The sequence below is a fragment of the Pelmatolapia mariae genome, linkage group LG7 (assembly GCF_036321145.2).
Source record: "Pelmatolapia mariae isolate MD_Pm_ZW linkage group LG7, Pm_UMD_F_2, whole genome shotgun sequence".
Classification (NCBI taxonomy): domain Eukaryota; kingdom Metazoa; phylum Chordata; class Actinopteri; order Cichliformes; family Cichlidae; genus Pelmatolapia; species Pelmatolapia mariae.
In genome coordinates this window covers 40,129,982-40,264,037 of record NC_086233.1, presented here as the reverse complement: position 1 = coordinate 40,264,037, position 134,056 = coordinate 40,129,982, and the positions used below count along the sequence as shown (strand labels likewise).

The 134,056-nt window shown below is 38.6% G+C and overlaps 6 protein-coding genes across 7 annotated transcripts in view; 2 read left to right on the top strand and 4 right to left on the bottom strand.

Annotated features, from left to right (window-relative positions):
* The first annotated feature begins 7,312 nt into the window (after window positions 1-7,312).
* drd4a (dopamine receptor D4a) lies at window positions 7,313-20,053 on the top strand. Its single transcript, XM_063479092.1, has 5 exons — window positions 7,313-7,427; window positions 7,773-8,202; window positions 9,617-9,729; window positions 13,066-13,655; window positions 17,709-20,053. The coding sequence occupies exons 2-5, from the start codon at window positions 7,903-7,905 to the stop codon at window positions 17,912-17,914; spliced, it is 1,209 nt and encodes a 402-aa protein (XP_063335162.1). The 5' UTR covers window positions 7,313-7,427; window positions 7,773-7,902; the 3' UTR covers window positions 17,915-20,053.
* Window positions 20,054-21,242: 1,189 nt separating this feature from the next.
* Window positions 21,243-47,601, bottom strand: deaf1 (DEAF1 transcription factor). 2 transcript variants are annotated; one of them, XM_063479088.1, is made up of 13 exons: window positions 46,995-47,601; window positions 43,626-43,723; window positions 43,167-43,293; window positions 42,931-43,080; window positions 29,598-29,737; window positions 29,005-29,070; window positions 28,820-28,864; window positions 27,389-27,512; window positions 27,007-27,138; window positions 24,755-25,047; window positions 24,489-24,587; window positions 23,601-23,690; window positions 21,243-22,500 (listed from the first exon to the last, which is right to left on the bottom strand). In XM_063479088.1, exons 1-13 carry the CDS (start codon window positions 47,410-47,412, stop codon window positions 22,399-22,401), a joined length of 1,884 nt encoding a protein of 627 aa, XP_063335158.1. In that variant the 5' UTR covers window positions 47,413-47,601; the 3' UTR covers window positions 21,243-22,398. The 2 variants fall into 2 exon arrangements, with proteins under 2 accessions (XP_063335158.1, XP_063335160.1); XM_063479090.1 differs by having other exon boundaries at window positions 23,601-23,687.
* A 107-nt stretch (window positions 47,602-47,708) lies between these two features.
* bet1l (Bet1 golgi vesicular membrane trafficking protein-like) lies at window positions 47,709-52,217 on the bottom strand. The gene is made up of 4 exons (XM_063479091.1): window positions 52,135-52,217; window positions 51,383-51,468; window positions 49,740-49,796; window positions 47,709-49,349 (listed from the first exon to the last, which is right to left on the bottom strand). Exons 1-4 carry the CDS (start codon window positions 52,151-52,153, stop codon window positions 49,182-49,184), a joined length of 330 nt encoding a protein of 109 aa, XP_063335161.1. The 5' UTR covers window positions 52,154-52,217; the 3' UTR covers window positions 47,709-49,181.
* A 3,979-nt stretch (window positions 52,218-56,196) lies between these two features.
* On the top strand, window positions 56,197-86,070 carry LOC134631102 (plasma membrane calcium-transporting ATPase 1-like). The gene is made up of 21 exons (XM_063479087.2): window positions 56,197-56,559; window positions 58,924-59,210; window positions 61,664-61,861; window positions 63,064-63,321; window positions 63,637-63,762; window positions 64,333-64,503; window positions 65,480-65,506; window positions 67,521-67,667; window positions 68,850-69,064; window positions 69,365-69,607; window positions 71,128-71,369; window positions 71,444-71,681; window positions 72,582-72,761; window positions 74,121-74,208; window positions 74,760-74,866; window positions 75,033-75,224; window positions 78,022-78,235; window positions 79,737-79,948; window positions 80,040-80,147; window positions 84,235-84,414; window positions 84,727-86,070. Exons 2-21 carry the CDS (start codon window positions 59,015-59,017, stop codon window positions 85,108-85,110), a joined length of 3,726 nt encoding a protein of 1,241 aa, XP_063335157.1. The 5' UTR covers window positions 56,197-56,559; window positions 58,924-59,014; the 3' UTR covers window positions 85,111-86,070.
* A 6,551-nt stretch (window positions 86,071-92,621) lies between these two features.
* cdhr5b (cadherin-related family member 5b) lies at window positions 92,622-103,606 on the bottom strand. The gene is made up of 15 exons (XM_063480327.1): window positions 103,522-103,606; window positions 101,910-102,085; window positions 101,755-101,808; window positions 101,554-101,643; window positions 101,318-101,407; window positions 101,094-101,195; window positions 100,810-100,980; window positions 100,545-100,635; window positions 100,363-100,460; window positions 99,433-99,636; window positions 98,679-98,789; window positions 98,523-98,589; window positions 96,774-96,956; window positions 95,115-95,284; window positions 92,622-93,164 (listed from the first exon to the last, which is right to left on the bottom strand). Exons 1-15 carry the CDS (start codon window positions 103,604-103,606, stop codon window positions 92,622-92,624), a joined length of 2,235 nt encoding a protein of 744 aa, XP_063336397.1.
* A 7,357-nt stretch (window positions 103,607-110,963) lies between these two features.
* LOC134631101 (ceramide kinase-like) overlaps window positions 110,964-134,056 on the bottom strand; it is a 23,426-nt gene continuing 333 nt past the window's right edge. Inside the window, exons 1-14 of the mRNA XM_063479086.1 lie at window positions 134,031-134,056; window positions 128,748-128,786; window positions 122,148-122,288; window positions 121,928-122,050; window positions 121,702-121,827; window positions 121,543-121,609; window positions 120,667-120,812; window positions 119,535-119,609; window positions 118,951-119,103; window positions 118,609-118,714; window positions 118,199-118,278; window positions 115,853-116,058; window positions 115,525-115,745; window positions 110,964-115,434 (exon numbers count right to left, since the gene is read on the bottom strand). The exon at window positions 134,031-134,056 is cut by the window's right edge and continues 333 nt beyond it. Coding sequence (XP_063335156.1) covers window positions 115,347-115,434; window positions 115,525-115,745; window positions 115,853-116,058; window positions 118,199-118,278; window positions 118,609-118,714; window positions 118,951-119,103; window positions 119,535-119,609; window positions 120,667-120,812; window positions 121,543-121,609; window positions 121,702-121,827; window positions 121,928-122,050; window positions 122,148-122,288; window positions 128,748-128,786; window positions 134,031-134,056 — 1,597 coding nt within the window. The 3' untranslated portion in view covers window positions 110,964-115,346. The remainder of the gene's footprint in view (window positions 115,435-115,524; window positions 115,746-115,852; window positions 116,059-118,198; window positions 118,279-118,608; window positions 118,715-118,950; window positions 119,104-119,534; window positions 119,610-120,666; window positions 120,813-121,542; window positions 121,610-121,701; window positions 121,828-121,927; window positions 122,051-122,147; window positions 122,289-128,747; window positions 128,787-134,030) is intronic.

Sequence of the window (134,056 nt, the reverse complement as noted above, 5' to 3'; positions counted from 1 at the left end):
AAACATTAAAGAGTCTGTTGTAAAGGTTGTTATTTGTCACACCCTTGAAAGTATTAGTCAACACTAATAAGTATATTCATACAATTAAAATAATTAAAGTTGGACTTTAACTGGAAAATACAACTTAAGCAAAGTGGATTATTCTTCAACCTGTCAACTCAATACAGGAAGTCATGTTAAATAAAGCTCAGATAATGTTATCCAGCTTTTCTTAGCTACTAATAAATCATCACTTCCACCAGTCGTGTTTCTAAAAATCATAAAAATTGAACAAGACCCTGAAGACAACTGAATTATTATTATTATTTTAATTGTTTATTGTATAATTTCCTCCTGTGGGTGGAAGATGATGCTATAATACAATTGCTAAATAGTGGAGGAAGATGTCTTTGTGTGTATGTGTATGTGGCTTTCTGTAAAAGTTGCCACACACCACTGGCTTATAGTGAGGCTGAAGACTAAGGAAGGACCAAAGGGCTTGTACCTATTGGCTAGGCAGAGAGATCAAGCTGGAGTGCAGCAGGTTATTCTGATTAAGGTGGATGGTGATGGACAGGCCGACAGATGAGGTCAGGCAGGAGTCTCCATGGAGTATGATGTTTGCAGATGGCATTGTGATCTGTACTCGGAGTAGGGAGCAGGTGGAAGTGAGCCTGGAGACAAGAAGAATGAAAGTCAGTAGAAGCAAGACAGAATACATGTGTGTGTGAATGAGAGGAAGACAGGTGTAACAGTGAAGCTGTTAAATTGAAGGTCAATGAGTTTAAATATCTGGAATTACCACTCAAAGCAACACAAGAACATTTTCTGTCCGAGTGTCAGAGGTGATTTATGAGACAAGGATAGCAGCAAGACTGAAAGAGAAGATTTACAAGCTGTTAATGAGACCTGTTATAATATATGGGTTGGAGACTGGCACAGACAAAAAGAACGCTCAGCAGAAGAAATGAAGATTTTGATTAGATGTAACCAGGATGGACAAGATTAGAAATAAAAGCTCAGGTTTAGAGATAAAGTTAGTTGTGATAAGGTTAAATTGGACAAAAGATTTTGAACACGGAACTGCCAGACAGGAGGAAACAAGGTGTAGGAGAGTCATGACTGTAATGCAGGAAGACAGAGGGTTGTGTGACAGAGGAGAATGCTAGGGATAGGGTGAGATGGTTTCACCTTTGCAACCCCTAAAGCAGGCGTGTCCGACTCCAGGCCTCGAGGGCCGGTGTCCTGCAGGCTTTAGATGTGTCCTTGAGTCAACACAGCTGATTTAAATGGCTAAATTACCTCCTCAACATGTCTTGAAGTTCTTCAGAGGCCTGGTAACAAACTCATCATTTGATTCAGGTGTGTTGGTCTATGACCTGCTGGACACCGGCCCTCAAGGCCTGGAGTTGCCCACCCCTGCCCCAAAGGGAGAAGCTGAAAGAAGAGGAACCTGTAATGTTTAATTTTGATCAACAGGTGGCAGCAGACAGATTAAGAAGAGCTGATGTTGAGGCTGATTGCAGGGAAAGAAACTGACATGATACCCACATTCAGGGAAGCACCAGGAAGGTGGTCTTTGAATTGAGGAATCAGCTTATTTACAACAAACAAAAAAAAAATGTTCTTGGAAACTTAATAGCACTATATCTTTTTTGAATGTCTCTATACCAAAATAAAAGTGTAATTTAAGTGTGTGGTCAAGCAGACTTATTATGAGCCTGTTGTTAGCTGACTTTCTCCTTCCAGGTGTAGTTCTGGTCACTGGGCGTTGCTGCAGTCTGACTCTCAAAGCGGAGCCAATGAGAACCCAAATGAGAATCGATAACATATCCTGATCATGGAATTGGAAACCTTAAATTCTTAAGATTCTTATCAATCTCCACCTGTGCTCATATGTGCCCTTTTCCATGATGGTAATGGAACAAGTGATAAAAGTAAGGTGCTTAGTGATTTCCTCTTTCACTGGTTTTGAAGCTCCTAATTTTGATTTTTGCTCTTATTTTTGCTCTTTTTTTAGACTTAGTATTTGAACACAACATATGTAGATAAGTGAATGGAGCCGATCAGCAATTGGTAAGGCTAGCTAGTAATAATAATTATGATGCCAGTTTAGATGAACGAATAGGGTTAAGGCAAGACATATTAAACAGCTGACTCCCTAAAGTGTCTTTAAGTACAATTGAACACTAGTCAATTAAGAGATGGATCCGACTGAGAAAGCACATTTACTGAATGTATCGATTGAGAATTAAAACCAGTAATTTAGACCATTTACGCACCAGGAAAGTGTTTACTGAGGTCACAAATGAAGTGATAAGTGTTTCAGTGTGCTTCAATAAAAGCAGATGTGTTTTTGAACCAGCAGATTTCCCCTCTGATGGCCATTAGAGAGAATGCAGTTTATTGAACTTCCATGTTGGCTTCCTTTTCAGATTTGGACACGTCACCCATCTTTTATGTACAATTCATTTTCCTGGTCATGTCGCCTCTGTTGCTTGTCTGGAAAGTGGAAAAATGTCATTCGGTTTTTACCAATTACATGTAACAATAACTGCTTTTTTGTCTATTATAAATGCTGATTGGGGAAAAATCACTCACAAATTTTGAATATAATTGTAAGAATTATATGATTTTCTTCTAAAATAGCCCAAATATATTTTTGGCACGTCACCTAGAAATAATTTTTTTCTTGTATTTTGTATGATTTTACATGTGGTTTGAAAGTTGCATTGTCTTACTCCATTTCTGCTTGTTGTAACAGGAAGCAGAGGGAGTCCTGGTGGTCTCAGCCTTACCAGCCACAACTCTGCATACAGACCTGTGAGCGTGCTCAGGTCTTCTGGCAATGATTAAAAGAAAAGATTAATAACTAAAGACACTGCTGTGTAGCTTTACAGATGAGTTTTTCTTTGTGGTCTGCCCCACGATGATTGAAGTGAGCACTGTAGAGTAAGATAAGAAGAGACAACATTAAGCAGCGGTTTATAGCAGATCTGGCTTTAATAAACTGTTTTTCACCCACAGAGGAAGACTTGGTAGCTATTGATGACAAATGTGTGGAAGCAGATTAGCCTGTAGTTCCATTTATTTTAATTCATCTTTTACATGCATCTTTCCTTGTGTCTCTTTGTAGTTCCTGCTTCCTATTTTATCCGAGTCCTTCAGGTTTTCCTTCACAGCGATTGATTCTTAATATAGCGCTTTTCTACTCTAACTGAGCACTTGAAGCATTTTACACAATTTGCACGCAAGTGCTTTCTATCACACACATACACATTCAGTGGATGCAGTGGTGGTTGGTATCTTGCCCAAGGATATGTGGCACATAGGCTTGAGCAGACAGGGATCGAACCACCAACCTTCCGATTAGTAGGTGCCCTGCTCCTGAGCCACAGCCACTCACTGGTCCATTATCCTGGCTAGGGTCTACCAGGGGCAAATTGCCCTGGACAACATAGCTCCTGGAATGCAGGAACCTCTCCACTGTGATAATGTGGGGATTCACAGAGGGGTAAAGAAACCTAAGTGCAGTTTTAGTCAAAAGACTGGTGGTTTTATGTTGTGTTATTTTTTATCTGACCTTTGTTCATTTGTGTGTGCACTGGGCGTGTGCTTGCTTGATTATGAATGTTTGATTTTCTCAGGTCTCTGGAGAAGGGACATGAGTAAGACTAGCTGAATAAATAATTAGGTGGTCCCAATGAGACTCAGTAATAATGAGTTCCACACCCTCATGTGATTGCCTTAAGTGATTAGAGGCCGAAAAACAAATGGTGGATGGACTGATCATCTGTGCTGCATATTAAAACATATTCAGAGAAATAAAGCTGCTTCGTACTTTCCTGGATGATTAAGAACAGAAAACATTTTGTCTTCATTATTCTGAGGACGGCTTCTGATGAGCACTGATTTCATCATCTCCACCTCCTGAACACAAACACATCTTTAATTAAAAAACAACAACAACAACAACAAAAAATGCTGAATGTTCAGGAACCTGGTTTTATGTTCTTAATAGAGCTTTCCATCTAATGAACACTCATCAAATCAAAGTCTTGATATTCTATTTAAAAGACAAAAACAAGGAGAGCTGGATACATTTTGTGACAAGTTTTAATTCTTCCTTGCACTTGAGTATATTCAAGTTTTCTACTCTACAAACCTCATTGGTTCTCGAGCAGGTCCCAGAAGTCCTGGATGTTCTGCCTTATATAATATGGTTCTCATTATCCTTGAATGACTTACAGCAACTCTTGAAGTTTTAAAGTCCCTTGAGTGAATATAAAGGGTCACCTGGGTTGGTCCACTGGCCTGTACTGACTGTTACCTACCGATAAGTGAGGAGGTTCCTTTAAAGAACTCTGTCCTCAAAAAGGTTTTAGTTAGGCACCAGAGGCAATTCCCAGTATCCACTGTTTTGGGGTTTCTGGCAGCTTTTGCAATCAGAATTATGATCTTAATGCATTGTGGAGTGTGACTGTACAAACTGTACAGGATGAGTATTACTATATGAAAACTAAGGTGCTGTTAAAACCCAGTGACAGTTGCTCCCTCACCTGGACACCCCACCCTACCCAATGGGCAAGCGGGCAGCCACGCGCAAACAAGGTGCAAACCAGACATCCCAGCATTGGGCAACCCACCCGACACAGCGAGGCAGCCAAAGGGACTTTTCGAGAGGAAAAAACAGAAAAACAAAACAAAGCGTTTTAGGTCATCTCCCATTAAGATCAGCCTTCCTTTGAGTCAGCATTTTGGATTGCCAGTCCCTGTCAATCAGAAAATTTGAAACAGCAGGTGGGTGGTGCTTCTTTATTCTTAGCCAGACCTTTGTGCCTAAGATCACTATATTAAGAATATCTATTTTTACTGACATCACACCCCCAAGGATTAACTCTACAGACACCGACTTCATTATTTGAAACCTGAAATTCATATTTAATGTGAGCATCAGTCAGTGGTGCATACACTCCCCAGCCATGTCACTGGGCACAACTTTGTGTGGCTGTGTATGTGTCTGTGCCATAATCCTATTCTTGTGTTTCAGGGCCAGAGTCTGTTACTGGGCTCCCATCCTCTGTTTCCGTGCATCTGGAAGTAATGATTGCTCTTATTCATATCGCTTGTCATCTGCTGCCTGATTGTTGAACTGATACGTTAGTGAAAGTCTGCCTCCAAATGCACTGCATTTTACCTCTTCTGTTTGCTCTTTGTCTTTTGTACTTATGCATCTCTCTTCTGTGCAGAAACTCTGGTGAGAAGGTTGGAGAGAATGTTTGAGAGAGTGAAAATGTGAATCTGCCTGATTGCCTGGGTTTGGTCCTCACTGCATGAAAACCTTCAGCCTTGATTCCTTGGATTCATTTATTGTAAATAGACCTGTGAACTTTGATCTCAGAATCCTGCATTTAAGTCTATCCAAGTCCACTGGTTTTGACAGATTCAGCTAAAGAAATGGGGAAAAAATGTGTTTTTGTGACAGGCTACCAACAACAAAGTGTCTAAAGGTACAATTTAAAATTGGTTCTTTGCTGAGATGTCTTTTATGTGTAGACACAAAACTTGTATATCCATTGAGTTAATTGCCCTTTTTATACTAGAATGATTTATAGGTCAGTGTTACGTAGCTTACCAAGGAAGACATTGCTCAGAAAATGGTCAGGTACAAGGACTGGTCTGAAAAAGAGAGAAGAAAATATTTGAAGGTTATTGCTCAAGACCTCAAGAAATTGCAAGAAACTGAAGTTCCTTGTATGCAAAATAAAAAGAAATGATGGGTGGGTCAAGACTTTTGCATGGTACTGTATGGGAAAGATGCCTTTTTGCAAGCTGGAGTTAAAAATCAGCAACAAACTGGGTCACAGCTGCTGGTCAGCTAATCTAAACTACATTAAAAATTGACATTTCTGAAGTCTTTCCAGAGACAGACAGGAGGTGTGTTCACTACTGCCCCATCATCTTCCCCCGAGTGTTGGATGGCGTCAGTGCTCAGCTGATCCATCATCACTGTAGACAGCAAGACCTCTAATTAAAATTCACCTTATCACCTCCAGACCCAAGTGACATGAGAAGAGATTCTAGGCAGTCATTAGTGTTCGTAGAGAACAAAACGGTTCTCAGAAAAGCAACACAGACTATAAACAGTGCAGGAAAAACAGAGCAAATTAAATTACAGAAAAATAATAGATTACAACGCTGTAATGGTGCAAATCGAAAACCATGAAGCTTTCTTAACCATTTACCTGCATTAGGACATCTGTTTTTCAGTACTAATTTTTTGTCAAATTGCACAAAGGAACTTTTGAACCACTGGTGATAACTCTGTCATCTGTTCTTGTGCCTGTTCCAGGCACAGTGACACAGTGACAACTTTTAAAATGCATGGTTGCAGGTGATCAACTTCAGCTATTGTGAAGCATTCCCACTTTTTAATGTTTAATGCCAACGCACTAATACATCAGTGATCACATAGTAACACCTCAGCAGTCTGTTAGCAAAAACAAGCAAGCCACAGCAGTGCCTGAGTGTTTGTGGTGGTTTCATATCTCCACTAAATGAAAGCTGCAACCAACCCATAAATGTATGGGGGCCTTGTACCCACAACACAATACCGAGCGTGTATCAGCGCCATTTTACTCAATATGAACCCCCTGTGTATCAACACCAAAAAAGTAAAGTTTAAGTACTGAATTGAACCTGAATAAAATTGTTAATAATAAAATGCCTTCACTGATCAATTATTTTGATTGAACTGAATCCAGATGCTGAACAGCAGCAGAGGATTCCTGTAGTTTTTTGTCATCCTCTGGGCCCCTGCTGCACAGCTGAACATTGTTCATTCACTTAACACTGCAAGAAATGTTCCCCCAACGTCCAAAACACTTCAAGGCTTTAATGTGAACGTGGCCTCTTGTGGTATAAAACTGCAAACTGAATATAAAAAGATGGAGGAGAGGTGACTCTTACCCTAAGCATTATCACTGTAGTTGTCCCAATGTGATTCTCTCTCTCTCTCTCTCTCTCTCTCTCTCTCTCTCTCTCTCTCTCTCTCTCTCTGTCTTTTAGATACAGACGTGATCAGATTAGTTATCAGATAAGGCCAGCAATCCTAAATACCAAGGAGTATCCAAAAGGTGTATGAGCTAATTAATGCTGAGTGATAAACTAAATCTACAACTGTACTGATCAGAAACAAAAGAATATATTTTTTTCACTTAATTTCATCAAAACTTGCTCCAGAATGCACCAACAGCACAAATACGGTAGAGAGGTCAAATTCAGTGGATATTTTTATTTAATTAATTAATTAATTTTTTTTTTTTTTTGCTTTTGCAGTGGCCACTCCTGTCTACCCCCGTCTCCGTGATACGCATGCACGCAGATGAACAGACAGATGGACAAACTTCTGCTGGAGCTCAAGGGCTGAAGGACACCGTAAAGCGCAGGTGATAAGCGGCTTTAATCGGTTAATTTGGCCTCGGTGGCCTTTGTGCTAGCGGGCTGCAGGCAAACACTCCGGAGCTGGAAACATCCACGGCACGACACTTTCTCTGCTGTCTGACCCCAGAGTCCTTCGGCTATCGTCCCAGCATTAAAGAAAGAAGCAGTTTTCTATTGATATGAAGATTTTAATGCGCCAAGAACTGCATCTGTTTTTTTTCTGGATTTTTTTCATCACTAAATATTCTTTGTGACAAAAATCTGACTTCATCACCATATTTTTAATATTTAAATAAAAGTTTAACTTTGTAAATACCAACTTGTGTTTTTGTCCATCTGCTTTTACACAGAGGATTTTTGCGTAAAAGGCGCAACGGTGCGCACTGGAGCTTGTCACTACAGTCTGCTACAGTCTAAGCGGAGTCTGTGTGACAGCATGATAAGGCTACAGTGTGGCAGTCGGACTCCGACCCGGCCTTCATGAGCCCGTTGGCCGCGCTGCTGTGGCTCGGACGGGATCAGACCGACGCGGCGCAGATGGTGGCAAACCTGAGCGCAGCGCAGGAGGCGGGGACGGCGACCGCGGCACGGCACAACCTGCCGGCCCTGGTTTTCGGGGTGCTGCTGATCGTTGTCATCATCTGCGGCAACTTGATGGTGTGTCTGAGTGTGTTCGTCGAAAAGGCACTGAAGACCACCACCAACTACTTCATCGTGAGTCTGGCAGTGGCGGATCTGATGTTGGCGGTGCTCGTGCTGCCGCTCTTCGTCTATTCGGAGGTGAGATGCGACGGAACATACCGTCTTTGGAGATGTTAATTAACTGAGAAGATCCCATAAATGAGAGACACAGCTTCCAGTTATGTCTTAGGCTGCTAATCTCACAGGAGTATTTAGATTCAGGGACCCTAAAAACTGTTGGATCTCTTTCTGAGTCTTTGGGCACCAGATGGCAGGTCATTGCAGTAGCAGTTCTGGATGGCGTTCAACCAACAAATTATTTGAAAAGGCATTAAAAATGTCATCAAATGTGCAGAATAAACCCTAATAATAGCAGAATCCATTACCTCTTCAAAATCCATGTGAAACATAAATTCACAGGAGCTGGTTGACTTGAGATATTTAATTCCAAAGTAAACCAAAAACATTTAGCTGCTACATAAAAGGTCAATTTTCACAATAGAAATTCCGTGCTTACATTTTCTGATCTTTGAGTTTTATTTCTGTAAAAGATTATATAGATTTTGCATAAAATATTAAACAGCAACAAACCAAAAAACAAACAAACTAGGCAGTCGATGTTATTAAAATTGGTGAAAAACAGTAAGACCCATGCAGAAACCAGGAGACAGTTTGTGTAATACACAAATTGATCTTCAGCTATGAAAATCACAATCACCCCAAATCTGCTTTTGTCAGCAAAGATATTCTCTAATGACTCCATATCACCACCTTTCATTGTTCCTTATTGATCTTCAGAGTTCAGAGTGATGTTTTTATGCAATGCTCTGCAGTATTGAAGCAAAGGTCAGTGGTTTGACAGGGTCATGATCTGGTAAAGAAGCTGGACAGGACAGTTCAGTCTAGGTCAAACTTCCTGTTTACTCAGTGGCACGTTACTCTGCACGAACATACAGTGACTTGAAGGTAATAAAGCAAAATAAAGTAAAAAGCATTTTTTTTTAAATATCAAAGGCTGCCAGCAACCTTTAGCTGGTGGAGTGCAGTTCCTTTTTTAAAAAATCTTAAATCACCAAAGTTTCAGACCTTTTTATGCTCAACCATCTCTGATTTGCATACAAATTTTATGGTCCAAAGTTTGGACAGGTAGAATAATTGCTGTGAAATTTTAGCTTCATATGTCAAATACTTATTACAGAAAAATTACAGCTCCTGATTCATTTTTATGATAAGAAGGGGAAGTGAAATGTTCAGGTTTTTATCTTTAATAGTTTTCAACTTCCTGTTCAACAATTGACTCCGATTTCAATGTGTGGAAAAAATGGTCTGAAAATACAGCCTGAAAAGTATTTGATATATGAAGCTAAAATATCATAGGAATCATTGCATACGTTCAAACTTTGTATCATAAAGAAACTGTAGAGTAGAAGGCCCGTTTTGATTTCAGATTGTGTGTCAAGGTAATTTTTGGTATGAGTAAACATTAAACAACAAGCATTTGTCTGCCTCTCAGTTCCAGGATGGTGTATGGACCCTCAACACTACCATCTGTGATGGTCTCATGACGATGGATGTTATGTTGTGTACTGCCTCCATCTTCAATCTCTGCGCTATCAGCATTGACAGGTCAGTACTCACCTGTACAGGTACACACAGCAGGACCTTGTGTTGTTCCCTTACAGTGAAGCCGCACTGCAAGAGAACAGCAGACAATCAGCAGTTCGTTTGATGGACGGTATTTAACAAAAATCTCATCCTGGTGGTGATGATACAGGAAGTGCCAGTAGGTCAGTGATCTTGACAATAGGAATATTAGCTGAATTTCTTGGAACAAAATTTTAAGAATAATTACAAATTGTTCTTGAACAGCTGGGTCTCATTGAAAGTTATATTGCTTTCAAGAAGACCATACATCTGCAGCCTCTTCTCTTGAAGTTCACATATTGCTGTTTTGAAGAGCAGTTAACACCAGCCTGTTTAAATGCTCTGGACCAGTAACTGTGTAAAAAATTTTGTTTTTCTATGTTTATGGCTTACAGCATATACTGAACATAAAGAGGTGTGACTTCAATCATTGGTTAGCACGGGAATTTGAAACCTGCCACAGCTTTCCACTTGGAGTCAGGTCCTTCCAAAAGAGGAAGGTTAGGCTTTTTACGCTCTAAAAACTCTTCACTCTTGTTACACTCCCATGACAACACAAAAAAGAATTCAGAAACCACAGGGGTCCTAAAGCCTTTTAAAGTATTAATCACTGATGTCAAAATAATGCAAAAAGTACCTAAGAATACCTGCAGCATTTACTATAATGTAGTAATGTATATTTTTTAATGGAGCGAATACTGTAATATGTTTTACAGCAGTAGGTTCTGTGAAAGATGCAAGAATGCCGCTCAGATTAGGATTGAACTTTCCACAGAGGACTGTGGCTGTTCCGTGTCTGTTGTTCTATTACAGCTGATGTTCCATACCTTACAAACCATAGACGTCTGACACTTTAAACCCTTTGTATTTCTTTCATTTAGTAACAGTATGGATCTGAATTATTCCCCCGCTTAAGCTGTTAAAATGCCTAACAGCATCCAGTCAGGGTATTTTTTTCTTCAACACTCTAACTAAAAAGTAGACCTGTGCTTAGAATAAATGGAGACAGCAGGAACCAGAGATGTTTTTAGTCTGATCTGCATGATTGAACTTTAAGATTGGTTTCAGGTAGCTGCCATGTTGCTTATAATGATAGTGCTGTCAGGCTATTAGAAGATGCTCTCCATGTTAGCTTGCAGACATTTCGTCTGTTAATGAACTGCTAAGTTCAGTTCATTAACTTCGCAGTTATTCAGTTATTAAACATGGTATTAGAAAGTGTACAAACCACAAAGGTAAGTGGAAGGTGGAATTCTCACTTAATGTCATCCTGTGGGAAACAAGATGTTAGTTTTCGTAAAGCTTTTAATTTAAATCGGAACTCAGGAATGTATCTATACAAACATACATCTTGAGATACATCACAGGAAACACTTTGAAATGCTACTGGCCAGTTTAAATGACTTTCAGGTCAAGCTGATCCATTCTCTGTTCAAAAAAATAAAAAGATCATGACTGAAAATAAGAGAACTGAGAAAATGAGTGAGTATGACGCATCATCTGGGTGTTATGAATGTCCCGACTAGATTTTGTGCAAAACTATAAAGTAGATGTTGAGATAAATATCAAGAAAACTACTAGAAAATTCAAACAGACGTCACAAGACTCCGTATCCCATCAAAATATTTTTGTGTAGATAGTACATCGATAGATACTAATGAATGATACATGATCTTATATTTATCTTATATATTCTACTCTACTGAAGGACTCAAAGCATTTTATACAACATTCCTCATTCACACAAACACTATTCTATGTTTAAGTGCTTAAGCGTTAACTGAGAGTCACACACATTCATATACGGTAATGAACACATCAGAGACCAACTTGGGGTTCAGTATCTTGCTCAAGTATGCTTTGGCATGAAGACTGGAATAGCCATCAAACCACCAACCTTCCAATTAGTAGATGATCTGCTTTATCTCCTGAACTACAGCCACTCCATTGTAGCTTGGACCACAATACTGGAAAAACAGATACAGGTTTAAAGTCCATGTGTTCATTCCCGGAGTGGACTCCTAAAGAAAATATGTGAGGAAAAACTGTACAGTTGATGAAAAGAATGAGGTAAAGATTCACAACTAATGTAGAGACTCAAGAGTTTTAACTGGCCTCTTGTGATTCAGGAACATTCAGGAACACCATCAGATCCAAAGCTTGTCAGGGTTCGATGGTTCTGATATGTCGGCGACCTTTTGTCTGACTCCTGTAAAAGCGCCAAAAGGAAAACCCCCAGAAAAGACAAAATAATTTAAATCCCCAAATGAGGGATGTGTCCACTGCTGATGAACTGCCAGGTTTGCTCTGCGCTTGTTAGTATGTCTCAATGAGATTATCTGAACTCTCAGCCGATGTTGAGGGATGACAAAAATCCAGGCTGCTCTTCAAATCTGATGTCCTGACTCCAGAAAATATGATTACATCAAAGACTGATGGGGAGCAGTGAAGTTAACGTGGACTGATGATGATGATCTGAAGCTTTTTGAAGTAGCCAGCAGCGTTTAGAGGTTTAACTGGATGACAGTCTGAATAATTCAAGAGGCTGGTCAGGAGGCAGAATCTGAAGATCTGCACAGAGTCCACCTGCTGTTAATGTTCAGATCTGAAGAAGGAACTCTTCTAGTTTTTAAAAAGCTGCCTGATAAGCTGTCGGTTTGACAGAGTCACTTTAGAGGGCTAGGGACTTCTTTCAGAGTTTTATTTATTTACACAGTAAAAACAAAACAGAAAAAAAAAGATTAAGATGAAACAGGAAACATCCTACAGCTACAGCATCTTTCAGTCCCAACTGTAACTAATCACATAGTTACTGGCTGCAGTGTTTGAAGAGTACTTACATTCTGCACTAGTGTGAAGATTCAGGTTAGTTTGATTTTATTTCCACAAAAAGATAAAATTGCCTTCAGTCTTAAAGAATTGTTAAGATGGCAGTGGAATTGGTGCATGCCCATTTTAGGTGTTCTCAGCAGCAGACAGCCTTCCTGTGGTGTGCACTCTGAGTGTGGAAAACTACAATGTACAGTGCATTCTGATACCAGAGGATAAATCCTTCAAGCCCACCTTGAGACATTTTAAAAATAGTTTTAGTTCTTCTGCTAGTAGGGTTAGCAAAACAAATAAATCATCTGGATGGGTTTTGTTCTTTTGTGGCTGTAAGACCACTGAATGCTTTTGGGCATACTGGGACAAGAAATAAGGATAATAACACAAAACACCATCAGTACCAAATTAGAACCATATATCATAAACAAAACCTAAACCTAGTGTAGCAGCTCTAGGCTGGCTGTGATGCCATGTTTCTGGCACCTCTTGCAGGTTCATCGCTGTGTCAATCCCGCTCAACTACAACAGGAAGCATGTGGACCTGCGGCAAGTTGTTTTGCTGTCAGCCACCTGGATCCTGGCCTTGGCTGTAGCCTCGCCAATCATCTTTGGCATCAACAATGTCCCAGGCCGCGATCCCAGCGAATGTAAACTAGAGAACGATGACTATGTTCTGTATTCTTCCGTCTGCTCCTTCTTCATCCCCTGCCCTATCATGCTGCTGCTGTACTGTGGCATGTTCCGCGGCCTGCGACGATGGGAGGAGGCACGTAAAGCCAAGCTGAAGGACAGCATCCAGGCATGCCGCAAGCTGCAGGAGGCCACAGCCACGTTGCCTCCTCTGGCTTCGCTGCCACCTCTGCTGCCTCCCATTATAGAGCGAGACCCAGCAGATACTCTTGATGAAGCATCCACCCTGCAGTCCCCAGACCTGCCCCCGACCTCAACAGAGAACAAAGACGGCCCTGTGCCAGCGGTCAGTTTTGCAGAGATTAAGTTCAACCACGACCCGCGCAGAAGAAAAAGGGCCAAGATCAACAGCCGCGAGAGGAAGGCTATGAAGGTGCTTCCTGTCGTTGTGGGTGAGTTCACTTCCTTCAGCAGCATTGAGGAGACATTTTAACTGAAAACGTTATAATCTAAAACCAAGCTGCCTTTGTAGTGGAAATTGGTTCGCTGTTGTTATTGGCCCTGTGGCTGCTGTGGCATTGGTTGGACTCTGAATGCTGAGGAGGCAGGCCAACGGAAAACAAGGAATTGAACACTTTAACTTTTCCTTGATGTTCTGCAGAAGGAAATATATATTTTTAGGGCTATATTTGATAGAAGTCCTGTTATAGAAATCAACATCATTGGGCTTGTTTTCAGTAACATCCTAACCACATAAGGCTGAATTAGGAACTTGCCCTGGGCTTACAAAAGCCCAAAGTGCAGCAAATCTTGTTGTACTAAGAACAACACTGATGTAACACAAACAAATGGCACAATTTAAGGTGTCACACAATAAAGGTGGGCCCTGCGGCTGGTGTAGAGTCTGGATTTCAGGGATAATTTTACCCACTTTAAAGATATAAATGGTGTTGAAAGGTCAAAACACCAAAACATAATGGATATATATATATATTTTGATTGGTTAACAAACACTTAAAATCATTTAAGTCTGGTGAGCAGTTGAGGAAGAAATACATTTTTGTTTCAGCGCAGTAGTTAAGCAATACATGTGATGGCTATTATCAATGTTCAGCCTCAGCTCTAATTCTAGCTCATTTTTATTTGAATGTCAGTCGAAGCTTAATATCAAATTATGGTGTCTGAGGTGGATGTTCTTCCCAACTCCAAAAAACATCAGACTCACCTCTTCAGAGTTAAAATCAATTACACTGTCAATTTGATTTCTGATGTTGATTAATGGTTGATTCAAAATGAATTCAAATCAACGAAGATAAAACGCTAGAATAATAAAATAAATACAATAAAGAAAACATGAAATCAAACAAATACAATATGATGTGACAAAAACAAACTAAAACAAAGACACCACAACATAAAAACACGATGGGACTCAAACTGAGCTTGAATTAACAGAAATGGTATAAAAGTGAATTTTAAGACGGGATGTAAAAGACTGGAGGGACCCTGCAGTATGAATATCAAGTGGCAGGACATTCCAGAGTCTAGGGGCCTGATCCTGACATGAAAGCCTGATCCCCTCTAAATCAGGTCATTGAAGAAGCTATGCATACTTACTGATATTCAAAATATATATTGTCATTTGAAAAATAATCCACCATCATTATTTTTCTTCATGTCCTTCTTGCTAAAACTGTTGCTGGAGATTTGATTGTCGGTGAACCTTTAAAGTGGATGTCGTTATGTCAGACATCTCTGCTCTGCGGCTACCTGAACTCTTCACCGCCACCTCTGATGCCTATCTCGAGGCACTAACAGATCAATTAGAAAGGGGTCAGTCTATTAATAGCAGCCAGCTTTGCTCCCTAATGCGAACAAGTGCTTTCCTTTAGCACACAGCAGCCAATCCTTACAGCTCCTTAATCTCAAATCCAATTATTGGTTAAGGCCATGTCAGGTGCATGTTTAAGTGTGCAGGTAAGGCTCATGTTAAAGTGACAGTCTGAGCAATATTATCCAAATATATTAGGTGGTTTATACAGTACTAGTCAAGGAAAAAATATTTTTAGAAAGTTCGTTGCGAGCACTGTTTTATCAATAGGTATAAATTGTGTTTGGGTCAGGTGCTCTCCGTTATCAATGGGATCAATGAGAGAAAATATGAGAGAAAGAAACTCTAAGTTACAATGTCCTAAGTGGACTTTTACCAAATTAAAAAATGAATTTTTGGTACAAGTAGCCTGAGAAAGATGTATATATACTGAGTTAGTTAATCAGAGAGGCTCGGTGGACAAAAGCGAGTGTTGTGACCAGAGGTTATAGTGATGCACAGTAATTTTTTTTCTACTTTGATGCAATGACTCCATGATGTAGTGGTTTAAACATTTATTTACAAAGACAAAGATCCAAAACATGCAGAACAACACAAATACTGGGAATAAATCCAAAAATCATAACATGAGAGTTAGTGTTCAATCCCAGTTGGTAGATAGATATGAAGGGCACTTAGTGGGTTAAAGTAACCAGGTGTCCCACTTTAAACCAGACTGTACAGCACTTTCAATCTTCATTATCTCCATCTTCATCTGCTGCTGTGGTGACTCATCATCAACATTTAGATTCCAGGAGATTCTGTCCTAAATCCTGACACGACTGAGATCTGTTCTGCTTGGATGGTTAATTGCCATATAGCGGGGTAGATACTCCTCTACTTGAACAAGCTTGATTATCTACATTTTTGTTCAGAACTTGACATACAGACATCATGGGCATGCATGCCATGGTCATTTTGGTCCATCATTTGAGCTATTCTTTTTCCAAGGTGGAATGATTGTACAGCATATATCTTTCATGACTTAAAAACAGACTTGGGTGCACAAATTTGAATTTATTCAGGATTTTCTTTAATTCACACATGGTCAAAATAATATATACAGGTTCAAATATATACACAGATTCTCCTAAATATAATATAAGTGGTGCTGAAGGTTCTATAATTTGCTAACTTGACAAAACCATGGCCTAATTTCTTGTTAGTGATCGTGGTTGAATTAAACTAGTAGTTTCTCTTTGCCAGCATAAAAAGGATTTGTTTGAAAGCACTCATTGGACTAACTAATACTCAGAACAGTGGGAAAGTCCATAAAACAGTGTAGACAAACAAGGAGAACTGTAGATTTACATAATTTGGGAAGGTCTCTTGAATGAATCAATTTCTAAACAACTCCAATTTCAAAATCATCAGTTTAAAGAATTGTATGCAAGTACAAATTATTCAGATGTGTCACCACTTTGCCAAAGTCTTGAAGGAGACCCAATCTTTCACCCTCAAAAGATAGGAAAAGGATGTTCAGGAACAATCCAGGAATCACCAAGACCCAATCCTGCCATGATTTGGAAACTACTGGAACACTAGCATCAGCGTCCACAAGCAAGTGAGTTTTACATTGCGATTAATTGAGACCTTGCTTACCAAGAAAGAAGCTGTGCTCCAAAATTGGGACTTTCAAGCTTGACTGAAATTTGCAACTGCCCACATAGACAAGCCAAATGCCTCCTGGAGAAATGTTTTATGATTAGACAAGACAAATATTGAGCTATTAGCCAGTGACAAGAGGGAGTAATGGTGAGACTTTAAAACCTAAGAACACTATAACGATTGTCAAGAGTGGTAGTGGTAACATCATGCCCCAAGGTTGTGTTGCTGCTAGTGGCACTGGTACATACACAAAGTGGATAGAGTAATGAAGAAGAACTACCTCCAAATTCTTCAACTTCACCTCAAGTTGAAAACTTGTAGATGGTTAAAACTTGGACACAACTGAGTATTCCAACAGGACAGTGATCCACATTAAGTCCAAACATTACGTTTCACTCATCTGCTTGCTTTCTTGAGTGTGCAAAGAATCTATCCTTTGCATTACTTCAACTTTCCCATACCACCAAACTCAATGCTGACACCATTGCTGTAATCCAGTCGTCGCCTTTGAATCCTATCACCACTGAGATCTGTTCTGCTATCATGAGTCAGTGTGGTCAAATAGCTTAAGTGAATTCTGTATCTCAATAAATCCTGTTTAATTCTTCCAAACAATCTCTCCTTATTGAAATATCAGTGGGGACGAATGCATATATTTTTAGCCCTGGATGTATACTTTTGACTCTGTGTGGATTAGAAAAAATGCAAAATAAATTCAAATTTCTGGACCCTGAATTCTTGTTTTTTAGTCATTCCACCCTGGAAAAAGACCAGTCCAATCAAATCACTAGAAGTCCAATTTTACCATGACATTCATGTGCATAATAAATGTATGTAAACCTCTGTCCACAACTAAATATATTAATACTATGTTAATATGCATAATATGTGAATAATATCTGTTTTGCTTAACTTTAAAATGAAATGTATTTTCTCTGTAAAACTGACTTTTTGCTCTTTAGGATCAGAAGTATTGATTTCACAGAGACTAAGCGTTCATCTCCTGGTTCCTGTTTCTCTCCCAAAGGTGCCTTCCTATTCTGCTGGACTCCTTTCTTTGTCCTCCACACAATGCGAGCACGCTGTCAAGAGTGCCACATCCCGCCAGCCCTAATGAGCGTGGTGACGTGGCTGGGCTATGTCAACAGTGCCCTGAACCCCATCATATACACTGTCTTCAACACTGAGTTCAGGAACTTCTTCAAAAAAGTCCTCCAGCGCTGTTGCTCATAGAACTACTGGAGTGGACGCTGCTCCGTGGACCATTCTTAAACGCACAACAGCTGCAAGAGATGCTGCTGACTGTTGATATACTGTCTTTTTATGTTGCCATGGTTTCCTTCCTCTGTGAGGTTTTTATTTTTCTACATTTGATGACAGCAAAGTGTGTTTGAGCTTCATGTTTCATGTGAAGAAGCTATTCTCTTAGTCTATAAGGTGGATCAATAGCATTTTTGCCATACACAACTTATTTTATATGTTGAAATTCATCTTTTCAGAATAAATGTTTTTGCTGAAAATACACATTAATAAGAACAGTCTCTTTCAGAGTTTGAGGCCCGCTTGAGAAAATGTTGACGAGTGCACAGATGAATCCAAGATGTAGGTGGAAGCAGACGGGCCACCATTACACCGTCATAAAATCATTTGTAAGCCCTTTTGCCAGGAAAGTAGTTGAAAATGTAGTCATCAAATGCCACTGAAAGGTTTTAATCTGCCATGGTGGAGTGTGATGTAGTGAGGACCCAAATGCAGGTAGAGTGAGCTGGAGTATGAACAAAAAGCCAGCTGTTTATTTAGGCTGGTAACCCAATAGCAAAACCAAACGGAAATCATGATCAAAACTGGAGCACTAGGGATTCTAGGGAATACATGGGATTTAGGAATTTTTATACACAAAAATAATCTCATTAATAACTCAAAACACCATAAATACAAGAATCTAAAAATAAATCCAACACTTGAGCAGAAACCCAGGGTCCATGGCAATAATCCTCTTAACCTCCCAAAGCTAAGTTGTTTTTGTTTTTGTGTTGTTCTTTAGTGTTAAACTGTTCACACCGCACATTACACATCTATTCCATTAAAGTCATAACAACAGACTTTATGATTCAAGTCATCAGGTAGCAGGTAATTCCCACTAGGCTGAATGAGCTAATCCAGTCAATGCCTTCAGACTGAGGTCAAATGAGTTCCCTCTGCCCAAGACTTGTTCTATTACTGACTAACGTTTTTAAGACTGAAAGCTGGGGGCGTGGCCACTTGATCAATATGTGGACACTGTGTGTTGCAGTTCACTTCTTGTTGGATTCACTTAATTGGATTTCTGCTGTGTTTGTGTTGCTGATGCCTTTTGGATTTTTTTGTTTGTTTCTTTGTTTTTTTATGGAATTATCTGATATATAACATGGTGATATATAACATTATTCTTCAGATTTTAAGAATGAAATTCATGTTGCAAACATATGTGGTGTTTGTAGATGAAGATCAGATCCCCAGCAGCTAGAACACTAATCCCGCGGCTTTAAAATGAGTGCACAATCCAAATGGTGACGCCAAGGTGGCTATGTCCATCTCATATATACAGTCTATGGTTATTTTGAGTGGAAATGGTCACATGTAGGTTAATATTGCTGTCATGACCCAAGAAAACAATTCCTAAGCAACCATATTCAGACATGGTAAAAAGTACACAAGTACGCTTTCAATTCTTAAGTTTTACATAGTAGGACATGAGCCCCCCCCCCCCCAAACTAAAACCAATCATAACCCGAACATCACATGACATATTACTCCACAATGTCATTATGTATTTAAGAATTCATTGAGGTTTGTGGTTTTATGTACATCTCTCACTTTGGGCCAAGCTTTCGCTGTCAGAGAGATGGTCACACATTTGACTCTGTAATACTTTAGGAGTTTATGACTGAGTCAAATCATTGCCCTTCCACAACCCTGCTTGACAGTTGGTGTGAGGTGTATGCGGTACTGGGCATTATGAGAAAAAATCATTACTTTTGGTCTCATCGCCCGAAAGGACGTTGTTCCAGAAGTCTTGCAGTCTGTTTAGATGCAGCTTTGCAAAAATAAACTGTGCTGCCATGTTCTTCTTCTTCTTTTTTCTTTTTTTTCCTGGCAACACTTCCAAACAAGCCATACTTGTTCAGTCTTTTTCAAACTGTACTGCCATGAACTTGCAAAATGTCTGCTTTTATAGAGGTGGACACACGTGTTGGTGATTCGTTAGTCAAGTGCATTTGATTAGCAGCACCTGGCTGCTATATAACCTCTTAATTCCTATGGAAGCAGTAAGGCTGTACTTAGGTTTTCACATTGTTTTTGCATTTTTCTTAAATAAATAATGATACTGAGTGTTTCTTTTTCAGCCACCTTTTTCACTCACTATGTGTTTATACACCAAACTGCATTTAATTATTAGTTATTATTAACCTCTGACTCTCTTTCACAGCCCGTCTTTGTCCTGTCTTCCCCCCCTGCCCCCAACCGGTTGCAGCAGATGGGCGCCCTTCCCGAGCATGGTTTTGCTTGAGGTTTCTTCCTGTTAAGTGCTTGCTCATAGAGTGTCATATGATTGTCGGGATTTTCTCTGTTTTCTCTGAATTATTGTAGGGTCTTTACCTTACAATATAAAGTGCCTTGAGGCAACTGTTGTTGTGATTTGGCGCTATATAAATTAAACTGAATTGATATGAAATACAGTCTCATGTGTTGTTCATCTGAGATTGCATTTCCTAATGTTAATATCTGATAAGGACCAGATTATCTTTATTATGTCTTATACACTCCTTAGGGTTGAAATAGGGCATTCTTCTTTTTTACTATCGCTCTATCTTGATTTCACAATTTAGGTGTTTTCAAATCATAGTTTTCATTATGGATAATTAGATTATCCATAATGATTACCGAAAAGAATTTCACTGCGGCACCACCATGTAATTTATAACACTGCTACATCACTGCAGCAAAGGGAGATTGTAAGCCATTACATGTCAGCAGAAGTAAGCTTTATAACTAGTGTTTAAGTTGCTCCTAACATCAGTCCTGACTGAGTGGGGTCCCTACAGAACCTTGAACACACAAAAGAACATTATCATTATTTGATAATGAAAAGTCAAGAAGGCCAACAGATTACATCAATCAAAACAGGCCAGGCCAACAGGGAAGGAGATTTTTAAAACCCCTCAACTCTACATTTACAGATGTGAATTTTGGCATTAAGTCAATAAAATCACCTCACTGTGGTTAGGCTAAGCAGTAAGTGCCAGAAATGGCTCCTTCCTTTACTATCAGTGATCAGCAGCAGACACCTGAGTGCTGCTGGGCCTGAGACCCAGCAGAATCAAATGTCATGTCCAAAATGATTAATCAGGAGTCACTCTAACATAGCAGGTAGGCTACCAACATGTTATTAAAAAGCAACACTCTATTTAGCTGCACATCAGGGAAAATAAAAAAGCTAAATGTGCAAAAAGAAGAGAAATGGCCTTAATGTATGAAATAACAACCAAAAAAAAAAAAAAAACACTAGTAGTTTGCTGAACTATTTTTTTTATTAATCAGTGAAACACAAAGAAAAAAGATCTTTACCTTTATATTTACAATTGCTTATAATACCTGTACATTCTTTCTGGACTTCAAGGGCTCTATAGCAACAGAATAACACACATATACAAATGTAAGAAAATAATAATTTACATACATAGTTTTTGCCAGAAAAAATTAAAACATTCAGGAAAGCAGTTTTGTTTGTTTCATGTTCAAGTCACTTCATCATCCTGAATTAAAGATAGCTCCTCAACTTTAAATTCTCTAAATCCTCATCAGTGATAACCAACCCCGATTCTTCAATATCAAAATATGTCATTTCTGTCTGCTGAAAAATGTTCTGCAAAGTTTTTGCATGAGGAGACAAAAAAGTTCAATTTGAAAAATATAAAAAAAAACAAACAAAAAACAACTGAAAAATTTCCCCCAAAACACATTGTTATTTAACTCTAAAAATAATTGGCTTGCTTTTCATCATCAAAATATAGACGTCAAAAGATTGACCAACTTTCTTCTAATTGGCTCTCCCTTTCAAACAGAAGGATTCAATAGCAGGTTGCAGCCAAAGCTGATTTCCTGAGATGACCATATTAGCACTTTGAAGTCTGAACTTTTGGCTCACTTGTACATACACTGAACCCAAAATGTGGCCACTGTGCTCATGCATAAATAACAAAAAAGAAGATGTCCTCTTTAATCAGGACTGTTTTTAGAAAATAATGAGGTAAACGAGGTAAAATGGCAACAGCGGAGAGGTAACAGTGGCTGACGGAAGATATAGACCATATGACAACTGATGACACAATGTAATAAAGTCGCTAAAATATGATAGAATTAGGGACAAGATAAATTTATGATGAAAATATTAGTTAGAACCACCACTTCATTGGATACTGCTGAAATAACACTCCTTAATACTTTTCATAAATGCTAAGTCAGTCTAGTCTAACTTCAGCTCTCACTCCATCAGTGACCTTTTTTTTACATGTCAGCCTGAGAAAAAACCTTCACACTAAAGTCTCTAAATACTGCTATTTTCAAGCAGGTGTGTTTAAAATCCCTCCTCTTCTCCCAGTTTAGGTCATTCAGTCTGCAGCAGCTGTTAACCTCACTGAAACAATGCACACGCTTTTTCCTAAACTGCTACACCTTCACTTCACTTTGTCCATGTCAATGGCTGTGATCGGCTCTTCCTGCTGGACAGCCATGCCCCCTGCTGACTGAGAGCAGGTGTGTTGATGGTCCTTCCAGTCCTGTGGACAAAAGAGACGGACGTGTGAAGCGACTGATTTTGAAAATCAAGTAGCAACCTTTTGGCATGAAAAATGAAAAGAAAAATGTCAAAAACTGCCTGCAAGGCCTCACGCATGTTTTTACATTGTTAGTGCCTTTACGAGCATTTTAACTGAATGATCTGACAAATAGTATGGCTTCCTGTGTGGCACAGATCATCTAGAAGTCTGTGCTTCAGTTTTAGTGTTAAGTTCTAGTATTTCAGTATAGTCTGACTCCATCCAATCATTTAAATCACGATTAAAAACTCACTTATTTAATCATTCTTTCCCGGTTAGTTAACGCCTGTATTTTATACTTAATTCCAATTTTATCTTTCTTTATATCTTTTTCTACTTAAAACCTGTGTGTTTTTAGCAAGTTTGATTTGATATTCATTTTTATTCTTGTGTAATTAGTGCCATTGACCTGTTAGGATATTCAGTACTTTGTTAATGGTCTTATATTATTCATGTTTTAACCTGCTCTTTTATTGTGAAGCACTTTGGTATACCGTTGGTTTTTAAATGTGCTATATAAATAAAGTTGTATTGTATTGTATTGTATTGTATTGTAGTCTATAGTCTGTTACTTTGTAAAAAATTATAGTGTACCTATGAGGGGATTAGTTTATGAATGCAGCTTGCTGACAATATTTGTTAACTTTAGCTGATAACTTAGGATTACCTCCAAATATGGTCACCTCTGAAAAAAAAAAACATGGCTGCAGCAAAAACACTTATATTAAGGCTTTAAAAACCAAACCAGTAAGTTATAATATTAGCTATTTGCAAATATATCAGTAAGAAGAAACAGCAGAAACACTTCACAGGCCTGTTATGAGTTTGATTTTGCACAGTTTGAAACTCTTCAACACCCCTGTTGGAAACACGTTTGAAACCCAACAAATCCAACTACCAGCTGATTTGAATGTAACCAAGTAATCAACGACTGCTGTAACAATAAATTATTTTTTAAACTGCATTGTCATGAAAAAACATTAGTAAAGACTCATAACAAATGTCAGGGAAATCTGTCTATTTTTTGTGTCTCTGACAGAAAAAAGACAGTTGAGTCTTACCTTCCTCTGGCAAAATGTGGAGCAGTAGTTGACTTTGTGACAGCCCGTGCACTCACTCATCGCCACCCGGCCACAGTTCACGCACATCTGCTGCAGAAACAAAGCAGGAGCCTGTGAACATGATAGCTACAGCATTCAGCTCTGCAGATGATTCATCAAGAACTTTGTCACTGAGAACTCTTGTCTTGATAACTCGTTATATCTATATGCTTCTTTACAGTATATGGTATAATCCAAAAGCTTGATTAAAAAAACAAAAGAAAAGACTAAAATTCTCTGCTTCCACGTGTTTTTTTTCCTATTTACACTGGAGTTTTAGATACATGAGGTGTTCAATGCAGTATTTGAGAGCCTCAAATTTTTGGGGTAATTTGCAAATCAGAATTTTTTAACAATAAGATGTAAATAATCTTAAAAAATGTATTCATTCCATGACCCAGGAGCCAGTTGCTATAATCACTACATTGCACCTGACCCTTTTGGCACCTCCTGCAGATGATGGGCCTACAGAATGGCTGGGCCATGTGACTCATTCGGGCTCAGCCCCATGGGTTAAAGACTTTGATTACTAGGACCCTCAAAACCCTCCAACATGACAAGGTGGCAGCTGCAGGCATGAGGAGTCCATTCCATGTCAGAATAGAAGCAACAAATTTAAGTATCTCAGGGTCTTATTCATGAATGAGGGGAAAGTCGCGTGGGAGACTATTAAAAAAAACAAACAAACACCTAATTGCTTTTTGTGAAATGTAGGATCAAGTGTGCTTGGAACTAAAAGTGTGGATGTCTCAGGTCACAATACTTCTTTAAGACTTGTGCTAAATAAGAAATGTAAGGAATTTCAATAATATTTTGGAGCAAGTGAGTGTGTGTGTAAGCATGTCATACATTGATGATGATCTCAGTGATTTCAGTGCCCCTCTTAGCTTCAGAGTCATCTGGCTGCTGAAATGAGATCTGGTTCTGAAACGGCTGGGTAAGACCACACTAAACACACACACACACACACACACACACACACACACACACACACACACACACACACACACACACACACACACACACACACACAACAAAGATTAAAGTCAAATCCATTTGTTGTTACTGCTGATCTAAATCTCACACCTTTTGTGTATGTGTGTGTGTGTGCTCACCTCCTTCCTGCCGCCATTACTTTTGACCCCTACAGGGTCCCCTGCAGAGTTTTTGGCCTGTTCGATCAGAGCCTTGAGCTGCTGGACATTGTTCAGCAGTGTGTTGGCCATCTCCTCCAGGTATATCCAAGTGTTCTTCTGCCCCTCGCTCACTATTGGCTCTGCTCCCCCAATAGGCCCCACATCAAGCCCAGCCACAAGCCCTGCCGATGGAGACGCCGCTGCAGTTGCCACTGCGACTTTGGCCTGAACTGGCTGATGAGCAACAGCTAACGCTGGCAATGCCGTTAGCACTGAGAGAGAGAAGAAAAGACAGCTGTTGATCTTTTTCTGCTACATTGTCTGAAATTTGCTGTTACAGTTTCATGAAAATCTGGTGTATCCTATTATTAGAATATTTCCTAAGATCAACTAAAAAATGGATTTACAATAAAGAAATGTCCAACGTCTGAAAAGTATCTTTATGTACAAACTCAGTATTTGGCTGAATCTCTTTGTCACTAACTGCTGATTCAGCATGGTGTGGCATTGAGGTGATCAGCTTTTGGGCCTGCTGAAGTGTTTTTGAAGCCTAGGTTGCTTTGGTATCTCTCATTTGCATTTCTGGGTTGGCTGTTTCTCATCTTCCTCTTGACAATACCCAACAGATTCTCTACAAGGTTCAGGTGAGGGGAATTGGCTGGCCAATCAAGCACGGCAATAAAATGATCAGAAACCAATTTGATAGCAGTTTCAAAATAAATGCGCTTTGAAATCATTTATCTAAGGTGTTTTTTATGTCTCACTTTGTGAATGTAAAAACCCAACAAGGTACATGAGTTGGAATTTACCCGTAGCAATAAATGTGCTAAAGCAGGCAAGACTCCAGCACCTTGAACTGCAGTTTACAACAGTAGTCTTCTGCTCTGCAGCCTCAGAGAGCTCAGCTTAGGTTGAACCAGCTCTCAAACAGGTTCTGGTTAGTGATTGACCAGCTCGCAGACAATAATCAGAGCAGAAAAAGGACCATTGTCACCAGCTGTAGTCCCAGACAATGGATTATGGATTGTCTACAGAACTGGGCGATGAGTCTCCACAGGTAGTCACACATGTGAGCTGTCTGAACTGCCTCTGTGTCCTTCACCACAAGGTTAACGAAGCAACCCAGGCCTCAGTGCTTCTGCTTGTAAGCTTTGTCATCATTTTAAGTCCACAGAATCAAATTTAATTAGATTTTTGGTACCTTTTTCTGTCAGGGTATTAAGAAAGCAAGAGTCTACTAAAGTGTTATAGTGTAAAACACACCACCATTTACCTGTGAGAGCACTCACACACCTTTTTTGTTTCTCAAGGATGTGTTAAAACACAGTGTGTGATAGATGTCTGGTTATTTTTAGACTTGGACCTGTCTGTATCTCAGCTGGTGATGGTTTAAAACGGCCAGGAGTTCACACATCGGAAGTGTTCGAGTGATTCACTGTACTTCCTTTATTAAATATCCTTGCTTTAAGTGCAAACAGACCAAATTGTATTTTGGATGTTGATTAAAATAACTACATTCTTCTTTAATAACAGCTTTGCACACTTCATAGGCCTGACACCTGGAGGTTTTTCATTAGTCTTGAGGTTCCCACATATTCTGAGCATGTTTTGGCTGCTTTTCCTACATTTTGCAGTCAGACTCCTCCCACAGTATCTGAGCTTTTTTTTTGGTTATAAGCTTTTAAAATGTCAATGTTTTCGAGTTTTGCTGAGGTCCTTTTTTTATTAAGTTAACACACAGACTACTTCAGTAAAAGAGCCACAACTGTGACATTTACTGCCATCAAGCCAGTCTCCAGAAAAACAGTCAAAGCAGGCTGAATTCTGAATGCTATCAAAAGGTAACTTCTTGTTTTTTGGGGGTTTTTGAAATCCAAAATCAGACTGACTTGATATTGAATAAGTAACACTGTGAAGGTGTATATTGTTGATCTAGAGTGAAATGACTTTCCATATAATAGGGTTCAAACACAAACACAAAAATATATACATATCCTGCATGGATGTTGATTAAAATAACTACATTCAAAACCAAACCCAGCTCTGATACAGAGCTGGGTTTGGTTTTCCATGCAGGATATGTATATATTTTTGTGTTTGTGGAAGTGAATAATTTCAAGGAGCAATGGGCTGATTCCCACACTGATAATTGTGATTGTTTAAGTGCCTACTCAAACAAATGCACTACAATGTACGACTGAATTAATTCTCAGTCACTCAGGGGATGCTACCTGCAGTGCTGGCAAACACCTCGCTCTGTGCCGAGCCCTCTGAGATGATGGCAGCAGCAGCGTCACCTGTTGGCGTGCGGTCAAAGGTCAAGGTCCCAGAAGTAGTGAACTGCCCAGATGGGGACACTGTGACTGTAAGAAAGAAACAGAAGTGTGATTCATGTTTGGACAACAAGGAGTTTAAAGGTTGGGCTTACATGTTTTACTTTACAGATCTGATTTTGAGAACTTGAGAATAAACTTTTAATTAATTAAATTTTTCAGGAACACAAATGATTTGAAATGATTTGAGAAGGAAGATGAATTCTAGATCAAAACAACTATCCCTGGCTGTAAGTGCACAAAGTTACAAAATCATGAGCTGTGAGCACATGTGACCTACATGTGGTTCCTGGAGTCAATGTAATGTTCTTCGTAGCAGGAAGTTCCTTCTTGGCAGGAATGATCACAGGCTCAGTGTCCTTCTTTCGTCTCTTGTACGGGACAAAGAGGCGTACGGGGCCGGTCTGAGTCAAGCAGAAAGAGAACAGAGATAAAATCAATGCAACATCTAAGAAATCAAATGAAAGCAGAGACAACAAAATGACTGCTGATACCGATAAACCATTACTGTTTTAAAGTCATGTCTGTTTTAAGATAGTCATCACTAAGTACTTACAGTTATATTTAATTATATTTCTATTAATTTAAGTAACAATGTAAAAAAACAAATAAATATATATATATATATTGTACAGTAACTAAAATTATTAACTAAAAATGTACAGAAAATGTCTTTGGCAGCAAAATCTGCATAAGAAGGCTTTGGTGCAAATGTTGTTGTTACTGGGATGTCTAGTGAAACTAAACTGAACAGAAAACAAAAATTCAAAATGAAGTTATTATTATTATTATTATACATTACTGTAAAGGGCTAAATGTCAGCGCTCTAATGTGCAGGTGTCATTTCATAAGTAACAGCAGCACAGAGAGTGTACTTGTGCTCCTGCGATGACCAAATCACCAGATTAATCATTTTCTGGTGCAGCCTTATTTGCAGTCATAGAGCTGTATCAGCTGTTCCTTTGAGTAGCTGGTGCTCAACTGATCCATTTGATTTTGCGGTACAAGATTAGAGCAATGTGTCACATGCTGCCATCTATGTGAGCATGGAGGGAACCCGAGTTAACAAAGAAAACCAATAACCATCGCACGACACATGTTATATATGTTTAGGTTTTGAGTTTTGTCGAGCCAGTAAGGAAAGCCCAGACTGCTTTAATTTGCTTTGTTGTATATTTTTGATTCGTAGAGACTTAATCAAGAAGCCTCAAAGCATAAATGATGCCAAATGGGGTGCTACTAAGCAACAAATCAAGGGTATATTTTTATCTTTAAATCTTCTTTTTAATGAATTAGAATTTACATTTTTGTGTGTAAGTTTCTGAATTTATATTGAGGGAAAAATGCTAATTTGACCAATTTAAAATGATTATGAAGCATTTAAATTAGTACTATAAAGAACCCTATATATCTGACCCTCTCAAGAAAAATTACATGCGAAGCCCTTGTGTTGCAGAAGAAGGCGCTCCCTTCTGTGTTTAAACTGGGGACTAGAAGAAGGCATAAAAAAGAAACCATCTTGTTTATTAATAGGCACACTGCTCTAATATTCACCCTGAGATGCGATCACAGCACAGACTGAGAGAATCATTATTATTTTGTTTAATGATAATGTATCTCCATATAGATCGCAAGATAAAGCATCTGGAAATGAAGTTATAGGGATGGACATTTACAAAAAACACTAAAACAAAAAGAAAAAATTATTTACCATGCTGATATTTTCTTCTCCCAGAGAGTCTCCCTCCTTCGGACACTAATGATGCAAAAAATAAGACGAACACAAACAGATATTATTCAGATATTATGTGCAACATCTCAGATTATGATAATTTAAATAATTTCTAATTAACGGACTGATTTAAAAGCTCATCAGGACTTGTCCACTTCACTCACCGCTATCAGGTCATCACAGCAGGCTGCACAGGTACAGGAGGCAGCATGGGGGTTCAAGATACGCTCCTGCAAACACAGGTTTACTGCATGAGGTTTTGCATGGACTTGGCCCACCTCCTTTTATAAACAAAGGACTAACTAGAAAAAAAAGTTTTAGAAAAGTAATTGTTTTCTGTGTGACTTTATCAGTCTCTTACATTGTTGTGGAGAAATTCTGGCTCAGACTTCTTTACAACGTTGCTTCAGTTCATTGAGGTTTACAGGGGTTCATTTATGCACATCTCTCTTAATGTCAAAGGCCATTGCAACATCTTGATACTTTTCTTTTTCAGCTATTCTGTTTCATATTTGTTGGTGTTCTTAGCATCATTGTCCAGCTGCATGAGCCAATCAGTCGATTTTTAGCTATAAGACAGATGGTCTCACATTTGACTCTAGAATACTTTGCTAGTTTTGTGGCTCAAGATTAGCTTTGGAGAATGATGCATCCAAATTCATAAATTGGAAATGCAAATTTCTTTGCATCACACAATACAGTGCAGCACTGCAGTAGTACGATAGTGAGATAGTAGTGAAGCAGTATATTTAATTACCTGTATGAGGCAGAGCAGAGGTCTGCCAGCATATCTGATGCTCCTCTTCCAGTCTTTGCTGCTTGCTCGCCCTGCGAGACCTTCAAACTCAGTGGGAGTGTACCACTGCTGGTTGTGTTTGATGCAGCGACCTTTGCCCCCTGACAAAACACAACACTGTAAGTGTGGGCAGCAATAAAACAAGTAACTCAAAATATACACAGTATAAAAGAGTCTTGGCTATAATATTTCACTCTGGATAGAAGTACCTTTGATTTTATCCCAACTACTTCTCAACACATTTTAGTGTTGGGGGCTACACCCTCTTATGGGCACAAAAACTAATTGCTCGTCCCCTGTAGCTCAACTTCATGTTCCAAGCTACCATCAAAACTCTAGCATAAAATAAAAAATTGTTCTGCACCAGAACTTTAACCCGTCTTGCTACTATAACAACAATATGGTAATAAAGTCAAGCTTCTACATCATTATGTGTGCCTATGCCAAGAGGCACACATATTACTATTGCTCGGATTTATTATTATTATGTGTGCCTATGCCAAGAGGCACACATATTACTATTCGTCGGATTTATTATTGTGTGGATGCCCTAAAAGGGCTTCCACACTATTGAGTTCCTGTTTCTCTTTATTCTTTATACTTTATTCTTCAAGTTGCTCCGTTCTTCGCCGCTTAACTACTTCCGCAGTTTTTGTGCTATTTTCTCAGTTCAAATTTCACAATATTCAGCTATTTGTGCTCATTTGTGCTATATCTTTTTGTACTTTTAACTATTATACTTTTTAAAATATTAAGCTTTTTATGCAATTTTTTGTCCCATTGGAATGAATGGGAAAGTTCTAAAATTCTTCAGAAATTCTGCTAAAACTTGCTTGTTTTTGAAACTTAACTACTTCCTCATACTTTCACCTAGAAACTCCATTCAAACTTTAAAATGTTCTCAGATTATTGGGCTATTCCTGTATGATTCAGCTTTTTCAGATATTCTACCGTTTTAATTTTATACCTCTTTAAGTTTTTAGTTGCAAAATTGTGATTTTTCAGAAAATACATGCGTTGTTATGGTTGCTATGCAATTAACTCAGAGTGTGCACTTGTCCTTTCTGAATTTTCTCTTCTTGTCTGAACAACTTCTTGCTACTCGCTCAATTTCCACTCAACCCCCACAAATTATACATCAAAACGTAGGTATTTTTGCTGGCTTTCAGAAATTGTCACTGTTATTGTTGTGGGTGTTACAGAATTTTGGCAAATCTCCTCAGAGCAACACAAAGTCTGTAAAGTCTCCTTAGAGAGTCAATGGAGAGTTTGTTCAAAATCAGCGCTGGATTTCTGTAATGAGAGGCATTTTCAAATCGTCATATCTCCTTAACGAAACAAAGTTGAGACATGAGGCTTGTGCAAATATATCTTCAGACACTCCTGATGCTCACAATTCAAGAAGTTATTTCTCACCTATTACCGTTCTGAGATGAGTTACACTTGTTTGAGGGTAGGAAATTCATCATTCGCTCAGATCTGTTCAGATTTCAAACTCTGGAAATGCGGCACTTTTTTCTCTCGTCAAATCTTTTTGATGGATTTCCACAGAGACCTGAAAATTTCCATGACTGTTCACCAAAGCCTGCTGTTTCGTACGGTGAAAGAATGATTTTGATGCTCCATAGAGATTTAGAGTTAGAAAGCGTTGTTTGAGGGCAAGTCAAGGCAGTTTTGCTTTGTCTCTACTTAGTTACAGTGTATTACAAGTCATATATCTTCAATACTTTATATTTTATCTCTGAATTATGAAGACCTGCAGATTCCCCCATCTCTTCTGAACAAAACAGTGTCAGAATGAGCGTTCTAGCCCCTACGGTTAGGAAATTATGGCCATTTGTTCGAGGGGAGTCCTGAATGTGAGAAATACACTGAAGAAGACTCATACTTCTCTCTGTCTGTGTGTGTAAGTGCTGATTACAGCAGGTGCAGCCAATTTAGCTGACCTAGATATACCAAGTCCAGACTCTTAACAGCCACTGCTCAGGCTCTGTGTATGTGTGTGTGTGTATCAATATTTCTCCCATGTTAAAGTATTACTCCTCCATAATAGTATTTGTGCTAAATCAAAGTACTTCTACTACATCTTAGTACTTCTGCTCAATCATAGTAATTCTGGGTAATCATAGCATTTTTGCCAAATCATGGTTTTTGTGCCAAATCATGTTTTTGTGTCAAATCATGACAATTCTGATATGTTATAGTATTACTAGTAGGTGGAGGTATTTCTGTTATGTTATAGTATATGTGCTGAATATAGTATATCTGCCAAATCATAGTATTTATCCCAAATCATAGTATTTATGCAAAATTGCAGTATTTCTGCTAAAAAGCAGAAATAGTACCTTTTAGCAGAAATTTCTGTCAAAAGATATTATTTATGTTAAAACATAGTATTTCTGCTAAATCATAGTATTTCTGCCAAATCATAGTATTTGTACTAAGTCATACTACTTGTGCCAAATCATAGTATTTGTACCCAATCATAGTATTTCTGCCATATCATTGTATTTGTGCCAAATCATGGTATTTTTTTGCCAAATCATGGTATTTGTGCCAGATCATGTTATTTGTGCCCAATTAAAATTTCTGTTATGTTATAGTATTACTACTAAGTCGTAGAATTTCTGTTATGTTATAGTATATCTGCTGATTATAGTATATGTGCCAAATCATAGTATTTATAGCAAATCATAGTATTTGTGCCCAAACATAGTATTTCTTGACAAATTGTAGTATTTGTGCAAAAACATACTATGTCTGCTAAATCACAGTATATCTGTTATGTTAAAGTATTACAAGTAAGTCACAGTATTTCTGCCAATTCGTAGTATTTGTACTAAATCATGGTACTTGTGCCAGATCATAGTATTTTTTGCAAATCATAGTATTCGAACCAAAACATAGTAGTATTTGTACGAAGTCATAGTATTTCTTCTAAATCATAGTATTTCAATCAAATCTCAGTAGTTGTGCTGAAACGCAGTATTATTGCCAAATCATAGTATTTGTACTGAAACATAGTATTTGTGCCAATAAGAGTATTTCTACTAAATCATAGTACTTGTGCCAAATCATAGTATTTCTGCCACATTGTGCTAGTTGTGCAAAAACATAGACTGTCTGCAAAATCATAGTATATCTGTTATGTTATAGTATTACTACTAAGGCATAGTATTTCTACCAAATCATAGTATTCCTTCAAAATCATAGTATTACTGCAATTTCACAGTATTTGAGTGAAATCGTAGTATTTGTGCAAAAACATACTTTGTCTGCTAAATCACAGTATATCTGTTATGTTATAGTATTACTACTAAGTCACAGTATTTCTGCCAATTCATAGTATTTGTACTAAATCATACTAATCGTGCCAAATCATAGTATTCAAATCAAAATATACTATTTGTACCAAAGCATTGTATTTGTACAAAGTACAGTATTTCTGCCAAATCATAGAATTACTGCAATTTCATAGTATTTTGAGGAATCCCTTTTGTTATAGTATTACTTCTAAGTCATAGTATTTCTGCTTTGTCATAGTATTTGTACTGAAACATAGTATTTCTGCCAAATCATAGTATTACTGCTATTTCATAGTATTTGAGTGAAATTACAGTGTTTCTGCAAAAACATTGTATTTCTGCTAAATCATAGTATTTCTCTCATCTTAAAGTACTCAATTATAGTATTTGTGCCAAAGTTTAGTATTTTTCTGCCAAATCATATTATCTCTGCTAAATCATAGTGTCTGCCAAATCATAGTATTTGTGCCAAATTATGGGATTTTGTCAAAACATGGTACTTGTGCCAAATTATAGTATTTGTGCCCAATGAATATTTCTGTTATGTTATAGTATTACTACTAAGTCGTAGAATTTCTGTTATGTTCTGCCAAATCATAGTATTACGGCTATTTCAAAGTATTTGAGTGAAATTAGTGTTTCTGCAAAAACATTGTATTTCTGCTAAATCGTAGTATTTCTGTTATCTTAAATTACTTGCACTCAATTATAGTATTTGTGCCAAAACATAGTATTGCTGCTATATCATAGTATTTGAGCCAAATCATAGTATATGTCCTAAAACATAGTATTTCTGCCAAATCATAGTATTTGTCCTAAAGCATAGTATTTCAACAAAATCACAGTACTTCTGCTATGTTATAGTATTTGTGCTTGTAGAAAAACCTGTGTTATTGTGAGCTACATTACCCAGCAGCCTCTGAGCAGTGAGGGAATTCATGGGACTTTTGATCTAGATGGTCTTCCTTCGTTCCTGGGCTAACGATTGAGGAGAGAGCTACTGGGAAGGGGAGCAAATAGCCCATCCTGTATTTGTTGGGGATGGTGTGTCACATAAACGTGAGTTAATGTTTCATGCTTAAGATGTTTACCCTGCTACTTGTGTGTATTGGTTTTAGTTACCTTTAGCGTATGTGCTAGTTAGCGATAGCTATGGCAGCCCAGTTATTTTATTGTTTTGGGCTTGTTCCTGCTTTGTTTGTTCCCCCTACAAATTTATGTGAATTTGTACACTGTAATATCGCTGTATTATGTAGTGGCTAAGTAGGAGGCTGACTGTTACTAAGTGCATCAGTGTACATAGGTCATCTCTTGTGTTGGAGTGCCCTCTTGTGGCGCCTTTTGGGTAGTGCCTTAGTAAACGTGAACACTGCAAAGAAGTGGTATCAGACTGGTTTGTAGTGGAGGAATTTGTTGCCAGTTTCTTTCACCTTTAATCCGTATTCATGTTGTAATGTGGTAACTTTTGTGGCACAAATACCACAATATGGCAGAAATACTATGGTTTGGAACAAATACTTTGATTTGGTATACTTTAGCTTCTTCACTCCTTTTCAGCAAAATTTTCATTTTTTTCACCCCTTTTCAGCACAAATTCCAGCTTTTTTGGGCTGTTTTCAGAAAAAAAAACTCTTTTCAGCAGAAACTCTGCTGATTCACCTCTTTTCAGCGCAACGTTCTGCTTCTTTGCCTCTTTTCTGCAGAAATTCTGCTGATTCACCTCTTTTCTGCAAAATTTTCATCCTTTTCGCCTCTTATCAGCACAATTCTCAGCAGCTTCTGCTCATTTGAGCAGAATTGTCAGTCTATCCACCTCTTCCTTGAGAGAATGAGTTTGGGTCAGTGAGATGAGTAGCTACCTTGAGACCAGGAAGGCCAGGTTCGAGTCCTGCTCATGGTAAAATTTCTTTTTACCACTTTTCAGCAAAAATTTCTCCGTCTTTACCCCTTTTCAGTAGAACATTTGGCTTTTCACCACTTTTCAGCAAAAAATTTGTGCTTCTTCACCTGTTTTCAGCAGAATTTTCAGTTCTTCACCACCATACAATTTTTTTTTCTTTTTTGCAACTTTTCATCTTTTTCAGCTATTTTCAGCAGACAGCTTCGGCGTTAAGGCATCCACACAGCATTTTCGCAGGAAATGCAATTTTTTCTAGTTATTATTATTATTCTTCAGTTTCCGCCTGAAATTTTGCAGCGAATCTCGCCTCGCAGTTTTGAGACAAGATTCATATATGTTACCTCATTTTGTGCGGCTGGATCAGGAATGGTGTGCTATGACTTTTGGTGTTTATGACTATTATAGTTTTTTAAATATTAATATTTTAGTGAAAATTTTCCCGCGCTTCTCTGCCAAACAGTTTTGACAATAGGGTTACATATGTTAGATCATTTTGTGCGGCTGGAGCTGGACTAGTATGGTATACACTTTTGGTGTTTATGACTTTTATAGTTTTTTAAATATTAATATTTTAGTGCAAATTTAGAAAGATTCTTCTTTTGGCGCCATAGAAACAGACTTCATTTGTGGTGTGTTGGCTCCATCTTTTGGTCCCACTGATACAAATTTCAAACTTCATTTGTGGTGTGTTGGCTCTCTCTAGTGGTATGCCGGGAGTAGTACGGCCTGTCTACCCTTATTTGGATTACCGTAATGATGACAATATCAACGGTGCGCACAGCGTCGCTGCTTTCAGGAGCCATTGGAATTTTTAAGGTTGCGCAAATTATTCAAAAGTTACGGTAATGCTTGGTGGAAAACTCAATATCCCACAATTCATAGCACGCCTCTGCCGAGTCAAACAATGGCGGCCATCACTTAGTTTTTATTTTCCTCTTAATACTGTTTCTAGGTCACAAAATAAACTTTTAAGATATTTTCAGGCGAGAATATAGGTGTGTAAACTTCAAATATCTGCTCATTTTGTCAAAACATCCCATATTAGCGACAATGTTCTGACGATGTCGTTTCTGCTTGAGGCTAGCTGGCTAGTGTGGCTAGCGCGGCTTTGCTAACAAGCTACACCCGGCCTGGATGACAGTGAGAGCGGCTTACTCTGGTTTCACACCCGGTCCTTCGTAAAGTCTCGTGGTCACAGCTGGACTTATTTTAAATAAATAAATGATTTATTTATTTATTCATTTTAGTAACGGTATAAACAGTGAAAGGTGGTGGATTGGCCAGATGTAAACTTCAAATATGTGCTCGTGTTACCAAGACATCCCATATTAGCTCTGATGGTTTCGGTGCCTGCAAAGAGCTAGACAGCTAGCTAGCTAACTGGCTGTCTTTTTGACTCAGGGTCATCGCTGGACTTATTTTTCGTTTTTATGAGCCGATGAGGGTTTTTTTTAGTAACGGTACAAACAGTGAAAGGCGGTGGATTGTCCAGATGCTGGTCGATGTGGAAAAAATAACTGAGTTGTTTGGTGGTCGCTGACACGGAGCTACAACCGAGGGCAGCTATCCACCGGTGTGTGTCAGACAGAGCATGCAGGGAACGAGGCGGCGAGGCGACCGCCGATCAACCGGTGGTAGATCGTGGATCAGGGAAACCGAAGGCAGGAGAAGCAGGCGGCTGCCGGTCAGAGCGTGAGGTGAACTGAATTTCAGGTAAGAAGTTATGAACTGCACTCTATTTGGGTCAGATATAAACCGAGTTTAGGTGTAGTTTATTTCCGTTGTGCTGACTTTTTACAATCAGTTATAATAACTCGTACTGCGTGCTAGCTAGCACGACGGAGTTTCTATACAGCTGTGTGCGCGCTAAGTTACTGATGTTGAACTTTATGACAGCCTCCCCTGTCATTCTCTCGCCTGTTCAAACTTCAGTCATGAAACTGATCAATGATCGGCTTTTCTCTCTTGTTTGTTTATCGCGCTAAACAACAGCAGCACGTTTAAGCTTGATCAGCTGTTGTTAGAATTCATTTGATTTTAATTTCTAGTATCAGCTGATGTTTGCTGGAGCCACAGCTGTAGAAGCGGCTGGTGGAAACCAGGAGATGACCTTACCGAATCATCAGAGCTGAACTGGTGATGGAGAAACAGGTTTACCTTTTTTTTTTAGGTGACATGAATGAGTTGAAGGGAAGTTATGAACTGTTTCTGAGAGAAATAAACACCAAGCTCCTTTTTTATTTAGCTGACAGCTGGTAACTGTGCAGGGGCGGATCTAGCAAAGCTTTTGCCAGGGGGCCAGGTAGGGCATCTTACAACCAAAGTTTGTATAATAATACACAAGATTGTCTGTAGACCATTGTTAATCATTCAGAACACTGTGTAAAAATAACAAAAAACAAAAAGTGAATGCAAAAGTGCATAAATATTTATTTTACGTGATTGATGTGTGTGGCGGGGCGTGGTCTGCAGTGCCGCTGCAGGGGAGGTGGACCCACCTGAGCGGCATCTGCAATCACGCCTCTCTGGCGTAGTCTGTGCTCTCTCGGCTGTTTTTTGGGTGTGTGTCAGGCTGTGAGTTGAAAAGCTACAGCCGGCTGTGTGGGTACACCAACTATGTGTGAAAAGTGGTCCATAACGTAATGCTTCAAAGCGTGTTCATGCAAACATTGTCGGGTCTGCCGTGGTACAATGGGACTTCTGCTCATGAAACTATGTGCACAGCGTCTGCAAATCGGGGCTGTACAAAGTCACTTCATCTTTACCCAAAATTGTAAGCTGTCATCTGTGAGGTGCGAGCGGTGTTTGTTTTTACCATAGTTCATGGTGGAGAATGGCTGCTCTGCTGAGTTTTGCTCTCTGTAGCTGTATGAATGGCAAACTACACTGTTTACCAGCGGCATAGGCACACTTAAAATTTCTTCTGAAATTTTCGCTTTCTAGTTATTATTATTATTATTATTATTATTATTCTTCAGTTTCCGCCTGAAATTTTGCAGCGAATCTCGCCCCGCAGTTTTGAGACAAGCTTCATATATGTTACCTCATTTTGTGCGGCTGGATCAGGAATGGTGTGCTATGACTTTTGGTGTTTATGACTATTATAGTTTTTTAAATATTAATATTTTAGTGAAAATTTTCCCGTGCCTCTCTGCCGAACAGTTTTGACAATACGGTTACATATGTTAGATCATTTTGTGCGGCTGGAGCTGGACTAGTATGGTATACACTTTTGGTGTTCATGACTTTTATACTTTTTGAAATATTTTGATTTTAGTGCAAATTTAGGCCAATTTCCATAGAAACAGACTTTATTTGTGGTGGGTTGGCTCTCTCTAGTGGTATACCGGAGTAGTACAGCCGAAAATCTGTATGCTTGTTTTTAAACTCAATATCCCATAATCCATAGCGCGCCTCTGCCGAGTTAAACAATGGCGGACACCTCTTCGTCTTAAATGTCTTTTATTCGTGTTTCTAGGTCACAAAATAAACTTTTAAGATATTTTCAGGCGAGAATGTAGGTGTGTAAACTTCAAATATCTGCTCGTTTTGTCAAAACATCCCATATTATATCTGACGATGTTGCCGGCTAACTAGCTAGCGTGGCTAGCGCCGCTAGCTAGCGCCGCTAGCGACCCTTCGAGCACCCGGGCTTGCCTTTAGTGAGGCTGCTGACCATCACCTGATCGCTCGCCAACAGACTTTGTCTTAGGTGGATTTATTTTTTGTTTATATGGGCCGATGATGCTGGTCGATGTGGAAAAAATAACTGAGTTGTTTGGTCTTGGCTAACGCGGAGCTACAACCGGAGCCAAAGGCAGGAGCGTGAGGTGAACTGAATTTCAGGTAAGAAGTTATGAATTGCACAGGAGTTTCTATAGAGCTGTGTGCGCGCTAAGTTACTGACGTTGAACTTTATTTTATTCATAAGAGTTAGTCCGTAGAGTTGTCGTACAAACGGAATCGTCCCACATTCAGAGAAAATATTACGATTTATTCTGTCGTTATGAAGCCTCCCCTGTCATTCTCTGGCCTGTTGCAACTTCAATCGTGAAACTGATCAACGATTGGCTTTTCGCTCTTGTTTATCGCGCTAAACACAGCAGCACGTTTAAGCTTGATCAGCTGTTGTTACAATTCATTTGATTTTAATTTCGCAGCTGGTCCAAACCAGGAGATGTCCTTACTGAATCATCAGAGCTGAACTGGTGATGGAGAAACAGGTTTACCCTTTAGGTGACATGAATGAGTTGAAGGGAAGTTATGAACTGTTTCTGAGAGACTCCTGATTTTGTGTAGCTGACAGCTGGTAACTGTGCAGGGGCTGATCTAGCAAAGCTTTTGCCAGGGGGCCAGGTAGGGCATTAACGGGGAAAGGGGGACACAAAGATATACTTTTCTTTCTTACTCTCATATAAAATATTTAGCTTTTTATTAAATACTTATCTGCATCTTACAACCAAAGTTTGTATAATAATATACAAGATTGGCTGTAGACCATGGTTAATCATTCAGAACACTGTGTAAAAATAACAAAAAGCAAAAAGTGAATGCAAAAGTGCATAAATATTTATTTTACGTGTTTGATGTGAGCTGAACTGGTGATGGAGAAACAGGTTTGCCCTTTAGGTGACATGAATGAGTTGAAGGGAAGTTATGAACTGTTTCTGAGAGACAAATAAACACCCAGCTCCTGTTTTTGTGTAGCTGACAGCTGGTAACTGTGCAGGGGCGGATCTAGCAAAGCTTTTGCCAGGGGGCCAGGTAGGGCATTAACAGGGAAAGGGGGACACAAAGATATACTTTTCTTTCTTACTCTCATATAAAATATTTAGCTTTTTATTAAATACTTATCTGCATCTTACAACCAAAGTTTGTATAATAATACACAAGATTGGCTGTAGACCATTGTTAATCATTCAGAACACTGTGTAAAAATAACAAAAAGCAAAAAGTGAATGCAAAAGTGCATAAATATTTATTTTACGTGTTTGATGTGTGTGGCGGGGCGTGGTCTGCAGTGCCGCTGCAGGGGAGGTGGACCCACCTGAGCGGCACCTGCAATCACGCCTCTCGGGTGTAGTCTGTGCTCTCTCGGCTTTTATTTTGGGTGTGTATCGGGCTGTGAGTTGAAAAGCTACAGCCGGCTGTGTGGGTACACCAACCATGTGTGAAAAGTGGTCCATAACGTAATGCTTCAAAGCGTGTTCAGGCAAACATTGTCGGGTCTGCCGTGGTACAATGGCACTTCTGCTCATGAACCTGTGTGCACAGCATCTACAAATCGGGGCTGTACAAAGTCACTTCATCTTTACCCAAAACTGTAAACTGTCATCTGTGAGGCTCGAGCAGTGTTTGTTTTTACCATAGTTCATGGTGGAGAATGGCTGCTCTTCTGACTTTTGCTCTCTGTAGCTGTATGAATGGCAAACTACACTGATTCGCAGCGGCATAGGCACACTTAAAATTTCTTCTGAAATTTTCGCTTTCTAGTTTTGTCTATTGTGCCTGTGCTCCTCTGTATTAGCAGTGAGACAACAGTGCCATCATGAGGTCAAACAGGCAAAAGGAACACTGTCACTTATATATAGCAAATTATAAAAAGCAAATATAGCTGAAGGAATATAGAGTGCTGTAAAAATTATAAGTAATTTCTTATTTTTCTTATTTTTAATAACATGTGTCACACATGTTTCAGATCATCTAAACTAATTTTAATATTACACAAAGATAAAAACAGTAAATACTGTAAATACAAAATGCTGTTTGCAATAATGATCTAATTTATTAAGGGGAAGATATCCAAACCAACCAACATGGCCCTATGTGGAAAAAGTAATTGCGCTTTCTTGTTAAATAATGAATTAACTTTGGTTAACCACATTTTTGGAGAGCTGAGTAAACTTTCACCAGTCACACCCAAGTATTACCAGGCCAATTGAATTAAAAAAAAGTCACTTAAATATTACCTGTCTGACAAAAATAGGCTACAAGAAAGAAGAAGTGAGAACATTTATGAATTGCCTCACATGTCTCAATTAGTGCTGGGCGATATGGAAAAAATATTTATCACGATATGAATTATTTTATATCACGATAACGATATATATCACGATATACGACCTGACCTGTGGTCATCTAGAAAGTACGCAGTCTGTAAACAGCGAGTGCCGAGGGTGCAGTCTTTGTTTTGAGTTACCGTAAAGTATGTCGCAAATCCGGGTGCACGTACAGCAGCACCAGCTCGCAAACCACGAGACGGAGTTTCTTTGCGAAAAATATCTTTTTTTTTTATACTTTATTTTTTCTTGCATAAAGTTAAGAGCATGTATAGTGAGAAGACAACACTAATATATTTGCCACAGGCTATTTAACCCTTTAAGACCTACCATAGAACCAAGTCCGCCAGAGCTTATCTTTATGTTTTTACATGCTGTAGTGCCACTTGTGGGAGTATTTCAAGTTTTCATATATCAATACAACCGTTATAGCCCAAATTTTAATAATATGTATGCATTAAGTCCATAGTAACTACATAAATTGCAAAAACGTGTAGTGCAATAAACTACAAAAAAATTGAAAATCGTTTTTGTTTTGTTTTTTACATATATTTCTAGTTAAAAAATTTTTTAAGAGGTGTATCCCTCAAAACTGTAAATACAAAAGTTTCCAACCACGAGAAATTTATTTTGAGTGTCTTCATAGTTTTATTTTTGAGATACACTAATTTTTATATACTACAGGAAAAATGAAAATAAATATTATAATGCATCAAAATAAACTATTTCCAACAGTGTAATTTGAGTTCTAAGCATCCCAGAAACGATACAGAAATGCATAAAGTCAAACATGTCTTTTAAAAACACCAACATAGCCTTTCGCGAAAATGACGTCACTTCCGGTTTCGGGCAGGTAATGGCGGACATGCGATAGTTCGCGCTGACGTATATGCCAACGTAGGAAGTCTTATGAACGTCGGCAAAGCGTGTTTCTGGAATATTATCTTTTTGTTGCTGCAAGTTTGGAATATTATGTTTTTGTTGCTGCAAGTGCTTCTTATGCAATTTTTGCAAAGCTATATGTGGAAGGAAACCGTGACCTTGGACAAGCTAATGGCATTAGATGTAAGTACACCCTCCTCCGGTTTCACGTGCAAAAAAAAAAAATTGCACTACCTTACGTGGTTCCAGTTCTACAGGGATTTAAAAATAGTTAGGTAAAACGGAGTGTGCCTTCTCCGACTGGTTGTAAAGGGTTAATTATATATTTTATGTGATAATTTATAAAATTTGGGTTAGTACGATATAAACGATAGAAGACAAATGGCACGATAGACACTTTTCTATCGTCCACACGATATATATCGTCATATCGCCCAGCACTAGTCTCAATTATGGTCAGTGATGATAATTCAAGAAAAAGAAAGAAACTGGAAAACAATGGTGGGAGAATATTCTGTGAACTGACCTTTAAAAATCTGATTTTTTTTTAAATTTCTTTTGGTTTGTGTTCTGCTGTAAAACTAACACAGCATTTCATAAAAATACGTCATAGCAACAGTCAAACAACGTGGTGGTAGTGTGATCATAGGTTTGCTGCTTAAGGATGGGAACAATTTGGCATAAGTGATGGAATCATGAATTCTCCTCTCTACTTGAAAATCCTGAAGAAGAATGTCCAGCCATTAGCTTATACCCTGAAGCTCAAGTGCACTTGGGTTATGCAGTAGGATAATGATCTGAAACACACCAGCAGTAAGTCCACCTCTGAACTGCTCATGAGACAAAAGTAGAGTGGCCTACTCAAAGTCTGGTCTTAAATTTGACTGAGATTGTTTGGCATGTCCTTAAATTGGCCCTTCACACTCAACAACGCTATAATGTGGCTGAATTAAAATATTTATACTAAAATAAGATGGGTAAAATTTCACCACAGGGATGTGAAAGACTCGTTGCCAGTTTTTGCAAATGTTTGATCACAGTTCTAACCTACTACAACCAGTTAATCTGGAGTTTTACATCTCCACAGTAACCTGAATAACAAGATCAGCTTGACCATGTGATATAGCATGCATAGGTGTGATAATCACCTGATCCCAGTCTGTTTTTGTACAGAAGTCCGCTGGTATTCCTGCAGCGTACAGGCAGTTCATTGTTGTAAACTGAGGGATCCCAGTTGTACTTGGAGCAGGAGTCTTTGTCCTGGGGTGGAGTCAGAGGAGTGGGTGGAGTCTGTGGACCTGGGAGAAGCACAGGAGAACATAAAAAAAATGCACAGATCAGACACCTGTAGACACAACACACACACACACACACAGGGGTGTACCTGATGTGATGGTGGCAGTGGACTTGAGGCCAGCTGCTTCCACGATGCTGCCGTCAGTGTGAACCACAATCAGAGTAGCCTTCTGGGTACTGAGACCTTCACCCAGCTGGAGAGTGGTCCTACCGCTCTGTGACAGATGTGGACGGAGTACATACACTCATAATCATGGAGCAGCATAAGAGGTATGAGAATATGTTGATGTTTTAAAAAACTACTCGAGTAGTCAGCAGGTAAGCCCATGTGATTTTGTGAATCAGGTTCTAATAATTAACGCTACAGTGCTAACGTGCACAAATGAATCAGTTCTGTGCTGAGGACATTTAACATTAATTGGTTTTTATTCAACGTCACGTCAATTTCCTGTAAATAATGTCATAAGATGCTGTTTATCATCATCAAAATGTAATAAATGGCAACAATAGAAGGGGAATGGATCTAGTCGAGTGTGTGTTAATCTACCAGCACGTGTTCAGGGAGACTCCCAGATGTGGCGACTGTTGTGGTGAAAACATTGTCCTCTGTCGCATGAACGCCTCCCACTGTAACTGCCGTCACATCTGATCAACAACAAGAAATTTCATCGACACATAAACCTCCAGATTAGCAGGAATACAGTATGAATAAAAATATAACTACAAAGGAGGATTACAATAATAATGACCTAAAGCAGGTAACATAGAAAATAATAAACACTGGTGCTACCAGAATCAGAAGACTCTTCTATTATGTGCTTATGAGAATGAATGATTTTCATCTGTATCAGTCATGGTACTGGATCTCTTGTAGGGCTGCCACAAACGATTATTTTGATAGTCGACTAGTCACCGATTATTTTTGCGATTAGTCAACTAATCAGGTCATACATCCATTGAACGTAAAACGTACAGCTTATTGCACTAGCATGCATCTGCTCTTATATAACTATCATTAGCTTACAACTTTAAGTGTTTAAGGTATGTGCTAACTAAAAGTAAAGACAAGATGATAGTTTATTAAATTTAAATGAAATTTGCAGATTGTTTCGGTGGAGTTTAATAAACGCAGCCGTCTGCTCCTTGCTATCTAAAATATAACAGGACACCGGAGTATATTCTCGAGCATCTCACACTTTTGATAATCAGTTGTCTGCTTGACATTTATTCAGCTGTGTAAAAACTATAACTTTAATCTCAGCCAAACCGATTTACTCATGAACAAATAAAATACTGAAACAAAGCCAAACAATAACATTTTTAAGTTATCCAAGTGACTTATATATCATGTTTAACCTGAGTAGCGAAAGATTTGCCGGGAGTCCGGTGTTCTCACCGGCTCTAGTGAGCCTTGCCCCCGGCTAGCTATCGAGCTGGTGGGTAACAGACGTCTCCGAAAACGTCGGAGCGCTTTTGAAAATATGTGGTGTCTTGATAAACTGAGCAGATATTTGAAGTTTACACAGCTAAATTCTCGCCTGAAAATATGTTAAACGTTTATTTTGTGACCCAGAAAGAATAATAAAAGTAACATTAAAACTAAGTAGCTGCCGCCATTGTTGGAAACTGAGCTGGGCTGCGCTATGAATTCTGGGACACAGTTTCTTCTTCTTCGGGGTTTAACAGCAGCTGGCATCCTTGTACATGCAGTGCTGCCATCTTCTGTTTCAGTCCGTTATTACACTCTTAAATCCTACTACTTATTCCTGCGTCTTTTGGGATCTTACAAAGCTTCAAACGACGCGTCGACTATTAAATTAGTCGTCGACGATTTTGATAGTCGATGTAATCGTGACTAGTCGACTAATCGTGGCAGCCCTAATCTCTTGTTTTGTTTTTTAGTCTTTGTTGCTCCGTTTGCTTCTTGTTTTTCTTTTGCTGCTTGAACTTTCTCTTCACAGTAATTCTGCATTTTGTTGTGTTAGTTTTGCTATCTAGTTTCTGTTCATTACTACAGTTTGCTAGTAGTGTATTTCTCTTTTTTCATTCACCCCCCTCCCCATGTTCCCTGTGGTCTGGTTTAGCTTCTGTCTCTGTGCCCAGTGTTCCCATGTTCAACTTTTTCTGTTTTATTTTGATAGTCTCTTGCGCATTGTGTTCGGTTCTACTTCCTCCTCTGCCTCATTGTGTGATTGTCTACACCTGTGTTAGTTTAGCTGCCTCTAATCCCCCCCATTACCTTGTGTATATACATAGTTTTAGTCTGACTGTATTCACTTGTCACGTTGTACTGTTTTCCTGCCTGCCTCAATCCCTATATTGTCTTGCCATTTGGATTCCATTCTGTGAACTCTGTTTTGATTTACTCATTCTAGCACAGTAAATAGCTTGTTTTGTTTTTGAATCCTGCCTCCAGGTCCTCACTTTTCACACTCCACACCATAACATTACTCTCAGGCTTTAAATAATAAAGTTTAAGCAGAAGGAAATGAACGGATGGATGAGGGGAAATATTATACTTGGGACAAATACATGATGAGTCATGTCTGTGGTATATGTTACTGATGTGTTACAATTTTCGGATGGAATTTGGCATCGTACACAACGGTGTGTCCGTAGGAGGGACATAATGAGCTGCCTGACCGATACACCCTCACCAGTTCCGCTGGACTAGAGTACTGTTAATCTCCCAAATCTCTCATCATGACAGGGAACAAAAGACTGCATCTAAAGAAGAGATTTTGAGTGTCCTTGAATAACTATTCCTGAAGACTACTTAAAGAAGTTAAAAGAAAGCTTCCTTAAAGATATTCATACCAAATATTGACTTTCAAAATCATCAGGATTATAAAGACTTTAGTTTTGCCTTATGTACACAGTATTTCCATTTTTGTTTGCATATGTTTCAATAAACTACTGCACCCATTTTCCAAACAAAATATAAAGAAGGGTTGGCTCAAGATGTTACACAATCCTGTAGCTAACTGGAACTATTAAAGAAGTAGAAGGTAGAAGGACAACTCTTTACTTTTAATCACTGATAACATGGTGAAAAGATCAAGCATGGGGAGGTGCTCATGTTCACTTGGCTGAAAATCAAGTATTTTATTGTAGTATCCATCTGAAGCTTTCGCATTTTTACTTTTTAACGTGCCATGGGTTTCACCAGATCAGGGTAACACAGTATTTTCATACTAAACACTAAATATGCTTTTACAGTATCTACTGCTGAATTTAAATGGAATTTAAAATGTGAAATGTGATTGAGAGATACTACGTTTTATTTGTTTGTTTTTTGTCTTTAGCATTTGTATAAATATATGTGTATACATTTTGTATTTTGAGTTTGCATTGCTGCTACATTGGCTGAGTCTCCCTTGTGCAGACTCAGTATATAATGCATATAATTCTAAATAAAGAAACTTTATTAGATGAAGTATGTTTTGATGCTACCACTTAGTTTAGCACTTTGCAATGCAATCTTTCCATTACACAAAGACGTTTAATCTCATTAGCAGGGTTAATTTCAACAATAACAACATTTGTATGAGGGCAAAAGGATGTACGTGAGATTGAAAATCAGTATTTTCTATACCTGTCTTCCCCACTGCATTTATTATTGCTTTTGTGTTGGCCCCTATCCCATGTTTGTGGTTCCCTCGGTGTTTGCCACCTGGGCCACCCGAGTTTTTTTTTTTTTAAACACATCTTCAAGCGTCCCTCTTATGAATCATTAACTTTTCTGAATAATAAATAATGTATTCCGCAGATAACAATGTTCTCCCCGTTTAAAGCAGTGCCCGTACATAAACAGTGTTTGGTTTAGAGGCAGCTGGTGCTAACGTTATTATCTCAGTTTGTGTTTTAGCGCCACCCCGCACAGCAGCGGCCTGCTGCTAACTGTAGCCCGTGTTACCTGCAAAAGCAGCCTCGGCCTCGTCTGGGTTCGGTAGGGACTCGGCTCCTAAGCCGATGTTTCCCGGTTCCGCCATCACAGCCATCGTGGTAACTTCGGCCTCCGACTCGGTATCCGAGCCCACTCCCTCCACCGGCGGCTCGCCGATGGGCGGTTCATCCAGCCCGAGCGCTTTCGTGGCCGAGTCCGCTTCGTCCATTCCTACCTCGAACGACAAGAGCCGAAAGTCACCGAGAAAGGACGTCGGGCAGAGTGGGTCCGACCTCACCCGAGCCCTGTACGGAGCAGACAGAAATCTCCGCAAACGGAACTTTTTACAGGTAATCTTTAAAATGTTCTCAAAAAATTCAGGTAACCACAAAGGACTCGACTCAGTTAATACGGAGAGAGGAGGGCTTCCCGTTCTTTGTATTTTCATCAAGTCTGAAGGAGATAACACCGGAAATTGCCGAAAGAACACGAACCAACCCGAAAGGACACAGCAACACAGCCTTACAGGCACACCATACAAATGTTTATATTAGATGTGTGTTAATGTTCTTGTTTTGCACAGAAATTCTTTTAAAAATGTACATTTTTTGTTTTTGATGTTATTGCATTTGGTGTACTGTTGTTCGTAGTGTTTACCAGCTGTGTTTGTGTGCTGCTGACTATTTTATGGCAACAAAAAAACTACTTAAAATATTGTGAAGTTGTCTAATGAATGTTTTATTTATTTTCATTTGATCATCAATTTTTTACACACTATGATTCTGAAAATATGCATATTTAATTAAAATAGTATTATTAATCTGTAGCAGTGCCCATAACTACTAAATAAATGAACATTTTCTACAATTTAAATCATTTATTAGATCTGTATTAATGATTTCTTTCACCCATGCTCAACTATAAGAAAATAATATAACTTTTGTAACTCTTCAAGAATTACAAATATCTGTTTCAGTGACTGAAAGTGGAATAAAAAAGAAACAAAGAAAATGATATGAATATTCTTGTAAACCATCAACAGGATAGGATAGGTCCCAACATTTCTTATAATTATAAACAAGTCTGGAGTGCAAACATACTGAAAGGATGGCTAATAACATATGAACATGTCAAAAGTCTTAAGAGCTATCTTTCAAAATGCAGTGACAAGACCAAGACCAGCCAAAAGGAGATGGTACCACTTTTTGTACTAGTGGGGTGGACTGATTAGTTTTATTGCCCCAAAATAATGAATATGTGCGTGTTTGAGCTTCATATGTTTGCCCCAGCAGTAACAAACACAATTAATTAAAAATTTCTATATTTTCCACATATAAAACTTTTTGACCTCTGCCTCGTCAGTCATTTCCTTCCTTGCACTTCATTGTGAGACAGTAGGAAACACCAAACATAGATAGAGAGAAATATCAGCATTGCAGATCAAATACACTGACTAAAATCTCAGATTATTTCCCAGCTGTTGACTTTAGTACAGTCAGACTCTTGATTCAGTTTCCCTCTTGTTGTGACTCATTTATGCAGGTGAATGTGGTAATATAGCATAAATATAGACCACAAATCACAGGACACTGAACACAAGTCTTATGTTAATGTATTATGCATGTAATTTTAATGTGGTGGGTTACTGGTGTTTGGACTAAACACAGCACCACCATTTCTATATTTTCTGTATTTTCTCCCTCCTGCATGACAAATATGCGCCTAATACTTGCAGTGTTGTATGTTTGTGATGCATTTTGGCTGTTAGATGTTTTTGTATGTGACAAGAACTGAAACAAGATGGAAAAAGCTCTAAACTCTCACTGACAGACTCGGGAGAAGATAAACAAGCTCTAGGTGTGAAAACTGATTTTTTGGAAATTTTCTCCTGATTGACAGGTTCATCAATCAATTAGACTTGGATATGGTGAATGACATTCCCACCTCCCGAGTGTCCGGCCTCTGTTGTCTTCCAACCAAATCAGGACTTGCTGCTGCAGGATGGGACGTACTCATAGCCAACTCAAAGATCCCAAAGTCCACTACAGTTTCCTCCGGTGGGCTGACTGACACCTCCAACTGGTCAAACCAATTTTGCCTACGTCGTGCTTTCTTTCTTTGGTGCACAATAAAAAAAGTCTTTATTTAAATCAGTTTTGACATTACAGTCTAAAGTCTCAGCTCCATATCAGAGCCTGGCTGATCTTGTTTTCCCAGTCATTGGTGGATCCTGGACACCAGGTAGTAAAGAACAAAGAAGACCAGGACCATCCCCATGGAGACGTAACACAGGATACGGCGGTTGTCTCGTCCTGATCGGACCATGGTGGAGAAACGTTTCACGCTGCCAGTGAGCAGGCCTGTCGCACTCATGAAGTTTGAGTCCTAAAAGAAAGAGGAGACAATTCTTTAATAATTCACAATAAATTAACCTAAGAGAAAAAATAAAACAGCCTATATTTAAGATAGTATTGATTTGTACTTATATAATGTGCACTCTGTTTACCAAATGTATCAATCCACACAGATTCTGACAATCAACACAGTGCTCATTTTTTATACTGGGACTTTATAAAAATTTTCCTGAATGTTAGGTCCCAGTGAAACCTGTAGATCGAACACTTCACTAAACAGTTCAGAGGAGCCATCGTGAAAATAGAACAGGGTGAAACTTAAAACAATATTCTGATTATAGACAAATGGGAGAAATTAAAATGTCAGTTCTTTTTTACTAAAAGCTTAACTATATTTGTGTTTAAGGCAGGAAATGCTCACCATGCCATCCAGGTACTCATTCTGATCGTCCACTTCTCTGTCGATGTCGTAAGCCAACTGGGAGATACAGAGACAAGAAGATGTTAGTTGTAGAAGTCTGACTGTGGCAGACCAGCAAACTGTCAAAACGTTTGCTTTTATGGAGGCCACTTTCACCCGGGTGCTACTTACTCTCTTAATTCCTATGACATATGTTCTTGCTCACCTGAGGTTGAATTTAAACCATTTTGAAACCTGTAAGGAATATTATTTTCTATTTTAGATTATTTTTATCATGTCCTAAAATGTGAAATCTCGTGCAAAAATGTACTAATAAGCAATCACTTGTAACAAGTGAAGTTTTACATCATCTCAGGGTTAGACTACAGGCAGAAGAAAGAACATGAGAGCAGATTCTGAAAAGCGAATGGCACAGCAGAGGAAAATGTAGAACAGGAAAGCAAACATCTTCTTGGTTACCCTTTATCCTTTTAGGCTGTTGCTCTGTCACTTAGTACCTAACCAGCTTAAGCGCAGATTGGAAGATGTCCAACTAAACAGGACGTTGTAGGGATTTAAAACACAACTCTTAGCTAAAAACAGACACGACTCATTTGTCAAAGTCTGTGAACATGCATAAAATATTTTCTGGATCCCCAAAGAAGTTTTAATCAGGGACAATTTCTACAAGATTTAAACCAATTATGAGTCATTTATTTAAGCATAATATAAATTTTGAATCAGTCTAAAAAATAACAGTAATCTTTATAGATGTCTTTTCAGTATAGTAGACAGACTAATTGTCTTGACTCTATGTAAACAAGTTTTTTTCATTAGTGTACAGTGAATGCCCAGAGGATTGTTCTGAACCAGGAAGAGCCTGTAGCTTGGTGTAAGAAAATCTTAATATCATGTAACTATGTAGAAGTGCCTGATGGTGTCCCATCTTACACTGGAGGCACTGGTTGTACAATTTTCAAATTTTCACAATACTGTACATTTATTAATAAAAGACAACTATTACACCAGTGATGCATTTGGTTACACATTTGCTGTGTAATTTATTTGCTGCAACAACTTCTACTGTTATAATGGCACATCACTTTTTCTCAGCTTATATATACACTAACTTACTGTAAGTTACATGTCTACTTTTTAATGCACAGGTACAATACACAATCTGCACTTTTCTAATTATTCTAAATATTCTTAACTATTTAAACATCTTTCAGTATCCTGCTCTGTTTGCACACTATCTGTATGCTAATTTTAACAACTGTACTGTACTCTGCTCTGGTAACTATTGTCCATGATGTAAATATGTAAAAATTGTGTTTTCTGTTCTGTGTCCTGTTCTTTTTGTATATGTGTGTGTTTTTTTGCTGCTGATAGAACCAAATTTCCCCTTGTGGGACAATTAAAGGATTATTCTATTCTATTATATTCTACACCTAAAATTCTTACAAGCAATAAGCCATGTATCAGTACATTAAGTAACAAAACTGGTTGTGTTTGGCATAATTAATAATTCTGATTTTGGGAACTGACAGCTTTACTTATAATTAAAACTAAGTACATTTGACAGCAGTAACCTAGTAACTACAGACCAGCTGATTTATTAATCAGACTGGTCACTGAGGGGACGGTTGTTGGTTGTTACGCACAGATTTCAGTCTGGACACTTTGTTGGCCAGGTTCTCTGCCAGCCGTTTGTTTTCAGCATCGAGCACATCATCCACAGAGCCATGGCCTAGACAAGCACAAACACCGTGGATTAGATATGACACACAAGATCTGAATGTTCCTTGAATTGTTATGTTTCTGTTGAAAATCGCAGATAGACCTCATAAGATACAGTTTTTGCCAAGCACATAGTTCTGAACACATAACTTGTTAAAGAATAGGTAATGTTTCTAATTTTCGGTTTAAATCAACAGGAAGCAACACGTTTTCATCAATGATTTTGATATCAGCATGATCTGAGTGTGGTGCAGAGTCTCTGCTGAAGGGATGTTCTTTATAAATCCAACCCTTTAAGCTAAGCACGGAATAACAACGTGAAGTAAACTTACAACACTGCCAAGGAGTATTACATATCCCATATTTGGGAAACTAATAAGATACTACTACTACTACTAATAATAATATCACTTTTTATCACCCTTCAGAGAGGCAGATGCTTCTTTAGAGGGCGATAGCAATTGATATGAAACTTACAAGGTAGCCTTGCTTTTTGCTAATATTTAAGTATGTCAGAGCTAGTTAGCTTAGCTCTTGAGATTTGGGTGTTATACGAGCAAACGATACTTAAAAATAACATTTTAAAATCTACCACCCAGCTGTAACATCATCTCCAAGCTGACACAAATAACACACAACTGAATATTTGGAAGTGAATACGTGTCAAAACATTTACCTCTGTTCCACTCCGCCATGTTGCTTGCTAGTGAATGACGTCACGATCAGCTGTTCACGTGGCAGACACGTGATCGCCTTTCTTCTTCGTCGACAACGTTAAGGCGTCATTAGTATTACCGCTTCAATGACGACAGAAGACTCCAAAATAGTTCTCGCCTTCTTTGTGTTAATGCATTACACTAGCTGAGTACTGATGCCTTAACAAAGACTTTAAGCATATACCACACACAAAGGGGAATAAATGAAGAGTGGAAGAACAAACAACAACAACGCCGACGACAACAATAACATCAACAATAATAACTTTATTTGTGTATCACTTTTTAAAGAATAGAGTTCTTAGACACCACACATATATGTCCTATCATACAGACTCATTATTAGCCATCCGGTCAGACGTCCATTCTAACATACATACTTAACTTACACACAAATAGATGCAAACTAAGGTCCGAATAATGGGGATGGTAAATGGTAAATGGCCTGTATTTGTATAGCGCTTTACTTAGTCCCTAAGGACCCCAAAGCGCTTTACACTACATTCAGTCATCCACCCATTCACACACATTCACACACTGGTGATGGCAAGCTACATTGTAGCCACAGCTGTCCTGGGGCGCACTGACAGAGGCGAGGCTGCCGGACACTGGCGCCACCGGGCCCTCTGACCACCACCAGTAGGCAAAGGGTGAAGTGTCTTGCCCAAGGACACAACGACCGAGACTGTCGGATGGGGAAATCATTAAGAGAACACTAATATATATATATATATATATATATATATATATATATATATATATATATATATATGTATAACACTAAAATGTTTTCGGCAGTTGTTTAAAACAAATTACGGATTCAGCTGATCAGGTAAAATGTGACCATTATGCTGAAGGTTATTACAAAGTTTGGGCACTATTACCTCAAAAACGTGATCGTCTCTGATTCTGATTTTAAAGTAAAAGCGGGTGACATTTAGCAGACTTTGATCAGGTGATCTGCAACGATAGGGTCTCAGTAGTTCCGATACTATAAGCAGGGCCCTCCTCATGTGGATGTTTAAGTGTTACAATTATCAAGTGAAATCTGCAGAAGTGCCTGTTTCATCCACAAGAGGTCGCTCTTTCTGTCCTGCTCAGGGTAGTTACTTTACTACTTGTGTCTCACAGTACCTGTGTTCAATTTACAAAACGTAGATGTTTGTAATATAAACATGATAAAAACTACATCCAAACAAAGAAAAATATTAATGTATTTTAACAGTTTTATGGTGCAATGCATGCAAAATACTCCAAATTACGTGATTGTAGTTTATCTAAATGTGAAAATTTATAAATATTTAATTTATTGTTCACCATTATGAGCTGTATACTGTCAGTTTAACAAAATAAAAGCACTGATGGTGTCACTTTGGGAAACTGTAGAGATAGCCATTCTTCAACACAGCCACTCTCTTAGGCAAGCTTTCTTGTAATTTCTTTAAGTAGTCTTCAGGAATAGCTCTCCAGTTTGCTTGAAGGACAGGCAAAGCTTTAAAAATTGTATTGAAGTGTTAAATAGCTGTCAAGTCTTTACTGTACGGCCTGTACGCCCCGTTTCTGTTCAAACATGAATGCACACCAGTGCACAAAGCAAGGTCCACAAAGGCATGGATGACAGAATCTGATTTGGGAGCACTTGATTGGCCTGAACAGAGTCCTGACCTCAAAGATAGAACATCTTTGGGATGTTGCTTCCAGGTCAATTGTGGGCCATCATGCTAAGCTCACCAATTGTTTAGGGCAAGGTTTCCTCTTTCAGTAGCCTCTTATGACTCATGTTAAGACTACTGGATGCACTGTCATATTTATTTTCAGTAATCAATTTTGATAAGAATAGGAAAAATGTGACCCTGCCCCAAGTAAGGTTTTAAAAGGCTTTTCCCACTCGAAGTTATTGCTCTGATTCCACAGTGCCCCCTCTCCCCCTCCCTTTTTCCTACTGGTGAGTGTTTCAAGTCACCTTCCTGGTTGGAGGGGCTGTGGGAATTTCTGAAATGTTATTTTTAGGGCTGCTATAATGAAATATAGGCGTTCTTGAACGCCACCCAAAAAGCTCTAAACCACCCAGTGGTCTACATAAATCTTAGTTATAATTGTTTTAGCAATAGGCATGACTAGCATAACTTTGAAAATATTATTAAAGGAGGTTTAATTAAAAAAAGAAAAGAAAAATTATGTATTCAAATGACATTTTGCTTTATGTTTGTAGCAACAAAAACACGAGTGACAAAACAATATTTACAGTATTTGGGCTTTATCTAAATTAACTTTAATTTCAACAGTCACCAGGGCATAAAAACTTTGTGCTTAGAATTTCAGTCAAATTTTATTAAACAGTGCCCCCAAATTGTCATGTTTATTGTTACAATGATTTTTGCTTCTGGTTTTGATTTTTAGTGTTGTTTTAGTACCTTTAACTTTTTGTGGTATCATTTCATTTTTGTTTTTCACTTTATTGTTCCAGTCTTTTTAGGGTTTCTACTGTCTCTGTATCATGTAGGATTCTTCTTGTCTCAGTGTTTTGTTCCTGTCTTAAAACAGTTGGTTTTTTGGTGTTTATTCTCTGGGTTTTGCCTTCTTTCTGTCTGATTGTTGTTTATTTCAGATCTTTTAGATGTTTACATACCTCATCATGGGCATTAGAGTCACAGGCCTTTGTGATTTCTCTGACTGCCTCTTTTTCCAGGATGGAATGATTGTACAGCATACATCTTTAATGACATAGCATACATCACACATCAAAAATTGACGGTACAATTTTACATTTATTTGGGATTTTCTATAGTCCACACAGGGTATACATACAGGCTCAAATATATAAATATACTCAAATATTTCAAAAGACGGAGTTCTGGAGAATAGTTTTATGGTCAGGCAAGACAATGTTGAGCTATCTGACTAAGGTACAAGAGGTCAGAGGAGTAAAGGAGTAAATTATGCTCTGACTTTTTTTTCCAAGCTGCCTGTGGTAGTGGTACATTTCACAGTGGATGAAATAATGAAGTGGGAAGACTACCTCCAAATTCTTTAGCTTCACCTCACACTTGTACATCCAGTTCTTATTTTTTAAAGCCCTCAAAGATATATGCTTCTTTCCCCCCAAAAAAACTTAAAAAAAGAAAAAAAAAACAAGTTCAAAGAAATAATTAAACCCCCCAAATTACCAAAATACCCATGCTCTTCATGCTCATGATGGGTAAACTTCTGGCCTGTATCTTCTGCATAGCCCTGTTTTTGCCTTTGTCAAAGTAGTCTTTGATTTCTTTTCTGTGTGTTGTGTTCTGTTTTTTCTTTTCTTTCGTGGCTCGTCATGGTTGTATGCAGAGAATATAGAAACATTTTGATCAACCGTGGTTTTTGTTAAGCAGTGAATCCAGAGCTTTGGTCTTAGTAGTCCATCACTGATCTGTCGAACCAATCCTTAAACTACTGCTGTGTAGACCTCTTTAGAGTGTGGGGTCAAAGATCATGTTAGATCAAAACAAAAATACTAGAACGTAAATACGAAAGAGTGATATTATCCTGTGTGTGTGTGTGTATGTGTGTGTGCACACTCAGTTAATCCTTCTATGTCATTGTGTACTGTAATCCGTGTGTGTGTGCGTGTGTCACATGACGTCATCATGCATCATTGCTGCTCAGGGTGATGAAGTGTGTGTAACAAAGTGAAAAGACCACAGTAGAGCAAACAGTTGGACTGTTTCATGGAATTCTCCATTAGAAGTCATGTTGATGGTTAGTTATGTACTGAACTAGTTTCCTTTGGGGCTGCAGTTGGTCGTCCGGCTGTAACGTCCGACCACTTGCATTCACCTTCACAGTTTGGTCTGTTTAGATCTAATTGGTTCATCTCAGCAGGAGGAGTCTCAGTACTATATGTGGACCCAATGTGCACCCTTTCTGGAGTATGAAGCACAGCAGCAGCAGGTTTAGATGGGGTGTGTGTTGACCTGGTGAGTGTACGCCTGGTGTGTGCCTTTCAGTCAGAGGATGCAGCAGGTGTAGACGTAGTTCGTGTGTGGACTTGGCATGTCGCTCTCAGCAGGAGGAGCTGCAGCAGCGGTCTCTCTGGCACTCAGTGAAGCCACAGATTGTCTAATTAGATTAAGCGAGGCTTTCCTCAGATAATCATTCAGCCAGCTCCTGTTTTTTCCTCTGATAAAGAGAGCTGTTTGAAACTGCGAGCTTGCTGAAGGTCACACTGAAAAGGGACCAGTTTGGGTAGTAAACTGGGGTCTTGGTGCTGTTCTGCAGACTGCCCGCTGAGGAGCTGTCTCCGGGTTATGGGCTGTTTCTGGAGCTGTGAGTGTGTCGCTGCTCACAGTAATCGGACCACCACTAATACCTGCTGCTGCTAACAGGAGGTGATGGGGGAAGTTTCTGTAAGTAAAGCTTTTCTTCTTCTCAGTGCTACAGTAATGGATTGTTGTTGTTTTTTTATTATTAGAAATGGCTTCAAGTTGTGTTTTGTCATAAAACCTGGATGTGTTTCTGTTTCTTTGTATTTGTGTGGATGACTTCCCGTGGAATTTATTAATTACTTATGCAGTTTTACTTTGTTTTGCTTACGGAGCTGTTCTGATGGTTAATTAATTAATAATAGATAATTTGAGATTTCCTCCAATATCCAATTCTAGATCATCTTTTTCAGCTTCTAATGTGAACATTTACAGCTGCACTTAGGTTTATATTTTACAGCATGAAACCATTTGTGGTTCTTAATTGTTGGTTAGAATTAGTAGTAAAGCCATACTAAGGTACAGTGAGCAGCAAAACTTCAATGACTATTTTGACTTCTGTCCATCCTGCTCTTCTTTTCTTCCTCTGCCTCAGCCTTAAACAGATAGGCTGTTTCTCTCTCTCTCAGATTAAGCCCAGGCTGACTGATTGACACAGATTACAGCTAAAGGCACAGAGGTCACAACCTGTGAGGCACAAATATAAAGGCTTTCAGTTCACATAGGAGCAGGGGCAAATCTCTACTCCACACACTGTTACATATTCAGTCTGAATGTGGTCAAAGTAACCCAAGAGTTCCTGTCAACCATTGAGGGGAGAACATTGTGCTTGATGGAAATAAAATTAGCTCTACTGGGTCCTGCTTGGCTGATTGGGGTCTCATGGAGCTGGTTTCTAATGTAAAGGACTTAAGACAATCTCGTAAGCATGTGGTTGAGTAAATACTGGATTGTAATGAGATTTTAATTGTGAAGAAGCTTAAAATACTGTTTTCATACTATTGTCCATCGTGTTGTTGCCCACTAGTTTTCATATCCTTGCCTTTTTCTTTATAAATTACAAAACATTAGGAAGAGCCTTTCCATGAATGGCTGATCAGGTACAGCAGCTTTAGTGGCTGCAGATATTTATGTAAATTGCTTCTATACTATTCATCTCACTGAACTAACCTCAGTAATCACTTTATCTCAGACAGTTCAACAAAGCCTTAGCATTAATTTATGCTTTGATAATAAATGTGATTGCTGGTAATGAACTCATCTTTTAACAGGCTAAAGACCACATGCTTTTATGGTACTGTAGTTAAACCTCCCTTTAAAAGCCCTTATTTGATCCAACTGGGTTACTTCATTATAGAGTGATTAAAAAAATGACGTTTATTAAAAAAAAATTATCTAAGGGGTTGTCGTAAAACAGCAACTGATTAAATACAGAGTAATTATTTATTTAAAAACGTTCAGTCAGGATTTAGAGTTCAGTATAGCAGAGAAACAGCTCAAATTAGCACCATCCTGTCTGAAAGTGGCGCTAAAAAACTGGTTCATCTATTTGTTAATTTAAGGACTTTTGTAGCTCTTTATTTTCATTGTGGTGAACCTACCTGAAATTCTTTCAGGTAATCCAAAAAGTTTCAGTGAGAACACTAACAGGGACTACAAACACAGACTATATTGCTATATTGTCTCTTTCACAGCCCCCTAATAAATCCAGGGCTGAATTTAAATCAATTTCAACTGTCATTATATCTTAAAGACCTTTTGGTATCATAGTATACCAACAGAACACTTTGCTTTCAGACTGCAGGCTGGCTTGTGGTTCTAAGAATATCTAAAAGTAGCATAGAGAGAGTTTTCAGCTACCAGGACCCTCAGTTATGCTGTTGTAGGCTGCTGGAGGACTTCCCATTGTGCACTGAGCATTCCTTATGTATTTGCATGCCACTACTAGATGCCATTAACTTTTCTGCTCTTCTGTGTTTTGTATGTGTTTTTTCTCATAGTTTGTCTATGCCCTCCTTTCCCCTCACACAAATCAGTCATGATAAATGGCTTCCCCTCCTTGAGCCTTATCCACTGGAGGCTGCTCATCTGATTGTTGGAAGTTCCACCCTGATTTTGTAGAGTTTCTATCTTTTAAAATACCTTGAGGTGGCTTCTTTTGTGAATTGGCACAATACAAACAAAACTGAAATGAAGTGAAGTAAAACTTGTATTGCATGATGACAGTGATGATATTTTGAAATGAACTGCTTGGGATTGCAAAAAGTACTTTTTTGACATTATTTATTTATAAAAAACCAAATCTGAAGATGTAGAATCATAAGAAGTATACGAATTAAAATTCATCATGCAATGTGTAGAATGTGCAAACCTTTACTTTCCAAGAAATCATACCAGAGATGTCACCCTCCTGTCCAATCCCATCTTTTTTGTGGTAATAGGTGTATTGTTCTTTCTGCAGTACAGCGTATATCCTGATGTTATCAGGACTTATCTTTCTCTCAACAGTCACAGAGTCCCTGTCAGGCTACATCGGTACCTCAGGCCTACCACTGAGTCTGTTTGAGAAGGCCTCTGCTGAGTCCCCAAGAAAGGAAAAATGACCAACAACTCTTTTAGTGGGTCCAAATATGTCCGACGTGGCGAGGCCAACCACGATGCAGAGTTTAGCTGCTCAGTCCAGGAGCTGCGCTCCCTCATGGAACTTAGAGGAGAGGAGGCAGTTGCTAGAATCCAGGAATCTTATAGTGAAGTTAATGGACTGTGTGCCCGGCTGAGGACGTCACCTGTCGATGGTAAATATGTTCAGAAATTGTATTTCCTTTGTGTCCTCACAAAACTGACTCCTAGTTGCAGCGTCACAGTATCACAGAATCTAAGATGAATCTAAGATTAAACTTCAGATTAAAATAAGAGCTCAAACATTTGCACAGGCTACTCAGTTTGCTTCATTTTTAAAAAATCATTTAAGGAAAGTAACAGTGCATTAAATGTGAAGCAAGCACAGGGTGTGCAAACTTCTGCATACAGCTCAAAGTTATGATTTTGAATAAATTTAGAACTCTTCACTACTGACTCACTGACCTCCCCTCCCGGCGTGGGCATCATTAAAACAGCAGAGGACATACTAGGTTCATTAGTCTTCAGGGACTGTTGACTGTGTGATGGTCAAAGTCATCTGTGACCTGCAGCTCCTGTTGCTCTGCTCTCTGTCAGTTTCTGGGCAATGTGAGAAAAGCACATTGTGTTCAAAAATATTCAAGTAGAGGATTCGTTGCAGTGGGGATAAAAGCGTTTTTTTCTTCTATTTTTTCTGTACCTGTAAAGATCAGAATCAGAATCAGAATCGCGTTTATTGGCCATGTATATGCACAGACACATACAAGGAATTTGGTTACGGTAGATGGTGACTCTCAAGCACAGCAATGTATATCTCAACAATGTAAGCAACACAATACACACACACACACACACACACACACACACACACACACACACACACACACACACACACACACACACACACACACACACACACACACGTGTGGATATTTACAGCTACACATGCATACACAAACATACACAAACATACACAAGCTGTGTAAACCAACCATAAATGTATGTTGTTGGAGGTGAGGGCAACTCCAGTGTAGCTCGGACAAATGGGGAGAAATGTCTCTGGAAGGGCATCTGGCAATAAATCTCTGCCAAATCAAACATGTGGCTCATCAAGAAGAAGCAGAGGAAATAACAGTGTGTCTTAAACAGGGATTGGTTTACTTGCTCACAGTGAGGGTAGCTCAAATTATTTATTTGTGGATCGGATGTCAACAATCCATTTTACATGTGTGTTTTTTCTTCTTAATGTAATTGTGAAATTTCTTTCTTCTGTGAACAAGTATATTAGACTGTTCACTGGAAAATCACACTCCTTTCCAGTCCACTTTTACCAGTTAGTTAGTGTTCAGGTGTGTTTAGTAGTTTTATCTTTCACTTTTATTTTCCTTTTCTTAAAGCACCCACAAGTCAAATCTGCTCATTTACTCAAAATATTTGCTGACTTTGTTCTGAAATGAGAAGCTTGTCTCCTGTGGAGCTTTCTCTCAAGTCAGTGTTTCTTGTTTATAATGCCTCTGCTTCTTTTGCTTTTTCGTGCCTAAGTTGGACTTTAACTTAAGGTTTCCTATTAAACTTTATCTGAATACTGACCCATACAGGGTGTCTCATAGTGACCTACAGACACCGCATTAGGTTTGTCTTTGCTGAGCGTGTCTCATACGTCTGCCCTTTGACATTCCCCCCCCCATTATTAATTCATTCAGTCTGTCCGTCTTCCACGCGCTCGGTAAACACTTTCAGTGCTTCGACTCCTGCTGAGAGAGCAGTAAAATGTCAGCAGCAGGTTGAATTGACTGGAAAATCCATTCCGCTGCTTTATTTCTCTTTGTATCGACAGCTGGGGACAGATGACATAAACTCTTAGTGTAATCCCACTTACCTAAACATTCGGAGAATGCACAGCACTCTGCTCACTGTGTTTCATTTTCAGACAACATGAAGAGAAATGTTGGGTTAAAAACCAGTTACAACTGACGGAGCCAGCTGCAGCCACGCAGCAGCTGCAGTGTCTCTTAGGGGATCGGAGTGTGTCCTGACATGTTGTTCTACTCCACAGAGGGGAAACCGGTCTGCTCTTTGCTCCCGCACAACACAATATTACTGAAGAGACACAAACACCAAGTGTGATAACCAATGTGTTACATTTAGAACAAGAGCCATCTGAGACTATAGCTTCTCCAAGGAAGAAAATTTCCTTCCACGACATACATTAGCTGAGGCTCTGGATCCAGAGGGAGATGCAAATCTGTATTAGTTTATGATACTTTCTTAAGACGTCAAGACAATACCATCACTGTATATTCCATCAGTTATTTTTTTTATTTTTATTTGATTTTTGAATGCATTCTCATCGAGCACATCATAGGCCACAGTGTTGCCTTATTACATCTTTGGCTACCTAGATCAAATTCCTCTTGAGTGTGTATTTAAAAGATCAATCAGAAAATGTGATATTGATGACACATTTGATCAAGTAATATTACACTGTGAACTAACAGTTGTGTTTCACCCCTCGTAAAACAGACAGCAAACAGATCAATTAGTTCTAAATACATGTCAGGTTGAAGGTGTGATCCATGTTCAGCTGAACGAATATGGAGTCATTTTATCTTTGTGTCTCCTACTGCAGGTTTAGATGGAAAATCGGAAGATATCGACAGAAGGAAAGAGGTGTTTGGACTTAACATCATCCCTCCAAAGAAGCCAAAAACCTTTTTGCAGTTAGTGTGGGAAGCCCTGCAAGATGTCACGCTCATCATCCTGGAGGTGGCAGCCATCATTTCACTAGGCCTTTCTTTCTATCATCCACCAGATGCTGAGAGACAGAGTGAGTAGTTTTTGTTACTTGAAAAGAAAACTAGTCTATGAGTATCCAGGTGTCTCACTGATGCCTCAACATTTTTAGTAGTAGAGCTGTGACGGGTCAATATCTGATCATTAGAAAAGTTAGAGTCCATCATGTGATCAGTGTAATGAGCTTGTATGAAGGTGAACTGGTTTCCACACCAAAATTTCAGCAGTCTTCCTGGAACTGGTGTTAGGCAAGTTCCCATTTTGCCTGTAATTTGTCATGAAGTAGATTCAACAAGGTCCTGGAAACAATTCTCAAAGATTTCAGTCTATATTGACATGATGGCATCACACATTTGCTCCAGATTTGCGAAATGCTTCTTTACTCTGCTGGAAGCAGCTATCAGATGTTGGTTACACAATGGGCATAAAGGGATGGATATTATCAGCAGCGAGTCTCAGGAAGGCTGTGGGCTTTAAATGATACTCTGTTTGTGCCAAAGTGTACCAAGAAAATATCCCCCACACCATTACATACCTTTCCTATTATTTATGGAAAATTCTGACCCTACCGTCGGAATGTCTCACCGGGAACTGAGACTCATTAGATCAGGAAATATCTTTTTACAGTCTTTATATGTGAACCCTAGAAATGGTTGTGTGGGAAAATCACAGTAGATCCAGCTAAAGTCATTGAGCTGTTGCTAATCTGCTTGGTTAAATATTTGCGTTAATGAGCAGTTCAGTGGATATACCTAATAAAATGTCCTGTGTTGTATATGGAGTACAGTGGCACTACATGAAAGCTCAGCTGGACTTTATTGTGCAGAGGGACAAACACGCGTATGCATGTCAAAGGATATACCTGGTTCATCTGTCATTGTCACTATAATCATAATAATAATAATGCTGTAATAATTAACATCAACTTCATCTAACAAGCTGCTGCTTCTCCAAACTAGCTCTGAGCTTCAGTTCTAATAAAACCCTGAAAACTCCTGACAAGTTCATCCTACGATGCATCTCCAGACAATGTGCTGGTAAATCCTGGAATTTCTTTTATGGCTACTTTCACTGTGCACTCTGCGATTTCACCATGGTGCACCCAACAGTTGAGCAAACGTCAACTTGTGTTTGAAACTGGCATGTGAGGCACTGTTAACAGACAGAAGGTCATGTAAGACTGAAACTGAAAAATGTTCATAAAAATAATGTTCTAGCTGATGTGTCTCTGTTTAGACTGTGGCAGTGCAGCTGGTGGCGTGGATGATGAGAGCGAGGCAGAGGCTGGATGGATCGAAGGCGCTGCCATCCTCTTGTCTGTGGTGTGTGTGGTGCTAGTGACGGCCTTCAATGACTGGAGCAAAGAGAAGCAGTTCCGTGGCCTCCAGAACCGCATCGAGCAGGAGCAGAAGTTCACAGTAGTTCGAGGGGGGCAGGTGATCCAGATCAAAGTGTCCGAGATTGTGGTTGGTGACATTGCGCAAGTCAAATATGGTGAGGAAGCAAAATCATGTGTAATAATTCACTTTACTAACATTTGGTGACATTTAATTTAGTATTACTAACAAATAAACAGCTGATACTATTAAATCCTGACTTCTGCTGTCAAATATAAAAATGATTGTATCCTTCTACACAATATCCCCATGTTGTCTTTGTGATGGTTGAAGGTTTAAACCCAACAACAGCATTATTAGTTTTTTTTTAAATTATTATTTTCAAATAATAACTAAACATTGTATGACTGCATGTGGCAAGCAGATGACATAACAGTGATGTAACATAATGACCTGAGTGTTTGTGTTCCAGGTGACCTCCTCCCTGCTGACGGTGTCCTGATTCAGGGAAACGATCTGAAGATTGATGAGAGTTCTCTAACCGGAGAGTCAGATCATGTCAAGAAGAACCTTGACAAAGACCCCATGCTGCTGTCAGGTGCATCACTCTGCACTATTTCACACTAAATTACAGCCAAGATCATTATGACCTGTGCTGTCATTGTTGGAGACGATTTCGGCTGATGATTTTAATTCTGACCATCCCCTCTCGTTTCCTCACCTAAATTGGGAACATCAAATCTGTTCTTACAGCCTCAATCCAATACATATAACAAACTATTATTATTATTTTAGTCCTTACAGTGAATAAAAACTAAAATTTGAAAGCAAACCAACTAGACCAGAATTCTCTGTGGTACATACTGGGCTCACAGTATATCCATGTTATATCCATGCCCACAGAGGCTGATGGATATAACATTTCAAATGCAGTCTAATTGTTGATTACTAGTCCATTGAGCCATATTATAGGGTGCCAGTTGGCTAATACAATCCTCTTCTCTCTCTATCTAGACAAGTAGGCCATTAAAAAATGCACTTAATTTTAAAGATGTGAAGAACATTCCTTTTTTTAAAAATACCATACTCAACCCTGTTAAGCGAGATACAATGTGACTTGGTTGTTTTTTTTTTTTTTTGATGAAATATTTCATTTTCACCTTCTCAGGTACCCATGTGATGGAAGGCTCTGGCAAGATGGTGGTCACTGCTGTGGGTGTGAACTCTCAGAGCGGAATAATCTTCACCCTGCTTGGTGCTGGTGATGAAGGCGACAACGAGGACAAGAAAGACAAGAAAAAAGAGGAACACAAAAGGAAAGATTCAAAGGGGAAGAAAAGTAAGTTCAGTAGAATTGAATCCTATTTTACATGACAGTGTGGTTCTACTTATATCTAAAACACTTTGTCCACATGTGTTTAAATTGGAGTGTTACTGCTATGGAGCTCATACCCATAACAAAAGATTCCTCTCCTGCTCAGGTACTACTCCTTTGTTTATGCGTGCAAAACTGCTAACACCAATCAACACCTAACAATGATATCAGTTGACTTTGGAGGCTTTAATAATTTATTAATCATTCTTTATGTATGAGTATGTGGCTCAGTCATGTATGTGTGTAGGCATGGCTTTAATAAGAGCAACAGAAACGCAGAACAATGCATGGCCTTCTCACAGAAAGCTAGTTAATTTCCTGCATTCCCATGAATTTATTTGCACCAATTTGTGCTGCTTCCTCATATTTACACAAAAATTAATATATGGCCTGCAGATTGAAATTAGCTAGTAGCTAAACTTGGTACAATGCATCTTTTCTCTTAGATGATTCTTTTTTTTTTTGTTTATACATGGTCCCTGAAAAATGAAGTGGAAATATACGATGAAAATGAAATTCACGGCAGTGATAAATGAATTATCTGGTTTTTAATTAATTGATTAATCGATTAAGTAATTTATTTAAGAACCCCTTGGTCTTTAATAACTACATGGGTGTATATCTGTGTTATAGATATACACCCATGTGTTATGTGTTGATTTTTTATATTTTATGTAGGCTACAGCTCACCTGCTGAAAAGAGAATACCAAGCAACATTTCCTTGGAATTAGCAACAAAACCAGCCAACGAGATTTATACACAACCTGTTCATTTTGGAGACTCAATACTTGCATTTGCCACAGCAGACTTAGTGGTTTATAAACTCAAATTTAAGAATATTTTGTTGTGATGAAGGACAGAAAAGATTTATCGATGTAGTAGGAGGAGAAGGAGGAGTGCTGCATGACTAACGGCTATTAAATGTTTTCTTCTTCACAGGCAAAAAAGAAGACAAAGGCAAGAAAGGTAGGCAAACAAATATGCCATCACTGTGTGTGTGAATGAGTTGATGTGAAGGTTGTATTAAACAGCAGAGCTTCAATTTGTTTTTAAAGCTATCTCTGGTTTGATCATTGACTTCTTGTGGTAGTGAACTCTAGAGCATCCATACCTCTATCCCTCCATGCCGAATGTGTCAGCAATAATGTTAACAGGTAATATGTTTTGGCAGTACGGGTGTTGCTGTGCGTTTCTGTGTTCTGTGGAGAATGGAAACTGAGGAGCCACGTAGAAACCAGCTCGTTCCTCATCCTCTTTGACTGGACCCAGTTCTCTTGGTCAAATGTGTGACATCGATGACATTTATGAGGCTCAAAGACTTGAGGCCTTTCCCAGTCTGTGCTCCTGTGAATCATCATTAGTCATGGTCTGAGTACTGTCTCATATTTAAATTTCACAGGATGATGTGGATAGATAAATTTTAGGGCATGAGTCTTAAATTATATTACAAAAATACAGATATCTGATATTATCCAATTATCCTGTATTAACTTATCAGTTAAAGAATCCACTTAGTTTTGGTTGCTTAAGGCTGTTTAGGTAAGGCTGAAAATCATGGTTACTTTTCCTACAGTTCTTTGAATGAAATCACATGCAGTCTTTGAATATTAGACTTTGGAAAATCATCATCTATTGTTGATGTGTAGTTTTATGTACATCATGTCCAATTCACAACAGTTGTCTCAAGGTACTTGATATTGTAAGGCGAAGACTCTGGGAGAGGTAGCCATCTGCTGCAACCAGTTGGGTGTGAGGGGAAAGAGAGGAGAAAAAGCAGTCTATAAATAGACAGGACAAAACAGTGGAGAAGAAATGTTCACTGTATCAAGTCCACCAGCATCCTGACCCTACAGCAGTATATTTAAGGGATGGTTCATGGTGACCACATCTATCCTTAACTAAGTTTTAAGAGAAAGGAAAATTTGAAGCCTAATTTCAAAAGTAGAAAGGTCTCCTGAACCCAAACTGGCTCCACAGAAGAGACATGATTGGGCCTGACCTTAAAAGACTTTGTATGGGAGGGAACCAATGGGGAAAAGCTAATGTGAGAGAAATATGATCTCTTTATCATCCCTGTGAGTACTCTCACTGCACAGGCTTTTCAGGGGGGTTTTTGGAACAACATACAGAATTGTCCAGCCTAACAGTATCTGTATCTGATTAGATACCATCATTTCAAGATTTCTATGGACCAATACAATAACCTCAGCTCTGAATTCAGAAGTAGAATTCTGATCTTTATTTTTTGCCTCTAGTTTAATTTATTGATTTATGTCATCTTGTTTCATAGATAACTATTATGGGGTATCATCTGCATAACAGCACAACACATTTAATTAGCAACTCAGTGTTCAGTATAACATGAAAAGCTTCTATTTTCTGGGCAGGTTACTTCAATCATCCAACCCCCCATAAAATACTGTTGGAAATTATAGTTTTACAATAGGTAGTTCAGTTAGACTCTTGGTTCCTTTGGAGTTTCCCATGGTCGCTGGCAGATCCTCCTGTCTCCCTGTGGTCCCACATGGTGTAGTGTGTTTGGCCCTGTGGTCTGAGCAGTAGCAGCAGGTGCTCCTGACTCTATGATTAGGCCCAAGAAGATTATTGGGCTTAAGCTTGGCAGCTGCTTTCTTCTTCTGCCTACTGCTGGCTGCCTGCCTGTCCACTAATAACCTTGTTACGAGATGGGATCAGCACCCTCACATATATATACACCTGCAGATATGCTTTCTGAAAGGGGGTTGTTTGATTGTTGGGGTTTCTCTTTATTATTGTGCATTAAAATATACAGCACCTTGACGTGACTATTGTTGATATTTCGCACAATGTAAATAAAATAAAATTGAATGGAATTTTTAATTTTTATTTAATAGCGTATTAGTGATAAACATTGTTTTCTGAGGGCAGTTTATGAGAGAAAAACTGTTTTGACATTCAAGTGTTTGGATTTCTTTTGTTTGCTCTTTTGGATTTCCTGTAGGGGAAAAGAAGGACGGAGCCTCTGTGGAGATGCAGCCACTCAATGGTGAGGGAGAACCAGAGAAGAAGAAAAAACACATTGCAAAGAAAGAGAAATCCGTCCTCCAGGGGAAGCTAACTAAGTTGGCTGTGCAGATCGGCAAAGCAGGTACAAACAGAGTCTGATTATTGAGATTTAATTTAGATTTAGAGACCACACATCACTGTGCTCTGAAACACTTGACGTTGATTTTTGACGTGATGTCCATATTTGGCAGACATTGCTATAGCACGTCGCTCTGGATGTTTGAAATGGGAGAGTTTTGCACCAGATGTCTTTCTGGATACAACCCAATCGGATCTGTGTCTCCTTACTGGAGATGATCCAGGGATCTTTTACTTGTTAGGCAAATATGTAAAATGACTAGCTGCAAAGCTGCTTTTTTTGTACAAAAATCCTTCAGTGAAAGCTCGCATGCAAGGGAAGCTACTAAGATTACGAAGAACAACTACAAACAAGAGGAACAAAACAAAGAGTTCTAACAGAACACTAGAATCCATGGCTTTGATGAGAACAACTTATGTGATGATCATGTTGGATGTGATTTATTAAGCATCTCAAAAAAGGAAGTAATTCCTGAAAAATCTCCTTTGATCCAATATTCAAGATCAGAAGTAACAACAAACCTAGATCTCCAAGAGAGTTTCAGAGCAGATGTAAAGTTTTTATACGTTGCAGCAGACATCTGACTAATTTTGTAAAGAATGCAAAAACTGCACCTTTGCAGTAGCACTGGCACACATCCAAAGATTCCAGCAGAAATTAGTTAATCTTTCCTCATGCGAATCACTGTAACAGTTTATACATTTCCAATTTACAAGTCTTTTAACTTGCGAGTGTCATTTCTGAGAAAGACATTTGTATTCCTGAAGTGTATTTTCTCAGAATGTGAACGTTTTTGTTTGAATCTTTCACTTAAAAAGGTTCAAAGGAGTTGTGAAGCTGAAACAACTTGTTTTAAACAGGGACTATATTTTGTCCATAGTGAGTGTGACCACAGCCTGTGGAGCCCTTGCATTGTACATAAAGGATGTGATTATACAGGAGTGACTGTATAGGAAGAAATGTTTTGTAGATGCATAATATTTGTCTGGGGGCTGATGAAGCCGAACATATGAACGCTGTTGTATGCATTTTTAAGATGGTTCAGTGGAAATCAATGCAGATCTATAGATCCAGAACAAATTTGAACTTAACTCGCTGTTCACTTAATCTGTTATGGTCACAATTAACTCTACAGATGAACTAAAGTCTGTGCCTCTGTTCTCTGCTGCCTGTCTTTGTCTTCAGGTCTGTTCATGTCAACTCTCACTGTCATCATCCTCATCACTCGCTTCCTGATCGATACATTCTGCATTCAGGGGATTGTGTGGATCCCTGAGTGTGTGCCCATCTACATACAATTTCTGGTCAAGTTCTTCATAATTGGTGTGACGGTGCTCGTGGTAGCTGTACCTGAAGGCCTCCCTCTGGCAGTCACCATCTCCCTAGCCTATTCAGTCAAGGTCTGTTTATTTTCTAAGGGAAATTAAAAAATGTTTGCTATAATAAAACTAACATATTTAGCCTGATGAAACATGCCAGATAGATATTTGATCTATTCTTTTTTTGCAGCACACAGTATTTGTGCAATTTTTACAGAATTATTTATTGTCCACCTCTTTCATTGTAGCAATGACCTGGACTTCAAAAGTAATAATGGAATATTTCAACCCTCGTCAGACAAACTTGGATCAAGCCGAGCTCTTTTGATTGATTCAAAATAAAACCCACAGACTGGTAACGTGGCTCTTGTCTTTTATCAGAAAATGATGAAGGACAACAACCTGGTCCGCCACCTGGATGCCTGTGAGACAATGGGCAATGCCACTGCCATCTGCTCTGATAAAACGGGCACACTGACTATGAACCGCATGACAGTGGTGCAGGCCTACATCGGGGAACGCTACTACAAAAAGGTGCCAGAGCCAGACCTTATCCCTTCCAGAATCCTGGACCTGCTTGTCCTGGGCATCGGGGTCAACTGCGCCTACACCACCAAGATTATGGTGAGCTGCAAAAATAGCAGTTCATTCAGGAAGCTGAATGGAGTGCAGTGCAGGTTGACTAACACAGCAGTTCAGGACTCATTGGATTACTGTCTCCTGGATCCACTGTATAGCACACAGACAGGAAACTGATTCAGCTACACTATCTATCTATAATATATATATATATATATATATATATATATATATATATATATATATATATATGTATATATATATATATATATATATGTATATATATATATATATATATATATATATATATATATATATATATATATATATATATATATATATATATATATATATATATGTACATATACATATACCTAAAGGTATCACTATAAATTACATCAATTTGTCTGACAATTATTTCAAGCTTAAAAGATCAGCAGCATAGCCTGGGGTTTGGAATCCCCAAGCAGTCGCCTAATGAATGTGAGAGCCTGTGAACTGACAGATAGGTTTAAGTTATCCTTTATTAATCCCTTGGAGAAATTCTTTGACTTTACATTGGGCAGCCAGCTGGTTCTGCCCAGGAAACCAGATATAGCGCTCAGCCTTTGCCATGGGTGGCTGTCTTGACAGAAGAACTAAGTACACTAAAAGGCAACAGATAGCTACCCTTGTGAAAAATTTATAAAATCTTCTATTTAGCCTGGAAAACATTATTGCAGGCTCTTTACCTTACTATATAAAGTGCCTTGAGGTGACTGTTGTTGTGATTTGGTATTATATAAATAAAACAGAATTAAACTGAAATGAATTAATTTTAATTGAACTTCAGACAGTGATCATTATTTGACTGTCAAGGATGAAATATCTAGTTTACAGCTGCAGCTACAGTTGTATTGATAGTGACAGACTGTTTTTCTTGTAAGTAGAATAGTAAGTTTATTGATATCTAATTGTGCTAGTAGTAGTTTTCAGACTGAAAACAGTCTAGCATTAAAAATTCATGTGGTTATGTTATAAACATAAAATTTAATTAGAAAGTCCAATAAATACCAAATTAACAACAGATAAATACATCTAAATGTTATTTCTCATACCAGACACTGTATTAAAGACTAGCATGCCACAAGACAACTCTTGAATTTACAGTTTGGCAGGCATGAACTAGTCATTTTTAAGCAAAAGTACTAGTTTCAGCACAGTGTGTCCCTAAAAACTTTCAGGAAACTGGATAAGTGGAGGACAAAAGAAAAAGTGTCAACCCTAAAACACCTACAGCAGACGAACAGTATCTGAAAGCCTTTACTGCTGTAAATTACAGCAAAGAACACAACATGGAGGGAAATCAGACACAAGTCATACATAAGCACATATACAAGAGGCTATACATGAACTGACTTTTATTTTTTAAATTAACTTTAAAACCTTGTTGTTGAAAGTTGTGTATTTAATTTGATTGTTGCTGTATCATTTCATTATGTGTGCTGTTGTCATATTGTGTACGTCAGACTTCTCATTAAAGACTTAACTTTAACTTTAACTTTAACCGATGTTTCTTCTCACAGCCTCCAGAGAGAGATGGTGGACTCCCTCGCCAGGTGGGAAACAAGACTGAATGTGCCTTACTGGGATTCACCCTCGACCTGCGCCGAGACTATCAGGCCATTCGCAACGAAACCCCCGAGGAGAAACTTTTTAAGGTCTATACCTTCAACTCTGTGAGAAAATCCATGAGCACTGTGCTAAAGAACCATGATGGCAGCTACCGAATGTTCAGCAAGGGTGCCTCTGAGATCCTGCTTAAGAAGTAAGTTTACTGCTTGTACTCACACAGCCGTACACAGTAAGATGATGATCACATGACTATCTCTGTGTTTACAGATGTTGTAAGATCTTGATGGCCAGTGGTGATGTCAAAGTCTTCAAACATCGCGACCGAGATGATCTGGTTAAAAAGGTGGTTGAGCCAATGGCGTCTGAGGGACTGAGGACCATCTGCCTCGCCTACAGAGATTTTCCTGTGTCTGATGGAGAGCCTGACTGGGACAATGAAGCCCACATACTAACAGGTCTCACATGCATCGCTGTAGTTGGCATTGAGGACCCAGTACGACCTGAGGTATGCCAACACAGAGACAGCAGGCAAACCAGTCTTTAGAATAATTGGCTATTAGCAAAAATCTGTCTATTTTAACATTATTGTGGCATGTTTAATAAGAGAAGGATGCCAAAGTAATTTTACATCGTGGGCCAGCTTTGATCTTAAATGGGCCAAACCAGAGAAACTCCTCTTTCTGTCAGTGTAAACATATTTAACTACACAATTAATCCCATTTAATGTGGAATTTCAACAGAACAACTCAGTTTTTCTACATGATAGAGAAATTCTTTTGTAGTAAATGCAGGAAATCTGTCAGCACAAATAAATAAATATGTAAAATTACACTTTCTATACAATGTCTCTTTTCCCCCCTGAGGACCCACTGTAAAAAATAGAAACTTCTAAAGTAGATAGTTAAAAAAGGGACTTCTCTGTGTTTTAATTGTTGTTGTTTATCTATTAGTTAATTACTTTGGTTTAATATAAAAAAATAAAATGAATAATAATAATAAAAAGCTGTTGTGGATGTCCTTATCAGAAGAAAACACTGTAAAACCAATGAAAATATGGTTAAAAGTCCCAAATCTGCCCTCCCTCACAATTTCCAAAGCCATCCAGTGGTCTGGTTTGGGGCCTTTGCTGGGTAGATTCTATCCCTCACCTATTGTTTGACACCCCTGAGCTAAAGTACAGATGTCTGAAAGACTGGATCATTGGCTACAATAATTCAGAAACTCTGTAGACACCATGGGACCGGTATTTTGTCAGCAACATTTCATTGTTTGTAAAACTATGATTATTGCAAAAACTAGCTGTGAGTCAGTCAGTATTTTTCTTTGTTCAAACCTTTTATTTTTTCAGTGTTCCGATAAAGCTCACGTACTAGATGCATGTTTTTTCTTTTATTTTGCTCTATAGGTTCCAGAAGCCATCAGAAAGTGCCAGCGGGCTGGAATCACTGTTCGCATGGTGACTGGAGACAATATCAATACTGCCCGTGCAATTGCCATTAAATGTGGCATTTTGCATCCTGGAGATGATTTCCTGTGTTTGGAGGGCAAAGAGTTCAACCGACGCATTCACAATGAAATGGGAGAGGTCAGACAAACATAAAGAAAGAGGATTTGACTGATCAGCAGATGACTGTGAAAATAAGAAAAGTGACACAATAAAAACACAAACATTAGAATGCTGTGTGAGATGTGCATTTATGCATTTACTTACCATTATGGCTTGGCTCACTGTCATTACAAATGTGATAAGGACTAGTCTATTGGTTTGTTCTCCATTTTTATGCTTCCTGAGCCAACCAGTGCTGCCTACACTGGGCGGAGGTCACAGTGTGTTTTTTGAGAGTCACTGCTTTACAGACAAAAGTGCATACATTCTGTACTCTAGCAGAAGTACAGATATATTCAGTGAATGAACCTAAGCATCCTTAGCTTAACTTCAAATTTACTTGATATAACTTAACTCTGACCATGAAACCATAGCCACTGAGCACCAGTCACACACACTTTTCTTCACTGTCCTTCACTTTAAATCAAAGGTACAGCAGAGTATTTTCATAAAGCCTTTAATAACACAGTTCGTCTGCATTAGTTTGTTTTGCAGCACATTTCACAGTATGAGAAAAACATGATGTCATGTGTTAAAAACACGAAGACTTATATGTAAGCTTTGAATTTAACAGATTTCCCACGTGTGGGACTAATAAAGGTTATCTTATCTTATCTTAAATCTCCATTTTATGCCACTGAGCAGTCCTTACCTTATGATCTTCCACTTCTGTCCTGTCTTTCTTATCTTTCTCCATCTCTGAGTGAAGTTAGCTCTCATTCTCTCCCTATGAAATACAATCAGCTGGACCTTAAGGCAGCAGAAGCACTGTGTGACAAAATGCAGAGACAAACAGTTGATAGAAGTTGCATTTGTTTATGCTTGCTACTCTTTTGAAGGGGTAGCTGGATGCTTAAGTACTTAAGGACATCTGCAGTTGTTCTGGTGTTGTGCCAAAAACAAAAAAAACACTGGCCCACTTTAACCCCTGACCATGGCACAAAGTTTTGCCTCGTTCGTCTCTTTTTATGCAACAAAAAATAACTACTCAAGTGAAATACAGATATATGAAAATTCTATTTAATTACAGTAACAAAGTATTTGTACTTTTTTACTTCCTACCTGTGTAACTTTAATTCAATTTGATTTGATCAACATAGTCTCAGTTAATGATAGTCATCTGAACAACAACAGTTATTCTATGGTAAGGTAGAGGCCCTACAATATATAAAATGTATAACCTCAATGATCTGCTCATCCCCTTGAAAATTGTGAGGAAGCATATGCTGCATCTGGTTGGAAGGTCAGCACAATTAGTCGGACAAACAGTGATTTAAATCAATATTTTGCCGTTAAAACATAGATTTTTTTGGTCTTCTCTCTCTTTTTGTTTTGCAGATTGAGCAGGAACGTCTTGATAAGATTTGGCCCAAGCTCCGAGTCCTCGCTCGATCATCTCCAACAGACAAACACACTTTGGTCAAAGGTTAGACACATCTGGATCAAAGAGGGTGGGTGGGGCAGGAGACAGTTAGTGACAAGAGGTAGATTGAAGCATTGAGAGAAGGACAATTTATGTTTACAGGAAAATTTGTACATAAGAAAGGTTCATTTTGAGTTACATAAATATGAATATTAAAAGCAATAGAAATTAAACCTTACAAAGTAAATATAAGAACATGTGGAAAGAAATTGAAAGGCAGCTTATGTTAAAGTTGATCCTTTGACACTATTAAACATTAGTAAGGTATTAGTAATTATTGAATTCATTATTTGTAAAGCATTTAGTTTTGTAACCAAGCCTCTAAAAGTCAAAAGAAAAGAAAAGCAAACACCCATTTTTAACATTTCATTTATCAGTTACATCCAGATCCAAGGAGGACCCAGAAATATTGATTAAGCATTCTAAAAACGTAATTTTGAAAATGGATTCTATCAGGAGTAAACCTTTACAAATAATGAATAAAGTATTTACTCATACCTTATTAATGCTCAAAAATGTGTAGTCATTATAACACATATCACTTGTCTTTTCAGGAATTATTGACAGCACAGTCTTTGAGCAGAGGCAGGTTGTTGCAGTAACTGGAGATGGAACAAATGATGGTCCTGCCCTAAAAAAAGCAGATGTTGGCTTTGCTATGGTAACTTCAGCAGTCATCAAAAGTCAATGTATTTTAACATTTAGTTACACGTTGTTATAGCATTTTTGCAATGGTGTTTAATATTAAATGCTATTAAATATTGAATATTATTTGCACTGATAATAACGATAGGTTCATAAACTAGCATACATGCTATGATCTGCAGGGCATCGCAGGGACGGATGTGGCTAAGGAGGCGTCTGACATCATCCTGACAGACGATAATTTCAGCAGCATCGTTAAGGCTGTTATGTGGGGCAGGAATGTCTACGACAGCATATCTAAATTCTTGCAGTTCCAGCTCACTGTCAATGTGGTTGCTGTCATTGTGGCCTTTTCCGGAGCCTGCATCACCCAGGTCAGAGCCACCTGAAAACCTCCACTGTCTATCTGTGACTGACTTTAACCGCATGTACTGTACATTTATTTAGCTAAATTTTAAAATGCAATTTTCTTGGAATTTCTGTAAATACTTTGGAGTAAAATGGCTAAACCCAACTGGGTCTGCATAAATATAGAGGGTGAACCCCACTGCAAGAAGTAGGACAGTTCTTGGTGCATGAAATATCACTTCTTTGATGAAGAATGACCCAGAGCTTGAGAGTGAGAGATACTAGCTAAATATAATTGGGTTTACCTCAATGTATGCTCAGCACTCGAGTTCTGGAACCAGTCGCTTGGTGAAGCTATGTACTCTATTCAGCTCTGGACTGGAGGTGGAGACTGTGTATATTTGTATATCCCAGTTTAGTGGGCAGTCACTAAACTGGGACAAGTTGCTGTGTGTGAGATAGAAAGAAAGTGGTTGTGTACCATTGGGTTGTTAAATGGTTGTTAAATCATTTCTGCCTATATAGTTAATGAGAGCTCAGAGTATTTTTGACTCCCTGGGTGGGGTCCTGGAAGGTGCCCCTACTGGGGACTCCATTGTCCTGCGGGTGGACCTTAATGCTTATGTGGGTAATGACTGTGACTCCTGTAAGGGTGTGACAGGGAGGAATGGCCTGCTGGATCTGAACCCAAGTGGTGCTGTTATTGGACTTCTGTGCCTAGCTAATGCCATGTCTAACTATATGGGTGTTTATAAGTGCACCTTGCACCAGGAATTACGATCATGAGCCATAGCTCTCATCTGGAGTAAGGGCTGGGTGGGGCTCAGGAGGTAGAGCAGGTTATTTACTAATTGGAAGATTGGTGGGTTGATACCTGGCTGTTGCAGTTGGCATACCAAAGTATCCTTGGGCAAGATACTTAACACTGTTTTTTCTGATATGTTCATTAAAATGTGAATGTATATGAACATTAGAAAGCACTCAGACATAGAAAAGGTGCTTGTGTGAATAGATTAACAAGAGTATCCAGAGCCAGAAGTATCCCATACTTCCTGTATAACTGGATATATTATATAGGAGATATAAGTATAAGAAAGAACCCTTTGTCACTTGTACTCTTTGTAACCTTTATGGAAAGAATTTCTAAGTGCAGCCAAGTATCAGACATGGCCAGTTCCATTTTGCAGATGGTACAATTCTATTACTCTTACTGAACAGTACCTGGGTCAATACCTTGCAGTGAGTATAAAGTGACTGGGGTGACAATTAGCACATCAAATTCTGAGACCATGGTTCTCAGCTGGAGAGCCCGCTCTGGGTAAATGCACTGCACCTCTTATATAGTGCTAGTTCTACTCTATTTGAGCACTCAAAGCACTTTATACAACTTGCCTTATTCACCCATTCACACAAGTACTTTCTTTGTAAGCTCTTTCTATCTAACATTCACACAGCAACTTGGGGTTAGTTTCTTTGGCATGCAGACTGAAGTAGACAGGGATCGGACCACCAGGGATTGGACCCGCTCTGTCTCCTGAGCTACAGCCTCCCCAGAGGAGTTCAAGTATCTTGGGCTCTTGTTTACAGGCGAAGAAATAAAAGAGTGGGAAGTAGACTGAAAAACAGGTGTAGCATCCGCAGTGTTGTAGATGCCCATTGCCTGTTGTGGTGAAGCATGTGAGTGCAGAGTGCAATAACATTCTTACCTTCCCCCATGGACACAAACTATGGACGGTGTCAAAAAGAATGAGATCATAGATTTAAGTGGGAAATTAGCTTTCCCTGCAAGGGTGTCTGGGATCTCCCTTAGAGATGTAGTGAAGTGTTCAGTCATTTGTGAGGGACTCAGAGTACAGCTACTACTAATCCACAATAAAAGAAGGATGATGACCCTGGGGCAGACCCCTGACATACTGGTGGCTTGGACTGTGTCTGCCTTGAAATTCTGGAGGAGATGGCTAGAAGAGGGAGGTCTAAACGTCTGCTTAGACTACTGGCCTTATGGCCTACTTCTATATAGACTCAGGAAAATGGTTGGATGGATGGACACATTGCATGGATTGTAGGTTGCAGCCACATATAAAATATAACATATAAAATATAGCATATATCGCATTTTACATCATAAATTCAGAATGAGAACATTTTGAGGTATGGTTTTTACAATTGAGGTTTATGGTTTTGTGTATTTTAGTGCATATTTATTCCTGACTTAGTGACCGTTGTGTATAATCTATATTTTGTGTAGCCTGTACATAATTTTGGTCAGGTAAGCTTGTTTTAAATGTCCTATAGAAATAAGTACAGAAGTCCTTGAGTTGACTTTATTTTGACTACAACAACCAGACAAGATCACTTGAAAATGATTCAGACAAACTCAGTGAACATTTTATTTTGGTTGGATGCGTAGAAATGAGTAGACATGATATTACTTCCATGCACCTATCAGAGTTTAGCAATGTTTAAATCTTAAGTTATTGCAGAGATGGTTATGGGTTTACAACGTGCGCTATAAATTACTAAAGGCATTGGAACCTCTTGAATGTTGAATGCTTACATGAAGAACATCACAATCAATATCCTTCCTGAGAATTGTCTAAGGAGCTTGGAAAGAAAATTCCTGAGAATTAAAAAACTAAATTCTCAATACCAATTCCCATCCTAATATTTTTAATTGATGCTTTGTGTATATAATCAAAACCATAGTTTTTTTCAATTCTGTTTGTAAATGTTTATTCATAGGTGTCTTTTCTGTCTGTTTATGCTTTTTGTATTTAACGGATGATTTTCCTCTTCTAAATACCATACAAAAAATGTTTCCAGGACTCTCCTCTGAAAGCTGTGCAGATGTTATGGGTGAACCTCATCATGGACACATTCGCTTCGCTGGCTCTTGCCACGGAGCCACCGACTGAGGCACTGCTGCTCAGGAACCCATACGGTCGCAAGAAGCCGCTCATCTCCCGCACCATGATGAAGAACATTCTGGGACATGGCGTCTACCAGCTGACCATAATCTTCACCCTACTCTTTGCTGGTCAGTGAACACATCACACAAGACCAAATTACCCTTCTTTGTTAGGGTGGCCATATTAGGAGATTTTATAGTACATGGCCCCGTCCATAATTTATGGACAATGCTGGGCATCCTCTGCACACGGCCATAAACAACCAGAGGAGTCTGTTCAGTGACAGGTTGCTTCTCCCAAAGTCAAGAACCAACAGACTTAAAAACTCCTTTGTCCCACATGCCATCAAACTGTTTAACTCCTCTCTGGAGGGGAGAGTGAGGGGAAACAGGAGGACAAAGGAGGGGGGGACAACTAAGCTGTAGTGCCTTTTCAATGTGCAATACTTTTTGTTAATATCCAACAGTGCAATAGACTTCAATACTTGAAATGTGCAATTCCCTTGTATTCTTATTCCTATTTATTCTATTTATCCCTTTTGTATACTCTGTATTTATATATGTCTCTGTATTTATATATGTGTATATATGGTATACTCACATTCTGTAACTTCTATCGGTGCTGTGCTATTGGAAACCGAATTTCCCGGAGGGATTAATAAAGTTTTATCTAATCTAATCTAATCTAATCTATAATTCTGGCTGGGTTGTAGGGTATGAAATACTTATTTCACTTAATGACATGCACATTAATTTATAACTTAAGGTGCCTGCAGCAATAGTGGTGACACAGCGTAAGTCAAATCTAAGCAAAAAATAGTCTAGACAGTGTTTTTCAAATATGAAGTAAAATATCAGGACTCTGGCTCTAGATCTTTGTATTCCAATCAAAATGGGAAAGATACAGATACAGGTGTAAATACACCCAAGTTATACTGAGGAAGCAGTTTGATCCAGATTGTTTGGGCACATATGACCATATTCTTTTAACAATGTGTAAAGGTGATCTGGGCACATTATTACTGCACAAGCAATAATAAAGTGCAGTAAGATGAATGACTTGGTTTAATTTTGGTCAGGTTGCGGGTCTGGTAATAATAACTGGATTATTGGTTAGTTCCATAACCCGACTGTAGTTGGTGGGTTGGTAGGTGCGGAAGGATATAACAGGGCAGCTTTTTGCTAATGGAAGTAATGCATTAATAATGCATGTTTATTTGCATACAGAACATGAATGTCAGCTTCAGTTCCAAATGTGAAGATACCTTCCAATGCCAGGTGTGAACTGACACACTTAGGGCTCTCCACGTGTGATCAGATCAGCCAAGATGAATGTTAATGCTGAGTGTTTATCACAGCACTCCCTTCAGTCACACATCTTTGTACTGTATTTTACATTACATCCATATATGTAATAATCTTATGTCTTTTTGCTTGTAGTTTGTTGTCCTTGTAAACAAACTTTACGAAAGCTGATTCTTAGATGGATTTTAATAGGTTTTGCATTCTAAGTGGAAAATGTCACTAAAGTATTGCTTGAAAATGTCTCAGTATTTACTTTTTTTTTTTTAATTAAAATTTTTGAAAATATACAGACTTCATGTTCAGTGACCTTTGATCCTCCTTACAGGTGAGACGCTGTTTGACATCGACAGCGGCAGGAATGCCCCGCTTCACGCCCCGCCCTCTGAACACTATACCATCGTGTTCAATACTTTTGTCCTCATGCAGATCTTCAATGAGTTCAATGCCCGCAAGATCCATGGAGAGAGAAACGTTTTTGAGGGTGTCTTCAGAAACCCCATCTTCTGCTCCATCATCTTCGGAACCTTCGTCACACAGGTAACCCTGGAAAAAACAAGTCTTCAGCCTGTTCAGACTTGATGTAATTAAAAGAATTTTCATATAATGTTGTTGCTCTGTCCTCTTGTAGTTCATAATTGTACAGTTTGGAGGTAAACCTTTTAGCTGTGTGGATCTAACCCTTGAGCAATGGCTTTGGTGCATCTTCTTGGGCCTCGGCAGTTTGCTGTGGGGACAGGTAAGAAACTGTTTTCGCTAAAATGAAAATGTATTTAAATTGATTGCTGTTACAATTATTTAAAAAGAAAGTACACTTTTTTATTTCTAAGGTTTTGTGTATCAGGACATTGTCATGGTCCTGGGTCATTTGACCCAGCGTTTTCAGTTTTCCTGTGTTTTTGTTATTTTGTATTATGATCTACCGTATGTATAAGTTCTCATTGCTAGTCTTGTTTTGAGTTTTTTATGGTCCCAGTTTAGTTCCTTGATTATTTAATATTTTTCCCTTGTGTCGTTGCCCTCTGTGTCTCCCTCCGTGCATTTGTGTTTATGTGTTTGTATGAGTTCTTGTGCCTTGTTTCCCCTCCTTGTGTTTTATTCCATCATTTTTATCCATCCTCCACTCCTGTGTCATGTTCCCCAGTTTCCTGTTTTATTGTGAAGGTCTTGTGGTCTCAGCGTATTTTGTTTTGCTTCCCCTGTGGCGTCATGTTCATTTGTGGCAGCTGTGTTCCCCGCGTGTGCTCACTTCCCCCGTTATCCTTCTATGTATTTATCTCAGCATCTCCCTCGGTCCTGTGTTGCAACCTCCCTCATGGTTGTGTGTCTCTCCTTTCTCCCAGTTTAGTTTTTGTATTGCTTTTTCCCAGCTGGCAAATAAAGCTGTGTTTTTTTTTTTTTTTTTAATTTACTCTTTTTCTTCGTGAGTCTGCATAATCTGTAATCTGGTCCTCAGTTGGTTTAAAAAATTATTTAAATGCAAACTTAAAGAAGAACAGCGAGACATGACATATTTCACTGTATCATGATTAAACTAAGCCAGAACACAGAAGCACTGTATGAAGTTTACCCTTATTGCTTTCATCATCATCATCATCATCAACTTTATTTATAAAGCACTTTAAAACAACCACAGCTGACACAAAGTGCTGTACATTGGAACCATAAAATAAAATTACATTAGATATAAATAAAAACAAAATAAAAGAAGAGTGAAATCATTAATTAAATAACTACTTCAATTAAAAGAGAAACTAAGTCTCACTGAGGTTAAAAGCCAAGGAATAAAAGTGGGTTTTAAGACGTGATTTAAAAGTGGACAGTGAAGGGGCCTCTCTAATGTGCATGGGCAAATTATTCCATAATTTTGGAGCCACGATAGAGAAGGCCCTGTCTCCTCTGAGCTTCCTCCTGGATCTCGGTACCTCCAGGAGCAGCTGGTCAGCTGACCTTAGAGACCGACAGGGTGTGTGGAGATGAAGAAGCTCAGAGAGGTAAGGCGGGGCAAGACTGTGAAGGCATTTAAAAACAAACATAAGAATTTTAAAATTAACTCTAAAAGACACAGGCAGCCAGTGCAGAGAGGCTAGCACGGGGGTTATATGCTCTCTTTTTCGAGTTCCTGTTAGGAGTCGTGCAGCCGCATTTTGAACCAGCTGCAAACGTGAGAGCAATGACTGACTGACCCCGACATAAAGTGCGTTACAGTAGTCCAGGCGGGAAGAAATAAAAGCATGGATCACTGTTTCAAGGTGCTGCCTCGAAAGGAAAGATTTTACTCTTGCCAGTCGCCTTAAATGATAAAAACTGGACTTCACCACTGCTCTGATTTGATTGTCCAATTTAAAATCACTGTCCAACTTAAAACCAAGGTCAGTAACAACAGGTTTAAAATAGACTTCCAGGGATCCTAAAACAACAGAGGAGGGCTCACAGGGACCACTGGGTCCAAACACCAACACTTCTGTTTTCTTTTCATTAAAATTTAAAAAGTTTAGAGCCAACCAAGCTTTAATGTCATCTAGACATGTCAAGAGAGGTTTTATGGAGATGCCATCCTTGTGCTTTAGTGGCAAATAAATTTGGCAGTCATCGGCATAACAATGAAATGAGATCCCATGCCTTCTGAGGATAGAACCCAGAGGCAATAAATATAGTAAAAAGAGCAGTGGCCCTAAAATTGACTGTACCAGGCTAAAAGAGTCAATAAGGCTTAAAAAGTCCTTGACCAGTGGCTTATCAGGACAACATACATGTATATTAAAATCTCCAACAATAAGAACACTATCATAGTTGGGCATGATCCCAGCTAAAAAATCAGAAAAGTCGTTTATGAAGTTCTTATTGTATTTCGGGGGGCGATAGATGACAGCGCAGAAAACCGGGTTTGTACGACTCACCTCAAACGAGGTGAGTTCAAAGCTGGAGAACGAAGGCTGTAGAAAACACTGCTTACATTTAAAATCCTTTTTGTAAACAGTCACTGTGCCTCCACCTCTGCCTGACGTCCGTGGCGAGTTAAAATAGCAACAATCCACAGGTAAAAGTTCCGATAGAGCACTGGACTCACCAACACTCAGCCACGTCTCAGTCACACACAGAAAATCCAGATCACGGGAGCTGAAGAAGTCCCGAAGAATAAAAGTTTTGTTTAAAAGTGATCTGGCGTTCACCAGACCAATTCTAGCGGGAGCTGGAGTCGGCGTTCGGAGTTCAGGAGGTCCAGAATCCCGCCGCAGCGATCTCAGGTTCCGATAATGTTGACAGCGGAGGTTTAGCCTGGGAGGGCATGGGCAGCGAGGCCGTGGAGCATCATCATCAAAGCCGACCACAGGCACCAAACAGGCATCAACAGGATCCAGAAAACGCCTAGACGCAGACAGCCTTGGAAATAATCCATGTACTGGTCGGAAAACAGCAGAATAATTCTTTAGGTAAACCTTTAGCTTCACCAGGCGGCCGCTTCGTTTACCCCGGCGACGATGACACTTTCGCCGGGAAGGTAGCGTGGGAACCCGGTACAGGTAACCCGGGGTTTCCGATACAAATGGGGGCAGGGGTTGCTGCCCACCAGCTCCAAAGGACACAATATTTTGGACCACAGGTTTGAGGTCCAATAGTGTCTGGCGATCATACCTCAGCAGAGACTTTGTTTCGCGGATGACACAAATTAGGAATAACATAAACAAGAACAAACTTGGCAGTGACAGACGAGCAGCCACACACACCGGCGCCATCTTGCAACACCTGCAGATGAAATTGACTTACCTTGTCAATTAATTGACAAGGTAAGTAGGAGCCAAGTGCTGCAAATCAATTCCTTCTTCTTCTTTTGGCTGGTCCCAAAGAAGACCAGCCACAGCAGATCGCTTTATGCCTCTCATTTTATTCCTAGTATTCTTTTCTGATACATCAACCCAGTGGATGTCCTCTTTCACTACATCCATGAATCTTCTCAGTGTTGTCAGCTAGTAGCTCCATATTCATGGTAAATGGACTGGTTCTTATATAGCGCTTTTCTACTCTTCTGAGCACTCAAAGCGCTTTACACAACTTGTGCATTCACCCATTCACACCAGCACATTGTCTAACTAACATTCACACTCCGATGGATGCATCGGAGAGCAATTTGGGGTTAGTATCTTGCCCAAAGATATTTGGCATGCAGTCTAGGGGAAGCCAGGAATCGAACCGCCAACCTTCCAATCAGTAGATGACCTGCTGTACCGCCTGAGCTACAGCCATTCAGTTTCCTTTGTCCAGTATATCCACTATCCCTCCTCTGCTCAAACAATCTGAGACTTGCGACAGTAACTAAAGCTTTCAACAGACCTTAAAGAAATAACAACTATGACTTCATGCCTAAGACATCTGCATAATGTGTCGAAGAACTATCAACTGAAACTAAAGTACAGTGAATCAATCAGGCAAGTCATTAGGAACTTTTTGTCTTTTACAATGGGAGTGGTGTTAAAAAGAAATAAAGTTAAAAGAACAACTCACATTCAAAAAGACAAACACTCACTGGTAAACATTACCCGCCTCAGTGTGATGGGCATAATTTTACCTGTGCCTACATTATGTTAACAAAAATAAAAAAACAGACTAGTAAGTGCATCAATAATAGACCACAAAAGTAGGATGCTCAATACCACAATACTTGAATAAATAAGATAAATAAGAGAATGGATGGATGAATGAAGAAATAATGACCTCTTTGCAGATAATCATCATGAGACAATGGTTGCATTAAATCTTCATATTGAGGTGTCCAGGATGCGCTGCTGCTATCTTTGACAGGTGCAATATTTTTTTCATTTTGTCAGTTGGTGTCAAGTGTCCCGACAAAGTGGCTGAAGTTTCTGAAGACAGCAGGTCATGCCACACTGCAGGAAGAGATCCCTGATGGGTCCGATGAGGGTAATGATGTGGTTGACCACGGAGACCTCGAGTTAAGCAAAGGCCACATCCTGTGGTGCCGCGGCCTGAGCCGCATCCAGACACAGGTACGATTTCAGGCTTAAAGATACATTTGTGTCTCATATGTTTTGCCAGATAACTTTTGTATAATTATCTGGTTAAAAATTCTTGAGATTTAAATTTCAACTGGTTGTTGAACCACTGTTACCATCAGTAATCGTGATGTCATCAATTTGTGAAGTTTAAACTACAGAGTAAATCTATCAGACAAGAAATAAAGTAATTGAGTGATGTAGGACCTTATGTTTGGGCTTATTTTGATCAACAGTCAGACTCTATGTGGTTGAATGTCCTGTAAATGATCTACCTGAGTTGACTCACTGTCTCTGCTCTCCCAGATCCGTGTGGTGAAGGCCTTCAGGGACAGTGTGTCTCCTTATGAAGGTCTGGAGACACCTGAATCTCGCAGTTCCATTCACAACTTCATGAATCATCCCGAGTTCCGTATTGAAGACTCAGAACCTCAGATCCCCCTCATCGATGAAAATGAGAGTGAGGATGATCCCCCTACCAAACGAAACTCTATTTTCATCCCACCGCCACTTACTGGATTGTCCAGCCAGCCACCTCTCCCCTTCACCCCCAACGAGAACAACAACGCCTTGGACCGTGTCATCCCGTTACATAAGGACATCTCCAGGTCTGCACTGGTCCCTCCCAACTCAGCAGGACTACCACCCTGTCCAGGAAGCCCCTTGCACAGTCTGGAAACCTCACTCTGAAGCCCCTCCCCCTTACCCGAACACTTCCTGTTACTAAAGTATGTTCGTACTGTGTTTTTTATGGTGAGAATTCTGGTTCTTCTGGGAGCCATGGAAGGGAAAAAAAATAAAAAGAGACTCACCAAATTGTTTCTCCCCAGGAGTTCATCTGCAGAAATGTTTCCAGATGTGCTTTTGTTCTGTGACAGCGACTCACACAGACTGTTTCCTTTTTTAATAGAAATGAACTTCTTGTTACTTAGGAGAATGTTGTTTGTGCAGGGAACAATGAGTAATCAGTTCTGATTGTGTACATATTCTGGTAATGTAGTTTTAAATGTGGGATGTTGCAGTTTTTCAGCAGACCAGCTGATGGGAGCCGGTAGTGATGGTTCATGTTAGTTTTTTGTTGAGGATCTGTCACTGAAATGTTTAGTATTTTGTGTTGTAGAGAGAAAGTTTTGAGGGAGGTGTTTAATGCTGAATTTTATTTTAGTGTGGTTTTAGATTGAAAAGGATACAAAAAAGTTATTAAAAGTTTCAAAAAATAGACTTTGAGAGCTGGATAACTTTGGTAAAGCATTACATCAGACAAAAGAAGAGTTGTAGCAGTTATCAAAAGTCTTCCAGTCTCAGGCTTTACTTCACACACATTTCCTAAGATGCGCCGTTAGACAGTATGTGACAACACAACACTGAAATGTCATCATCATTCTTCATCTATGTGTCAAAAATTTAACAAACAAAAAGTGGGATTAAAAAAAAGGTAATGCTACTGAAATATGTATGTTTTGTTTTGGTTTGTTGTTTTGTTTTTTTGCAAAAAGACGATTCTTTACAATATTTTAGAAAAAATACAAAAATAAAATGTAAATAAGATTAAAGAAATTGTAATATTTAAAGGATAACATTACACTTGCAAAAAAAATAAAAATGGGCGGAATTTGACAAACAAAACAAACAAATAAAACATGTTCAGTGTAAAAATAAAGCTCATATTTTCATCTTGCCATATTTCACTCTATCCTATAGCATCTGGTTCTGTTACACTAAGCATGTTCTACTTCAGTACAACCACAAATCTTCTCTGTCGCCTCTGTGGTTCAATATATCCACTATCCCACCTCTGCACATATCCAAACCATCTCAGTCTTGCCTCTGACTCCAAATCACTCAGCCTGAGCTGTCCATCAGATATACTATGACCCCTGACACTTGTCTCCACCCACTCCACTCCGACTGGATTCTCTTTCATATTTTGCTTCTGGTCTCCTTCAGCTTCACTTTAAGTGTTAAAAATAGAACAGAACTGGTGATGAGAACAAACAGCAGCAACCCAACACACAACATTGTTTAATATAATTAAAATCAAGAGACTCACGCCTAACCTAATCAGTCAATCAATCCGTTACTACTGCAAACAAGAAGGGGCTCAGAGTTGATCCCTGATGCAATTCCATCCCCACCTTTAACCCATCTGTCACTCCTACTGCACACCTCACCCTGCCCTGCTGTACTTTTACATGTCCAGCACCTGGTTCACCTGGTTCTCTGCCACTCCGGACGTCCTCATGCAGTACCACAGTTCCTCCCTTGGCACCCTATTATAGCCTTTCTTTACATCTACAAACACACGATGCAATTTCTTTTGACCTTCTCTATAGTTCTCTATCAGCACTTTTAAAGCAAACATAACATCTGCAAATGCTCTTTCTTGACTAGAAGGCATACTCCTGCTCAGAGATTGTCAGTTCTTTCCCATAGCTGTAATGAATGCTTGATCAGCTTGAACCCTCCGTGCAGCTCTGCAAATCAGCAGTTACGCTTCTTCATTCTTCAGGCATCCTCACTCTTTCCCTAACCTTAATTTTGTTTAAAACTTCCACTGCTCTCTGCCCCCAGACATCTCCATACATCCACTGCCTGGATAAGCGTGAATGGACCAACCGCTTTTCCACTTCATCCTCTGAGCTGCTCTCGCTTCTGACTTAAAAATTCACTGCACTTCCTCTCGTTTATCCATTGTTTTCTCTCTTCTATTCATCTGCTCCTCAAAGTACTATTTCCATCTTCTCAACACACGCACTTCACTTTATTCATTTCCATCTCTATTCTTAATCACGGGTGCTGCACATCCTCTCTGGTGCAATCTCTCTGCCAAGCCAGTCGATCTTCTGTAACCTTGTCTTCAACTCCCCCAACACTATTAACATTCATATTCAAGATTACTCCAACTCCATTTCACTTCCTACACAGCAAATCCAGCATGTCCAAATTAACACTGTCAGATTTGATTTCAACTCTTTTAAAGTGTCTATATGGGTCCACACCAGAGAGAGTTAATTTAACTCTTATTGGAGAGTTGGTACGTTAACTCTGATTTAGTGTTAAGTACCAAATCTGTCTGGAGTTGATAATTTAACACTTATTAATGCTAACTAGGTGTTAAGAATTTATATACTAACTCTCACAGAGTATTCTAGTTTAACTACATAAGAGTTATCTTCTAATTAATTCAAAAAAGTTTGCATTTTACTCTTCTGAACTTCTAGAAATTCCTTTGGAAATAAACATTTATTACAAAGAGGCAATGGGTTTTGAAAAGCATTTATTTTGAACTGTGCACTACAATTTCAAAACATTTTCTGAAACATGTAACAATATGGAGCAATACATGTTCTCACTTTCATTAGAATATTGTTTATCAAACGGTCTGACATAGGTAAATGCAACAGCATGCTCGTTGTTCTTTTCTTCAATACAATATGCATGTCCTCCATTCATCACTTCTGCTCTCTCCCATATTCCACCTTCACAAGCATATCCTGTGTGGAGATTCAATAAAAATTAGTTGTGCACTAATTAATTGCACAAATAATCTGGTAATCAATTGCAGCACAGTAAAAAAAAAGAAAGAAAGAAAGAAAAAGAATCATTTTTGAGCTATAACTTGTATTTTCCCAAAAGGTTCCAGATACAAATCCAATGCCCATATTTAAAGGCAATATTCTACCCGAACATGTTTGTTAAAATGGTGCTCTCTCAAACAACTGAAGAACACAGACAACAGTTAATGTTGAACTAAATTTAAAAACTCAATCTTTTTCATTTTTACCTAAACCGTGTGTGCAAAACTTTGGAGGGATCTAAACGTACAACCCAGTCAGGACATCTGCTACTGCTGTTTGCTCGTTTTTTTTGTGGGAGATCGTTTTCAGGCTTTAAGTAGCACCATTATACCAACATTTCACAATATAGACATTGTTTTAGGTGTATTTAAGTTAACCAAAAACTTGACTGAAAATTCATATGCAAGCTTTTTTTCAAGGTTGCACTATTTGCCCGCAGACAATACATTTCAGCTAGCTAAAACAGATTATTATGCTATCACCGAGCAACGTGGCTAATGCCTTTCACACAGCTTTGTCTCAACTCCAAAAAGCCACAGAAGTAAAAGCTAATAATAATAATTGAAACAATCTCACAAAAACTGACTTACCAAGCATGGCAAACAACTCAGAAATATGTAGAGCAAAATGTTCTGAAACGGCTTCACTTCAGCTTGGATCGGAATCTGTGGTGCTGGGGGTGGAGTCTATGAATTTACTCTATTAGTGTCATAGCCCCTCTAGGAGTTCGGAGTTAAGAGGTCAAGAGTTAATGTTTCCATTGTAACACCTCCAGATTTGACATAGAAACACTAATTTTTAACACTCGATTTTAACTACTATCATTTTACACCTCAGAGTTACATTAAAAGAATGTGACTCTACTTAGAGTAAAATTAGCTCTACTTTTGCAAGAAGTCTACTAACACCAAAACATTTGACACTTTTGAATTTGCTGTGTATCTACACCATGGTAGAGCAGTCTGATTCCATGAAATTGTCCTTCTTTACGAGCCCTATATTTGATTTGGCCAACATCTTACATCAGATCCTCTTGCTGGTGCAGCCCTTTTCTTTTAGCCTGGCTTGGGATGAGCACTAAGAGTCCCCTCATTCAACTTTATTGTATAGAACATAGAACAGGAAATTATAACACACATTTCACCAAAGAGTTAAAGAAATCTCTTTGTCATGGACATAGAAAGTTGTCCCAGAGTGATCCCTGTGAGACACCTGATGGGCAAATACAGATTTGACAAAAAGAAAAAAAAAAAGTCAAGAGGTTAACCTGTTAAACTCCAAGAGTCAATTCTGAGGTTCCTGCTCAAAAATAACATGCCCAAAATTAATACAGTATTTCTCTGCATGATGTCATGTCTCATGATGTGGGAGGTCAGTGCCACAGGCCTGTAAACCAGGGGACGTGGCGTCATTATAAAGGACCACCTCCATCCAAACCACCACCTCTTCAACATCCTGCCTTCTGGAAAAAGGCTCAGATCCATCAGGTGCAAAACCAACAGACTAAAGAACAGCTTCTTCCCGTGGGCTGTCAGAACTCTTAATGCAAACTAAGAGTGTGTAAAGACTTCCCCAACACATCCACCCTGACACTGCTGCTGATCATCTATGTGCAATATCTTAGTTTTCCCATGTTCTGTGCAATATTTTTGGCTCAAGTGCAATTATTTTGGTCCCAGTCTGTTACAATGTTCCTATACATACACCATGTATATAGTGTATCCACTCACACATGTATATATATACACTGCTTTTTATTTACTTTATTTTATTATTTATTTATTTATTTTTTCCACCTTCGATGTATATTGGTTTCTCTTTTTCTTACTTTAGCACCTTTGTGGTCCAGCTACCCAATTTCGCTGTGCAAGAAACTGCACAATGACAATAAAAAGCTCTAAGTCTTTGGTACAGGGACGAGGAATGATGTCTTCCACAGCACTGCGACCCTCTGCAGACTCAGACTCAACATGAACAGTTTATGAAAGACTCCACAAAGCTGGGGGCACAGGCCTTGAGGAAGCGGGGATTCACCCCTTCTGGTCCAGCAGACTTGCCTGAGTGGAGTCTCCTCATTTGCATCTGAACCTGGTCGTGAGTGAAAGTGATAGGTGGGGGAAGGGTGTCAGGACTTTCACTGGAGGCAACAGTGCTATGTGGAGAGAAAGGGAGACACAGTGGTGTGGCTCTCTCTCTCTCTATATAGATCGATAGATAGCTAGCTAGCTAGCTAGATATTTTAGGTATTGACTTTCCAGGTTTGTTATTTCTTGTATGATACTTCTTAACTAAACCATAAGAACAAGTAGAAGTAACAAGGTATACATTGAAACTTTTTTAAAAAAGGCACATGATTTTGAAAGGGGTCACCTGGCTAATTACAACTGTAGGTGGAACTGTCCAAATTAAGATCAGGATATGGTGTCACTCATGGGGCATTGGTATCAGTGACAAAAGAGACAGATAGAAAATAGAAAATCATGGAAAATCATTCCCATTCACTATGGCATTTAACTGCCATTCACACTGCTACTAATAATGAGGATAAAGAAGAAGGCAATAACAACATATGTTGACGTTGTTTCTTTGGAAAAATCTGACCAATTAAAAAATAAATACAAATTGTGTCTTTAAGCAAAGCCAGCTATCAACAATAGTTCATATTACTTTTTTTTTTAATAAAACACAATCTTATTCCTAATCTTTTCTAATAATGCAAGCCCATTCATGCTATAAAAACATGTGGAAGGTAGAAACTCATGGAAACCTTTTGAAAATGTGTTATCAATAAGGAGAAGAGGAGACAGGGAATGTCAATTCTTTCATGAAAATTGACTGGTTCCTATTTATTCACAGAAGTAAACGAAAAGCCTACATGTTTGCTGTATTCACAGAGCTCAAGGAATATAATATCAAGTGACACTATGACACAAATCACACGAAAAGTACAACAACTTGCAAGGCCAACCGAGAACAGAAAAGATGAGTTGTTGATAGGTTTGAGGAAGCAACAAAGGGATCAGCGATGCAGCTGTGAAAGCTGGCCATATTACTGTCAGCAAGATAACATCGGCTCCAAAAGCATACTCCAGCACGCAACAGGCATTTGCCAAGATCAACCTGACAAGAAGCTCTGTGACGGATCGCTCACTGTTCTCACTATTTACAGTCAGTGCTTCTAATCTGCCCACCGACATCCAGCTTGAGGTAACTGACATGCAATGTGAATGTGATTCAGAAAATGAAGGATAAATTTGGACGCATTTGGAACTACTTACCTTTGTGAACATTTTTCTCTGTGATGAACATCCATAAAACTGCCTTCCAGGCTCAAACAAAAGCACCTCAGTGACATTTTGGCAGCTCCACAGGAGTTCATTCATAATATTGATGCGTGTGTAAAGGCAAAGAAGTGCCGGGTTTCAGGGTTCAAGTTAAACAGTAAGTACTGTCTTCATGCAGAAATCTGCTTCAGAGGGTTTTCTTCCCTTACTGGAAAACAGTTCTCTAACATTTTCTTAAATTTTACTTGAACTGCATACATTTAACACAGGAAATGTATGTATTTCTATATTTTGACAAGTGTTTAGTCCATACGAAAACAAAAACATATCAAAGACATGCTGTTAGACACTGGCTTGCAAAAGCATAGCTCACTAAATGCAATTTAAAAAAATGTACTTGCACTTCTTTACATTAAAAAAAAGGTGAACTAGCCGAATGCATTGGTTACTTTTGTTTTTTTTAAAATGCCCTTATAGTTTTTGGTTGTCTGGCTCCCTTGATATCAAATTAGGCTCTTTGTAGCCCGCAAGTTAAAACGAGCTAGGTAAAGGTAAGTAGGTTAGGTAAAGGCTGGGTAAAGGTTTTCCAGTTTGGTTTGAAGCAACATATTCCACTGATGGATTTTACTGATATCTGTTTAATTATTTAATTGAAGTTCAGAGTCCCTTTCGTGTCTGTCATAATGTTTTACAGTCTCCGGTATCAGTTGGCAGTATGTTTTTTTTAATCACTAGCGGTAACAGTAGATTATGTGTGTGTTTTTCCTCTTGCTGTTTCCCTGTTTCCCTCTTTGACAAAGTTTTTTTCTGCTAACCTGGGCTAAATTACAAGTTAATAATTAACCATTAAAGAAGTGTTCATTGTTTACTGGCACCGCTAATGCAAAAAAGGGGCTATAAAACTAGAGGACAGGGGCACAAGATGAAGGCACATAGTGAATCAAAAAATCTAATTAAATGAACAGCAGGGCGACCAGAGGTCCCATGATTTTCACTCCATAATTTCTACCACATTGATTTCATGAGTCACAAATGCCTCACTAATGTATATAATAATGTTTTTAATGAATTTATGACACGTTGATTAACTATGACACATTTACATTAAGAATAAATGCTACAATATGTTACATTTATATAAAATCTAAAGGTTCAAACTTTTTAGCTTTTGATTCATACTTGAAATTTCTTTTTCCAAAAGGTGTACGCTGTGCTGGTTCTGTGTGACGGCTCCTTTGTAATAGGCTGATAAGGCTGAATATTACGTGCTTGACTGATAAAAAAATCATTCGATTTTATTATAGGTGCTTTCCACCATGTTCTTGTCTTTTTGCTACGCTTACAGATCAATGTTCAGTCCTTCGTCACCATCTGAGTCATCTCCTGGTTCCTCTATTTTCACGCCTAGGCCACTGTCCAAATCGGTATCAGCAAACAAGACCTTGGAGTTTTTTTGTGGTTTTCCATCCCGGTCATGTTTTTTGCTGCTTGAGGGGGGTTCCTCATCTTCCTCCTCGCTGTCCTCCCTGTTGTCTGGGAGAATGACTACCTCTTCCTTGGCACTGGGGTCAATGTCTGCCTTAAACCAGACAGACTTGTACCCCTCCTCCACACGCCTCTCCTTTGTCAGGATGGGTTTTACTTCCTTCTCGCTGTCAGCCTTATCTGAGCCTACATCACTGGTGTCATCAGGCAAAAGGTCATGCAGTGGTGCAGAAGACCTTTCGATGGCCTCTTTGGTTGGGATATCCCATGCTGGTTTTGGTGTCTGTACACTTTTTGTCTCTGGACCACTTGAGCCCGTGCTTCCTCCGTCATCATCACGCTGGAAGGCTTCATTGGTGTACTGGATGCCCTCTTTTTGGCCTGGGCCTTGACCCAGCTGTGGATAGAACAACAGAAAGGGGAGAACATTTATAAACAAGAGGACTTGAAAGTGTTATTTACAACAAGCTGCTACAGCAGTCTATACAATGAATATATATTTTCATGGAAAAGCATCAGAAACCCTTCCCTTCAGACTTGTTTTTGAATCAAGGATTCACAATGGTAAAACTGTGTCCTTACTATGACTTCCACTAGACATCTTCTACACTTAGCTTGCTGTTTTGAATCTCCTTTAATGCTGTTTCATAAAGTAAACCCTAATGATGAGAAAAAATGACCTCAAATGCTTTAGTCAGGGAATATATTTATTCAGCTAACAGTCTTCATTTTATTCTATATGATGAATACTGACACAAAACTCTGTCTATTCATATTATAAATGCTCTTGTTCAATTGTAGATGTTGGACTGTATTGTAACACCGATTCAACATTTGCCCTAAATCTTACTATGAACTATGCAGTCAACAAGAATTCATATAAAAGAGAAAGGGCTAGCTTAAGAAATTTAGAGCCACAGACTATTCAGGGAAGTTAACAACCAGAATCAAAGGAAATAACCCAAAAGGGCGACCGTGATTCAGGGGGTTGGGAAGCTCATCTTGTAACCGGAAGGTTACCGGTTCGATCCCCAGATCTGTCTGTCCTGGTCATTGTGTCCTTGGGCAAGGCACTTCACCCTACCGCCTACTGCTGTTGGCCAGAGGGGCCAATGGTGTGATATGGCAGCCTCGCTTCTGTCAGTCTGCCCCAGGGCAGCTGTGGCTACAACTGTAGCTTGCCTCCACCAGTGTGTGAATGTGAGGGTGAATGAACAGTGGAATTGTAAAGCGCTTTGAGTGTCTAGAAAAGCGCTATTTAAATGCAATCCATTATTATTATTAAAAGCTACAGGTAAAACACTGCACACTGCTAAATCCATGTGGACTTCTTTCCAGAATACAGAAAAAATGTTCAAGGTTAATATTCTACTAATTAAATTACTCTTAGACTAGTTGGAGCTAAAAGAGAAGTGAGCAAAGAGAAATAATCAGAAGGAGGAAGACATGAATTGAATTTCCCCTTGGGGATTAATAAAGTATCTATCTATCTATCTATCTGTTTACAAAAGATTAGCAAAAAGGTCCTGATCGCCAAAGGGGTTTTTTTTATTGTGGGTTATTGTTGAGCTAGCTTCAGAAAACTTCCCCTGAAGGACTATTGACACAGAATCTGATGGGAAGTTTCTTTCATCCACTGAAACAGACACTCTGACTTTGCATGTAGCATAATTGGGCCCTTCCTGTAGCTTCCATTAGATATTTGTTTCCCCAGTTTATCGTAGTCTTCCCATTGCTTAAAATTACCTCAAAAATATTTGTCATATTTATGTTAATTCATCTGGCTGTTGACAGATATTCTGTGGGATGAATATTGAACACAGAATAGAATAATTAATTGATCCTCTGGTGTTTGTTCACTTACAAGAAATGAACAGTCTTTAATTGTTATGATAGTTTAACATTAATGGAGACAGAATGTCAACCAAAAATCCAGAAAAAACCCCCACACTCGGTGTGGGGATTTGGTGTTCTAGTTACCAAGCAGCCAAGATACCTACAGGATTTTGAGTTTCTGTAAAGAGCAGTGGGTCAAAATCCCTCCACAGGTGTGTGCAAACCTGGTGACCAGCTACAAGAAACATCTTACCACTGTGCTTGAAAACAAGGGTTCTTAGTGTGAATTTATGCTATAATTTAGCCTGAATCTCAAAGGTCACAAGGTGACAAGTGAAAATAGTACAAATAAAAGATTTCATAAGGAATCTTTTATCTTGTCCTTAAATCTGTTCAGCTGAAACCAAGGTGGTCAAAAATGAAAATGTGTGAATAGTAAGGACCAACGTGTTGGAAAGGGATGAGTCTGGATGAATGTGAAAGTTCACCCACACCTAAACCTTAAACTTACGGAGCTTCGAAATATGTTGGCTTCAAAGATCTTCTTCCAGTCTGCCTTCCCCTTTTGCATGCGATGGACAAGCACGCCAATGACCACCAGACAAATTAACAGGAGAGCGCCCAGGGTTGCACCCAGTGCTGCCATCTCCACTGTTCCATATTCACCAGATGGGTTGATGACTGCAGAAACAATAAAAAACCCTCATTAAAGAGTCTAAACCCTTTTTGTAAACTGAAGTGTTTTTCATCAAATGCTTTTTATTGGAATGATAATTCTAACTGTAAATGTCTGATTAATCTTTGTTACTTGGAATAGACATTTTAGGCAAAACGTAGAAGTTTAGCACACTAAAGCTGTGGTTAAGTAACTTTAACACAAAAACTGATAGATTAAGACTGGTTTGGTAAGGGTTGACTGCACATAGCTTAAGAAAAATGAAATGACAGATACATAATGTGGATTATAGATATGCCACTTACTAAAAATGCCATGCTAAAAGTCCATACTGAACAAGTGGCGAGCTCAAAAATCAAGACAAAGCCAAGAACTGCAGTTCCTCAAGTCAAAGGAGTTTGCAAAGAAACCTGGAATACCTGGATGACTGAGAACCTTCACAGACATGCAGTTCCTCAAGTGGCCACTTGAGACTTGCTAGTCGAACCCATAAACTCCCCTGTTAAAACGCCTAATGCAGAGTTTTCTCCTTTATAACAACTCAGGAGAAAGTGATTGGATAGTGGATCTGGGTGCCTAGTCTGGTGCAGTGTCCACTGCACCAGACTAGCTTCTCCTAGATGTAATCTTGTCTACTGTAAGTCATTAAACCAGACCACACCATTGTGTTTGTGCTGTTGATGCCTTTTGAAGGAATTTAAATGGATTATCTAACTAATAATAACTAATAATATGGCTTTCTAATATATCCAAATTCTAACATCAAATAAGAACAAAGGGAAACAGCATGGCAGTAGCTGACATGCTAATATTAGAGTTTCAAAATGCATGGACAGATCAACATCCATCTATTATGCTGTGTATGAACTTGACATATACACATTTTAAGCTTCCAGAACATATTGAAGATTTATTTGAACTAGCCTTTACTGCACTTTTTTTTATTTTATTTATTATTTATTTATTTAGGAATAACTGCTGTGATGAATGAGTAGTATATGGGCCAATACTTAATGCTTAATATCAACAATGAGACTTTTAAGACATTTTTATAGCTTTGGAACAATGCGAAAAAAGACTTTATAGGAAATTAGAAGTATATTCCTGTCTAAAATAAGGCTGGATGACAATAAAAATTATTAATATTTTAGGAACTTTTCATCTGAACTTTATGATTTTTTAATCTAAACAAATATTCAAGCTTTTTTGTGGGATTTAAAAAAACAAACATTTTTAGTCTCAAAGATTATCCAAATTTTTTTGTTTCCTGTGAATTTCATTTATTTTCTTTTCCATGTACTACCCCTTTTCCCTAGGTCATTTCTAAAAATAATAACAAAAATAACAAAACAAAAATATGTGTGTGTGTTAAAATATGTGGTGGTAAATCCTTTGTTTGCCTGGCAATGGTTGTTTTTAGATTTACTGCTAGTTTGTGTGTGTTTTTTTTCCAAAGGACCACATTTGATCTGATGAAGAGTAATGGGTAAGCACCTGGTGGTGCCTTGCTGGGAGTGGGCTTAGTGGCTGAAGAACTGTCTTCAGTGGACGTAGCAGAGTTAGTGGTGCTCTCACTGGGGCTGGTCGTTGAGACGCTGGTGCTGGTTGTGGATTCACCTATGGTTGTGGAAGTCATAAAGTCTGTAGTAGTCTGAGGTAAACTGGTGGTGGTGATACCTGGGAGGAGAGCACACTTTGAAGCTTAGTGGTTTTACCTGTGTCCTCATTTTCTGCTTGAGGTGTCTATACACGGCCATTTTAGCATTCTTGAAAGGTCTTTGCAAGCCACATGGACATGAATCTTGATGCATGTAGATAATCCTTGTTCAGTCTGGGCCAGGATATAGCTGTTATTCTTCTGCTATCTGTCTTACTGCCACACTCCGCTGGATTGGCCATGACAACTCAAGGACACATCATATAGGCAGGCTTTGTGGCCTCAAATCAACAAGACTTTCTTCTTTGTTGGAGTTCCAAACATTTTACTGTGCACATATTACTTCCATATATTCCATTTGGGTTGGTTTGTCGAGTGCAATTGTTGTTAAGATCAGTGCCATTTCAAGAAAGATTCCTATTTGGTGGGCGAGTAGACATATGTCATAATTGCAGTCGCACTGCAAGATGGTCATCCTAAACTTCTGACACCATCAAAAGTTCATCCAGGACTGTCTTTGGTTGTAAACCAACTTTGAGCATCAGTCATGGTGTGATAGCCCATGGTGTGGGCCACTGTTTTAGAGTCCCAATTCTTTCACATTGTCCCTCTTTCATCTGGGACATTCAAAATTACACTCTAAATATTGGTATTATAAGTTATTCAGATTGGGTGCAAAGTAAATTTTCATCATAATTTTTTTGCAAGACCTTGAATCATGTTTAAGGCAAAGTTTTTAAGTTACTGACACAAAAAGAGAAAATCAGATTGACAAGGGGTAAAAAAATAAAAGAAACTTGCATTTTAAGTTTAAAGGGGTACAAATCAACAAAGAACACAAAAGGAGAAGACAGCAGCAGTGGAAGGAACAATTAACATTTCAGTAAAGACCAAGAAAAAACACATAGTAGGGACAGAAGGGTAACAATGTACAGGAGAAATCAATCCAATAAATAAAAGTGGGAAAAAAACAAAACCAAGAAGACAAAGAAACCCTCCTTAAAAACCAACTTTCAAAATAAAACAAGAAATAAACTGAAAGAGGGATAAACTCACAGAGACATTAAAATGCTGATATGGAAACCCAGGAATCATAGAAAGGGACATAAAGAAGATTAATTATTACATTTACATCTTGGTTCTTCTAGATTAATTTCACAAATTCATAAAACGATTTTTTGGATCATTGAAAATCAGCTATATAGACATAGAAGATCTTTCAGTTGAGAACACTTAAAACAACAAAATCTTGATTTATAAATTATGTTCGAATGTACTTGATGAACAAAAGGGGGGGGGGGGGTTGCTAAGGAGTTAGAGTACTTCACACTCTTGTAGTCCACATGCTGAAGTATCCTCAGGCAAGGTACCCTAGTACATCCTCTGGTGAGGGAGTGTGTGTGGACGTGAATAGATAGTACTGTATAAAAGTACTGTATAAATATGTGTGTGTGATTGGGTGAATGGGACTTGTTGTAGAGCTTTGAGCTTTGACTGAGTAGAAAGGTGCTATACAAGTATCAGCCCATTTGTTGGATTGACAGAACAAGTAGAGTCAGCAGCATATTGTGGAAGGTTTCATTTACCTAATTTCACCTGCACTGACAGCTGAGCTGTGGCTGTTTCATCATTGGTTGAATCTACTGCCAATACCTGAAAGTTCAAAGAAGAAGTTGAATGCTTGATAAGAAACTTGCTCACTTCATCAGTCATTTTAACTTTAACTAGACTTGTACACTCACTTCCAGGGACAGGGTTTCCTCTGGAAGTTCCTTAGTCATGAATAAGAAGCCGTTAATTATGGAGAATTCGCTCCTCCCGTTAACGGAATAAGTGATGTGGGGATTCAGACCCTGTTTCAACATATGTAGGAAAAAAAAGTTGGTGCTGAGCATGAAGTAGATCGAAAACTCCCCAAAGACTTTGTTAGTAATCAAACACACTCTGATACAATGGATAAGTCGTTTGCCACTAAACTGCATAATGTCATGAAATAATGTATAAGTCTCTCCATCAGTGAAAATAACTACATCATGTCTGGAAACAGTTGACAGAATGGCTGGACATGCACCACTGCTGGCTGTTACCAAAATGAGCTTTCACTTAACAAACTTGTACATAACAAAAGTCAAACAGTCTTGCTGGAACATCCTTTTGTTTTTAAACAAATAATCAATACAAGTGTTTGTAAACTACATTTAAATGGCATTTCAGGAAATTTACAAAAGATGCTAAGGAAACATTATGAAATGGATCATTGAGACATAGAACTGTTAGCTCTAATTTCCCACTTCCAAGTTTGGGAACACAGCCTATGAGCAGGTATCATCCATCCATCCATCCATCCATCCATCCATCCATCCATCCATCCATCCATCCATCCATCCATCCATCCATCCATCCATCCATCCATCCATCTTTTCACCTCAACAAAGCATAAACACTTGTTTCACCTAGTCACATTGGTGTTTAGGGGTTTGAGTAACTGCATTTTACCGCTGTGGCAGCATAATCTTCATCTGTGGCGATAATCTGCAGTGGTGTGTCCTTGTTTGTCAGATCCATCGCCATGGCGCCTACTGAAGAGATGACTCCTTCATACTGATCTTTCTGAAATTTTGGGAGGTGTAAGCTTTTGACTTGGACACTGATTGTGATGGTAGTGGTGGCAAACTGATGAGTGTTCACTTTCTGACTGGCCTGTGAAAGAAAAACACAGCTGAAAACATCAGGATTGTATAATACTGAAATAAATTCCCTGAGATTAACCTGACAAAGAAATTCATACATTTAAATTATTGATGTAATAATTTAAGAAGATTTTTTGCCAATTTTATGTCATGTTTAGGGACCAGCAGACTGCCTGTCTGCTCTTTATAGGCAAGAAGATTCTCGCTTCAGTTTGGGAATGAGAATCGGCCTCAGGTGGAGGACATATAGCAGAATGTGGCACCATTGGAAGTAATGCAGATGTTGAAGTGACTGATTTACCAGACTGTAAGAACAATGCACATACACAATGACAGTAAAGGGCTGTTCTATTCTATTCTAAAATTAATTTTAGTTCAATATCAAAGGATATATTAAATACATGTTGAACTAAGAATTAAGTAACTATTTGTAACTTTGTTTTGTAAAATATATTATAAATCTAAATAAAGTAAACCTTAATAAAAGTTTTTCTCCTGTTCATTAAATTTAAAACTCTGAATCGACCAGAATCTGAGTGATCCTGTGAACATCAACAATAGGCCTCTGTGGGAAAGTTTAAGCTGGGCTTTCTTTTTTGTTTTTGTTCTTTTTTACTGTTTTGGTTACATCCTACATCCATTTACTTCCATCTATAAAAACCCAGTTTGATTACAGTTTTTAGCACAGATGACACCATCATCATTCAGTAACAGCAAAAGAATATGTTGTGTTTACCAGCACTGTCAAAGTGATCGTCCCCAACACATCAGCTGGCTTCAGCATGGTAATGTTCCCCGTGTTTGAGTTGATCTCGAACAGACCAGCTTCATTTCCTGCAAACACAGACAAACTAGGCTTCTTCTTTCTGCTAATAATCAACAACTTTACAATTTTTAGTTATAATTCAAGTTATATACCACTTAGGAATGAATACGTTATCTCCTCATTTATTCCAGAGTCTCCATCAATGGCGTACAGAGGTCCTGGTTTCAGTGGTAACACTCCAGGCTGTGAAAGCAAAATCACAGTTATGGCCTCAAAGTGTTTATCAGGTCATCCAACGGCATTTAAAACCTTCTGATTCATTAACAGTATTGAAAGTTGAAAAGATAAAATACCCCTTTATATAATACTTTATATATGTATATAATACATATAATTACTATAGTGGGAGTAACTCACCTCCTGTTCATTAAGGACAACAAATCCAGTATAGCCGCTACTCTGGCAAATCACATTCTCGCCCATGTCATGTGTGGTGCACGGCTGGAACCATGGCGGTCTGTTGTCCCCATCTAAGATAGTGACTGCAATAGTTGTGGTGGCAGTATATCTTTCTGGTTCTTGTGTGTCCTAAAAAATGTCGGAAGAAGAACCATCCAAATGCCAGAAAGAAAAACTATAGGTATCCTCCAGAGTTAGGAGGAAACTGCTATTGTGTATAATCAGAAATGTTGACTACTCACCAGAACTTCCAATACCAGCTGCACATTTTTGACTTTTTCATAATCAAGACGTGCATTAACAAGAATAACTGCGCTAGTCTGTGACTGCAGTCTAAAGTAACCCTGCAGATATGAAGAAGGAAATAAAAATGTTTAGATCATTGTGCATCTTTGATCTTACTCTGGTCAAAGATGGTGGAACTAATATCTGCTGTCTCATGTGAGACAAAAGAAAAAAGTCTTACAGATTCAGGTGTGAGTGTATAGTAGAGCGTGGGGGGGTTGTCCAAGTCTTTGGCAGTGAACTGACCCACAGTGGTCCCTATAGCTGCCATCTATTTAAAAAAAAAGTACCACTAAATAAGGTACATTTAAACAGATGATACGAGGGCTATCTACTCGTGCCACAACACAAAAATTAATAAATAGATTAAAGAATTACAAAGACAAATAATAACTTCTCTATTATTTCAAACCTTACCTCACTGACTTGAACATCGTACGGATTTTTATCAAAGACGGGAGGGTTATCATTCAAATTGCCAATGAGTACAATGATGACGATGTTTGTCTGGAAACAGATTTAATTTGACATTAGTGTATTAGTGTAAACATACAGCTGAGTGAAAAACTGAAGATATTTATTGTTAAACCTGCTCAGCGTGTTTAAAGGCAGTTTTACCGTCAGTCCTGTGGTTGTTTTACACGTGATGCGGACCGGAAAACTTTTTTCAATCTGTAAACAAAACAAATTTTATGCTCAAGAGATTTTACTGTAGAAATGACACAAAGACGAGTTTTAATCTTATTGGTATTATTAGTCATGACTGACAGTACCTCATAGTCAAACACCTTTGCAGCTATCAGGTTGTTTCCATTAAGTGAAAATGGGTTCGGGTCTGCAGCTGGAGGAGTAAATTCAAGGGTCACATCTGGCTGGACAGTTATTGTCACAACAATGTCATCTATTCTGTTGTTTTCTGGAAACTGCACACTTGAAGGAGCAGAACACGCTGTTGGGGGAAAAGAAAAAAGACAGATATTCTAATTAAAGAGACAGACATTTGTCTGTTAGAATATGTCTGTTGTTCCCCTCGTTCCACAATAATTGAACCCACTCTGCTCCCAGAAACATTCATTTCTGGGAGCACAGTGGAAACCGCTCTGAGCGAAAGTGGTTTTATCACCTTGCCTTCATCTTTGTCTCAAAAGACAGTTTACAAAGAAGTAGAATTTGGAAAACCTGTGTAGTTTACTGAAATGTTGAGGAGTACAAGGAATAAACAGTCACAATAAAAATAGCACAGTTTAAAATGTTGACAAAGTCAAGTTAGTTTAATAAATGCATAAAGATTACAAGCTATTAAAAAAAATAAAATAAAAATAAAAACTGTAACTGCACATGGACTAGTAGAAGTTACTATTAGACATATTACAGGATTAGTGGAATAATGCATTAAACATCTGCAATTGTAATATTCCTTTGCACATTTATTAATGATGTTTGTTTGATGAACTTGACTATGACTTAAATGAACTATGAACAGAACAAACTAAAAAAAATGCACCAAACAGTGTGACAGCGTGTCTGTTGGCTTCTAGAGTTTTGACCCCCTCCCCTTTCTTTTCTTTCATTTCTTAGCTCACAGGCTTTCACTAGCTGTCCAATTCACTCTGATGATAATAATAATAATAATAATAATAATAATAATAATAATAATAATAAATAACACAAAAAAGACTAACAAGAGGAGCTTACAGAGAGTCTACAGTGCTCCTCTAGGCAAAGCAAATGTGTTTGACACGACACCGCCTTCAGACCATGAGTCTGCTAAAACTGCCTTACACGGCAGGTTATTGGACTCAAGCCTTTGGGTAGTGTGACTAGCACATAAGCATGATTACTCTGTACAGATTACATAATTGTTGTTTTTGACTGTCTGATTATTCTGTGAATGAAAATCACTGGATTGATCTAAGCAGGAAAAAAAACAAGTTCCAATATTGTCTGAAACCCAACGGGGCAACCACCGACTGTTACTGCTATTTTTAGAATTTACTAATATCATTTATTTGACTCAGTAGGATATTCTCCATCACCACGGCTGTTTGGCAAAAGCTGATTAGTGTGAGAACTAAGTACTGGTGTTGAACCCTTACCTTTGCAGAGATAAACATGTTTAGGATCAACATTTAAGGTAAAATATGTGACACTTGCATATATATGAAACATCTTAAAACACTGTTAATTGTATTTATTTTGAGACAGTTGTTTTGTGTGTTTTTTAACCCACTTTTTACAATACTTTTTTAAATGGCAGAAGTTAAGTCATTTGTATGTGTCATAGATACCACTGAACACACTGTTACGCAGCCCATTATTTTTTTATAGGAACAGAGATCAACAGTCAGGTAAACAACAGGTGAAACAACAGAGATGGATACTCACAGGTCTGAGCCAATGTTTGAAACGGAATCAGAAGGATGAAGCAGAGGAGTGTTGTCGCAGTGAAGTGTGGATAAATATTCTCCATGTCGTTGTCCGACTGTGTCTTCGTCAGTCCCGACTGATCTGCCTCTCGTCTGTGCTGATCTGCTTGCGTTTATGGCTGCACTGGACTTTTACCCATCATAAAACCCATTACATGTATTCCTGTTTGCTGTGAAGTCATATAAGGTCTTTTTCTTTGACTAATTGTCTTTTATTTGACAAGATTGACATGTCGATGCATGTTAATATTGTTTGCACATCTGCAGAAGTGATGATAGTATTTGATATCATTAAATTAAGTATTCCCTCATCTGCTTTTTCCTTAACTTTAGGACACTCGATGTGTCCTATCACAAGGTCATGTGTCTTGATTTATGGTTGACAACAGTGGGATAAACATAACACATACAACACTCCTAGTACAGAGGCCAGTACAGTGGTATTGAGACTGTTCAGTTGTTAAAAACTTTATACTGAATTTGACTAATATTATATGAATAAAAGACTTTTTTTCCTATTAATCCATACACAACCCATAATTAGACATGTTTGTACTTTATAGGAGCCACCCTTTGTGAACAAATGACTCTATCCACTTTTATGTGTTAGATGCCTAACACACTGTAAGTACAAGAAAGAATGAAGCAGAACAAAAGCAAAAACAGTTCCTTGAATGTTCACTTGATTCTGGCTGCAAAAATACGTCAGCCCTCATAGACTCGCATGATAAAATGTCCAACTTTACAGCAGCAATAACCCTGGTCTTTATGGCTGACTATCCCCTTTATGGCAACTGGACAGTGTTGATTTTTTTAATAACCCAACAGTTTCAATTACATTTAAGCTTGAAGTTAGGGTGTCCTGATGGGTGGCGTTTGACAGGAGGATGTCATTTAGGCTACTATTTCATATAAGGGCTTTGCCTTGGTTCATTTGAGTCACACAGCTGGACCTCTTGCCTGTGTTTGCTATATGCAATTTGGAATATTTAATATAGTAATCTAAAATAAATAAATAATAATAATAAATAATAATAGTAATAATAATAATAAAAAGGAGAGGAAGGAGAAAAAAGATAATAAACTCTGAGATACACTATTTTGAATTAAAAACAAAAAATATTTTCAACTGACTGGGTTTTTTTTGTGTGTTAACATGATCATTAATATATTATTTTAAATGCTATTAAAAAGATAGTGCCTTGGAGTAATTTGCTTTTTGGCTCATCCAGATAGCAAACAGATCAGTTTCTGCGTTGATGACGCATCTATCTATCAGTTCATCCATCTGTTCATACCTCTACAATTCACAAGAATTGCTACTCCTCCTAGAGCAGAATTCAGCAACTACATGCGGCTCTTTAGTGGGTAAAGAACCGCATGCAGCCCAGGACCCACTGGTTAGGGTTAACCTGACCCTATTAATACATATACTATATGTGTGTATGTAATATCCTCTCCCAGTTACACCCATCATCCACCCGTTGGTCCCCCATTACATCGTTCCTGACACCTGTGTGTGTCTGTTGTTTGGTAGAAGGAGCTATATAATATATAAGAAAGGAATATATAATTGTACTTTATGTTTTTCATAGCGCTTCTCGAAAAAGACTCCTGCCATTAGAACTAGCCCTGTTACATTTCAGATGCATTATTTGTCAGTGTGTTTCAAGCATTTTTTCATATCCATACCTTTTTTAATACGAGTATTATTTACGCTTTAAAGATGAGAGCTGTTCTTACTGAAGAAAATTGAAGTTGGAGGTTGAAAACAAGCTGCATTTTTAAATTAGAAGTGAAATTTAAATTCAAGTTGCTTGAGTTGAGCTATGTGTAAATACAACATGCACACCATGACTTGGATGGTTGGAGGATTTTTTCTTTAGGTGGCTTTGTGTTCAGGAACTGATCCTCCTGAGAACGGAGGTAGAAAAATATCTTTCAATAAAAATATCTTTCTTTAAATTTTTGGTGATTTGTGTGTCCACCACAGAGGAAATAAATGAACAGGCGGGGTCTCAGCACGATATTGCACAGACAATGTCTTCAAAAACCCTCACGAGCCTTTAGGTTTTCATTTAGCGCCACCTTCAGGACAAGTTATTGCGGCACAATGCATTCTTGTATGTACAAATATCAAATCCTCCATATAATTATGAAACACACTAGTCACTGAAAAGTACTTCATAAAACATATTTAATAACAAAGTGATGTGTTCCCACACTAAATAAGATAACAGCTGCATTTACACACATTTATTCAGATCATCAGTATCGTTGTTTTTCCAACTAACATCACATTGGATCTCCTCATCTCACTGAGAGTCTTCTACAGGTCGGTGGGCCAGTTGTTGTAGACAGATGGACACATGTACTGTTTCAGCAGCAGATTCACTTTCTCCGTGTCTGCTCCCACCGCACTGTGAACAAACACGACATAAAGAACATGCTGACACGTGCAGATAAAAACACAAAGAGCCAGTATAAACTGAAGAAAATATAAACTCTCTAATGATGTCTGCTGAACTAAAACCTTCAGTTATATTACTTTGTAGTAGCAGCACACCGTAACTATCTCCAGTTTTATATATTAGTATGTATCTAATTTTACATCCCAATGTTTTATGAAGAACAACGCTTCCAATTCATTCAAACCAGTGCAACACAAACCTGTTGTTGGAATTTGTGCTGTGGAGAATTATTCAGTGGGCATATTACTTCAAACTGTTCCTGTTTCTGCTTTTATTTGTTCATCTCTATGCTTACTACTTTTATCTGAGACCTATCTTAATAAGTCACTTGGAGATAACACTCTTGTCTGATTTTGATGCACAAACAGCGAAAAGTCAGCTTAGAGGGACTGCTGTGTATGGAGTCACAAGTTTTTCCATCATTAGTGAATGTGTTTCACTGTTCTTATAATGTGCCTGTCACATGTCGCACCTCTTCTTTATGCCTTGCATGCGGCGCAAAAAAGCGCAGATCGAGGTGTGTTTGGCTTTAGAGCGCAGAAACTCTGAGTATCTGTTTGAGAACTCGATGTCTCCCAGCTGCCTCCTGCGGTCTAGACCTGAAGACATCAGCTGCCTGAAACACAATCACATTAACATTCATCTCAGTTTTATGTTTACCTGTATATGATTTAGAATGTGCACAATTTTATCTACAATAAAAAGGAAATGCATCACTTATTACACAAATACTGTTGACGCTTTTTGTACAGTGGAAAAAAAGATGTTAGAGCTGACACTGGTGCCCCTCATCCACTTAAAGTAGCCCAATGCTAATGGAAGACAGTTGTGAGAGTCATGTCAGTGAGCTAAACAATAAGCTGAAACTCATCGCAAAAATGGCTCCAAAAAGTAGAGTAACAGCAGCAACAGTTAGGTCTTATTGCAAAATCTCACTCAGTGTATATGAGATCCAATCCCACATTTAAGTGAAGAATCACTTTTAATGTAAACTCACCTGAGTCTGGCCTCAAGCAGAGCATCTGCAGAATTTGCTGACAGAGACCATGGTGCGTTCAGGGGTCTGATTTGAGTCAGGAAGTCTTCCACTTCATCCTGGTCCCTGAGGTTACATGAAAGGAAGATGAACATTTCAAGAACATTTCTGAACTCTGTTGAGGAATCATAAATCTTTGTATAATAATTATAATTATTAGCTTACAATTTCAGATTGTTGAATTTTAGCAAAATCTGAAAGATTTGTTTGGGGATGGAACGTTACCTGACAGGAAGTGATGTGATGAGGTGGAGGAAGGAAAACAGCAGGAAAACCTGAGTGACGCTGATGGATGGCATCATGAAGATGGTAAAGATGATAATCTCCTTAGAAGGCAAGCAAATGATTCAGACTTTCTTCAGTAAACTTTTCTTAGGTTTGTTTAACAAAGTTTTCCTTGTGACCTGCGTCTCATCCAACACATCTGGAACAAACTACAATATCACCGGACCAAAATAATCCTGATTCAGAGCAAATTACCTGTTTATTTCTTTCTTCATACCATCCTCTCTTTCTTTCTGAAATCTAACTTCTTTTAAAATATTCTTTCAGTGTATGTCTCAGACAGCAACAATGTTTAAAACATGCCTGTTGATTACTGCTTTTATTTACATGCGCAGTGGAAATAAGATGATGGATAAAACAGGAATATAAATACAAGTCTTATTAAAAAGTGGGTACTTACAGGATAGGTACTATGAACAAAACTGAATTTTAGGAAAAACTGACAATCCTCTCCAGTAACACCTTTAATTAACCAACACATCTTTGCGTGCAAGAATATCATATGTTCAAGTCAAAATGTTCAAATTCAGACAAAACAAAACTGCTTTAAAATGCTGCTTTATCAAAAACAATGATGCGTCTTTGAGCTTTGTGGTGAGCGAGAAGCTAAACAGGCATCGCTGTTTCAAACAAAACAGGAAAGCTAAGAAATCATTTGTGGCTAAGATGGTCCACATGATCAAAACAAGGCAAGACAATGAAATTACAAAGGAAACAAATCAAATGCAGTGACTGTTACTTCTCTAAAGAAAATCCAACTTAAACTGCATTAGATCTATATTTAGGTCTGGCTCAGCATTAATAGATCTCTTTCTTTGCACTTCTAAAAGGAAAGCTTAAATGAACACACTCAGTACAGTCAATGCCTTTTGAGACTCACCTGCACTGATCCTGCTGAAATCAACCCCGCAGACTGATGTCGAGCTCCGCACCACATCCTTTTGTACCTCCTCACGTATCGACCTCTGCCAGACTTCACTCTGATTTTACAGTTCTGATTATTTATTCTGTCAACAGATTAAGTTTGCAGTCAGATTTTCCAGCTGTGGGTTGGCTTGTTGACATCCTGAAATGTTAATGATATGGGATCGACCATCCTTAATGAGCTTTAATCACCTGTGAGAGCTGCATCCTGTTTGCTCACATGAAATTAGCAACACGCCATTGCTGAGTATTGATCGGCAAACACACACATTTCAATCTTTTTTATTATTGGGATTTGTGCTTCTGTTTGCTTCAGAGACAACTAGTAATTAAGACTTACTCCAATAACAATGTACAAACATTCTTGTTGCCCATCTTGAAGAGCAGTGACATCATGTCCAGGCCTCTGGTCGATTATGCTTCTGTAAATCTGAGCTTTTGCAGTTTTTTTATTCATAGTTAAATGCAATAAATTTGAATGGGAAGTAGAGGCCTCTCTCTTCTGGAACCACACCCCCTTTACGTTTAGGCTTTTTACTTTTTGATAAAGCTTTTATTCAGGAGTGAATCATGTTCTGCATACTAATGTACTCCTATCATCATTATGCTATGAGCCTTAGCTACTGGAAATCATTTACTAGAGTCAATCTTAGGTCACCAGCTGGAACTGGCCCACCAAACAATCCAACCCACTCCTCATAACTGTGAAAATTACAGATTTATTTTAAAATAAATTGCAATGACTCTTTTCCTTATCTGTCCATTGGGTGTTACAAATACATAATAAGAATAGCAGAAACATCGAAAGGCTAGAAAGTCAAGTGTATGTTGCTGTTCGTGGAAACCTCTTAAAAATCAATAAGGAGAAAAGTGGACCGAGTGTGGATTTTTTCCATGAAAATGGATAATGTCCTGTTTGTTCACAGAGGTAAATGGGAGGCCTCTTTGCTTGGTGTGATGTCACAGAACATTTCAGTGCTCAAAGAATATAATATTAAATTTATTTATGGGGCAAAATGCATATAGGTACTTTACACTCCATTGTTAAAGTCCTGTGATGCTTAGCTACTGTTCACATGAGTTAATAGGATGCTGTCTTCATGTTGGTCTGTACATTTGGTCTGGAGCTGACACTACAGAGAAGATACAGACACATCTCAAAACTTCCTTTCATTACTGAAATAATAGAAAAGGCTGTTTGGACACAAGCAAAGAAGGCACTGGAGAAGCATAATATTCTTGACAACTTTCAGTCGGCTTTTAAGAAGTTACACTCTCCAGAAACAGCTGTCCTTAAAGTTTCACCATTTCAATCATATGGTAGGGATATCTGGATCTGTCCTAAAATGGTTCACCTCATTTTTCGGCAGAACACTTTTGGTTTCAGTGAGAAAATTTTGGTGAGATGTAGTTGAATTTTCATGCGGTGTTCCACAAGGATCGGTTTTTAGCCCCTTGTTATTCTCATTATATATTCTGCCATTAGGCCTTATCATTAGTCATTTTAAAATTATTTCCTATCATCTGTATGCAGATTATATCCAACTGTACATTTCTTTTAAAATTTGTGAATTGGAAAAATGATCTGTTCTAATGGACTGTCTTAAGGCAGTCAATGGTTGGATGCCAAACTATTGTCTGCAAGTGAACACATACAAGACTGAGTGTTTAATTCTTGCTCGAGAGAGTATTAAGCCCCAAATTATACAACATCTAGGTCCCTTCTCATCATGGTAAAAGCTGCTGTTTGGAATCTTGGGTTAAATTTTGATGAGTCTGTGTCTTTTGATGCTCATACCAAGTCTTTGACCCGTTCCTGCTTTTTTTCATTTAAGAAAGATCGCTAAACTCAGGGCTGTTGTCTCCAAAGTTGAATCTCCTCTAGATTAGATTCTTGTAATGCTCTTTACTTGTCTGTCAAAGGCTCCTTTATCCTCCTAGGACCTGACGTCCACATATGTGGACATCACATTTTGGGTTGTCTAGACCAAAATACTAATTTTTCTCTACAGGGGCCTGATATCCACTTACGAGGACATTATACTGCCACAGTTCTATCAAAATTTAAAACAAATGTCCTCTTATGTGGCTCTCATTTATCTCAGAAACAAAAATTAAGTTAAAAAAAAGAAAAAAAGAAAAAAGAAAATCAGGTAATTCTTTGTTTTTAGATTCATCGGGTCCCAATCAGCCCAAATAGCAAAGAGAAATTGAAAATTCATGCCATTAAATCACCTTCAACCACCTATGCACCTGTGGCTTCTTTTAAAAAACACCTGAAAACTCATATATTTAGACAGGCATTTGGGTAATGTTCTTGTGTAATATGATGTTTTTGTCTATATATTAATTCCCTGTAAATCACTTTGCAATAGATTCCTGGCTTAAAAAGTGCCACATAAATAAATTTTACAGACCATTATGAACAAAACAGTTCCATAATATTTCACATAGAATAGCCATGCTTTTTTTCTTTCGTTGCAATATCAGAGTAATTTGTTGCTCAAAAACACAGGGACGCTTTTTTTCATGTTAACTATGGCCACCAGTGACTGGCTCTACACACACAGGTTGTGCTGACCCTGACAGCAAAAGCACACTCTCCTCTACACATCTATATGATCAGGCATGTTAATTCTGATTTGTTTCCTAGAGTCCAAGACAAACTGCATAACTCCGAACATGAAGTGTTGAAAATATTTTATTTGTTGATAATGCAACAGCTACAGCAGAAGGTATAAGTTACAGCTCAGATTACAGCTAGAGGTCGACTGATTCACCAGATCAAACTAGTGTTCAGTGTCAAATTGAACTACAGTGTTGGCGATTATAGTAATCCCTGTAAGCAGGAGAGCCTTTAAATGAAACAGTGCTTCACATAACTGGAACAGGGCTGGTTAAAAGAATGCTCAAAATAGACTCAGTGATATGAAAAGAATGCACACTTAGCTTTTATACACTATTAATCAGAAAAGTAAATAAGATTAATAAGTGCTAAAAATACTGCTTGCAGTTCATTCTACATGTTTAACAACACTACAGATGACATGGTTACATTTGCCTCTATAGATTCAAATATAATCACTTTCTCTGGAACTCCCAGTCACATCACCATTTTATTTTTCTTTGCAACATTTTGATCACTGTGACATCATGCAACTTTTACATGACATGTAAATGAATTTTAAGCTTTTAATAGTATTAAATGACAGACACAAAGCAAAACATGCACTGATGACCTGATGTCTTCATCAAAGGCATCAACAAAAAAGAAAGAAATGCAACACATGTATTCCAGATAGATACTTGTGAAATCTATCTGCACCAACAATGCATCCTCCACTACTGGTTTGTTGATGAGGGTCAGAGGTTTCACACACAGCTTCTTGACCCCATTCAGGTACTTTTTTAGTGCACTGATTGTATTCACAACTGTCTTTGTGCATACCCTAATAGGCCCAAATTAGCAAGTGTAAGTACTACTAAGTCGACAGATAAAGTCCTATCGTGACAGATTAAGAGTTCACTACCTAACCAAGCCTTTCTGGTGTGATTTCTCTCACTGTGTTTGCAGTGTAATCCAGCATTGCGATAGGTTGGACAGTTTTGCTACATTGCTCGTTAAAAACTATGCTTGCAAGACTAGCTACTATGGCTGGCGTGTTAGCAGTAAGCTCAGTAGCTATAGTGTCAATCCAGTACTTTAAATTAATGAAAACAAGCAAATTAATTTACCAATTTCTACTTTGACTAATAAATAAAGCTATAATTATGGAACACATTTTAATAGTTGGCTAAATGTAAATATATATTTGTTTCAGTCATCAGTCGACCTCTGTGGATAAGTTTTAATGTATTTGGTTGGTGGCTTTTTTAAGGGGGTGTTACAGCAGAGTGACTATTGATTTATACAACTTTAAAAGCTAAATCAGCATGTGAAAGGCAGCTCAGCTAAAGGTCTTCAGAGGTCTATTTAATACCAGTTAACACAGGCCTGTCCTTATAACCCAGTTTACCAGGTTTCCTAAATCATGGATGTTATTCCATGTATTTTGGTTGGTTTCAAAGGTTGTGGAGCTCTGAAGACCTCTGGCCTGAGTTACATCTATCACAGACACAGACAAACTGCTACATCAGTGAACCCCTGCTTGGTATTCGGTCCGATTAACAAGAATAAATCTGAAAGCTGATTGGTAGGTGTTGCAGTTTATCATCAGCTGCTACTGGTTCCCTTCTCCATCAGTTTGAGTCCAGCTCAGCATGGGTGGAAAGGAAACAGGTGTGCTGGTAAACATACAAACACCATCTACAGTTTGAGATTCCAGTGCTGATGCTCATCTTCCTTTCTCTGTTAAATGTCCACATTACTGATTCAAACAGTTATTCTCTGGGATGATCATGAGGATTCAATACAATAATAACAGAAATATGTTTATATAAGAATTAGGCAGACCTCTCTTGAAACCTCACAAAGAATTTCACTATGAAGATGGATAACATAACAGTTGAGGCTGCTACATTTCTTCATTTTCTACATCGATTAATCTTGTGCACACAGTGAGCAGTGGCTACAGAGGCCTTCGGGCTACGACATGCTCAGCGATGTTTGCTGAAGATTTTTAGAAATGAAAAAGACTGGTGTGTGAATGTTCTCTCTTTGTGGCCAAATTGAACTTTACAAAGAAGCTTTCTTCAACACAACCACAGTTTCCACAGTTTTGAAAAACAAACCATTTCTCACAGTAAGTAGAGCATTTAACCACAATTTTATTTACCAAGAAAACTCAAGTATGTGTGGATTAAACGCTTACAGCCTTCCCTTTCTTTAGGGAAAGTTTTTGTTGCAGTGTTTCCCTAACCTTTTCACCTGTGATGCTGTGAAATAAGACACTCTTAACAAAATATCCCTTTGCCAGTATTCCAAAGATTGTGCGTTTCTATTAGGCAGTGTCTAACAGCAATTCAGATTTTTCTTAGGCATAAATTCTGTCTGGAATTATTTCATGTTCCTGCACTTCAGGAACAGAAGTTTTTAAAGAGCAGATTTCATCTGTGACATTTTGACTAGTAATGCTGACATCAGAGCTTTACCACTAGCATATCATCTAAAGCAGGGCTGCAACGGCTCATACACACTTTAAACTAACTGAACCCATAGAGTTCAGCACAGGGTGCTTAGGTAGTATAGAAATGGGAGTTTGGCCTTCATAGAGCGTCTCACAGGTTAAACGGAGCACCTAAGATGAGTCCGACCTTCATACAATATCAATACGAGACTCCAGTAATGCTGTTGTGACTTTCAATGGGAACATACTACAGAGAGTATTGCAGGAGATTAATGCCTGTAGCTTTGGAATATGTGTTTCATCCACATGTCATTGTTTTTTAGCTGTCTGCATTCTTTTGGCCATTTAATGTCTCACTGTGAGGAACAGTTTTGAAAAAACAAAAAAACAAAAAAAACTGCAATGGCTATAAAATGTTTTCTTTGATTTTGGAAGGTTCAGATGACCATCTTGAGATTTTGATGAAGCAATATTAACTTGACAAAAGAATTCAAAATGATGCTTTACTACAGAAAAACTGATTTTACAGCTACAGCTTGAGCTCACATATCACAGACATTACAGATTATTGTACAGTTAGTGTGTAAAACTGCTGTTAAAGCATCATGGTTTTTCTTTCTTTGTGTCTGTACTCAGACTGAGTTGCATATTCAGCAGAAATGGAAGATAAAAAGGATTTATTTGTGCGCTGCTCAGTTTACCCAGCCATGACCAGCTTGACTGAAATGAGACTGAAAAGTATCTTTGAGATTTTTTTTTCTTTTTTTCTGAGAATTAAAAAAAAGTGAAAAAATGATTGCAAAGCTACGACTGAGCTCGAGTCTCACAGAAAAAAGTAAGGAACCAAAGAGACAACTCTGATGGACTTGTTTGAGAAGCTGAATGCGTCCCATTGCAATGAACGCTGTGATTGATAGATGAAAAGTTGGAACTGTGGAAACAAGTCTCATCAGAATTATTTTCTGTAAATACTGACCCAATTTCCTTCAACTTTTAATGAATGAGCTAAAACCCCTAATGATCAGATGACTCTGGGAATGACTATAGGGTGTCTGGCATGTAACAGTTAATTCCTAACATCTGAAACTGAGAAAGTTGATCATAACAAGAGCAAAATATTGAAACACTTGTGACAGATCAAAATCAAAGCCCACATGTTTGAACAGTTTAACTAGCTTAACAGTTGGAGCTTTGACTGAAAATGATTAGGAACAGTGCCCATGACTGGTCAAAACAGATAGAAGATGGAAGCGAGACTGGACAAGGATTTGTCACAAAACAAACACCAATAATGAAAAAACAAGTCAGCATTACTTGTGATCAACATGTTTCAGCATCAAAGGTGAAGCTGAACACATATCAATCATAACAAGTCCAGATTAAAAAAAACAAGTCAGTAAGAGAGTCAAATCTGAGTTGATAAGTAAAATAATGAGACAAACAACAAAGAAAGAATGAAATCAAATCAAAACAAGTTAAGAGAAAATAAGACTGGCATAGTGGGTCAGGACATCACTATCTCAGGACTCAAGAGCTACGGGACAATTTAGGCTGTGCAGACATCGACAAGTTCATTGTTTGAGTTTTGGTTTATGGAACACTCTAAAACTGTGCAAGTCTCAGCTTCAAGCCTGAGTTCAATATTAAATAAATTTGGAACCAAACACCCAACAACCATTCCAAACAAACACCAACAGTCATCTAGCAAAAAATCCAAAATCTGAGGTTGATGTTTTACTTTCTGCATCTAGAGTTTCCTGAATTTCATCAGTTTTAGCATCACTTCCCACCTGTGAGGAAATCACCTTAAATCCTCAGACCTGGAAAGTAAAATTTCATTTCTGACTACGCTGATGACATTTGTTGAGTAACAATGTAACTTAGCCAGTTGAGTTTTCAACTGAAAGATGTGATGAGCATCACATGATGGAGGTGGTAGCAGTGCTTTAGGCGGCGGCCATAATCAGATGGCTCCAATGCCTGGGGACAGACTGGTGGAGATCTATATTGCACAGGGGTTGGTGAGATCCTCAAACACTGGCAGTTCTTCAATCCCTCGAGCAAACAGCTTGATCAACTGGCAGTGCGCTCTGAGAAAACAGCAGAAGTTGTTTTTAAAGAGAAAACTTAAACCAGGTTTTGATATTCGTAAGGAAGAAGATCCCACAGGGTCGTCATACCTGACGTCAATGGCTGTGTGGGTCAGGATCTCGCCATCGCAGTTCCAGCTGCTGTAGGCGGGTGCACAGCCACAAGCTGGGTGGTCTTTGCAGATCTGGCTGAAGATCTGCCGCTTGCTATTCTCATGGAAGTCCAACTCCAGGTCCGAGTCGCTTTGGCAGTGACGTGGCATGAAACGGAAACGCCTCACTCGATGGACCTCAATGAAGGTAAGGTCAAACTGATTGAGAGAAATAAGTATTTAGTTGTGGACCAAAATGTCTAAAGACTATCAATAAAAACATGGGGGTTTTTTTGTTTTTGTTTTAACTTAGACTGGAAATATACCTGGTCATCTTTGCTGGTGTGTCGTAGGAGGTGTCTAAGGAAGTTGAAACGAGAACATTTTCGGACGAGGATGAGGTCTGTGGTGCCGTCAGCCAGGTGGGCAGCAGGCGAGAGGCCTTTGGGGCTGCGAGGACAAGCACAGCTCATGCTGGCAGCATTTATAGCGAGGAACTTTCCTCGAATCGTCCTCCACTCGCCACTACTCTCTGGATGGAAAAAAAAACAAAAAACAAAAAACCAGACAGATTTGACTTTACTTGTTACTGCTGCCAAAACAGTTTTCACTCTGTGCCAAAAGTTTGCATATTATTCATTATAAACATACAAAACAAAACAAAAAGTTCCATTCACTACATTCAGTCCAGTGTTTCTCACATAATGAATTTACTGCAGGTTGCATCACTACAGTTGTGCTCAGGAGTTTACACACAGTTTGGGATTAATGGTTTCTTTGAACTGTTCTTTTTCCAACCTTAAATAACTTAAAAAAAAAAAAAAAGGATTAAATGCCTATTAACTTCTTATTAGTGATTATGATTGACTACAACTGGTAGTTTCTTTCACAGCTCTCAGAACAATGGGCACTCGGTCAAGATCGAGAGGTTCAGGTTTAAAGTTTAGACTAGAGATGGCACGATACCACTTTTTTATGTCCGATACGGATATCATAAATTTGGATATCGGCCGATACCGATATGAATCCAATATAGTGTGTTTTTTAATCAATAAAACTGTTTTTTAAATATCTTGCTGCATTTTGTATAAGTTTATACTCAAGTTTAAAAACAAAACAAAACACTAAAGCTATTCTGTTATACCTGTATGCAAAAAATACACTGCACCCAAAATATTTCATAGTTCAGCAACACTGATCAATCTAATAAACTTAAACCTACCCCATCCTCCCTATTCTGGTATTTTAAAGAGTAAGCAACCTAACTAATAGGGTTGCAAACTCCCAGCAAAAAAAAAAAAAAAAAAAAAAAAAAAAAAAGGGAACCACCCTCCACCTCATGATGCTTAATCGATGTAATCAACTTTAATTTGATACAGTGTGAAAAAAAAATGCACAGAAATCAATTATTTTTCAAGAATAATTAAATAGATTCAACATCTTTCTTCAACAGAATTGCAGACTGCACAGATGGTACTTTCCCAAAGGAAAAAGTACTATAGCTTACTAGGGTATATTAGACTTAACAGTTACTATATACAGTAATGGACTTCTATACATTTTACATCAGATTAAAACTTTGGGTGTAAGATTCAGATAATTATTTATTAAACGCTAGATATTTTAAATGAGAATAAGAAAGAAAAGTATGTCTTTGTGCCCCCTTTTCCCTGTTCATGCCCTATCGGCCCCCCTGGCTAAACTTTGCTAGATCCGCCCCTGCACAGTTACCAGCCGTCAGCTACGTAGAAAAGGATCCTGGTGTACAAAGTAATATTAAATAAATTCTAACAACAGCTTATCAAGCTTAAACGTGCTGCTGTTGTTCAGCCGCTGGTTTCCTCTTTCTGGTGCGAAGTGGGCCAAAAACAAGCAAGAGAGACGGACTCGCGACAGAAAAGCCGATCAGCTGATCATTAAGCAGTTTCACGATTGAAGTAGCAGCAGGAGAGGGAGGGAGAGAGAGGCAGTCGCTCCATATATCAGTTGTTAAGCTTAACGCTGCTTTACAAACATTCAGAGATGAACTTACACACTTGCTTTATTTCTCTCTGGGATCACTTTCTCGGAGATGAAATGCTGGATTGGTAGCAAGGCTCCAAATACTCAACCAGACGCCACAGCCGCTCTATCACGTCATGCACACTGCTCCGACGTGCTACGGTTATGAGCCGAGTTACGCCACGTCGCAAGTTTGTGAGGTGCTTGTTTGATATTTAATGGATCGGATTACATTTTTTATTTCTCTCCAATATCCGATCCAGTAATTTAAGTCAGTATCGGACCGATACCGATACTTAATATCGGATCGGTCCATCTCTAGTTTAGACTCAGTGAATTTGCTGTGAACAAGAGCCAAAATAAACTTGGAGAACCTTGAAGTCAACTTCTCAAAGTGTTCAGAAATAATATACTGGTATTAGGAATATAGAATTCAATAAAAACTAGAAAAACAAAGCCAGCTGATGTCTACCAAGACTACAGAAAAGCTATGGGTGGATGGACAATGTTTTATCATTTTTCAGGAAGTGTTACCTATTTCTCTTTAATTCACAAATATAAATATTTTCTGAGATTTAACAGGAAAAAAACATGACAAAGCCAGACGAGGAGATTTAGGAATGGAGTAATGTTCAGTGAATAAGACCATTAGAAACTGTTTTTGGACTGACCAGAGTCTGATGCTTCATCCATCTCATACTTCTCGCTTCTCTCTGAATTTAGCTGTCCATTGTGCTGACAAATTACACACCTGGAGATTTACAGAGAAACCAGCGTTACTTAAATGATGCCATGAAAAAGGACTTTAACGAGAAGCCATTTTACATTTAACCTCAGCAGGTTATCATTTAAATTTATATGACTGCGTTTGGTTGCAACATAAACCAAACGCTTCAACTGCAAAACTGAAAGTCAGATAGCCAAAGAGTTAATTAACTAGAATAGGATTTATAAAATGTTTTGGTTGTAACTGAGGTCACAGGTTTATGATCAGCTCTAAAATTCCTATAAATTCAAAAGAGTATTTATATATTTAAAGAAAAAAGGGAAAAAAAAGTTGATACATGTTTGGATCTCTCACCCAGATCGACACCTGGTGGCGTCTCGTGGTGTTCCTATGATACCTCTGGCTGGCAGGTAGGACACTGTTCCTTCGTAGTAATGATGAGTCAGGAACATCTTCAGACCTGCAGACCGTTATCAAAAAAAGAAATGCTTATGAATAATGCACACATGCAAGCAAATGAAAACGACTGGAAGGACTGTGGTAGGTTGATGTGACTGAGCGGTGACATAAAAACAACCTCTCTTTGCTAATATTTAGAGTACCGGGCCTCTCTGACAAATCAGACATCAACAAATTTCTCTGCTTTATCTGTAAAACATTATAGATAGAATTAAAGGATATTATATATTTTCCCACCTGAGAAGTCATATCTTGCAGGCCCCATCCATCTCTTCCTCTCGCTGTCTGATAGCACATCGCCATAAAAACCATATCCAAGCAGCGAGACAGAGTATCGCAGGAACATGTTGTTGTGATGAACTGAGCACACATCCAGCGGCTGAGAGTCTCCTGCACACAGATATTAAAAAAAAAAATGTTATGTTTGCCATTTTTGAAGAAAGACAAGCAGACACGTACACTGAGAATTTAAAACAAACCAAGCTGTGGTTTGTTTTACGTTTTAAAATACGTTTGTTATTTTTGGGCATGTGATTTTACCGTCTGAGTCAAAGTCCAAAACCTAAAGATATTCAGTTAAATGTATAAAATATTCTATTAAACTGTATCAAATTCTCACTTCTAATATCAATGTTTGGCATTGAAAGTCTACTTTAACGCTTGCTTTCTCAGCAAAATAGTTAGATATTACCCCAGGAGTGTTTGTCCTTTTTTTTTCTTTTTTATAGTTTCCATGTTAACATTAACTTTAGACTTCAGAAAGGTTATGTTGGTGGAATGGATATTATGACTGCTGATGTCATGGAGATGATGTGACTGACCCACAATGATGTGTAGTGCAGAGGTCACGGGGTCATTTGTGCCCACAGTAGCAAAGCAGATGCAGTCTGTGGAACCTGAAACAGAGGAAACAATGAGCTGAAAGAACACAAACACCATCCGCTAACAGTTTACCAGTGCAGAACATTCCAGTGAAAAGAGGACGGTCATCACCAACTCTGATTATTTTCTTAAACCTTTACAATGTGCTTTTACATTGTAAAAGCACTGCTGCTCCTGTTGTGTACACACAAACACCTGCAACCATTAATTGCCCAGGTGTGCAGTTTCACTTTTGTATCTGCACAGAGGAATAATGTCTCCCAGGTGACTGTGTGTATTTATAAGCACAGCAGCAGAAAACACCAAGGACACAAACCAGCACAACTGAGAAATGAGGTCACAGTGACTGCCTGTATTTATACTTACATACTGATTGGCTCTCACCTGTCATTAAAAGCTAGATTACCTCTATCACTGTTCAGGTCAGCAGCTAAAACTGTCTTTCTAAATCAGGAAGAAGTCTGGCTATTTTTCACTGGGGATGTTTTATATATAGCAACAATGCTATTTATGTCTTAAAGAGGGAAGAGCTGAGAAAATCAGTTGAAGCATTGATGTGAGGCTTTCATACGAATAATAGAAGGAAATATTATTTACAGGCAAAGAAAGAAAACTTTCCAAACAATTTGGTCTTTCTTTTCATGGTCTGTCTTTGTAGCTGTCTATTCTACATCATGTAAGTATTATATGTACTTTTTATTTATAGCAGTTGTTTGTGATGAAGTACCAGAGTTTGTGCTGATAAGAAGATGCTCTTCATATAGGTTAAGGACAGTTTAAAAACTAGACAAGGAGAGACCAAAGTGATTTGTTAGCTAGCAAAACAGCAGACTCCAGAGAGTTGGAGGTTTCTGGAACAATACAGCAGGCGCTACAGTCTGTTAGTTCAATAAATAATCCCTCGAGGCTTGGAAAACCTTTACATAAGTCTTTGTCACCAAAGAAACCATGTAATGGTTCCAACCTGCTGAAGGACACCTGTGACATTGTGCTACACTGAAGGATGAAGGCAGAGTTACCTACATTTTTGCTGTAATCCAACACAAAAAGAAAAGCAGTGATATTTCAGACCTGCAGGAATGATTCCGATGCGTAGGGAGCAGGGAGACAGTGCCTCCTCTGGACTGTTTGGATCTACGCCGCAGTCGATCTGTGTTCTCCAGATCAGTCCGTGGATGATCTCACTAAACATGCCGTCCCCGCCAACGCACACCACACTAAGCAAGGGTCATAGTGAAATATTAGCATAGACAATCTCTCCGTGACCTTTTCTAAAAGATCACATGTATAAATGTTGTGCGATTAAAAACACAAAGCAAAACACACAGATATTTTCTGTGGTGCTTTTATTTCTGGAAGCTCAAGGATTTTTACTGTCCTACATGTACAATCAGATCTATGAGCATTTGCATAACACCACCAACAGTTGATGCAGTACTTTTAGTAAACCTGCTGAATTAAAGCTGAAAGTCTGCATTTTGGTTAAAAAATCATCATCATCATGTGTAATTGTCCAAAAAGTTTATGAATCTGAATTATGTTGTGCTCGGTTTCTTTTTTATAGCATTTAAATAATTAATCTTCACTGTATAGGGTGAATCACAAAGAATCTTCCTTTTTCAAAGTGGTTGCATTCTAATGCGTACTGTTACAAAGTGCGGGTTTGTGAGTTTCAGGTGGTTGCTGGTAGGCAGAATAACAACAGCAATGACTGCAGTGACTCCAGACATGCTCGCAAAACTGTGGGAAGAGTTTGACAATTGCTTGGACATATGCCATGTATCTGGAGGACTACGCTATATGTAATTTGTGAATGTTGGTTTGTATGTAAAATATTAAAAACCCTTACTTCAAGCTTCTTTGTCCAGTCTTTTGAAATCTGATGATTGTTTTTGATACACTCTGTAGCTTATGGGTGAACTTCTATTATGGACAAACAAAACTCACCCATCAAATTTCTTCAACTCCGCCTCCATCTTCAAGTGATCTCTGGCGTGATTGGCGTACTCTGTCACTATGACAACAAACACACACATTCTCAGTGTGTTACATGTATAATTCTGACACAGGAAGTTGGAGAACGGGTGGTGAGTGATTTGGACGTACCAATAACACTGGTGGAGATTCCAGCCTGTGTGAACAGGGGGGCAACTTTCTGCTCGTAGATCCGTTTTCCCTGACGCTTCCCACCATATGGATTTATGTAAACCAGCAGATGTTTTGGTCTGCTGGCTGTTGACACAAATAACAACAACAACAGCAACTATGTCACAAATAGTTTGTGGAAGCGGCATGAGTTATTCAGACAGAGTGGGTTTTTGTAAAATCATACTGTTACTGGCGAGCTGCTCTCTGATGCTGCTGACCCAGTGCTGACACACCGCCTCATCTGAACAAGTGAAGGTGACCTCAGCACACCGCCAGCGGTGCTGCCGACACCTCTCCACGTACAACACTAAAACAGACACAAGTTAAAAAAACAACTTATTTAATAATCAGCCATCTTTGATTGCCAAGGTGCTAGAGTGCAGATCATGAAGTGTTTGGATTACCTGTGAAGGCCTGCCTGCAGTCCTTTCCCTCTCTTTCTCTGATCTTTTTCCAGCTACCATCGTCTCTTTGTCTGCTGCCATTCTCCTCCTCTTCCTCTCTGACAGAGATGATCTCTGACACTGGGACACTGTGACAGACACCTGAACAACACACACATGCACACAAAGCAGTTAGTGTTGCCGACCAGCAGCCAGCTCTCAAATTTCAGAGCCTCCTGGCAGCATGTGAAGGCACCACCAGGGGTATGAAGCAAGTCCACATATTCAGAGTGATGCAGCAGGTTTAGCAATACTCGAGTGTGACATGACACACATATTGGCATTGTCATCTTTCAGATTCACATCTGACTCACTTATCTGTATCTGCAGCTCACATCACAATCACTCTTCTGCTATTCTGTCTCCACATGAAGGAACCTACGGCACATTTTCATCTTAAAATGGTTTTAATCTTAATTCTGACATCATGAATAACAAATAAGACTGGGTGAGACCTTGGCTCCATTTTAAACAACAACACTACTGCATCACTAGGCTGTGATCATTTCCACAAACGTTCAATTCATTTTCAATAATAATCGTCATGAACTCCAACACAAATTTTTGTAAAAATCACAGTTTACTATTTTTATATTTTATTTACAAAAAACAAACAAACAAAAAAACCCAAATCAACTTTTCACCATTTCGAAACAGCATTATAGCCAGAAGTAGCATATTTTTTAAAATAAATTCATAAACTTTTAATATCTGAGGTGTCATCAAGATCTGTGACTTTGCCAATAACAAAAAAGAAGAAGCAAAAACTAGACCTGATTTAAATTCCCCCCTCAGGGTCACCTCCTTGTGCATCTCAGGACTGATTCCATTGTTACTGACTTTTTTTAATATTCACTCCGTGGAAGTCCTATTGTGACAATTTTCTATGTTTGATGAAGTTATAGGGAGCCACATCTTCATGCTGAGTGAAGACTGTGTTGGTGAATAACAATTCTGAAACCAGAGCTGGAGCTGTTAATTGGAGATAATTTATCAGGAGAAAAACCACACTTCATGCACTTCTCCTCTGGTCATATTTCTCCTTCTGTTGGTCAACCTCTGCCAAAGGAATGAGGAGCCATTGATAATTCTTAATGAGGGTTTCCTCTAATCTAGTTTGTTGCTTTATTATTAACAAAAATCGACCTACATCACATTTAGGATTAGGGTCCTTGCCATAGAATGTCTAGTTAAGGCATGATAATTTAGAGAAAGCTGAATATTTAAAAATTGCTCAGGGATTAAGATTATCAGGTAAAGTTGAGTTTTTTCTCCTTTTTTGCCAGTCATGCCATTTAAAGAAATACCCAGGTGTTAACCAAAAGTGTGATTTAAATATCAAGGGATGACTGGTGTTTGGAAGAACTGTTACACTGCTGCTACTGTGATCACTAAATGTTTTCCCTCAAATGCCTCGGGACTTTAAAACTGAACCCCGCATCGAGAGGGGAGCAGCCACGGTGCATGGTGGTTCTCCTGGTCTCATTTCTCACCTGATCCACAATCTGCTGACTTTGAGAGTGTGTGTAATATTCCACTGAAAACTAACTTTTGGAGGGTGGGCTGCAGTCACCCTCCAAAACTTTGCTCATCAGTGATGGTCCATGATGTGAAAAACACGGTCAGTTTGACACAGAAGTTGATGTTAGCTTGGTAATAAATGAGAAATGCGTACACACACTCCAGCAATTCAGAACAGGACTTCCATGGAGCACTGGAAACAGTCCAGAAAAAGACAAGGAGATGATGTTTAATGAGACAGTGGCTAAATTTAGTTCAGTTAAGGTTTTCCTTGTTATGAGAAGAATCACAATACTTTTTGTTTTCACTATGTACTTTTGATCTATACTATATTGCCAAAAGTATTCGATCGTCTGCCTTCACACACATAAGGACTTGAGTGACTACCCACACTTAATCCATAAGGTTAATATATTGTTGAGCCACCCTTTGCAGCTATCACAGCTTCAACTCTTCTCGTAAAAGCTTTCTACAAATTTTATGAGTGGGTTCATGTGAATTTTTGACCAGTCTTCCAGAAACAACTTTGTGATGTCAGACACTGATATTGGACGAGAAGGCCTGGCTCACAGTCTCCGTTCTAATTCATCCCAAGGGTGTTTTATCATTGAGGTCAGAACTCTGTGCAGGCCAGTCAAATTGTTCTACACCAAACTTGCTCATCCATGTCATTATGGACTCTGCTTTGTGCACTGGTGTTCGGTCATGTTTGAAAAAGAAGGGGCCATCCCCAAACTGTTCCCACAAAGTTGGGAAATTGGAAATTGTCCAAAATGTCTTGCTGAAATATTAACAGTTCCTTTCACTGGAACTAAGGGGCTGAAACAAACTCCTGAAAAACAACTCCACCCCATAATATCCCTTCCACCAAACTTTACACTTGGTGCAATGCAGTCAGACAAGTACTGTTCTCCTGGCAACTCCCAAACCCAGGTTGTACATCGAATTGCCAGATGAAGAAGTGTGAATTAGGGCTGGGCCATATCATACCGTTTACGGTAATACCAGTATAATGTTGGGCAACGATAAGAAAATGAAATATCACGATAGAATATGGGTAAAACGCGCATGCGTAGTGCCTTTGTTTTCATACGCACATGGCGGAAAAAGCATGGCGGTGACGGAGAATGAGAAGGGTGAAAGCGAATCGGTGATTGAAACAGATGAACCACAATTGGTTTGTAAAAATGGTGCAACTTCAGTGGTGTGGAACTGGTTTAGCTTTCGTCCATCAGATACACAACAAAGCACTATTTTTGGTAGCGCATGCTAGCGGGCCGTCGTTATTACCGTGTTTTTTGGAAAATACGGCACACTTAAAATCAATCCTTTGATTTTTCTGAAAATCGACAGTGCCCCTTATAATCCCGTGTGCCTTATGTATGAATTCTGGTTGTGTTTACTGACCTCGAAACGATTTTATGTGGTACACGGTGCTCGAAAATCTGTCAAATGTTTTAGTACGACTTTGCTAAGCTACAAATCCGCACCGCTTGATGGATTGTCGTAGGATTGTGGCTATCGTAGGCAGGAGCCTCGCGGAGTGATACGTACTGTGCTTCAACATAATATTACCGTATTGTGTGTGTATAACCTCTTTTTAAGTTTTGTGGATATTATACATGGTTATGCTGAGGATATGTCGGCCAATTTCCACTGGAAATGCCTTTTGGTTAAACTGTCAGCAAGGAATTTGCATTTGCACTTTTAAATTTTTATATAACTTTAATGCACATAAAAAACAGCTGCTTGTTTAAGTGAAAATACGTTGTTTTGGTTTTTTTTGCACAAATAAAGTTGTGGAGTTGTAAAGTATTTTGTCTAGTGTCAATTATATCGTCAGTTATATCGTCATCGCAAATTTTCAAATGTATATCGTGATAAATATTTTTGGTCATATCGCCCTGCTCTAGTGTGAATCCTCACTCTACAGAACACAGGGCTCGCAAAATTTCAAAATCCCTGGTAGCCCTTCGGGCAGGGACTCTTCAGTTTTTGGTAGCCCAAAATAAATTTAAGTAGCCCGAATAAAAAAGGGAGCAATTTTTTTTATGTTTTGTTTCCTGTTTTGTTTCCGTTACAATATTATACTTTAATGTATAATATTGTAACGGAAACAAAACAATCAAAAAATTGTTGAAACACAAATTACAATATTGTATAAAAATTACAATCATCAACTCAAATACTTGGTTGTAATTGAACAGAAATTTCTATGAACTTGTAAGAACTGTACAACAGGAATCAGTCTGTGTCAGATCCTGAATTTGAAATTTCCACTGAAATCACAGGTAAGAGGCAAGTGGAACCAAGATCTAGGACATTTGCTTTTTGAAGTTTGCAAAGACTGCTAAATTTTGCCAGTGGTAGTGCACTCTTTGCAACATAGTACGCTGTCCTTAACAGATTTTTCAGGTTGATTTTTAGTATGTTATTTGCAGACTGAGCAATAATCCATTTCTTGCATTTCTCATGGGTTCTAATGGGGGCCTTTCTTAAAATTACTGGTCCCAGTAACAAAGGCACTTGTCGACTCAGAAATCGAGGGAAACCAACAACACACCCGGCAGAACATTATGTTATTTACACGGGTGCACATAAGTGGTCCATGTGACCACTTATGTGCGTTGCAACTTCTTATCTTGTGCGCGTATTTTATTTTGACAGCGAATGCGCACCTGCGGACCACTTATGTGCACCCCTGGTTATTTAGCTTGTCATATTCCAGCCACAGAAATTCTTTTGTCCATGAAACCATAAAGCTGCACTTTCTTTTTGCCTTATAGTCTGATTTGTCATAACTTTTCCGTTTTGTGGTAAGCTTTTCTTTAGCTGTCACTTCTTCACCCTGACCGGTCTTATTTGGCTCAGCATAACTAAAATATATATCCTGCCGCCTTTACACACGCACTCACATAACGCTCAGCGATTCTCTGCGCGATCAACCTCTCACATGTTTAAGCTTCCTGCGGGAGATTTCACTTGTCCTGTTTGCATAGTAAACTAACGATTGATAAGACGATGTCAGAGGAATTGGTGCGCAAATTATCGTCACTCACCAATCAGTACTGTCGCTCTCTATACACAGTTCGCGCGATTGCAAAGTGAAAGCAAAAAACAAGCGCAAATTCAAATGCGATTTCAATATGTCACATATAGGGCTGCTCGATTATGGCAAAAATGATAATCACGATTATTTTCACCGAAATTGAGATCTCGATTATTTGATGATATTTATTTATCAATAACAATGTATTGAATAATGGCTTTAAAGATTGTCAAAAATAGTATAAAATAGTGTGCAAATACTGATAACAGTGCAAATGTTTGCAATATAAAAAATAAAATGTAAACATCTATGTTTAGTGAACTTTGCCATGTCGCTCTGTGGTGCAGCTACGACACCAAAGTTTCCACACTATGTCTACTTGATCCACGTCTGACTCCGCGAACCCATAATGTTTCCACAACACTGAAGGGTTTTTTTTTACCTCTCTTTTCAGCCAACGGCAGTCACTCTCCTCTCCAAATAACTTCTGCTTAGCTTTCCGAGCTTCCCTCTGTTAGCTCCTCTTAATTGTTGTGCCGCGTGTTCGAAACGCAGAGAGGTGCTAATAATCGGCTCAGTCATTTTTAATGATCGTTGAAAGCCCAGATCGTAATTTAGATTAAAATTCGATTAATTGAGCAGCCCTAGTCACATATTGGCAGTGGTTCAACGATGCCAATGACATATTTACCCAGCTACATTTCCGAAAGAATGCAAAAGCATTGACATATATTTTTCCTTCCTATGATAGCCCGACGGGCAGGGCAGGGATAGATTCTGGTAGCCCGACTGGAAAAATCGCTAGCCCCGGGACGTCGGGCTAGCGATTTTGCGAGCCCTGGAACATGTCTCCACCGCTCTAGAGTCCAGTGCCAGCATGCTTTAAACCACTGCATCTGACACTTTGCCTTGTGGTTGGCGATACAAAAGCTTGGATGGAGCTGCTCAGTCAAGGAAACCCATTCCATGCAGTTCTCGGCACACTGTTCTTGAGCTTATCTGAAGGCCACATGAAGTTTTGAGGTCTGTCATGACAGACACTGCAAAAAGTTGGCGATCTCTGCACACTATGCACCCCAGCATCAGCTAACCCTGCTCTGTGAGTTTGTGTTGCCAGTACTTTGTAACTGAGGTGCTGTCATTCCCAATCACTTCCAATTTGTTATAACACCACTAAAAATTGATTGTTGAATATTTAGTAGAGAGGAAATTTCACGACTGGACTTGTTGCATAGTTGGTATCCTATCACAGTACTACGTTGGAATTCACTGAGCTTCTGAGAGCAACCCATTCTTTCACAGATGTTTGTAGAAGCACTCTGCATGCCTAGGAGCTTGATTTTATACACCTGTGGCCATGGAAGTGATTGGAACACTTGAATTCGATGAGTTGGATGGGTGATGAATACTTTTGGAAATATAGTGTATGTTTGAGCATCTTACTCTAAGAAAGAAAAAGAGTAATATCAGACTATTCCTCTACATAACACTTGACCAAAGAGTGTTTTATTGAAGCCAGGAGCATGTTTATCTTCCATATAAAGAAACTTAAGCAAACTACAGTAGGTCAGCTAAATTAGTAGAACTACAAAGCCAAACTACACATCGAACACTGACACAAGAGCTACAGGGAGGGCAACATGTTTCTGTTGGATCTGTTATTGATGAACAGACTGAACACAGCATTAAACTGACACGTTTTACTCCTAAACACGTGGTTTATTCCAAAATATGACTTCTGACGGTACAGGTTATTTCATGAAACTGAGACTATTTAATTACTCTAACTATAGTAATGTTAGGTTAGGAGGTTGCTTTGTTTTTATTTTTCATCATTTTGGAATAAAACCACTTATTTAAATTGGAACAACACAAACAGAGCTCACACTTCAGCCATCAAACCCAGAAACATGTTCTAACAGCAGAACCACTAAACCTCCACACAATGGGGTGGAGGTGGCCCACTGCATTGTGGGAACTAAATCTCCTACCTGGATCAGGTCGACAAAGAAACAAAGGAACACAAAATCCTGCAGGAAAACCATACAGGTAACACTGTAATTAGCAGATAGAGAGTAAGTTAACCTAAGAGAATCAGAAAAAAATGTAACTTTGGTTTCAGATCAACAAGTGCCTAAATGAATGAGGATACTAAGTCACCTTTTAACTTTATAATCTACATGTTTTTAAATCAGCCTTCCTTTCTGGCTACTACAGGTGGGGGTGGAGAAGAAAAAAAAAATCAATTTAATAAAGTATTCCAATATTTTCCATGGCAACATTGCATCAATATAGGGACAATACAGAAATAAAGTTTGCATGGACTGCAAATAAAAACTGAACTTTTTAGTTACAATAACAAACTCAACTGCTTCTTCAGTCCACTAGATGGGGCTGTCGACTTTTTCTTGTGAGGTAAACTGAAATGTGCTGGTATTGAAAGAAATCAGAAAATGCCATCTGTGTCTAAATCAAAAATTGACTTGAATTGACAATTGGCAGCTCCTTTCGCACCTTACCATGATGGAAGACTGTTAGCCAAAGACGACAAAGCTAACATAACATGCACTTAAAAGAAAACACATCAGACACTGGAGACAATTTGAAAAAGTTACCTCCCAGTTCTTTCCACAGACACAGTCTGGCTCAGAGAAGTGATGCATAAAGCTGAGGAACGTTTGAGTACAGCTGAAAGGATAGCCGCTCATCATCTCAGAGGACAACTGCTGACTGCTGTCTTACATACACAATACCTGTACACTATGTGTACACTAAGTCTACACATTTGCATTAAAAATGAATTGGAATAGACTGTAATACAAACGGTTTAGTCTGTCAGGTGCATGCAACATGACAGGTTTTAATGACACTGTCAATCAGTCTGTATGCTTCACAGTCCGATTTTGCAGCAATAAAATGACAGAAGTGAAAGGAACACACTAAGACTTCTATCTTATTAAAACAGATATGAATATAATTTGGATTTAAAAAGGCGATAAACCCCAATTTATGCCAATGCAATACTCAGCATATTGCAAACACACAATAATCTCACAAATTATAATCAATTTTTCAGTATGTGAAGAACCCACACAAGCACTGGGAAAGAATGCAAACTCAGTGTGGAGTTTACAACTTCCTCCCGCAGTGCAAAGACATGCGTGTTAATGGCGATTCTAAAATGGCTATAGGTGTGAATGGCAAACTGTCCAGGGTGGACCCCTCCTATGGGTATAAGCTGAAGTTGGATGGATGAATGGATGGCTAGAAGGCATTGTATTATGGGCTCTCTGGTGAGTCAGATCTCTACATAGAGTTCCTTCAGCCTAATTTACTCAGAGCACTTAATCTATAGGTCACACATCGTCAGGTATAAGGATGCATTTACACCATATTTCATGCCTACTCATAGTTACTCATAGATTTCTTTTTCCTTTTAAAATGCTGCCGTTCTGCTGGTATGTCTCCATGTCTATGATTAGTCATATGCTGCAAACTACCTCTTTTATGGCCACGTGCTTTTAGCTAGACTGGAAAAAACCCTGGGTTGACTTACTGAGTTGATAAGAAGCTACATGTGACTGCTTAGCAGGTCTGCTGATTCTAAGATGAGTGAAGCCAGATAAGGAAAAAGATATCCTGGGCATGCTGAACTTGCTTTATAATACAGGTGCTAGGAGGATATTACAAGCTACAGTTATATTCTTAATATTCACTATACTGTTCACCCATTCAGTTCTTAAATTCAAATATCTCATTGTGCACACTTTGCAAATAATGCTGCACTGTATTCAGTGTTGGAGAGTAACGGAATACATGTACCGCCGTTACGTATTTAAAATACAAAATATGAGTAACTTTATTCTGTTACAGTTACCGTTTAAAAGGGTGGTATTTAGAATACAGTTACTTTGTTAAAATAAATGGATTACACGGCGGTCTTTCCATGTTTCATTTATTAGGCTATACTCTGTCTATTTTTGGTAATTCCACACCAGAGGAAAAACAAACAAAACACGCATTAAGAGGCTCTAATGCCTGTGTGTCAATCTCGCGGCTCATGTCACCTCTATTTGTGGCCCGCAGAATGACGTGAAGAAATATTTTTTTTAAATTATTGACAAAAATTATTTAATAAGAAGGAAATAGGCAAGAATGTAGCCTCATGGGCAGTGTAGTCCGTGCTGCAGGGAGAATGGACTGCCGTTATGTGTCCGTGAGCGCGAGGGAGGGAGAAAAAGGAGAAAAAGGAGAGTGGAAAACTATTCTGTCACTGAGCAGAAACGGGAGCTGGAAGCATGTAAATATAATAATAACCACTGCAGCCAAAAAGAGTGCCTGACGAGCCCAGTTGTAAGTAAGCTATTAAGACTCGACTGTACACTGTGTTCCTCAATAAGTTCCGTTGGAGCAGCCTTTCAACGCCTCTCTCTGTCTCTCGCTAGCAAAGTTGACCCAGACAACAAAGTAAAGCTAGTTTTCGGCTACGAGCCCGACACGGAACCCGACGTATTAGCCAGAGGTCCCTTTACTACGGTTTGGAGCCGCGGACCTGTTTTATATCCGTGCGGAATAGTTTTCTATACGAGATCGCTGCAAAAAGTGCAGCCTTACCTAATGTCAACCTACTGTTACTCATTTTATATTAAGATTTAAAACTCTAGTTGGTATTGGTATGGCGAGTAACCTTCAGTAAAAGTAATAAATCACACAGCAATAGTACATTCATGTAGTTCTAAAAAGCATGATAATATATTAAGTAATACAAAGTATTCAGAATACGTTACACTCATTGAGTAATGTAATGGAATACGTTACAAAATACATTTTGGGGCATGTATTCTGTAATCTGTAGTGGAATACAATTTTAAAAGTAACCTTCCCAACACTGACTGTATTCATATTTAATCTGAATGTGCACCTTTAGCGTTTCAACACCCCAGCAGCAGACAGACAGAAACTAGGACACACATAAAAAATTCAGCCAACTCGGGTGAAACAGAAGAGAAGCAACCTGCTGACAAACAAACACTGTCACGCACCTCCCGCAGTAACAGTTGGGATCATTTTAACAGGCAGTGTGAGGTGAGTCATTGATGATCCACCAGAGATGTTCAACTCTTTAGTTAAAATTTTAAAGATTCAAGTTCTTTGGTGTAAAAAGCAAAGCTAGGCTTCCAATGTGCATTTCAACCTGTTGAAAAGTTGCATTAAACAGGAAAAAGAAACCTTTCATCACAAAGAGGTAGAAGAAGAAGAAGAAAGGATAAATAAACCGCACATAAGAAGCGCAAACAATGGCTCCTGTGGAGAAAGTTCACTGTTTTAACGCTTGATTTTACTCCTCTATAAAACCGTAAGCATAGACTGTCTATAAAACATGAAAATAGCCACTGTATGATGCCTGACTTAATGTTCTGTCAACCATGATATAAAAATAGTGAATGAGTTCACACATTCATCATAAAGTGAAGGAGCTGAGAGACGTTCACCCACAGACTTCTGTACAACAAGAGTCTCCCCCTGCTGGCTATTAGAAAGTATTACGCTCACTTTTGAGATGTTGAAGCTACAGACATCTACACTCTGGAGATGAGTAAAAAGATCAAAAAAAGTGTATAAACAAACAATAGTTATGAACATTACAGTAGTTTACTGCCCCCAAGTGGCAGTAAATGGCAAAAACATGTAGACTATCACACTGAAACCTTAACACAGAGTACACAGGGAGGTTAACAACAAATGCAAACCACAAATTTGGCTTATTTTGATATTTTAACTCCCAAAACAAAATAAAACTCAGGATTATGTTAAGAAATATTGAGGTGAATGACTGTGGTAGTCTCTACTGAGGTTTTAACTGGATTCTAACAGAGACTAAAACACTTCTGTTCACCATGATCATCTCAAATGATTCATCTTTAATGTGTTCATGTATTAGACAGTGTGACTGTCCACGAATAGTACATATTATCAATTTTTGTTATGTTCAATGATACAGGTCTAAACTACAAAAGGTTTGTGTTAGCAGACAAATACCACATTCTGATGACTGTAAAACAGTCTGTCCCGACTCCATGGTATTTATAACATAAAGCAATGATTACATCCCTGACCCGGGCAGTGATGCATATCAGACGATTAGCAAGATCCACCCAGCTTTACAGTTATGCTGATCTGAATATGTCACTGATAATGTTAAATTAGAATTAAAGTATTAAGAAATATAAAACTATAAACCCTTTGTTTATGAAACATTATTTTGTTTTTTATTTATTTGTTGTGCTCACACTGAAGGGTACATCTACATTTCAAACGACAACACAATGATCGGGTGATCGATTCGTAACATGTTACAGTCACAAATCAACAACAGAGAAGTAATTAAGTACATGAGGTTAGCCAGTAACCTTTAACACAAACAAATCTCAGTGTGACCATGTTATTCAACACACACTGGTTCATATGTAAACCAGTTAATTTGGGACTGATGGTGTGAGAGAAATGCGAGGAGGGGGCTCGCTTTCACATCTGGAGATTTTGTACTTACTTTGAGTACTCTTTTTGATACTGCTGTGGCATTTAAGTGCAGTATCCTTCTTTAAAATCTTGTAGTGGAAACTGTAAACAAGTCTCTGTATTCGATGAACTTCCTATGTGACAATCCCATAGCTTTCAGACGAAAACTTATAAAAATGTTACAGATTTTACAGCAAAACATCAAGTAGCCAGTTCCATTAAAACATAGCATGATATGTTTTTAAGGAAGTGGACGTGTCCAAAACGGATTTAAAATAAAGTGAATGGTGCAATTGCCTTCGTCAGCTGGACACAATGACTCACAAACAAAAGCACGTCTAAATACGCTACTGAATAAATAAATCACTCAACTCTCTGCTACTAGAAAAACTGTGATTTTTCATTCTGTTGTTTGTGGTTAAAATATTCTAAAATTATATATGAGGTTTGGTGTGTTTGTTCGTCCCTGCAGCTTGCAGCCTCAGTGACCTCCACTGTCAGACTGGATGATGAGTGTTATGTAACCGGATGTATCATATCTCATACGGTCCTACAGTCCGGGATACATTGTGTTCAGAGCTGAAAGTTAACTGCATGATATCCACAGGTCCAAACACTGCTGTGTGTCCCCTTTCACGTTCTCTCTGAGTTCTTTGTTTATCACACAGGATGTCGCGGTGCGTTTAAAGGCCAACAGAGAGATATATTAAGACACATAGACAAAGGCATGCAGACACATTAATCACGGATCTTACTGGGTCTGAACGGGTGGTACACGGGA

Coding starts and splice junctions, on each gene's coding strand:
- drd4a (XM_063479092.1), top strand. CDS start 7,903: ATGAGCCCGTTGGCCGCGCTGCTGTGGCTCGGACGGGATCAGACCGAC. Junction 8,203..9,616: donor CGCTCTTCGTCTATTCGGAG/GTGAGATGCGAC, acceptor TCTGCCTCTCAG/TTCCAGGATGGTGTATGGAC. Junction 9,730..13,065: donor TGCGCTATCAGCATTGACAG/GTCAGTACTCAC, acceptor CACCTCTTGCAG/GTTCATCGCTGTGTCAATCC.
- deaf1 (XM_063479088.1), bottom strand. CDS start 47,412: ATGAAAATACAAAGAACGGGAAGCCCTCCTCTCTCCGTATTAACTGAG. Junction 43,724..46,994: donor GGCCGAGGCTGCTTTTGCAG/GTAACACGGGCT, acceptor GTTGTTGATCAG/ATGTGACGGCAGTTACAGTG. Junction 29,738..42,930: donor CAAAAACAGACTGGGATCAG/GTGATTATCACA, acceptor GTGTTTTGTCAG/GGGGCAAAGGTCGCTGCATC.
- bet1l (XM_063479091.1), bottom strand. Junction 49,797..51,382: donor AAGTGTCCAGACTGAAATCT/GTGCGTAACAAC, acceptor TGTATCTCCCAG/TTGGCTTACGACATCGACAG. Junction 49,350..49,739: donor ATGAGTACCTGGATGGCATG/GTGAGCATTTCC, acceptor TCTTTCTTTTAG/GACTCAAACTTCATGAGTGC.
- LOC134631102 (XM_063479087.2), top strand. CDS start 59,015: ATGACCAACAACTCTTTTAGTGGGTCCAAATATGTCCGACGTGGCGAG. Junction 69,065..69,364: donor CCCTAGCCTATTCAGTCAAG/GTCTGTTTATTT, acceptor GTCTTTTATCAG/AAAATGATGAAGGACAACAA. Junction 69,608..71,127: donor CCTACACCACCAAGATTATG/GTGAGCTGCAAA, acceptor TTCTTCTCACAG/CCTCCAGAGAGAGATGGTGG.
- cdhr5b (XM_063480327.1), bottom strand. CDS start 103,606: ATGGAGAATATTTATCCACACTTCACTGCGACAACACTCCTCTGCTTC. Junction 100,981..101,093: donor AGCTGGTATTGGAAGTTCTG/GTGAGTAGTCAA, acceptor GACATTTTTTAG/GACACACAAGAACCAGAAAG. Junction 98,790..99,432: donor AAGATTATGCTGCCACAGCG/GTAAAATGCAGT, acceptor ATGTTGAAACAG/GGTCTGAATCCCCACATCAC.